The 115,229-nt window shown below is 39.2% G+C and overlaps 13 protein-coding genes across 14 annotated transcripts; 4 read left to right on the top strand and 9 right to left on the bottom strand.

The window, feature by feature from the left end:
- Window positions 1-8,751: 8,751 nt before the first annotated feature.
- On the bottom strand, window positions 8,752-12,730 carry LOC145907615 (uncharacterized). Its single transcript, XM_082994922.1, has 6 exons — window positions 12,234-12,730; window positions 10,798-11,011; window positions 10,270-10,657; window positions 10,052-10,157; window positions 9,768-9,930; window positions 8,752-9,635 (listed from the first exon to the last, which is right to left on the bottom strand). Exons 1-6 carry the CDS (start codon window positions 12,582-12,584, stop codon window positions 9,001-9,003), a joined length of 1,857 nt encoding a protein of 618 aa, XP_082851048.1. The 5' UTR covers window positions 12,585-12,730; the 3' UTR covers window positions 8,752-9,000.
- A 16,666-nt stretch (window positions 12,731-29,396) lies between these two features.
- On the bottom strand, window positions 29,397-37,407 carry LOC145902498 (sushi, von Willebrand factor type A, EGF and pentraxin domain-containing protein 1-like). The gene is made up of 20 exons (XM_082990529.1): window positions 37,288-37,407; window positions 36,939-37,027; window positions 36,534-36,667; window positions 36,268-36,318; window positions 35,928-36,090; window positions 35,580-35,746; window positions 35,344-35,467; window positions 35,134-35,208; window positions 35,025-35,062; window positions 34,430-34,577; window positions 34,111-34,181; window positions 33,993-34,049; window positions 33,651-33,767; window positions 33,037-33,213; window positions 32,496-32,685; window positions 31,833-32,008; window positions 31,329-31,523; window positions 30,768-30,944; window positions 30,006-30,191; window positions 29,397-29,569 (listed from the first exon to the last, which is right to left on the bottom strand). The coding sequence occupies exons 1-20, from the start codon at window positions 37,405-37,407 to the stop codon at window positions 29,397-29,399; spliced, it is 2,628 nt and encodes an 875-aa protein (XP_082846655.1).
- Window positions 37,408-40,320: 2,913 nt separating this feature from the next.
- LOC145902415 (electroneutral sodium bicarbonate exchanger 1-like) lies at window positions 40,321-52,375 on the top strand. Its single transcript, XM_082990409.1, has 25 exons — window positions 40,321-40,444; window positions 40,603-40,753; window positions 42,352-42,512; window positions 42,870-43,058; window positions 43,441-43,544; window positions 43,743-43,866; window positions 44,026-44,144; window positions 44,526-44,675; window positions 45,252-45,352; window positions 46,743-46,917; window positions 47,180-47,313; window positions 47,422-47,495; window positions 47,747-47,847; window positions 47,936-48,006; window positions 48,192-48,313; window positions 48,455-48,561; window positions 48,732-48,884; window positions 48,946-49,059; window positions 49,400-49,561; window positions 49,795-50,107; window positions 50,447-50,631; window positions 51,138-51,284; window positions 51,526-51,611; window positions 51,824-51,931; window positions 52,282-52,375. Exons 1-25 carry the CDS (start codon window positions 40,339-40,341, stop codon window positions 52,373-52,375), a joined length of 3,351 nt encoding a protein of 1,116 aa, XP_082846535.1. The 5' UTR covers window positions 40,321-40,338.
- Window positions 52,376-54,414: 2,039 nt separating this feature from the next.
- On the bottom strand, window positions 54,415-56,281 carry LOC145902321 (sodium-dependent organic anion transporter-like). The gene is made up of 6 exons (XM_082990291.1): window positions 56,164-56,281; window positions 55,738-55,873; window positions 55,515-55,627; window positions 55,152-55,240; window positions 54,969-55,067; window positions 54,415-54,816 (listed from the first exon to the last, which is right to left on the bottom strand). The coding sequence occupies exons 1-6, from the start codon at window positions 56,267-56,269 to the stop codon at window positions 54,415-54,417; spliced, it is 945 nt and encodes a 314-aa protein (XP_082846417.1). The 5' UTR covers window positions 56,270-56,281.
- Window positions 56,282-56,460: 179 nt separating this feature from the next.
- Window positions 56,461-59,026, bottom strand: LOC145902242 (sodium-dependent organic anion transporter-like). The gene is made up of 6 exons (XM_082990172.1): window positions 58,951-59,026; window positions 58,772-58,859; window positions 58,495-58,619; window positions 58,265-58,400; window positions 58,031-58,149; window positions 56,461-56,612 (listed from the first exon to the last, which is right to left on the bottom strand). The coding sequence occupies exons 1-6, from the start codon at window positions 59,024-59,026 to the stop codon at window positions 56,461-56,463; spliced, it is 696 nt and encodes a 231-aa protein (XP_082846298.1).
- A 1,476-nt stretch (window positions 59,027-60,502) lies between these two features.
- LOC145902150 (sodium-dependent organic anion transporter-like) lies at window positions 60,503-62,054 on the bottom strand. Its single transcript, XM_082990056.1, has 6 exons — window positions 61,949-62,054; window positions 61,752-61,887; window positions 61,518-61,636; window positions 61,170-61,258; window positions 60,994-61,092; window positions 60,503-60,889 (listed from the first exon to the last, which is right to left on the bottom strand). The coding sequence occupies exons 1-6, from the start codon at window positions 62,052-62,054 to the stop codon at window positions 60,503-60,505; spliced, it is 936 nt and encodes a 311-aa protein (XP_082846182.1).
- A 3,763-nt stretch (window positions 62,055-65,817) lies between these two features.
- LOC145906374 (malonyl-[acyl-carrier protein] O-methyltransferase-like) lies at window positions 65,818-68,420 on the bottom strand. Of its 2 annotated transcripts, XM_082993798.1 has the most exons (5): window positions 68,115-68,420; window positions 67,908-68,054; window positions 67,331-67,448; window positions 66,294-66,411; window positions 65,818-66,094 (listed from the first exon to the last, which is right to left on the bottom strand). In XM_082993798.1, exons 1-5 carry the CDS (start codon window positions 68,125-68,127, stop codon window positions 65,876-65,878), a joined length of 615 nt encoding a protein of 204 aa, XP_082849924.1. In that variant the 5' UTR covers window positions 68,128-68,420; the 3' UTR covers window positions 65,818-65,875. The 2 variants fall into 2 exon arrangements, with proteins under 2 accessions (XP_082849924.1, XP_082849918.1); XM_082993792.1 differs by having other exon boundaries at window positions 67,908-68,420.
- A 2,199-nt stretch (window positions 68,421-70,619) lies between these two features.
- Window positions 70,620-74,506, bottom strand: LOC145906636 (uncharacterized). Its single transcript, XM_082994092.1, has 4 exons — window positions 73,475-74,506; window positions 71,936-72,050; window positions 71,689-71,803; window positions 70,620-71,541 (listed from the first exon to the last, which is right to left on the bottom strand). Exons 1-4 carry the CDS (start codon window positions 73,692-73,694, stop codon window positions 71,335-71,337), a joined length of 657 nt encoding a protein of 218 aa, XP_082850218.1. The 5' UTR covers window positions 73,695-74,506; the 3' UTR covers window positions 70,620-71,334.
- A 2,955-nt stretch (window positions 74,507-77,461) lies between these two features.
- Window positions 77,462-82,764, bottom strand: LOC145907768 (alpha-1,3-mannosyl-glycoprotein 4-beta-N-acetylglucosaminyltransferase B-like). Its single transcript, XM_082994934.1, has 10 exons — window positions 82,668-82,764; window positions 82,270-82,434; window positions 81,898-81,996; window positions 81,453-81,667; window positions 80,755-80,988; window positions 80,316-80,435; window positions 79,896-80,059; window positions 79,590-79,693; window positions 78,783-78,967; window positions 77,462-78,721 (listed from the first exon to the last, which is right to left on the bottom strand). The coding sequence occupies exons 1-10, from the start codon at window positions 82,689-82,691 to the stop codon at window positions 78,529-78,531; spliced, it is 1,503 nt and encodes a 500-aa protein (XP_082851060.1). The 5' UTR covers window positions 82,692-82,764; the 3' UTR covers window positions 77,462-78,528.
- Window positions 82,765-87,351: 4,587 nt separating this feature from the next.
- On the top strand, window positions 87,352-89,503 carry LOC145895108 (aldo-keto reductase IolS-like). Its single transcript, XM_082983867.1, has 5 exons — window positions 87,352-87,515; window positions 87,730-87,830; window positions 88,107-88,326; window positions 88,685-88,858; window positions 89,024-89,503. Exons 1-5 carry the CDS (start codon window positions 87,395-87,397, stop codon window positions 89,422-89,424), a joined length of 1,017 nt encoding a protein of 338 aa, XP_082839993.1. The 5' UTR covers window positions 87,352-87,394; the 3' UTR covers window positions 89,425-89,503.
- Window positions 89,504-89,653: 150 nt separating this feature from the next.
- Window positions 89,654-92,955, bottom strand: LOC145895099 (RNA-splicing ligase RTCB). Its single transcript, XM_082983855.1, has 11 exons — window positions 92,726-92,955; window positions 92,504-92,647; window positions 92,175-92,283; window positions 91,944-92,091; window positions 91,706-91,862; window positions 91,401-91,560; window positions 91,078-91,253; window positions 90,778-90,966; window positions 90,417-90,527; window positions 90,228-90,347; window positions 89,654-90,064 (listed from the first exon to the last, which is right to left on the bottom strand). The coding sequence occupies exons 1-11, from the start codon at window positions 92,816-92,818 to the stop codon at window positions 89,957-89,959; spliced, it is 1,515 nt and encodes a 504-aa protein (XP_082839981.1). The 5' UTR covers window positions 92,819-92,955; the 3' UTR covers window positions 89,654-89,956.
- A 1,895-nt stretch (window positions 92,956-94,850) lies between these two features.
- LOC145895014 (protein smoothened-like) lies at window positions 94,851-105,718 on the top strand. Its single transcript, XM_082983756.1, has 16 exons — window positions 94,851-95,201; window positions 95,566-95,665; window positions 95,967-96,075; window positions 96,334-96,534; window positions 97,902-98,074; window positions 98,883-99,039; window positions 99,371-99,495; window positions 100,428-100,591; window positions 100,900-101,008; window positions 101,625-101,813; window positions 102,267-102,371; window positions 102,711-102,828; window positions 103,067-103,261; window positions 104,033-104,107; window positions 104,263-104,395; window positions 104,698-105,718. The coding sequence occupies exons 1-16, from the start codon at window positions 94,994-94,996 to the stop codon at window positions 105,132-105,134; spliced, it is 2,598 nt and encodes an 865-aa protein (XP_082839882.1). The 5' UTR covers window positions 94,851-94,993; the 3' UTR covers window positions 105,135-105,718.
- Window positions 105,719-107,785: 2,067 nt separating this feature from the next.
- Window positions 107,786-114,658, top strand: LOC145901995 (histone-lysine N-methyltransferase SUV39H2-like). Its single transcript, XM_082989832.1, has 8 exons — window positions 107,786-108,156; window positions 108,614-108,778; window positions 109,054-109,251; window positions 110,117-110,334; window positions 110,778-110,928; window positions 112,205-112,357; window positions 112,816-112,957; window positions 113,354-114,658. Exons 1-8 carry the CDS (start codon window positions 107,818-107,820, stop codon window positions 113,536-113,538), a joined length of 1,551 nt encoding a protein of 516 aa, XP_082845958.1. The 5' UTR covers window positions 107,786-107,817; the 3' UTR covers window positions 113,539-114,658.
- Window positions 114,659-115,229: the final 571 nt, after the last annotated feature.

The raw sequence follows: 115,229 nt of genomic DNA, 5'->3' as shown, positions 1-115,229 counted from the left end.
CTGTCCAGAGGGCAATTGCATGGGAGGTATGACACGTAGCACCGGAGCGAGTGTGTGTGGCCGTTAAAGTTAAAGCGATTAGCTTCGATCGGCTATATAGGCTCACCATAACGCGCGCGCTTTATTCGTTATAATCCGCGCGCGCACAAATTGAGTCGCCACCGTAACAACAAACTAATTAACGCGCATTATGAGCTTGACACACGGAGCTAAACATTCTCCCATAGACGTGTTAGGACTGAAAATACGATTTTCGAACTATTGAAAACCTCATCGTACTGGCACCAGTTCTTTTTGAATCGCTCCAAATGTTTCATGTTGACGGGAGCTTTGAGTGTAAAGGATTAAAAGCAATTCAAATCATTGTTATTGTGACCCTTGAACTGCTTGATAGTATAAACAGCTTCATGCTGTTGGTGGACTATAATCATACAATTCAAAATTCGTTGATAAGGGTTTATCTTGCAATAGATGAATAGGCGGATCATTTAACATTATGTTTCATTTGTTTCAATATCTTTAAACTATTCCTGAATTCAGTCGAGTTTGAGTAAATCGTACAAACCAAATTATCAGATCATATCAAAAAACCCGAAAGTGAAAACAGGGAAACCCATGAGCGGTGCTCGTTCGACACCGCATGTAGTCTTTCTCAGACTGATGGGAGAATCTGTCTCGAGCATTGGTTACTTTTACCACTCGACAGATCGCTACAGATTACCGTAAACAGTGCGCGAACGATCCCAGGCCGAGCCACTCTGCTCTGTTTGGACGTGGCTGTCAGCTCATTGACTCCAAATCGTAACAGCGTTGCACCGTAATCCGGCCCATGAGAGGATTAACGCAAATGTTCAATATTGCCCATCCTTTCTGACGCGGTGGCTGTCCGGACTCGAATTCACCGAGCGATGACATGTTTCCTCTGTGGGTGGCCGTGTACCTGCACATGGACTGAACCGTGTTTGGGTTTAACAAACTCTTTACCGTTCGAAGTGGCGGCTATTCGAAAGCGCGGAAGCGGCCCATCACAATCGTGAGTAATTGCTCGAGTTCGGAATGTCGTGTTCAAGGCGATACATGGATAAATCCTAAGCTGGTGCGCATGCCATTGCGGGCGTAAGTGACGCTTTGTGCAATGAACTTTTCTGTTCTGGTAAGTGCTTACTTCCGATAACGCTATTTTCCACATGGTTGATTAACGGGGAGTTCTTTGCAGGAATTGAAACCACCAACGACCACTGCGCCGCTTTTTACACTGCTGTGCTCAAGATTATTCTCTTGTGCATATTCATTTGCTTTTCATCTCTAAAATATCAACACGTTTCTACTTTTTCCCCAACGAATTTGTATGGTGATTATTTATACCCATATGTTCATCTGTCATTTGATCGAAATCATTTTAGAAGATATACTTTATTTTGGATTTTGCTCCATTCCAAAGTTCCAAAAACCTTTTGATACAATTTTGACAGTTTCGTAAATTTCGTTGTAGAATAAATCGTTGTCAACTAATTTGTTTCCTTGTATTATTACACTACAATTCTGAACTTCCGCCAGCTATTATCTTTTAACACTATCTAACGCAGTGTATCCTATAAAGTTACTATTTTCTGTGAAAATCGTATTCATCAGGCTAACGCATTAATCGCGCAGGACCAATCAACGCTAATCGATGATGATAAATTATACCTCCATAGACAAGTAGACTCTCGCATCGTCGCGAAGGTATTTCGAACCCAGGAGGAATACACTGTAACCAAAGCTGGTGGTCTCCAACCAATCCGTGATCGTGTTTACAAACGGATTTAATGCGCCAGCCGTTGTAAGTGTTTGTTTTCGATATGGAGCTCTTCTCATCTGTCAGTGTTGACGGGGCAAACTCAATGCGAGATTTTTATCAGCGTTTTTGAACTTCGCAACTATTGCCGTTCTACACATTTTGCTGTCATCGGTACAGTTTGCAATATGTGGACGAAATTGACGAATTGCTCAAACACGCATGTCATTTTAGGCAGTGGATTAAGGAAATCCATGCACTGCATGTACGAAGGAAATAATGACCTTCCCAAAACACTTATTTGCTGGTAATTTTTTCAAACTTTTCTGTAGCTATTTTGTGAACATGTAGAACGACTTTCCGGTTCCCAACGCACATTTGTGTTGAAGTTCCTGCTCACGGCGCTATCTCTGGGAATGTAAACCTTACCTCAGTCGTCGCTTTTATGCAACAATTTAATTATGAGGATAAATTACAATTATAAGCCGCATCAACGCGTCGCAAATATCGCAAATAATCGTATGCGATTACACGCAAATACGATACACGCCCGTGGACCGCCGAAATATAATTACGTGCCAACTGCTATATACGAGTCAACCAAATACCTATTTCCCTTTGCAGATCAGTTGGATTTCAAACGCTCTCGGCGAGAGAGTCGCAGGTGCAAAAGCCCGCTTTTGAAAATAACCAAACGTTGCGGATTAATCCGGTAAAATCACTGCGTTGACCCACATGTCGACAAACGGCCAACAATAATCGGTGTCTCATTTAACAAACAGGTCCAATAATGGACGGCCGCGCGTCCCGCTCCCCTTTTGTTTTGGCGAATTAACAGATTTCGGTTCGTCGATTCTAATGTTCGAACATCGAATCCTGTTAACTTTTAGGCGGATTTAATGTGTTTGATGTTCCAAAGGAGGGGGGTTCGTTTTGATCATTCAAGTTAGGTGGAAAGGAATGACGTAACGCCCCTTTAACAGCAGATAGCCCCTTCCGAAATGATTTGATAAAGTTGGTTGTCAAAAATCCAAACATAGGTTGTTATATAAATGCGTATCTCATGTGGTTTTTAGTAATTTATCACTGTATTAGTCTACACGTAACCGTTTTCAATAATGCAGTTATTTTTCCAATATTGCCCAGCCTAGCAATCTCTACGTCTTTTGCGTTATGCCACAAGTTTATTTGTTAGTGCAATTACTAAAATTGCCCTCCGTGCGGAACATTGTTGCCCCACACGAAGCTGGGTGTTTGAACCCGCCGGCGCAAAAACGACTCAAACAATTAAAGCCTTCATGCAAAAGACTCTTTAAAACTGGAAGGATAAGCAGCGATCAGTCGTCGTAGCGCGCAGTTTAAAGCCCGCAATTGAAACCGGGGCCACACGCGAGCAAATTAGCAATGCGATCGAGACGCTTACCCGGTGTTTACTGGAGTCTGCGCCGCACGAAATGCTATAACGTTACAACCGCCTGCCTTGTCGGGCAACTGTGCCTATGCTGCGTGAGTGAGGCCTAATAACGCCTTACTGAGTGACGATCGTTTGCGTTGAGAAGCCATTGCTTGACACCCCACCTGCTTGGGACCCGTGCGGTCCGCGTAACGGCGCGGTTTAACGGATTAGAAAACCGCTTTTTCTGGTCGGCACCACCCTCAAGAGTTTGTGTTCTATGATGGTTGTTCCTGGTGTGCGTCCCTTTTAACATTCAAGTTCTTCGCGAATTTCGTGGGGTTGCTGTTTATTACAGTGCTTCAGAAATTACACCTTCACCCCGTATTTTAGCTGAGATCAATTCATTCTTTTTGAGACTTCGAAACATTTTGATCGTTTGGCTAAGTATATTTTTATATTTTTGGTTTTATTTTGGATATGTTTAAAAACAGTTGTGTCGCCGAAGGACTCCCAAATTTCCACCAAATATATACCAACATTGCAGGAGCAATTTCAATATCGCCGTGGAGTAAACGCGGGTTTTCTGTCGGGTGTGTTACGGAAAGACAACCACTAATCTGTCACGACTACACTTCACCGGAACGACAACAGGCTTTCCTTTTCAAACTCGCGCCGCCAACTGTTACACGAAGTACGTCATGATGTCAGTTGACACGTGACCCAAACTCCAACCAGGCCGGCTCGTCGACGAATGACAAATTTTTTGGCTCTTCGCATCGCTGCAAGAGTCCGCACGAAGTCCTGTCGTCGGTAAACTTAATGAGGAGAGTTAAAGTAAAGTTCCAGGGTTACGCGTTGCCGAATTCGGCGACATTTCCCGCTTAAATGCCCCAAGAACATCCAGTTTTGTAACAACAAGTGAGTCATGACGTAGAAACATGACCTTCAAATCAACACAATGTTTGCAATTGACTGTAATTCATTATCGCACAAATATGCAATTTCAAATATTTATTATTCATTTTTTTGGTTTGTTACCATTGGAAAGAACCGTTTTACGGAGCTTATGGCAAAAATTACATAAATTAATGTTCAAGCAAATGACAACTGAGAATTCCTCTGTCAGATTAACATTAACTTAATGGCAGTGTCAGATACCAAGAAAAACTGTATCATAATCAAAAAGCAGGAAAATGCCGGTGAATAAGTCTCAATTTATCAAGGTAACAATATATTGTTGTACAATTTCCTATTCAACAATTTTACATATACAAAGAAAAACAAAAAAATTATGATGAAGCGTGTTCGTTTTGTTACCGCCTGTTTCAGTGACACACAACAAATTATTAGTGTTATCTTAATCCAGATCCCTGGCTGGTGGGTCAATCTACTGACAGTTTTAGACTGCGCTGGACGCACCATTTCAAACCATCGGTCAGAAATTACATACCAGCTGTGTGGGATTTTTGTAGAGGGATGAGTAAGTCTGAGGGGTGGACAGGGGCGATGACACTATTTACAATATCAGGATCTGGATGTGCGGTCAACGGGTAGCGAAGATTATCCCAACCCTGTGGTTGCGAATGAAATAACTGAGCCACTGTCCCATCGTGGGAGGTACCGACAATCGATTTTCCGATTTCACAAGATGCCCTCCACCCCCCGAGTGAGTTAAGCACTTGTGGCGTCACAATCTTATTGTTGTTACATGATCGTACGCTGACTCACTGTGACGTTTCTCTTGAGTTTTGGAATCGGTTTCCAACTATTTGCCAACTGACGGACTTCACAACAGGCTGTTGTGTCGATCGCTGAAGTTGGTTGTGCTAACTTGATTGACTCATAGAAATATTATAAATGCGTTAAAATTTTTGCGGCAAGTGTTTTTTGTACTTGCGATAAAGCACGATATTTTATGATGTGTGTTTCGTGCTACTAAGCCTATTGCTTGTATCGCATATTCGTTGAAAGAACCTATTGTTCTTACTATTGGAGGTGATTTCCGTTAAAAAGTAAAATGCGATCTGCATTAGGGTGATGTTACGGCGAAAATACACAAGTATCTTTTCTGGTGCTACAAACCTTCAGCAGTTACATGATCCGCTATTTGATCCAGTTTACCAAATTATAGGAACACGCGACCAGGCCGGAATACATAACCAGGGAAACAAAAATTTAAAACTATTCTGCAGTAGCGAAGGTCGCTGCCGTATATTGGTGATAAATTCATGCGATAGAAACGCGATAATTTGGCAATCAGATTGTGTGTGTCGCACAGTACAAGCGCTCACAAGAGCAATCAAAACAAATAGACTTCGGGAGCAAGAAATTGTTAATCCAAGCGATATTTCGCAGAACATGTTGCCGGAACCCTCCAAAATCACCAATACATGACGAACATGAAGCGTTTTCGCTTACCGTTTGTAAACATCCAAGTGCGGACGGAGGAGACGATTACCAGAGAGTCTTGCGAGGGTCGCGGCCTCGGGTAATTGAACGTTAAAGATGTCCCAGATCCAAACGAAATCCCGCATCCGGCAACGGCTGTCACTGGCTTTCGCGCTAAGCTTGTTCCGCCCCCAAAGCGTCTCTCTTGTTTCCATTAGGGCAGAACGTTGCAATAACAACATAAGCCCCCGTCGCGTTCCCGCGGGGCCACGATGGGGTTATATTTGGGGGCAACTCTCAATAAATTGCTTTGGCGAAATTATATTGTGGGAAAGGAGTTCGAAAAGGGGGGGAGGGATTTATTGTGACGTAATTGTTGAAATCAAGATCAAAAGTGTTTGAGGGGTATAAATTCCACCATATTTCGCTCGTGATTTTAAAACGCGTCTGAAGAAAAATACACTGCATCAACTTTATTCAAAAATAGCTTGAGTACGTCGAGATAATATCTACGACACGCAATTCTTACAAACTCGAAAAGGGAACTTCAACAACCTTCGTTAAGATATTGAAATATACACAAATATCGTCTAGAAAATAATTCAAACTAGCTTTTTCACTTGAACTACCAGCATCAGGGTGATGACAGTGTTCCTTATTTCCGAAATCATTATCATCACACTACGAGCAGGGGCAGAAACAATTCGTGCCATTGAAATGCATTAGCGTGGCGAGCAGTTGATTTAAGGCGTCTGAGGTATGCGAGGGTACGATGTAACACACTAGAGACTCGTCCGCAGGATTTCTGCTTTCAATGGCCGGTGTTTGCATTACTATCCGTGCTACCTTGGTCAAATGATCCATCAAACCGAACGGGCCTGCAACGCCTGGTTGCCCATGCTTGGGAACAAGGAAAAAGCAAACAAGAAAGATTCCACTGTTTTTATCGCTTTGTTACTGCCTCCGATTCTGTCCCGGTATGGTATAAAGGCTTTCCATCAATTCGTTTTCGCATGCTTTTGTCCGCTTTGCGATGTGATGCCTTTGACGTGTTCGGTGACAATTATAAAAACCGCCCTGAAAGACAATGTTACATGGTGTGACAAAAAAATCGATTATGTTCAGACTAATGTTCCGTCAAATGTAAACGCTTTCCCTGTAAATCAATAAACAGCAATATTTCTGGTTGTTTCGTATTTTTATCGATCGATACAAAACCATAATTTTTCTGTTGAACATATATAAAACCCAACAAGAAATATTTTTTGACGTTTTGTATCGCAGTTTTGGGATGGAACTATTGTTTAGAACTAAACAGCAGAGGATAGCTAAACCCACATTTATAACCCAACAGTTTTCTAACCACCTTAAACCGCGCGAATAGACATCCACCATATGACGTATGCCACGTAACAATGGCGAAGACGAAACACGCCCCGTGGCGAGATGCCCTGCGACAAGCGACCGACTTCACATCTTGGCCGATGTCTATCGGGGTAATGACGCAGCGGTGCGCAATTCGCAGCTAATGTAACACATTGCGACTGTAGTCGTGTATGCTGACCCTACTTTATCGCCTGTACAATTTAGGGATAACACGCTTTGGCAATTTCAGCCCTGCCTTTCATCTCACAGATGAAAACTGAAGATCAATTAAACGGCAGCAGGCTGCAAAAGGTGCAATTGAGATAGTTTGGTATTCTCGTCCTCAACGGCGTATGGCGTCATATTGCTGCGTATATCTTGACGCATTGTCGGATGTGTAAGATTGCCGCAGCACGCGCTCTAAACACGATAAGATGCAATAGAAAAAGCGTGTCAGTCAAGTCACACTTAGCCTCCGTCGTGCGACACGCTATGTTCTGACCCACTTTCCCGGTTTTGAATTTACGCCATTTTACAGATTTACGTAACAACTGATACAAAAAGGTAAAGAACTAAAAGCACTCTGCGCTTCTGGTCGGTGTCTCATTTGATACAAGTTAGGATTGTATCGTCTGGATCTAAACTGTCCTTGAACAGTCACGTTCAACAAAACAATTGGAATTTTATTCGTATTGCGTTCAAAGTAACAAACACAATGTCAGTATTGTTAATTTTCTTCATTTAGCTAAACCTGCAAGACTCAAACATTTCTCCTGTAGCCGGTGGCTTCTGGGAATCTTTGCGACGATTTTTCGCTGTAAATCCAGAAATCCAAACACAAGAATTCCATGAAGCGAGTCTGTACTTTGTTTTTGTATCGTGGAAATCAATGTTTATCGATGCAATCTGCAGTTTGTCCTAATTGGTCGATGTCCACTGATGTAAAGATATGAAAATGTGGTACAACCGACGAACAGCGATACGTCAGTGTGCTGAGATGTTCGAAAATGTGGGTCAGGCATGTAAATAACGATATACCATCAAAAAATTCTCTGTGTGAAAAGTGATCTTTTTTTTGGCAAAACCCATAAAAGGAGAAAGCCATAAAGTGTGGTTACATTGCACCATTTAACCCGAAACCTCTATAATGGTTCAGTTCACAAATCTCTTTCCATGGTCTCTAACCCCTGTACAATCGCTATCAAGTCGCCATTACGATCGAATTTTCTGGAAGTTTCCAGAAACTCGAGTTCGCTCGCTTGTCTGCACCAAATCAACGTATTTTCTTTGCAAATGTTTTCTTTTCTGCAAACTGTGCTCGCATATTGGGTCAATTTGATATTATCGGTCGCGGCCTTGTTGGACTATGGCATTATTTTGTGGAAACGTTCTATTACCGCTTCTGAGAACTCTGCCTGCGACATTTGTTCTTCATTATTTACTTTTGTGTAAGTAAGCTTGTACCAACTACCTCAAATACTAACAAAGGATACTCCAAAGCCTCCACGGTTTTCGTAAAATATGATGTTAAAATATGAAGATTTGGGACATTGGTAAAGAACTAACTTTATTTAAGCCATGACATAATGCCACAACCATTCGAAAATTATATGACGTCACACTACAACCTTTACTGTTTTATCGATGCCCCTAGTAATTATATTTTGATATTTCTTGTCCATTGACTTGGCAGAGCTTTACTCAAAGTATAAAATGAGTTGATTTGTTTGGAGTTTAATTTTGAATAACACTATTTATCAATCAGGCAACACAACACAAACAAGTTTGCACTGCCGCAGCAATTTATTATCACAGAAAGGCCAAGAAACACAGCGTGGTAATGAAGATATACGCAAACGCACAAGTTATACAAATCATAAATGGCCAGTGGTGCAGAGAAAAAAAATACTGCTACAAAAAATGTACAACCTCTTGTATATGACAGCATCGCATCCAGGCAGCCGACCTCGGAAAAAAATATAAGTCGATGTGCGTAGAAAAGAATACAGAAAAAAGTTTATGTCTTAATAGGTCGTGCGCTTAGGCAGAACCGCGATGGCTCTATGTGTTTGAACTACTTGTCACTGGAGCAAGACGAGGCGTCGGAAGCCGAAGAGTCAAATCTGTACACGGAGTGAAGTCCGTTCAAACCGGCGTTTGTGCCGCCAACGCGCTGTAGCTTGTCCTTGTTATATGCCATAGCACTCATGCCACGCATAAACCCACTAAACGAGTAGTCCTTGGCAAGACCGGGGTGTCCACTTAATCCAGCGGCAGCGGCCGCCGCCAGACTCGGCATAAAACTGGACGCTGCCACATACGGCGAAACACCGAATGCGCCCATGCTTCTGGCAGAAGGGTGTTGTGCGTGTGCTCCATATGCAGCTGCCAACGGTGATATTGAGTTGAAACTGGCCAGGGGCAGTTGTCCAGGCATTCTCGCCCGCGGTGTTTGGTTCAATGTGTGTGATGCGTCGTGGGACACGTTGAAAGCTCCTGTAAAGCTCGTGGCGTTGGTTGGTCGCGCGTCGCCGCTGAGAGGGTGAAAAGCAGATTTGAATGCTTGGGAAGTGGAGGCAGCCATCAACCCCGGAAGGTGCAGGTGGTTAAAGGCAAGTGCTCCTTGGTGCGGTTGATGCGGCTGGGCGTTGGGTGTGGGTGGTGAGGAGCTGTTGCATCCCACGCTTGCTGGACTCTCTGCTCGTTCGCCTGGGCAATTAAAAAGTCAATTTAGTGCTCGGAAATTGTTGGCTTGTTGCAAGTAGAAAGTTGTTTTGATTTTCTGAGTATCAAGTTAACATGGCACAGTGGAATAAATAGAGTTGGACAAAAAGAGCTTACCGTTTGGGCTAATTTGTGTCAATCTGCTCACGGGCAAGGTTGGTGGGCTAACTTGGCCACTGGGAGGCGGCAAGGAGTTCACATATGCGTTGTTGTATGAACGTTTTCGCGGATGGCTTCTTGACTTTGTCTGTCCGTTGTTATGCTCCTCGCTGTTGAAGACCTGTAAAGTTTCAAGAAACGTTTAAGCATGTGGAATTTTCAGGCAAAAATTAGCTGAAGGTTTTGTTGAAACTTTATCAGTCGAATATAAGCTTTCTTTTAGAAATATAAACGGCCCTTACTTTTTCAATGGTTTTCACTACGTCTCCATCGCAATTTCTCAAAGCATTTTCTAAATACACAGCACTGCGCTTCGGAAAAATTCGACACAGCATTACGAGGTTGGACCTGCGATAGAAAAAAAACTGTATTAGGAAATGATTTTTTTTTTGCAAAATCAAGAGTTCTTGCATTATTCAATTCATTCTGATGAAATAAATCACCACTACGTGTAACTTACTTTAGTTTGGCCAATTCGTCCATGCTTTGCGGTGCCGAGGGTTGCACATCTCCGATAAACCCTTCGCTTTCAACATTTTCTGCAGTTGGTGGAGAACAAGCTGGACTGCGTGAAACGGGACTGCCCCTAATCGGAGAAGGCATTTTCACCAGAGGCGAGCGCCGTGTTTCCGCTTGGTGTAGCTCTTCATCTTGTTGATGACCTGACGACAGCTTCCGTTTCTGGTCGTGAATTTGTTCGGAATGAGGCAATTGGTTGGCTTCCAGGCCGCGGTCATTTGGCGATACACTGCCTTCCATCGGCGATACAAATGCCCCAGGGTTGGACCCGCCTTGCAACTGAGGGCTGAGACTGGCTCTTTGCATGTCCAGACGAGGTCGCTTTGTTTCTGCGGAAAGAAATAATAGGTTTCATTTTGGTTTATTTCTGATTTAGAGAAAATCTCGACTTTTATTACAGTTCGAAACAAAAATCTCAATATGATATAAAAACATAAAACATATTTAACATATGAATAATTGCCCTTACCCATTGGGCTTAAGTCCTCTTCATAGCTTTGTCTGTGCAGTCCAATATTGGAGTTGATATCTGCTGTGGGCGATCCTTTAGGTGAACAACTGCCCATTGGGCCCTGGGACATGTGTTGGCCATTCATGGCCGCCATACCCTGTGTTGCGCCGTACAGAAGCTGCAACTCCCTCGACTCATTCTCTTCTTGTGCTTGCTGTCTTCGTAGGGCGACCTGAAATGGTCATTTTGTTTCCTGAGTATTCGCGACAAAAGCTTATCTAACATTGTACAAAAGTATGTATCAAGCAGATGTTGCCAATTTCAATAAATTTGATTGTGCTGTCTTTAAATTAATAAAAAAATTTGTAATCAGGAACAGTTATTTTTTGCATTAGGCAAAGGTAGCGCTGAATAAGAATCGCATTTTCACATCCGTATTACGGTCAAACAGTTTCTATAATATGCCAAGTTATTCACAAAAGTTTCAAATACTGTAACTACAAACTAATGTTACAACAATAATAGTCGCCATAGATTGAGAAAAGGGGCGAACCGCAACTTCTAACTTCGGTCTACCGCCATTTTGTTCAGGGGAATCTTTCATTTTCAACGCACACAACGAAGAACATATTTCGGGCGCTGAAACGTCGGCGATTGTGTTTTACTTTTCGCTGCGAAAATCCCGCGGTCTTGAATGTTTTGGCCGTTTAGCGCGCTCGCTAATCCGTCTTGTCCGACACAATTCGTCGATTTTACTCTTCAGGCGAATTAATACGCGATTACGCGCAGGGACCACCTGGGCGCGTTCGAGTCTTGCGCGCAACTAGTTTACAAACTTGCCGCGTCAAAGTTATTGTTCACGGCGACGGATAATCCAGCAATGCTATTAGTTCCAATTGCGCGGTTCGCGAATTTCACACGTTTGAGGGCGCGAAAAGTCATGTTCCTACTAATGAGCGCATCCAAACCGTGGCCCTGGGCATTTTTCACAGAGTCCCGGAAAGCCAAAAAATTTGGACCATTCTATAGACCCTTCTCTTAACTTTGACGCGAAAAGCAATTATATCGGATTTGGGCACGACGCCAAGGCGGGGGGCCCTTTTGAATAATTTCACCCTTCATTAAAAGCAACATGGCGGCATGTAAATGGCAGATTATTGTGGTGCGCCGCTAATTATTGTGACGTCACATGAGGTATGATGTCATGCCGCCGATGGATGTTTGAGATGTTTGTTGATGTCAATTACACGGCTATTATTTGTTATGTGCCATTCCCGCCTCGTTCCGCACACACAAAGAGCGAACAATGGCAATGACATAATTACCAAAACAAATGTTAATTTTCTCAAAACCGTGCGACGTATGGCTGGCGACAGGCGTCTGTCTTTACAACACTTCTCCATAAGGGAGGATAATTTATTGCGACAAGATAGGAAAATGTTAGTGTGACGTACCTGTGCGGCCATGACGCGCTGTCGTTCGGCGATGAGGGTGCACTTGGGGCAGAGGCAGTCTTTCCAACGGCAATAACGCTTGTGTCCTTTCAAAGCGCTAACTACGCCGTGATTTCGGCATCGAGCGCATTTTGGGGTGCGCGGGTACTTGTCTGCAGCCCGGAGTAGAAGCGCTGCGGCAGCGGGATTCGAGACCGCTTGAGCCAGTCCACTGTAGTCATTTCTTCCAGATGTTGCTTGGTGGGCGGCAACTGCAGCGGCGGCACTCATCATAGATGAACTATAGCTTACGTTGTGCATGTGCCCGGCTGCAGCGTCGGCTATGTCCACTTGGCGTCCAGTGCTTGCCATTTTTTGCTCCTTGCACTACTTTAATTGTTCGGTGATACGAATGTTCTCGAAACTCGGGTGGCAAAGTCCAGTATATCAAAAACGGTAATTCTCGCTTTGCAGTAACTCACAATCCGCAGTTGTATAAAAAATCAACTATTACTGTGCTGATAATATTCCAATGTAAGTGTGCCGTTGTCGGATCGCTCTGTTTTAAATGCAAGACAAAGGCGGTCTGAAAAAATGGCGAGTATTGTTACGTCAGGGAACTGGCAATTATTTCCCTTTTTCTCTCGTTTTCTCTCGTTTCCCCAAGCACCAGATATCTCAATCTCTCCCTTTACGTATGTGTGGGCAATTAACATGGCAAACATACATGAGATTACGTCAGGGCTTGTGACGCTTTTGTTTGTCAGCGGACACATTGTTTTCTTATCGATCAGCCCGAGAATTCGAATGGGTCTGGCCCGGCTGTGATTGCCCTCGATTTGATGTAACAGGAAATAAATTTGTCGATGAGTTATTTGCACTGGCGCGCGGATTTTGCATCCGATTAGTGCAAAGTTTACACAAACTGTTTGTGTTTTTTGGCACCTTGCTTTGTTTGCTTTTGCTGTAACAAGTGTTCTGTTGAGGGAAGGATATTTGAAAACAACACTCCACCGAGCACGTGCGTTTTGTAACTATTATGACAGTTAAAAACAAACCCCAGCATTTTCAATTTAAAGATAAGCCAAAAAATCACCATAATGTTTATTGCGAATAAGCTGATAATTTTTTTTCAAAATGTCAATTTATCGCATGCCAAAAGTGGTATTTGGTTTGAGGTATACATGCCGTCTCACTGGTATTTAAATATTTTAGCACAAGCAAGAGAAGCTTCAACTATGAATCACGAGTTACACAATTTCGTGAACACCTCGAACGACTTCTTTAGTTGTGTCAAAAGCTGGTTGGTGAAAACAATGATTTTTTATAAACATGATGCAAAAGATCAAATATTTATATGGCGATACTGATCTGGTTGTAACGTCCTTGTTAATGAGTATTAATGCCTTTTTTAGGTAATGTTGACAAAGAAATCCGTACGCAGAGACCGGAATTTTTTACTGTGCAATAAAGGTAACCTAATATACGATATACACTTCAGCGACCCAAGACTAGAATTCTCGATTTAACAAATGAAAACTTTGCCAACCCACATTGCAAATAAATACACAAGATTGGCACAAATCGTTGAAAAACGGCGGCCAAACTGCATTAAAATAAACTCCATATATGATGCCGCAAGTTTTAATTATCACCCAAATGCATTATCCCTACAGTTAACATTGATACCTAATGAATAATTTAGGCCGCCATCTTGTTTAGCTATCCCGCAGCGCATGCTTCACGCCGGGTTAAGCGCTTTCCAGGCCCCGGTTCCCTTTCTAGGGGGCAACAGAGGAAATTAATCGCAGGCAGATAAGGTAAACACTTGCACAAGGTCGCTGACGGTCGAAGTCTGCCGGCCGTAGATGAGATACTGTTGGTGCGATTTAATTATTTCGCTTAATTATTCATCAAAAAACGCGCGAATATCACTCAGAAACAACATCAAAAATTAATGCCTGTTCGTCGAGTGCTTTAAATGAAGTGTTTCGTCTTCCCGCGGATTTGACGCAAAATCCGGTATTTTGAAACAAATCCGATTTGGAAAGGTATTCGATAATGGAACAAACACAAACCGATACTTGATTGTTAATTATTTTCCTTTTTGAACATTTACTGAATATTTCGTGCATGTGTTGACGTTGCTAAAGTCACCAAAGCTTGTATATAAACCGGTGTGAGTTTGGTATGAATTTCAGTAACAATGTCCATTGTCGCCAATAGAACAAAAACAGTCGCTTGTCTGCAGAAGCGCAACTTTTCTCAGAGTTGCTTTGCTGCAGCGGAAGTAATTGGAAGGGCATTGTCAACCACGGTGGCAAAGCAAACAAGTCAGTCCGCGTTTTGTGCAGTTTTAAAGTCTGTAAGCGCGTGATAGCAAATATTTGTTCATGAGTTATCAAACCAACTGTTTTGAAAAGCAATAAAACATGGGAAACAACGATACAGGGAACTGTTTACCCAAAGTCTCTTATTTGAAGCAAGTGTAAAGGAGCGAATAATAATCTGTGCAAATATCAAATACACGGCAGAAAAATCATATTTGCGGCATTGTAAAAACTAATTCATTTTTTAATGTGATTTGATGGAATAAATGATGAAAATTTCAACAGAACAGTGAATGAAAGAGGTTTGCTAATTTTTGCTGTTGCCTGCAAACCACATTCCGCTACGAACGCAAAATGCTTGAAGCTGAAAGGATTATAAACGATACCAATTTGCATTTCACATGTGCCGTCAGTTATAGGCGCATTACGGTGGAGAAATTGGGCGAGGAACGTCAAGGTTTCCTTATCAAACGTCACTATTTGTCTCGTCGAAAAATCAATTGCCTCTTAAAGCCACACGTGGTAGTGTCGAATTTCTCGGACTCCACATCTCGCTCAGCAGGCTGCGGTCTGAATTCTGTATCTGAAACACCAGGATAAGGTCATGTGGAGCAAAAAGGCAATCGCGGCGCGTATTCGCTTCGCAATTCCCGCGGTCTAGCGGGCGACACCTTGGGTTTGATCATGCGCAGGCGATAGTTTCCTCAAAAGCCAGGGACCGCCTATAAGGTTCAAACACAGTTCAGGTCGCAGAATGCTTCCGTTGCGCAACGGCGTTACTGTATCTCGCTGAGTGTTCGGACGATTCACGACCACAGTCGCCACAAATCAGCATGCTCTTATTGTGCTCCACGGCCAATGTGGTTGATCAGTTGTGTTGTTGTGACTCATAGATTGGATATGTTGCCAGCAGCTTCTGTTTTCCTTTTGCAAAACAAACGTTTGAATTTGTCAAACAAAGTGATATTCTGATGCTCCAGTGAAATTGAATCTTGTTTCTTAACCATTTAATTTTATGTTGACGCAAGAATACAATTTGATCAATTGTTCACATATTAAGTCCAATCAATCAAGTGATGATGTGATGTTTAATCAGACGATCAAGCACCCCTTATATTGTATCCAAATTAACAACGATTGCAGGAGGCTGCGTTTGAATGTCAAAAACAAGCAGTCACAGTACTTGCTCACTCATTGTTCACCTGTCGGCGTATCCAACTAACAGCACCAATGAGGCAATTGTAACTACGTCACAATAACCAACTACGCATTCAGCTGCTGTCAAACCATAATCCGTTTGCGTAGAATTCCTATGCGGATCGATCCAATTTGAAGGCGTTAATCGTGAAAATATACAATGAAAACATTCGTTGGTTTGTTGTCTACATTTACTGCCTTAAGCCCATGCGTGCGGTTTATGTATGTTAGTGTTCATGTCTTAATGTTGGGATAATTTAATCCAGCAATATCGCACGGGTGTCTATGAGGAGATTCGTGCCTTGGAGCAGCGCTCGAAATTCAAAGGGGAAACTGTGCTGTTGTTCTTGGCGGTAAAGTTTTGTCGCATCCGAAGTATTCCTCACGGCGTCAAATTGATCAGTGTTGATAAAGGAGATATATTCACATTAACGCATGAAGTGAAACATACCCAAAACGCGGTGTTGCCAGACGATGTTGCCAAAGAATTCAGGTAGCAACGTAAACACGTATACGTACCGCATTGCTACAGTAACCCACATCGTTTAGTCAACAAACCGAAGTTACTCCACGCAGATCGCATCACTGGGCACCTGTTAACACCGTACCTAATGAAAGCACTTCAAGGGTTGACATTCTGACCCTTAGATTTGCCTTGAGATAGCGTATTAAACACGCCGAGTGCCGTTCGCTGCTTTGGCGGTTGGTGCAGCAGGTGTTTTGATTTGTTAAGAGGTCGGCAAACGAAAGACGATGCCACGTTTGTCAGTTGCGTGTGTTCCTTCCTCGGCGCTGTATTGCAGCGTCACGTTTTGAGTTGAGCTCGTTTGAGGCAAAGAAGTTTCTCGTGGTTGGCTCGAGGGTTTCCACACTAAAATAAAGCTCCTTATAGTTTTGGGAAATTAAATGAATAAAAATACATTTTTTGCAATAATCGAGGATTAATTTCGGGCTACACTTGAAGATGCAATATTATTACAAAATATATTTTTCATTACATTTCGCGATTGAGAATTAGGTTTAGAATTTTTTGTTTTCCCAACAAATAATACAAAAACCCGTGGTACATATAATGGCTACGATAAAGCACGTTTGCGCAAACCGCCAACAAAACCTCGACTGGACAGAAAATCTCTCTGCCCTTTACAAGGTGAAATGCCGAAAAACACATATGACTAAACCTACTGGTTTTCGTGCAGACAGTCGGCCACTGACGTGCCCCTATACTTTACTGATGTAATGCATCGTGGGGCTGACGGGGGCATTTTCAGTGACGCTTTGACTGTGACGCAACTAGCAGTGGTTTTGCGACATTTTCCCTTGAAATAATTCGCATAATAAATGAAATGAATTATGAATATTTAATAGGCAGTAGCAAACAAACAGATGGTCAGTTTTCTTCCTCGTGTTTTTGGCTTGCTTGATGCTATTATGAATGTGGTCTTTTTTTTCGTACACGAGCCTTTAGTTACGTTCCATTTGTTTGTTTGTATTCTATACATAACCCAATAGTCGGGTTGCGTATCAGGTTTATTGATTTTCCCTTTGTTCACATAAGTCGCTTTCAAGCAAACAATTTCTTTCAAGGCAAAAATGTTACAAACAAAAAAAAATTAAACATAAAGTTTGAAATAAAATTTTCGTACTTTATTTGCCTTTAATTCAAGTATTTTGACACATTCCCACCTTTACAATGATAGGAAACCATGTTTTTGCATGGGACCCAAGTAAATGCACTTGCTTGGCATGATAATGTTCAACGCAGATACGTACGATGCCAACTGTGGGCATGTCCCCTAGTTGAACCAACCATGTAAAGAAAGGCTTGGCGCGACGCTCTTCCAAAAGCGGCGCGCGTCGTTTGGCAACTCTTTCCCATTCGAGTGTTAGTAATGCGACACTCCGCGCTGCCCCCAGTCAAGTGCTTCCAAAATACGACAAATTTTCTATTTTTCCCACGCATTACCTCGTCCAGAACGTACTTGCTTGACTTCGCCATTTTAAACCTTTGATCTTGACGGCATATAGCGTAGCGCGTGTTGCTGATGCGCCCAGATCGCCGTCACTCATTCGGCGTTACCAAATTTCCCCGCTTTGGGAGATTAACAGTTTGCAATGTGTCGTATTTCAATGCTTCCGACATCTACAGATGATTACGGGGCGAGTTTTTGAAACAAGATTAGATGAATTATTTTCGTCGCCTTATTTTGCTTCGGGGAAGTTCAGGGCTATATTTTATCCAATGCAGACGTATTTCATTCACCCAAGTGGTCTTCCTGTTTGAACTGAAATATTGTAACGTACCTCAACGGAACAACAAAGAAAAAATGTATCCGACAAACCTAAAACTGTAGATTCAAAATGAAAGAAAGCCTGTTGTATAATCTTGCTATTATTTCTACAATCAATAAAACCGATATTTTTCTCAACGTCATAGAAACGCAATATTAATCTGCTCGCGCCATAATCAAATGCTTCCAAGGTCGACATTCGCCTTGCGCGTCATAAAATTGTGTGGAGGGCATAATTGACAAACGTTCGCATGTGTACGTCATAGACCCCCTGTCGCACCTGTCGGAAACAGAACATGCTGTGCGTTTAGATTTATTACAAGAAAATCCCGTTCAGCAAGAGTAAACGTTATAAATACCAACGCCTTGTTGTCAATTGTTTCCAAAATCAAAAGTAATTAATAAAAGTAACTAATGATATGAAAGTGTTTTTGCATTTCTTTGAGTCGTACTGTTTACCAACGCCTTGTTGTCACATTGTCAATTGTGCAGTTCTTTGAGTCGTACTGTTTTTTGTTGGATTTAAATATCGGCAATATACCTATACAGTGGCATCTAGGTTTGGTTCCAAGCTTTGCGGACATTTAAGGCTGTCACGATTATTCCAAAGGCTAATCATGCTGTGGGAAGTTTCTGTGTTGCCGCCGATCATGGTAAGTGTTTCCGAAGGGCGAGAGGAAAACTGTTCGAGTTGTATCTATAGTTTTACTCAATATTAGGATTTTTAAACCTGGAAAGTCAAAATTAAGGCCGAGTATCAAAGTCATCACGAATCTGATAAATTCCTCGCGTTTGCCTGGAAACGTGCTACTAATACGTTTCCATTGAGCGCAGACACCGAACATTTGTATGCGTGGTACAGACTGTTGTGTATTATACAACCTCTGTCTCAAAGGTAATAAATTTCCCGAAACCTGTCGACAAGGCGCAATAATTGCTCGTAGATATTTCCAATCGTGACGATATCGCTCACGAATTCGAGCCTCGCCACAATAAGCTGCCAGCGATTAAGGGGCACTTATCTGGAACTCCGTGTCGTCGCTTTGTCCGTTGGTGTTTGTTTACACTAATTTCGGCCGAAATTGTTGCGATGCAGGACAGCAACGCGACAAACGTTTGTCTTGGATGATCAAAAGGTAACAAATTAGAAAATGTTTTTCCTGAAAAAAATCCCATGTAAAGTAATATACATGTAGCCATTGAAATGACATTTGTCCGGTCAACAAACATTTGCTTACGTGAGTAGTAATGAGAAAGTATTGTCAATCCGAAATCCCTGATCACCACACAAGTATGTTTTGATCAGAAGCGATTCGTAAAAATCCTCGTTCGTAAAACTCGCCAGTAACAATTGTATCTTGCGATTTACAAGGGGTACGTGGATGTTAGCTGAGGTGTAAACTGTAAAGATGGCTTCAAAGTTATAATATAAATCCTGGCCAAAGCAATCCACACAGCTTCCAACTTGTTATCCAATGCAATCGACTTTTTTTCGTTTTCCATCGCTGTGTAAATCCACATCGCGGTTCCTTAAAAGCAATGTGCGGTTGCGATATTTTGAACGGTTTGCTTTCCAAACTTGGAAATTCAGTGCTTCAGTGACACACGTACGTAGTTTCGAATCATGTCTGGTTTCCGAACCCTCTTAACAGCCTGTGCATGGAGCGCTCTTGAGGTAGTCATACAGCTTGTTGCTTTAATTGGGCTTTGCACGCGACTCGACAAGCTACAAAAGGACTAATTGCTGTTTTTACAAGATTCATAAGCGAGCGCCAAGGTGGCACATTTGCCATGAAGCACCTGGTCCTACATGGCTTTAAATTTTCTTCTGAGGTTCTTTGCCAGGCGATTAACAGGTTAATTACACCCGAAATTATACGGCTGTAAAGTTGGGAGACATTGAAATCCCCTTGTTGGAACGTTGATATCCAAAAGCACCTTGCCAAAAAGCACCTTAATTGATTTCTGTGCAATATACACATTCAAAGACAAGGATGATTCAACGAAATTGTCTGAAACATAGGTTGAAACAAACACGAAAAATAGTGCTTTCTTCAACAGATATACTTACAAAAAATAATTGTTTAAACCATTTTTATCGACTTCATCTGAGAAAGCAACAAGAAGTAGCAAAACCTGTAATTGAACGTCTTTGTCGTCGAAAGCAACAAGAGTGAAATGAATCACAAGGTCAAACTATATCTCGCCAAGCCCTTTCTGGTCGTCCAATGGACGATTACTGTGTTGTCTGCAGTAATTAAGTGCAATGCGACATCATGTTTGTGAATATACAACACGTAAGTATTTAAGACACTTGGATGTTTGGTCAAACTGCTAGAATAAAACATGTATAGTACACAGCAGTTGAAACGAGCATGTTTTGCACGCAAAGATCATCACAGAGTCTTTTCTGTTTCGTCGCACGCTCCACCGAATTCCACGCGTCGCCGCCAAAACCAGCTCAGGGCGGCTCCTCTGACAAGAGGTAATTATTTTCGGGGCGCGCTGAACGATTATCGCCCCCAAGGCAACACGATATTCCAGTCACGGTAGAGCGACAAGCGACACTTCTACTGCCCCTGTCTTGACACACTTCCGTATTAAGGCCGTGATTAATCCCTCGACCCCACACAGCGCCTGGGCATCCCCGCAGACCCCACAGCCGGCCCCAAGGGGTGAATCACGTGCCGTATACCCGGCGGTGAGGCTGAGTAATCCGGTCACACAGAGTGTGTCACAATTGCTGATGAGTGAATGTGATCGTGGAGCTCCGGATTGGAGTTTTGTAACAGGAATGTCAAGTTAAGGTCAGATTGACTTGAATAACGTTGCAGTCACGTTTGATAATGATTTAACAGTGATAAAGGCTTTCGACCCAATTTTGTTGTTTAAGGTAAACCATACATTTGACCATTTTTCTGTTCAGCGAGAGATCAAAAAAGATATTGGAAAGTAATTGTTCGATCATAGTAGTTTAAAAATGCCCTTTTTCAAGATCACATCAAGCAGAAAGTACTATTTTCCGCGTCGCAATTTTTTGCAGGGATCATTGTTCCTATCGAGGTTCTAGATCTATCGAAATTACGTGCTTTTGCGCCTCCAGCGGCACAGCAGTCAATCTTTGTGGCTCGACGTTTTGAAGAGAAACGCTGAGAGTTTCCAATCAGTCAATGCCGGGGAAAGGGATTTAGTTTGGGTTTAGAGAAGGGATTTGACGCCTGGCCCACTTGTATATAATTAACTGTTTACCATCACATGTCCTGTTGTAACGTTACGGGTCATAAAATGCAGTTTGTCTACCGAAAAATTGAAGAAAAAAGTTTGACTTCCCAGAACTAAGAACACAAGTACACTGTTTTCAATAGTATCATTTTACTCACAAAACTTAGGGCAACAAAAATATCGTTTTCCTAAAGAATCGTATTTCGCAGAGTGATAATTTCCTTCAAAAAACCTTGTGCCTTTTATGAATTTATGCTTTGATGCTTGGTCAAAACCTTTGAAAAGTAATTGATCATTTGTATAACCCACTCTTGCCACGCCCGGATTTCCATGGAAATCTCTAACCTCTGGCTGAACTCCAAACTATCCTCGTGTCATTGCTTTGCTTACAAACACCAGCTCTTCTCACCATAGCGAATTTTGAAAGTACGTCACATACACTTTGCCTGGTATCCGCTCTGTTGTAAATGTTGATCATTTTTCAGAGCTTTTGGTTGATTTGCCAGCGGTCGTTTAAAATGCAAACAAAGTGGTTGTTTGTGTTCGGCGCCACTGTTCTTCTGCGGTTTACTTCAATTCAAGGGCAAAGATTAGGGCCTGAAATAAACAGATTTATCTACTGCCTGGGTGGCACCAAACCGCGTAACAGGCTTCTGAAGAAAATATGTTTCCACGATCCTTAAGCAAAATCTGACAAGCTTGTACATCGGGTTGGAATTTTGCTGGGCGCGCACCCGTTTTGGCAATTGGAATTGTGTGAGGGTTTGGCGAAAAACATTTTTCCAAGTTGTTTTCTGCGAATATACATCAGCATCACGATCGAGTGCCAATTAGAAATTGAATTTACCCCATTAAGGGATAAAAAGTGGAAATTTCGGGAAATGAAGATTACTTTGTGGTTGTCAACCATGTAATTTCCTGACATTTTGGATGGCCTTGGGGTCAAGTATTTCAACCCAGGACCTACCCGGTTGCATAATCCCTTAGCTTTCCTGGTACAAAGGTGAAGTCTTCCAACATTTATCGCCCAAAATACTCTTGACGCGAATTCCTAATCATTCGCTTCGCGGGTGTGTCGGAATATATTTTTTCGTTGTCTCTTTTGCCGTTCCAATGTAATTAGGCGTAATGGACGGCGGTCGACAGGTCGTAAGGCGGTTGAAATAAAAATGCGCCTGGATGTAATCAAGTATAATGTAAATTAAACCGGATCTAATTGAACAAAGATATCGCAAGCAGTACTTCTGCGAATAATTTGAACTTGCAATCTCCCATTTGGGCCAAATCTAATTTTCCAAAATAAAACACATCTTTATTGTATTTTTTATTATTAACCGTAACTTTATTGTCAATGAAACCATGCATTGTCAATAAAAGTTACGTTCAATTGTGCCAGAAGGACAGATTATTGAAACAAAATATGCCTCACAGCAACATAATATTTATAAAATGCATCTATACAGAGTTGCTATGTGCGATGTCTGCTATGTGCGATGTTGATGAACTTTACTGTTCAAAAAAAAAATTGTTCCACTTTATTAATTCAATCGTGTCATGTCAAATAGTAGAAGGTAAAACGTTTAAAATATGTATATTATCATATGCAGCTCGCAACGCATCACCTCCCAGTGCGACTGACTGCGATCCTACGACAGACGGTGATTCTCCGTGACGAAATCACCTTTACCTGGGCGCCTGACTCGATAACCTTTATGGTTTTATCGTTGCCCATGCCATTTCATTTCCTTGTATATTGTTTTTTGCGTAGTTGCTTTTTTTTCGCTAAAAAACACGATTTGATTTTGATTTGTTTGTATTTCAAGGTAGTGACTGTTTGTTACTCTGTTATCTCCATGATTAGGGATTAAACGCTGCCGTATATTTCTTAATATTTGCAATGGATGTATTCGTACTTGTTTCGTGTTTCGTTATTTAGCAAAAAAACTCAAAAAAACAAGAAGTCATTTCGCTGACTGAATGTTATTTTTTTGGGTTCGTGAAGAAGTCACCATTGTAGCCTCCAGAATTAAGCTTTTGACGCCTTCCTACATATTTCAACTCGCCGACAAATGTCACCAAAATCCATCTGTATAGTGGTTGGCAAAAATTTACAGAGCCTGACTTCACCACCGGGGCTCAGTGAAATTATTTAAAAAATTGTAGGTAGCGACTAAATCGCATTTGAGGTCATTCAATACACGCGTCATCAAATCGGGCCGCTGGAGGCGACAAACACACTTCTCAAAATTGGATAAATAATTCAGCGCATCGGGTGTAAAGCGTGTTGCCCAAGCAATCACTTTACAAACAGAAGCAAGGTAAGGCAATGCGAACTGAAGATCACAATCGCCCCGAATCCCCCACCTCACAGAGAACCAAATTTTAATTGATGATTTCTAGAACTAAAGGCGCAAGTGTGCCTGGCGCGCACCAGATGTCATAAATTATCGATTTCGATTCGGTGTAGAGTAAACAAAGCATCTTATCAGCAACATGTGTCATCTGAGAGAAGACGAACCTTTTCGGAGACTCATATTTTATGCGGGATTTTCGTGTTACTGGGATGCATAGGACAGCGCGTTGTTCTGCCCCAAAATTGCTGTTTGTGTTTTGTGTATCCCATACGTTCGACACTAAACATTTTTTAACCTAGATTTGTTTTCCGTTGGAATTTCTAAACTAACTTTATGTCTCTAAAACGAGTGCAAAACATTTACGAGTTATTTCAAAAAGGTTTACTTAAATCGCCTAAACATGCAGTTTATTACCCTTTTAGCAGAAACATGCTGAGATAGTAGATTTTTTCTATTTGACATCGATCTGCTACAACGTCGAACAAAACTTACAAGGCATTCAATTCATCTATAATATCGAAGTACGTTGTAGTCCATCTAAGTTGAATGCAGTGTATACAAACACATTATTTATAGAAAACACCACTTACAAACGAAAAAAAAACTGATTGTATCGTGCGGTGAAGGGTGATTGTAGACCATTTCTCATGTACCATAAACTATTGCTTAGGCACCTGCTTTTTACAAAATGGAAGCTACTGCAATGGTCACAAGTTCATCAACAAACACACCACCCTCGTTGTGACCTTGGAATCCAACACGCCTCAAGGTTGGTTTAACGGTTGGCAAAAGGCGGGAGATCAAATAGAAAATTTGTCTATCAGTTGGCCGGATAAGCTGCAGCTGCCGCGTACGATTTTACGAATACATCAGTTTAATATTTGATGCGCGACACCCAGGGTCGAGTTTCGCGAGCTACAAACGCCCACCCGTGTAATCCGGGTAATATTAAAAACTAAACTGTGGGGCCACCCGCCTTGCATGTGTCAGCGAAATGACCTGAACACATTTAATTTCATCTGTGCGTTCGTTCTATTTCTGTACAAAATGTGGGTCGAATTAAATTTCCTTTCTTTTGAATTTACGTTAAATATTTTGGTGGTGTTTCTGTAAAGCGTGTGCGGATTTAATTCTAATCTAACACTGAATTTGTGTTCATGTACGACAAGAAATCAAGTTTTCCAATTTTACGTATTTTCACCCCAAGTTAAATTGTTTTGCGACACGAAGGCTTGGCAATGAATTTTCCAATCGAACGTTAAATCAATAGAAAATTAGTCAAATTTTTGTTTGATGAAGTAAATTTAAAAAGATTTGCATTTGAATGTTGATTACCTTGTGGAAATCGGTCTCTGCTATTCTTCTCGCAATCCCCAGCTTTCGGAAGTCGGAGTCGATAAACAACAAAAAAACACGTTGCGCATGAAGGGGGAAAATCATGCTAAATGTATTTAAATGCAGTTGGAGAGAAACCCACAATTCAACTGTTTTTGAGAGATTTGCAAAAGCCGGAAAAAGCCGGCTCTCTAAAAAGCGCCCCTTCCGTCCCGGTCACGACCTCGTGTATGCAAAATTAACGTCTGGTCTGAAACAAAGAGCTCAAATGAGGTGACGGGAGTTTACCAGGCAAAATGGTCATTTCTCTCAAGGTTTCATCGATGCCTTTGGCCAAGCCTATCTTCGTCGCCGATTTATTCACTTTTGCGACTGAATTTGCTTCCGAACTGGCCTATGGCGGTAATGGCAGTGCTTTCAAGTGGTTTTTGTCGGTTACAAGGTTTCACTCGTGTTTGACGTGTGGTTTCACATCGCATAGACCATTCAGCATTTTTCTGCATATTTTGATGAATGCTAGCTTTAAAGCAACCACGGGGATGACGTCACGTACATTCACAATACATTGGACAAATAATCATTGACCTCAATGCACGGACCTTCGTATGTTCATTCTAAGGCAAACATGCAGCGACGTTTGTTTGGCACTTAGGCTAATACGTAAAATGTCTTATTTTCCTTTCGAAATCGCTTGTTTTGAAACATCGCAACGCGACACCGCTGTTTGACAGAAAACGACCGTTTTTGGCAGTCTGTGCGGCGGAGGTATGGATTTCTTTTAACGGCGCCTGTCACAGGAAGCGCAAAGGACAGTAACACAAGATTTACACAAGTGTCTAATGTTGTGTTATATCGAAATCCATTATTTATGGCGGGAGACGCGCGTGCAGCAATCCGCTATCCCATTTTACGATTTTCTGACACCTTCAGGCGACAATTACGCAGTTTGTCGAGACAGATCGGAGAGCCCGTTCCGTTTAGATCTTGATTTCATGCATCCGCGAAATTCGGCCCGTGGCACTTCGTTTAAATACCGCCGATCGTTTCTGAAGACGGTGGTTCCATTTAAAAAGGCGCTCTGTAGGCAACCATTTTGTCCAATGCACGTCAAGCTTTTCTTACAACAGTGAGTTGAACGTACAAAAATCGTTCTACTTCACAAAGGTTGTTATTTGTAGCAAACACACGTGGATAAACTTTTTCAAATTTATATAAGTTAATGTACTTCCACGCTTTTGCAATTTGGTGTGCACATTTAAACTGTGGGATTTCGGACAGGTCATGCAATTGCACTGTAAAGTGTCGTATGTCGTAAGTCCTGGCTGGCAGGTACACCACTGACGTTTTGCACGTTGAAGGACATTTCAGACCACAAACTGTTTTCATTGCAAGTTTGATCCGCAACAGTAACACCACATAGTGAGTAATCCTAGCATCTCTTTAAGTACGCACTCACTTCCGTTAGAGCTGACAGGCGTTTGTATAACGCGCACTTAACCGCCGGTTGCAAGTGGTGATCAACTGTTGGTTGAGGAACGTGACTGCCGGTTCAAACCTCTTATCATTCGACTTTGCGGCCAAACAAACTGCCGATGTCGATGCAAGTGAAGAGAAACCTGCCTCTGATGGAAAGACAGTGAACAGAGTCATTTGTCGTGGGTACGATATTTTTGAAATGTGACAAAAACTGAAACGAAGTACTTAATAGGACCAAGTGACTAAATACTGCGACGGCCGTGCATTATTCTATTTTTTTCCTTTTTTAAGATGTCCCAACAGAAAGGTGGTGAACGTTTCGTGTATCATTTGCCCCAAAACGAATTTGTGGGAATAATTAAATGATGTTGTTTGGTTTAATTTAAGAAACATTTGTACTTTTCAACGACCTGTTGCGTTAAAATAACCTATACAGTGTAACTTTGCACCTTTATGTACAAATATATTGTTCATTCCTATTGTAATATACAGGAGCTCAATTGGAAATTAAAGCGTAAATTCGGTCGTAGTATGACGTCTTTGAAATAGATTTGCCAATTTTTTAAATCCAAAACGCCGCTTCAGCGCGTTAAGAAAACGTGTTTATGTTTCGTGTGTACGAAAGGGTGTTTTGAATACGCACATACCTCACCTTAGGATTTCGACCGACGAGCGTAAACCCCGTAATGATGCAGATCTTGTATTAAATAATTCGCTTACAAATAATTGGGTGTTTTGCTTGAGTTGACGTCACGGTTTTAATTAAATGGCAAGAAATCAATCAAGGCTTAGACAATCATTTTCGACTTTAATGTTGTCACGCTTTTTACGTTTTATTTGCATTCTTCCGTGAAAAAGTTAGGTAATAACTCATGTTGGGCTTTTCTTGAATGTCTCGAACGTTAAAAGTCACGTGCGAATTTTTGAAAAACGTACACCGTAAATTCAAATCAGGGCTGATTAATTCATTGCACTTCGAACATACAGACAAGGTGTGTAGTTTGCAAACGCAGAAGAAAACCTGATTTTGGAGTAATGAGAAATTGAAATTTCCCATGGAAGTGTTGTTCTTTAGTTGACAAGTACTTGAGGAATTTCCCGTGAACGACCATATTGATGTGACATTTGAAATGGGACGCTTTGTAAAGTTAGTTTCTCATCACTGTCGAAGCAAATACGTTCATGAAGCAAAGAGAAAAATTGTCTAACAAGAGACATGATGGTGGTTGTTTTGAGGAACCGTAGAAATGCGAAACTTGTACAGAAAATAAACAATGTTTATTGGAATTGGTGTTTGTAGTGTTTTTACAAATCCATTTAAAGTTGAAGCAAAGTGTATTGCTTAGAAACCAATTTAATTGAGAAAAATACGCATGAGGGTAACAGATTTAAAACATGTTTTGAAAACTCATTGTGCCTAAACTGTGATATAAAATTGACGAATATTTAACAAAATTTACTAAGTTTAAAAATCACTCGCCGTATGTTGTCCCCCATAATATTTTCAAATGTGGTGCTGGTTTTTCTGTAGGCATTTTAAATAAATCCGTTCTCCTAATATCTAACTGCATGGACAAACAGCGCACACCACTTGAATTTCTACAGCTCTTTGTTCGAATTTCAAAGATTATCTCCTAACTGACACTTAAAAAAAAGAGTTTCCGCAAAAAGTTAAATAATCGGTTGTGCAGAAGTCAAAGTAAGGTTTAAAGTGGTTTTAACAACAATTCTCTTTTCTGCCTGAGAAGTACAAATGTTTCACAACCGAATGAGAATGGCCAAGTTTCTCCAAATACCACTAATTAACGCGTTAATTTCTACAAGCAGTTTCACAGACTCTGCAAAAATACCGGTTTTGACTGCTATTTGTATAAAAGGGTTGGAGAATAACAAATGAAAGCAATATTTAAAATTATAGCTCATTATTGGCACCTAGTGGATATTACATATGAAGGTTATGTTGTTTATTTTGTATGTCAATGTCGTTTATGCTTATATGTTTGAAATGATCATTTGGTTTGTTAAGTACTTGCATCTTTACATGTTATTAATGAGAACAGATTTCGTTTTAATGCGGTGCTGACAACGAGGCTTCGTGTTTTTCATCAACTGTAAACAGCTTTCAACTGCAAGACTCGCTCATTAACTGTAGAAGAATCTGACCCTCGGTTAGAATTGTCTTTTTTCTCTGCGACAACAAATTACCATAATTGGTACGTATTACGAAGCACGAAGCCACTAATTTGTGTCAGCATAACAAATAAGGCTTTTTGTTTTAAAAGATACAACAGTTTTCAACGTTATTTGACACCAGGCCTTTATACCAAAGAAAATAGAAACTCTTAGTTTCGATGCCAGAATTTTTCACGGATGGAATCCTTCAGCCCAGCAATGACTTGCCAGTTTCTCGGGATTACCGAATAATTACTACCGGCAAATTTTCATCGCAATTAACGGGTCAGCGAAAGGTTTGACCCTTCCCGTTTTCTCAGAAGTTCTTATCGTGCCATGAATAAGTTTGCATATTTACGAACAAAGTGAGGAAGATACCATTTCTCCATTTCAGATTTAGGAAACTGTTGCTTTAAACCTTGCGGTAGGTTATGTTTTTGGTGTCTTGCGGTGCCACAAGATTTGCATACGGCCATCGTGAGAGCTTGTGTTGTCAAACACCGTTGAAGTGAAATTAAGATGCATTTTTGTTGAAACCTTTGTATCACGGATAAGGAACATCAATTTATCATCTTGGAAAAATAAAAATATGCCAAAAACGTTGCTTGGTGCATGCAAAGATATACACGCAAGTGACGTAACTTCATTTACAAAATATAACATTTCTTTCACTAATCTTACTATTGATATTATTGCGTATAAGAGCATTTCAAGAAAATACAGAAATCGTACTTTTTTTCTTTAAGTAACGTACGCGAAAAAAACATAATTTAAGAGGATCTGTGTAGTAAGTTTTCTGTAGTCTTTCTATCCGCACGTGGGCGCTGTGCCCGTCCAGCCCTCGGCAGAACAGCTGTTGGAGCTCGGTCCGATGAGGGGAATGTCAACGCCACAAAAATACATCACACTTTCGCCCACTATGTAAGTGGTCTGAATGGGTTCGTAACTTCCGTCCACTGGAGAAGGTGGCGCACCACACACTGCAAATAATCCCCATTTTCAGCAAACTTTGCGGCAATGGGCGGGCGTTTGGCAGCATAGATAAAGCGCCCGACTTTATATACAAAGAAGAAAATCTGATCGGGATTCGTGACCCGGATATCATGGGTTCGAATCCCGGTGTGGTCAAAAAATATTGCGTCAATTGAACTGGCTCGCGAGAACTAACAATAGGAAAAGCTATGGGTTGGTATACTGTACTGACATCTAAATTTACTAAATTTACAACGACTAAATTTACAGGCGATAACTAACCATTGCGTTTTCGTATACTAGATGAGTATTCTTAAGTTTAACAACTTTACTAAATTTGAGAACTATTTGGGACACGCTAATCGTTAAATTTTTATACCGGAACGGTGGACACATAGAACACACTCATACAAATTATCAAAATGTTCTGCATGCTGTACTTACAAGCAGAACAGGTGGGTGCGGCGGTGAATCGCCAACTTCCAGGGCCATCGCATCTATTTGAAGGATTTCCAACCAGAGTAAGTGGTTCATTGCAGGCGTACATGATCGTTTCGCCCACTTGGTACTCCGTGGGCAGTGGAAAGGAAATGATAAATCCGTTTGTTGGTATTGGTGGACTTGTGCAAACTGTAACAATGTTTATTTTTATTACAGCTTTTGTGTAAATTTCGACACCTTGGTCTGATGTAGAGATCCACAACACGTAGATTTTCTCTGCTGTGACGTCACAGTCAGGCGCAGGGTGGATCTTAGAGGAGGGCGAATATCGAATATGTTGTGACACTAAAATAGGGCTCCGGTAGCAGACAAAAAGGCGGTATTAACATTGATTTTCGTTCATCTATTCTGTATTGCTATCTCGTCTGACGACCAAAATCGGCACAATCAGTTTAGAACCTAACTTAAAATAAGTTTTGGTGTTTTAGTTTAGTGCAAATTGGCTTATGGCTGTTTCTATGCAAAAGTTGCCTCTGTCCACTTGTATCAAATCGTGTAAAATGTTATGTAAATGTTATGAAAACTAGCTTTTTCCTTTAGGCGGTTTTGGTGTTCTGTCGGATTAAATTTGTTTATTTCCCACTGTATTGCAACATGTCTTCCTATGTAATGTTTGCTAATTCGTTACACGACTAAGATGAGGCATACCAATATTTCGTTAAGAGCGACACCTTAAAATAAGCAATGCACCGATCAGAAACACACCTGGATTACATGTTGGCGACGTTGAAAACATCCACCCTGTCACGAGACACTCGTTGGTTGTGGTTCCCACCAAGCTGTAATCGGTCGGGCAACTGTATGTGATCCTCTCTCCATCCAAGTAAGTTGTCTTCAACATACTGACAGTAACCAAACCAACCATAGGTGGCCCTCCACATGCTAAGATAAAATATGATTTCCTTGCGGATGATTGAATCTTTCTTAATATAAGCTATATGCAGGCCCGAAGAGAGGGGATGGAGTCATAGCCATAGGTGGCGCTACAAGCAAGGTAAAAGAGGCAAGTCTACTTCTTTTTGCCTCTTTTGTACATAATCACTTATGTACATAGCCTCAAATGTGTCTACTTTGTTAAACTTACATTCTTACCTCCTGATGAAGGCTGTTGCATAACAGCCGAAACGTTGAGAAACGTAAATAAAATAAAATTTGCCAGAAGGGCAGTATTCAGCAATATAATATGCCTGGCAGCATCAGTAATAATGTAGTTTACAATAGTTATAAATGCCAGCATCGGGTGTTATTGTTGAAAACGCAGCTTACTAGAAGCACAACGGGAAAGCATGGTGTTCTGCCATGTTGCAGGACCTATGCACGTGTTGCTGGTCGGTTCCCCGGAAAGAACTAACGGGGAATTACATCCATACGTGACAGAATCCCCTACATTGAACAGTGATGGCGTTGGTATGATCACCGAAGTGTAAAACCCATTAACTGGGGTTGGGGGAGCCGTGCAACCTAAAAATAAGAGAAAGTATTCCAAATATGAAATGGGAGCTGCTTGGTCAGTACAATCGCATATGGTTATGATTCGAGGGTGTTTGCGTCATTCAGAAAGAGAAATTATTTTATGCAATTGGTCGTGATGGGCAATTAACAAAAGCAAAGAAGGATTCTAAATTTCACGCATGAACGACAAGCAGTTTTGTGTGCCACTAGAACTTGTGTAACCTGACTCGTATGTCAAAATACAAAAAAAAACTAAAACAATCGTTTGTATGATCATCTCGAGGAACGCAAACAAAATGAGATGCAATTATTTGTCACCTGCGACACAGTCGGGCGAAGTTGCGAAAAACCAGTTCGATGCCAGGCATTGGTTGTATGTTGTTCCGACCAAGTTGAACCCTGATGGGCAAATGTAGTTCACACTTTCACCTCCTACGTAACTTGTCTTGATAGGAGTATGAATTACCACACTGGACAATGGCGGCGTTCCACAGCTTGCGGCTGAAAATCGTAAAGCATGAATAATCTTCCATTTCTAATTGCTGCTCTTCAAGCAATAAGTCAACCGACGTTCTGCCTATACGCCCAGTCAACTTTAATCGTGTAAAACATTTCAACGAATGGTACCAAGGCGAAAACACATTTTGATTATGTTGTCAGATTACGGTGGTGGAGATTCTCTGCATAAACGTCCAGGTCGCCAGGCAAGTTTGTCGTATCTCACAATAAGGAAAAGTAATAAAGCTAGGCTTCAAATGACAGCAAACCAGTGGTCGATAAACGATAGTTGGTATCGCTGAGTAACGTACGCGGCTCAGCCTTATCATTACATGCATTGTTTTACTATTTGACTGAAGTACAGCAGAGCTACTTATTAACGATTTTAAGGGCCAGATTGTAAAAAACAACACATCAGCTTACGGTTATTGGAAATCGAAATAAGTGTTTTAAGACATAAAAAAAGTCAAAAACGAACAACACGTACCTGTTAGCAAATTACAAACCGGGACAGAGTTAATTATCCAACCAGAAGGGGAGCATATGTTGGTCGTGGTGACACCGATCAAATCGTAACCAATGGGACACGAATACGTCACCATTTCGTGGACGTCGTATGACGACGACACAGGCGTATATTGCAAGTTGGGATTCAATGGAGGAGTTCCACAAGCTACAGCAAACAAAAAATCACAAAAGAAAGAATAATTTTGATATGAAAGCGCATGTTGATAGTTCTGAGTACTAACATATCGTATGCTTGACAAAAGATAATATTTGCTCGAAAAATAGCAAAGTTCAAGAAACATTTGTGTTTTTGCAATCATCGCCGATCTACTATATTTATGTATTATGACATAGCCATGTATGTGTCAGTATTTTAAACTATGAGAACTACTGGTCAGTAGAATAATGTCCCGACGGTGTAATGCCTCACTGTAGTTGCGCATATCTCATCAATTCAATTTTCGAGCAATGAACTTTCTACAAGTGTGCGGACAGTTTTGTTACACTCGGGGCTTACCCAGTTTACAGAGGGGTGCCAGATTAGACCAGGTACCAGTGGAAAGACAGGCGTTGGTAAGGTCGCCATCCAATATGTAAGGTCCGTTGCATTGATAGTCAACCAATTCGCCAACTCCGTAAAACAATTTTATTGGAAGAAAGAGGCCGTTCGTGGGAGACGGTGGACTGAGACACGCTGTTAAATGAAAAAATCACACATACACGCATTATGCAAGAGAGTAAACATGTTACACGGTTAATTATTTGCATGCACTTAACTTTCGTTTACATTTTAGGAAGTTATATCAATCTACGAGACGAAATTAGTGGATTTCTGTAAGCTGCATGCAGATGGCCACTGTTTTGACCAATAATATTTTCAAAACCAAAACAAACACCAGACATCTGTATACAGCTTACAGTAATCATATTATAGGCTCCCCTTGCTTGTAGAAATTAATAGAAATAATTAACAACGAAAAGGCCTGGCTTTGTTATTGTTACTAATATGTTCAGTGTTCTGCATATACGCGGCAGATCCATCAAAATATACAGACTTTGCCGGTAACATTTTCTTGAACAAAAGTTAGTTCTGCTTAAACAGTATAGTTTGCAGATACACTAAACTCGTACATAATGTAGAACAGGTAAGTCCAGATGCTGTGGCAGGACAGTCGCACAAAAACCCGTTTATTTGATTGTGACAAGTTCCCCCGTTCATACAGGGGCTGGCGGTGCATTCGTTCATGTCTGGTAAAGAAAAGCAACTGTTTTCCTTTGACTGTACTGAAAATCAACCGCAGCAAAAATACAGCAAATTTTTACGAAAAACTAAATAGATTTTACGGCAAACTAATCACATTAACTGTAAGCCCCGTCCTAGATAAATCGTTTTCTACCAAGTAAACCCATAAAGGTAAAAGGTAGGTATACTTAACAAAAACATTACCAACGACAAGTGAGCAGCGCACTTACCGTCACATCTCGGCGGATTTGTAAATCCTGGCGGGCAAGTCTGCCGTACATTGGTTACTGTGGCAACAAAAAATAAATTATAAATTTTGAATCGGATTTTCGGCTTTTTATTATATACCTCGAAACGAGCCTCTGTAACATGTGCCAGTCTGACTATCCCAGCAACACCCCACCCTTTGACATTTGATGCTAAAAAAGAAAATATTTTAGACTTAAAACCAAACCTCATTGTTTAATTCTTGCCAACACTTTAACTGCAAAGCTTTAATAACATTACTAACTACCACCTTCCACTTCGTTATGTTATTTTATTTTTTTCGCAAGCGCTTTTCAATGTCAACTTAAATGCATTTAAGAAAAGTTAGACATAAAATAAATTCTCAATTACGGACAGTTGGTGTGGTCTTAATTTTGGTGAGAACAGTCGTAATCCTTACCTGTCCACTTGCCCTAATACGACACATCTTGGTCCACGCAACAGTCTATTACACTTAATGATGTTGGAACCCGGAAAACCTGGTTCGCCTCCAAACGGAATGTTGGGTTGCACAGAAGGTGTGAACTTGATGAAACTTGGAGGTTTTCCTGTGTGTTCAATGCTCAAGGAAATTGCGTTGCAAGTTATGCTAATTTTGGAACATAGGAAAGTTATTACTGGATGTCTGCAGGCTAGACAACAGGTATTACGAATAAGGCAGTTGCATGCAAAAGCATGATTGGCAGGATCGCCCCACAGCGCATGTCCTTGCTTGGCGATCACAGCTAACGTATCGCGATCTTTAAGTTAGCCCAGGGTCGTGAGTTCAAACCTCACCGGGAACTTGATTTGCCAAATCATGCTCCGACTTGTCAGGAAAAAGTACCTGATCCAGCTAGGCTGCAATGCCTGGGCTGCCAAGCCTGCAAACCTAATATATTATGAATAACCTTTATATTACAAAGAGGAACTGTTGGATGTATTATAAAAAAAAACAAAGTGTTTTGTTTTTTTCAGATTACATAACGTCACGTCATAACATTAATTTCGTTTACCTTGTCTGTAGCAAAACCCTTTGTCATAGCAGCAGCCACTGCAACACAAAACGATAGTAAACACGTAGAAATTAAATAGAAAAAAAAAAAAAAAAAAAGGCTTTTTTACCGATCTAGGCATTGTTGTTTATTGGCCACGAATCCAATACATCTCTTTCGCGTGTACACAGAAACTGCGCACAACCTACCAAGTAAAAGCAAAAGATACTTAAAAGTATATCAAAGAGGTACAATCCGACACATGACCTTTATGAGCAGGTTAGGAATTAATGAGTAATAGACCAGGCACGTTTACAGAAATCAGTGACGCTGGTCGTACTGGCAAAGTTGAGTGTTGCATTCCTGGAGTTCTGTGGAAGCGCAAACGACACCATCGCAATTTAAACCACGGCTCCGTTGTCCACTTCCGCACGAGACGCTGCAGGGACTCCACTGCGACCAATCTAAACAATAACAAGAAAACAACAATGACACTAACAAAAAATCTTATTGATCATAAAATTTACCACAGGGTTTAAACAAAAAAAAAATTGCTTAGTTACAAAAGTTACTTACCAGCGACATCTGGCGGAAAGAAGCGTTGATTGCAAAGACCTATTGCCGCCTGAAGTGGCGAATCGTCTAAAGTAAGAGCTTCATATCGATACGGCCATCTCGTTATATCTGGGTTGCTTTGACCTATTATGGCCCGGTTGTTGCTGTCACATTCCCCAAATTCGCTTCTGTGGATTGAAGTTTATGTGACCTGTTTTTTAAAGCATTTAAAGTGCCCAAAATACAAATAATTGGATGCACTTAGCTGGGGAGAATCTAAATACATCTTTGCGATATTAGGTCTATTAATGAAGCAGATCCATATATTTATGATTTTACAGAGCATATTAATCGTTTTTACAACTTTACCCACAAATCGTGTGCGCTTCAATGAACTGAAAGACTGACGGAAAGTCGAGTGGAGTTCTTCCTGATGGAAATTGAATGTTATCCGAGTTGCAGGACGAGTAGCGGCGAACTCGTGGCGAGTTTGGACGAAACGGAACGTCGGAGTCGGGTTCAACACAGATTTCTGCATGCACCCAAATGCAACAAAATTTGAACACTTTTCTAGTTCATCTGTACGATTTGAGCAGCTCATGCAGGCCAACTGTAATGGACAAGCTATGGCATAGGGAAGAATTATTTCCACATGAGTTGTTGCTTTTTGGCTATAGCAGTTTGTAAATGTACGGAAAGTGTGGATTACCATATCTGTTTGCAGTAGCGAGACTGACTGCATCAATCAGTGTGTAGGTTCCTGGTAAAAAAAATTGATATGGCAACAAATACTCTCCTTAATATCAATTTATAATTTAAAGTCAAATTAATATATTATTATATAGAAGTAACAATAGGAAAAGACAAATTCGTCACCGGCATATTGTACATGTACAAACCGCACGGTTTCCACATCAAGCGCCGTATATGGAAGACCCCTGAGCGCAACAGTAATTTTGACAGAGAAATACTTACTAATTCCCTGCGACGTGTCGCTGCCGAATTGATCAATACATTCGTGACATGGGGGTACCAGGAAGGAGCTGTTTCGCAAATAGATTTGAACCCTTTCCTTCCAGCAGTCGGGCGTATCAAGGTCAATTGAGCGACTGCAATAAATTTGAAAATTTGAGCTGTCCATATATACATATGCGTACACGCAAACACGAAGCCCGACAAAAAAGCGCATACCTTTGTCGTGTACTGTACGTGCAAATGTCGCCTAAAGTTTTTTTTTTGCTTAGAACTATAATTACACACGCTGCCAATTGACACAGTATTATCAAATACGCCGGAGTAGGGTTATCTTCGGCTAAATAAAAGAAGATGGTGGACCAGAAATAAAAACATAGACATCGTAGTTTTAAAGATAAATCGAACCTGCAGTTTGAACTGTCGCTGTTTTCGTACCAGTGAGTGTCGAGGATGGAATAGTCGACCACACTCTCCCACGACCAGATGTCACCAACCTATTTACAAAACAACTACCGGAAAAACAGATTGCTTTTGAATTGAATACACATTTTACAACAGGAAAACTAAATTCCCCGAGGCAAAAGTTTGTATATCGACAGATATAAACAAAATCTCGCAGATTTTGAACAGCGTTTGATTCCGGGTGTGCAACAAAACAAAAAAGCAGGAAGAAACGTTTTCGAAAGAGCTCAGTGCCAAGTTAGGCCTGTGATACAAAAAGCGTCGTGTTTCCCGCAAAAGAACGTGGTCATACCTTCTCCTTAAGGCACCTGGAAAAATATTTCCTGACGTCATTCGTGATTTGAAGTTCAGAGTTCGCTTGACGCCTTTCCCTCACGTGATCAGCCACGTGACAAGCTGCATTGTTACGCATAAACTGTTATTTTCCGAACCTTTAATACTGTCTAACGTACGTTCTACTACTGTGAAGGAAACCTACGTATGCTTCGTTGTCTAATCACAACACAAAGTAACAGAGTTTGTAACTACACGACCTAATTGGGAATTTTACTTTACTCAACGTACGATCTAACAGACAAACAACTGCAACAGCAATAGCAAAAACCAGGAAACGTACCTGACACCAACAACGAAAATAGAGAGACAAATGTTGCGACTACGATATATTCCATACAGATGCAACGATATATCCAACTTTCACCCAGAAGCCCCGTCCGATCATGTGTGTGGTTTAAACATAGCAGGTCATCTTGCGGTATTGGCCTGCCCCCAAGCATAAGCTGTCGCATGATAGTGTTGGTGGCGTCAGGTTGCAATAATAGACGCAATTTAAGCAACATGCGACCAAAACAAATTATCTTGTCGCATGATAGTGTTGGAGAAATGATTGACGCGGTGTGCTTTGCCAAGCTGTGCCTTATTTGGGTCGATACAATGTAAGAAATATTTTCCTAAAATGCAATTTTTTAGAATCCATTGGATTCGATGCTTTTTCCTTTTCCTTTTGTTTTTTGTTTATTTAAATTTTTTACTTACGTTATATTTCTCTTACCTGCCGAAACGAACAGGGCAGACAATCCTCCGTTGAAAACACTTTTCGGCACGAAACAGAATTTCAAAGCGTCGTGAAATTGACCAACTGGCAAAGGTCACAAGTGAGGGTAAACTACTCTCATTTTGATGTCAAAGTCGAACATCGGTCACACCAAAAAACCTCGATCCGTCAAAGTCTTCATTACAAGCATAATGAACAATAAACGTTTAGAATGCACGATTTTCACTTTTACGAGTAACTTATATGTGGAAACTTTTGAAAGGCGAACTTTGTAGTTTGATCACCATTGCCGGTTAGTTGCAACAACGTTGCTTCACATTAGTGCGTGGTTTGGAGCAGAAATGTTTGTTGTTTGGTTGTTCAATATGTAAGGGCATTGTGTCTTGCGGTATTTGCTGTACTTAAGGATAAACTTCAGCTTGCCATCAAGGTGAATTTGCTGTCATCGTGTTGTGCCAAGATTTTGGGAAGAACTAATGATACTATGAAGGATGTGGTAATAATTGCTTGATAAATAGTAGATTTGTTTTTCCCTCATAAAGTAATGGATTTTATGCCGTTTATTAGGTTAAAAGTAATACAACGCGGAAGTGTTTCATATGCTATCGCATGACAAGGCAAGGTGCACAGGCCCATTATACTTATTGATCGTAGCTATGATGTTTCGATCATCACGTTCACTGCGGCATCGCATCCAAGCTCATAACCAGTAATAAAGATAATCTCTGTATTATCGATGACTGTAAATCCAACGCAGTAAATTTTTGTTCATTGGCATGATTGGCAGGATCTCCCCAATGCGCAGGTCCTTACTTGGCGATCAAAGCTATCGTATCAAGATCTCATCCAGCTAGGCTGCAATGCCAGGGCTGCGAAGCCAGTAGGATCATTTAGGAATGATTCTTTTGCTATCCTAACAACTGGCTACAGCAGCAATTCGTTGTAATAAATATTTAGGTAAATTCACATTTGCGCACAGATGACTGAAATGCAGAGACATTGCTAATGAGATTTGTACTGATACGTATCCGTTTGCAAGCACCCAAAACTCAAACAAGCCACGTTTGGCCATCACGCATATATCTGTGGGCGTAGGCGGAATTAATTATGTTCTATTCTCACACGTCAAACGATGCCTTGTATTTGACAAACGCACGGCGTTGACGAGCAGCGTTGAGTTGGCGCCACACCATATCCCAATCATTTGTTTACCTTCTCACGGTTACGTTTGATGATCACTTGTATATGCGGGTGCGATTGTACGCACATAAATGTTTGTCGAAATTCCCGGTTATATAGTCAGTTGGCCAAGTGCCGGTCTTCTTCTTGTGCCCAATCAGTCAGTTCAAACTCTAGCTTGAATCTGTACCAATTTTTTTTCGAGAAGCTGAAGTGAAAAGAAACAGAATCTCTTGGCCGAAGAAAAGGTTTCGAGCAATTAGAGTTGTCTTCCGTACACTGTAACATGTCGCTGTCGAAAACATGGCGAAGTCTGTTGCAAGACTACGAAATAGCCACGGTAAGTCGTAGCATAAAATATGTTTTGTCCAAAATCGAATTTTCGTGACTTAGAAATCGGAAAAATGGAATGTGGCTATAGCGTTGAACGAGCTTTTACATTAGCTGGGACTGAATTTTCCACTTCGCAGTACTTTTCACCACAATAACACAAGATTTAAGCGACACGCGAGCCTATAGTACTTTTAGTGTGCTACACAGTGGCCCGTCTCTGTTATTTGACACCCAGTAATGATTACCCAACGGATCGACGTTGCCGCAGAATATCACAAATTGGAAAGTTCTGAGCCTGCTACTTTAAAATCTAGTTCAGTGGTACGGTCACCATCTGCACTGATGAGACCTTGCAGGCCGGAAACGGTGTGTACTAATGTCAGCAACTCAATAAACATTTTACTTTGAAGACATTAAATGAGGACGACCACCCAACTATTGATACTAGAAGAGCATCACGGGTTCATCTTGATGCTTCAGATGGTAAATATTTATAATCGTTATCACAGTTTGACAAACAATTTATTAAATACAAACACGATAACGGACCTAAATAGTGGGAGTCCATATTTTTAAAATCCATTCCAAGGCGCACTATATTGAACAAAAGTCACACACAAAAATAACGCCAATGCCAAAATCGATGCATTACCGAGAACACACAATAAAAGATAAAGCAATAAAAGCTGTACGAAATAATTATTAAAGTAAAAGGTGAAAGCAATCATGGCAATGTGATTTTTGCTTTCAGACAATCATAGAAATGTGTGCGTTGGGATGCATTCCGCATCCAGCCAAATGCAGTCCAAAAATAAGTACGGGAGACTCCGGAGTAGAAGCAGCAGCAGTAGGAATGAACTAAAACACGAGGAGGAGGAACTCAGTAAGCACGGACTCAGCTTCTTAACAACTGATGCGTTGCCAAGAGCAATAATTATTTATATTGAGATTAAATTATCTTTAAAGGTTGATATTATTGAAGTTGAACTTAAAATAGATAGCGATGCTTTTTTGTTTAAAATGCACCTTACAATTTCATAGTTCCCCCTCCGTACGAACAAGTCCAATTTATTCTGGACTCCGAGCTTCAAGATAGTGTTTTTTGCGACAACGAGACACCCTGCGTGTTCACTGAGATGGAGGAACTGAAGAAGCAAGAAGGAGGAGAGACCATTTGGAAAGAAACAGGAAGGTAAGTTGAAAACTAATTCGAATAGTTTTAGAAAAAGGCACAAAACCGTGATGAAATCAGAGTTCAATCTTACACCCCTGAAAGTAACTTTTCGCTTTCCGGCATTGTTTTGTTCACAGCATTTAACCATTGTTAAATGCTGGCATATAACTGATACAATGATATAAAAGACTACAACGTAAATCAACTGTACATGTAGAAATTAAAATGACATGGACACAAAAAATCTTGGAGGTCATTAAGTCTTTACAACAAACTAAAGCCCTCGGAACCCTGATGATAGCGTGAGGTTGAATTCGATAATCCAAAGTAGCCCTGCTTAATTAACCCTCGATGCCCCATTTTATTGCTCTGTTGTTGCTCCGCATCTCAATTACATGTTTGCTTTATCAACGGAAAACCCTAAATATCGTATTTGGCGACGGTTATTTAAATCTACTTCCATCCGATGAGGCGTCGGTATTCTGACGTATCAAGTTGTTGATATTTTGGCCCACATACCAATCAGTTATTCGTGGTGATGGAGTTTTGTACGAGGGCAAATCCAAAGTCGTTGCCACTTAGCACACAATTTTTTATGCCGACCAACTTGTTGCGTGCAAGGCTCGAATTTTTGGAGAAACATAAAAGTGTTTAACGTGTAGGAGATGTTTATGACCGTGGGTATGAACCAATATCGAGGAAATAAACCCAACAACATCTAGACAGGTGGTAAAATTCAGGTTTCACTCGTATGCGTTTAAGTCATGCTGATAGTTTTGAAATAAGAGTTCTGGTGCAACGTGCGAAACACCATGTTTACCAGCCATAAGGAAAGTGGTAAATTCCTCGGATTCCAGATAAATTTCGCAATAGTGACCGTTATGGCCGCCACCAAATAAATCACTTGAGTCTGCCATCCGTATGGGATTGGGGGGATTAGTCACCACGGTCGCCGCCGAGTATGCCAGAGTAAATATATGCGACCTCGCGAAGAGAGGGCAGCGGTTTAAACGCGAAGTATTGGATTTTGTAGCAAATAAATAAGTGATCCCTCCACCATGAGCAATCAGAAGCAAGAATTTATCTTTTTCATCAAATAAGTAACAATATTTTTCAAAAATTTTGCAAAAACTCTGTTAACAGGGCACGATTTTTTAAACTATGAACAGTTTTTGTGTGAGAACCTTCGTCATGAGATCTTGCTCGACGTCTACGTTGTGTGACAAGCCTATGTTTTTTACCTCCACAAATAGGCATCAATGGTGTCACCGAAATGCAATGTGGAATAACACCTACCACCAGCAAATCATTTTATTGCTATAAGTTCAAATATTATTTCAATTATTCTGTTCTTCTGTCACAATTAAACGTATATTTTTAATCACCAACGTTTTGCCTGCTACTCACCTAGGCTTTATCAGGTAAAGGAATAAAGCCTATAGTTGAATAACAAGCGAAAAGTCGGTGAACAAAAGTTACATTAAATTGTACCAGAAGAGCAGATTAATTGTAATACAATATGCCTGGCAGCAACCACAACAACACAATAGAAGTTAAACTACTAGTTTATAAACAAAGTATCGCGTTTCAACGCTCAACACAGTTGATATATTCAGGTGGATCAAATTTGAAGAGTGTGTTGAAGAGGGTGGAGACCGATGGAGCAAACCTCACGTCGCATCACTCAGTCTGCACAGTCTGTTCGAACTGAGGTCGTGTATCATGCACGGGGTGGTACAACTCGACATGGTTGCCACTGAGATCTCTGACATTGCCGGTATGGCGACAGATTACATTTGTGACAAGTCTAGCTGAACGCGTGAATCAATACTTATGAGTCAAACTAGAAACACACCAAGACCCGTTAGTTTAAAGCACTAGTTCCCAAACTTTTCTGACGCATTTGGAAAAGATTTAATCCTGTACACCTCTAATTTTCGGACGCAGAAGGCAGACTTAAAATGTTATTTGCCCTCATTTTTCCCCAAAACTCTAATTTCTTTGGTTAAATTGTAACGCAACGCCCTTAAAATGGTCCACAGTATGAAAAACACTGATTTAAAGCTACAACTTTTACAACGATCAAATTGCCGTATCCTGTTTGTCAATATGTTTAAGCGCGTCAAAATTGCAGATCTTGTCCTGGATCAAATGGTGCAGAACGGTCAACTGACGTCCGACGATGAAGTTCGCGAGAAGGTGCGCACAGCTTTGTTAAGTGGCCACGAACACCAGGGCGAGAAGCGCAGGGGAATGTCGGGTCCCATCAAGTCAATATCCGACTTCGCAAAACGGAATTCCGATTCGCATCCCAAGAAGCAATGTAAGATGTATATATATATATAGTCACGTCAGAAACTGCATGTTTCAGCAGACACCCATAATTTGGTAGTTGTGGCAAGCCGTACGCTGTGTCTCACTCTAGACAAATAGAGTTTATTTTATTATTAATATGTCCTCTAGGTGGAGTACTTAGTAAAACAGTCAGTTTTAAACGATCTATGCATACGAAATACAGTTTTTTCATCTTTACCTAATCATGTGGATTAAGCTGCAAAGATTTTTGTCGAAAACCTTATTCACAAAAATGCTTGATCGCATGAAATATAAAATATAAAGGCTAAAATTCGTCATTGAGTTTCTGTCCTTTCTATTCGTTTTTACCAAGGTTAAAATCGTATATTTTTAAACAAATATCCGTTTAGCTGTGTCATCTAACGAGCCGCGTGCCAAATCCATTAGTTCTGTGCCATCTTCCGGAGGCTTGAAACAACAGAGCAGCTTTTATGATGGCGACAAGAAAAGCAAGGTGGGTGACGATCCTCCTTGATCTTTTTAACAAGAGAGAGTTGTCATTAATTGTTTATTTTATTTTGGATTGAAACGTTTTGTTGCTCTGGTAGAACAACAATGTCATCAAGGCTGTGAGAAACACAGTTCAATTGGGCTGTTTACAATGATTACATCCAAGGACCTGTGGTTTGCTCACTGGTTGCTTTTTCTTTAGGTTCCATACTTCATGAAAAAAATCCCGCCGGGGGCCGAGGCGTCCAATGTCCTCATCGGAGAAGTTGACTTCCTGGAGCAGAAGATCATTGCGTTTGTGAGACTTAAAGAGAGTGTTCTGCTTGGTATGTTTCACACAAAGGAGGCATGTTTGTATTTGTAGTATACTTGTTCGAAGGTGACCACTTTCTTCAGCCCTCGTTGGTTAATACGATAAAAGCGGCGATGCCGTGGCAACGGTCCACTGACGTTTGCGTATCTAGTGGTTCTGCATGTGTTTACAGATCGTCTCACCGAGGTCCCCATCAAAACCCGTTTTGTTTTTATCCTTCTCGGTCCTGTTGGTAAACATCGTCAGTACCATGAGATAGGAAGATCCATCGCTACTCTTATGACCGACGAGGTACAAATATTGAATCTTTTGTGAAATAGCGGGTTCGTAATCTCCTAGGTCTTTATAGTGTATGTTCCCTAAGTAGTTGTTCTGCATGCTTGCAGCTTACTCGATAATGTACGTAAATAACTTCTATAAGCTGCAGACAGATGTCCACTGTATCGACCTATAGCGTTTCATCAGTGCAGCTTGGTCTGACGTTTGGCCGGCATGATCGTCTACAATAGTCACACCACGCTGCACTGATGAACCCTTAAAGGTGGAGATAGTGGCCATGTGTTAGCAGCTCACGGAATTCACATTATTGGCCCCATTCTTATAGTACAAAAAAAAAACATTTGTAAATACAACTTTAGCCAAATAATTTGTGACTTTAATATTTATTTCCAGGTCTTCCACGAGGTGGCGTACAAGGCGAAGACCCGAAGGGATTTGTTGGCTGGAATTGACGAATTTCTTGACCAGGCCACTGTGATGCCTCCTGGTGCTTGGGATGCGAGCATAAGAATCGAACCCCCCAAGGACCTGCCTGGAAATCAGGTACTTGTTGTTGGGTTTTGCCCAGATCCTGCTTTATCAAATTTTGGTTGTGAACTTTTTGCGTGGAATGTGCTTGGAACGATTCGCCGCACTTGGGACCTACCTTTGTTTCCATTGTTACGCGACATCCTTGGAAACTCAAAACGAGGGTATCGCAACAAAATTTGTACCTAAATTTTGGATATTTTTGTAAGCTTGTGGATCCAGTATAGCGCCCATATCACGGGTACACAACATAGACCACACAGACGCAATTTGGCACTACATTGGTGGAAAAACGGCACACGTAAAAAATGGCGCGTTGATCAGAGTATGTTATGTTACTACAAATCCTCTTCATTGCACTACATATTTTCAAAGTGATGTCGAATTAACGTTTCAAGATAGAGTTTTATTGAAATAATACGAATATTTCAACCTTAAACAGTGAGTAAGGGGTGTGAGGCGACCGGATTACATAAAATATTTCTGGAACGCATCCCCAGCCGAGTTCCAGACGTTGGCATTAGATAAATATGCCCACTGTGCCGATGGGGCTTGTAAAAAAACAAACAAACAAAGGATTTGATGTTGTAGAAAAAGCGGTTGGAGCCCTCCCATCACCCTAAACTCAGTACAAGCGACGGAGATGGACCTGAACATGGAGTTGTGGGAGATGAGTTGCTCAGAACGGGAAAGTACGAACATTGTATTCCTTTCCTAGCATTTAAATTTTACCACATACCCCTCGACAGCGATTTAGGTCTAAAATTGCTTCGTTTTGCAATTTTAATTACTTGTATGGGTCTTTAACTACAGACAGTGCGGACTGTTTCGACTTATTGGGCCTGCAGCTTATAGCAAGCACCCCCTCTCCCTCTCACGGCCTCTTCGTAGTAACCGGAACTTCGTTGGGTTTTAACCTTTACAGACCCTGATGTGGAAATCACCATATACCAAGCAACCATCAGTGCCGCCGGCTCTGCGTCAGATACGCTGTAGGTCGAAATTGTGTGCACTGAACACAGCTCGTTTATCGGAGCCTATTCTTGACAAGACTTTAAATCCCGCGTCGAACAATATTAACATTTCCTACCGTAACTTCTAATTTAGCTAACCAGCCGTTGGAACACGCTGGAATGGTTCCAACTGCAAAAGCTACGCCGTGATATTTAAACTTCTAAGGCCAACAACGAAGGCAATTCTCGTTGTTACGCAACACTTGCGCCCCAAAGCCAATGCCCTTCGCGGTAAGCGTTATTGTCTAATACACTTTTGCAAACTCATTGCGGGGGGCAACGCATTTGCGCAGCCTACTTCAGTGTTAGATTGGACGCTATGTACATTGAGAAAAATGGGTATCGGTATATATAGATTTGGCCTTCAAATATGGTTAAATACTTGTCATCAACGCAAATCACAGGGGTTTTATTGCAAATAAGCGACGCGATTCTGATCACAGATCCTATTTACAGAACGCTGTTGTGGCCAAATCTCGGGTGTCTGAGGAATTTTATACTAATACGATTTGTATTTTCTTTGCTTGATGCAACAAACAATTCGTAATCGAACAACAAAAATTTACAAAAGAGTTACACAAAAAATTCTTACCAGTATGTTGTTAATTTTTTCTTCCATTTAACTACAAATGCTTTCAAGTGTGCGAGTATCATACTTCACTCCATGCGGTAAACATACCTACGGAACATAGTATAAATCCCCAGTCAATATCAGACATAAAGCGGGTCGCCGGATTCGATGCGTCGAGTATTTACGAGCTTGCAAACACCAATGGTATAGCGCTTGAGCGCTTAATGTGTACCCTTTTAACTTTGAAAGCACCGGGTTGCCAATTACATACGGCATGGTTTAGTGGAGCTGAGGATGTTTAGCTGAGTGCGTGGGAATCCTGTTTTCGCGGAAATGTTGACCGCAGATATTAATAGTAACGCGGTTACGGTTAAAACTGTTCTACACCCACATGTCTTGCACAATTTCAATCACGCTACCATTGCAGACCTACCTTCAATCAGAAATAATGTTGTTATTTAATAATTCAGCAAATTGTCACCCTTTGTAAACTTGCAGGATTTTTGGCGGCCTCATTGGCGACATCAAGCGGAAGGCAAAGTGGTACAAATCCGATTTCACCGACTGCTTCAGCATCCAATGCGTCGCCTCTTTCATCTTCCTTTACTTTGCTGTCCTTACTCCTATTGTGACGTTTGGAGGTTTGCTAGGTGACGCAACGCACAACTACATTGTAAGCTGCATTTAAAATAAAACTTAATTGCTACCCTGACGTGTAAAAGTATCTTGAAATTTTAACATTTTCAACATCTTATTTCTATTTTTTATGTAACATAAACTTAAAGGTTTAAATATAAAAATGTCAACAAGTAATTGCAACTCTCGCCATATTTCACATTTTTTCTTTTGAGAAAAACACAAAAAAATATAAAAAGCATTTGAATAACAAAACAAACCGTCCCACAATACTTACCGAGCAGTGAATGTTTATTAAGGGAACGATGGAATCAATGTTTGGAGGCGCCATGTCAGGATGTATGTTCCACCTATTCGCCGGCCAACCACTGACTATTATCGGCAGCACGGGACCCATACTTGTCTTCGAGAAAATCATGTTTGAAATTTGCACGTAAGAAGTTTTATACAAAAGTTAACCGAAAACCTAGACTTTGAGATCAAAGTCTGACGAATATTTGGCACGAATAGGAAAAAATCTAAAGCTGATTTTTGTGTTCAGTGCTGTTGGAATCGATTACATCTCGTTTCGATTTTGGGTCGGAGTTTGGACTGGAGCAATCTGCGTATTGCTGGGTGAGAATAGTTCGAATTGTTTGTGTCGACCTTTCTGATTTTACGTCACGAATGATTAAGTCATAAAACAAGACAAAAAGATGTTCCAAAGATAAATTTTACAATTACTGCAATATTTGTGCTGACTGTATCAGAACATTACACTTGTCTGGAACGAAATCACTAACAAGTCCTCTTCGGAGGATGCTGTGTTTAATAAGAAAGGAAGAATATTCTGTGTGGCTGAGATTAAATTGTTCGCAATGTTCCAGTGGCAACGGACGCAAGCAGCATGGTGTCGTACATAACAAGATACACCGAGGAGTCGTTTTCTGCGTTAATTTCCTTCATTTTCATTTACGAAGCCTTCAAGGTAAGTTCTAAGACATTTGAATACTCCCATGCCACAGATCCCGATAGCAAATTTATTCCAAACACGATTTTTTTTTCTTCTACGTTAGAAACTGATTCACGAAGGCGACAAGCTGAGGATCTGGTACGGCTGGGATCCGAATGAAATCACTTTATACGGGTAAGTTTTAAATTGATGTAAGGTGTTTTTCAGAAAAAGATAATCACACCGTTGACGTCATAAAATCCAACTTTCCAAAATGCGTTTGTATAAAGATGTAAATATTCAACATTTTCTTACCACGAAAAACATTTTATTCGAACTTTCCTGTTTGTGGCTCACACAGCAAATTGTGGTATTATCAGGTGTGATTGCCTTCCACCAGACGTGAATACATACAACATAACAAATGAAAACACTACATATTCTGACATGGCCCAAGAATCAATGGATGCGATAACACATTCGCATGAGCAAAATTATAATGGTGAGTTGCCTAAAATCCAACCATATTCACAATGCAACCATTTCAACCGAATTGTAATAAAAAAATTAAATTTGGCTACCAACATTTTTTTGTCAAGAAATGCGCAAGTGATTTTTCTTATCAAGGATTCATATTATTTAGGTATTTTTTATCGGACTGGTGCCGAATCGTACACTTGTGCTTACGACGGACAGCTGAACAATTTTAGTAGCGTCGACACGGTGGATTGGTTTAACTTAACCAAGCAGGTTTGTGGAACATCGGAGTTTTATTCTGTGTGTTCTCATGTTAGTTGAGATCATCTTGTTTGGAATTTTTCAAAATATTTTTCTTTCTAGTTTCAAAAATGAATCTTTAAATTGTCCGATATTACACCGACTGTTTTCCTTGGTCGTAAAGTCACTTCTGCTTCCTGCAGCAATGTCTGAGCGACTCGTGCGGATCCTTGGTCGGCGAATCGTGCGAATACACCCCAGACGCTCTCTTCATGTCGATAATTCTCTTTTTCGGCACCTTTTCCATTTCGATGTTCCTCAAGGGCCTCAAGACGTCACGGTACTTCCCCACTAAAGTACGTCACTCCTTACTTTTCCTCGAAAGGAAATTTGCTTAAATCGGATTTGTGATGACAGGTGCGCTCGATAATCAGCGACTTTGCCGTGACGATCGCCATTGGCCTCAACGTGCTTTTCGACATCCTAATGCAGATCAACACGTCAAAACTTACTGTGCCAGCTACGTTTAGAGTAAGTCTTTTCTAATGTTTAAAAACTCTACACTGAAAGATTTTTACATGATGGTTCTAATGGTTCCAGTATAATTCCTCGGGTTTTAAACATTTGAACTTCTATAATCTGCAAAACTGTCAAACCAAATTGAACAAAAACTAAAATAAGCACCCAAAAGCAGAATGGGGCATATAGCTTCTGAGATATTGCTATCGAACATAAGGACAAAATGGCAAACTTCGAGTATTAGTTACACCCGCGTCCGTAACGATGATACATGTGTACTCATGCTCGTGCTTGTGTCGAAAAACACTTTCGGTTTACTGTTTTATGTTGGACCTTTTATGACCAATTTCAGCCCACGAGAAACGACCGCACTTGGTTCATTGACCCGTTTAGCAAGAACGAATGGTGGACCATCCCACTCGCTCTCGTACCAGCCTTGCTAGCAACCATCCTAATATTCATGGACCAGCAGATCACCGCTGTTATTGTCAACAGGAAAGAGAATAAACTAAAGGTTTGTATTTCTGTTCTTTAGAGAAACGCATGTTTTTGCAATATTATTCACTCTAAATATCGCGCAGCTGATGTTGACCGATACCGATTATATTATAAACGATGAGTTTTAATGTGCGTAAACCACATTTATAGCAATGCGACCAAACTGAAAAAAAACATCATCTGCCATCAATGTGAAATGTCGTTACACCAACACACACTTTATCATTAACTTTATGCCTTTGTCATCAGAAAGGATGCGGTTATCACCTCGACCTCCTCGTGGTCGCCATCATGCTCGTAGTGTGCTCCATCATGGGGCTACCCTGGTTCGTGGCCGCCACTGTGCTCAGTATCACCCACGTCAACTCCCTCAAGATGGAAACGGAGACATCAGCCCCCGGTGAAGCCCCCAAGTTCCTGGGGGTGCGAGAACAGAGGGTGACCGGTCTCATGATATTCCTTATGATCGGTCTGTCAGTGTTTCTCACTCCTATCCTCGCCTACATCCCGATGCCTGTGTTGTACGGAGTGTTTCTGTACATGGGGGTATCCTCACTAAAAGGTATGCGTTGGTCAGACCGCATATGCTGGCTAGGGTTACCATCGGTCATGGCTAAAGATTAAATTAAATTGATTTCCTGAACTTAGCCCGATGTTGAAGGTGTGGTGTGAATTATATTTTTTTATATTTTGTCAGGTCGGCCTGGTATTTAAATGTGAAAACATAGCACGCAAGACTAAAATCCGTATTTAATAAAAAACAACCACTTTTAAATGTGAAAACTCGCAAGCCAAAAATAAGCACCGCATGGTAGTGCTGTTTAGCAGTTAGTTTTATCTAACCTTAATAAACTATGAATAGCAGGCCATCAGAATAAACAATATACCTTGTTGTTTCCAGGCGTCCAATTCTTTGATCGCTTGAAATTGTTCTTGATGCCTCCCAAACACCAGCCTGACTTTATATACCTGCGTCACGTCCGCCTATCCAAGGTGTATCTTTTCACAGGCTTTCAAGCTCTGGGTCTCACAGTTTTGTGGGTGATTAAATCCACATCTCCAATTTCAATTGTTTTTCCAATGATGGTGAGTAGATGCTTACAGGACAACAAAACCTTTGCAGTATCGTGCGGTATCGTTTTAGCGTCACATTATGCTGAGTTTCAAATAGCTGATACGTGGCGCCTCGCGTCCTAAAACAAGGAATATGCTGGTTTTGTGACATATTACGTTGAGTTAAATTTTATAATTCAACCACCTTTTGTCAAATTACTTAATTGATCTACTAAAAAATGCTATTTTTGCTATAAAAGCAATGCAATGTCAATAATATAAATTAAGCGAACGTATGACGGTGAGTGTATATAGTTACCAGACTGCGGAAGTCCAAATTGTCTAAAATTGGTAGGCCAAATTGTCTACAAGAGTCTGTATTGATGGGTCGAAACAGTGTTATCTGTCTAAAGCTCACATAAGTTGTTTTCTATAATCCCCATAATCCCTACAAAATTGCACGTTTCATAAAATGTGAAATATCGCGATAACATTTGAAATGGTTTACGCACGTGATGTAAACTTGTTCTCTATGTTAGGTTGCCGCGCTAGTTGGCGTACGGAAACTCTTCGATTTTGGAATCTTCACGCAACAGGAGCTCAAATGGCTCGATGACATCATGCCGGAATCAACCAAAAAGAAGAAGGAAGACGCCAAGAAGAAAAAAGATGAGGACGAAGAGGAGGTAAAACTGTCGTTTTAGTTCGTCGATATTTTCCAAGTTCAGCTGAGAAAAGAATAGAATTCTCGAAATCGAATTTTGCTATGACGTTGTAAATTATTTTTTTTCGATTCAGTCGTCAAATGCAACTCTTTTAAATTGAGCATTTCATTTCTTAAAATTTAGACAAATTTACGGCGCTATATTGTGATTTATTATACACATGAGGTCGATGGCTAATGGAAGTACTTCCACACGTTTGCAGATGGCCATGTCAGGCATGGGAACTGTAAACTTGCCACTGCAAGACGGGAAGGTGCTTACTGTACCGGTTACTGAAATCAAATACAAGTAAGTTTCTGTCATTTTTTTTCAGTGTAGTAAAATTTGTTGAATGAATTCACGTGACTAGTGCAAACTACTAATTTGTAACTGTAGCGACAAATAAATTCCCGACGTAAAAAACGAATGTCAGAAATCCTAACGAACGATACCTGATTTCCTGTTAACTTTGACACATTAACCCTAACATGATTTGGTTACGGAGTATAACTTTTGCTCAGCCCGGATCATAAGCCGAGTATCAACATCAGCAAGGAAATGTCGCAAACTTCAATTTGGAAAACAATTAACGGGAACGACATTGCGAACGGATCAGATTTCAAACACAGGTACATCGTATCTCAATATCGGATTACACCAAACCACAATATGGGGAGGGTTGTTTTGACAGAATTTCGAATGATCTGAGTTTTTAACTCTGTCACATCCACGTAAATTTTACTGTTCAAAATACAAATCGACGTTTCGATGATCTTAATGTTTACAAATTTCGAATATTTATGCTGCATTCGACCATGGTTGTTACAGAAGTGAACTGAACAAAAATCTATCAGGTGTAGATAAATAAATATTACCTGCAATGTTTTGTTTTGCAATACGACATCTTCTGCTTTTGCAGCTATTACAATGTTTATCCCAATAAGCTGAATTACAATCAAATACACGTCATTATTTCCAGAAATAGGAAATCTCGGTCGCATTCGAGAAAACGCCACAGCAGCGAAATCAAGAGCTTGACTTCCACCTCCACCGAAGATGAAGCTAGCGTCTAAGCGCTCTCTTTAATATATTACATTTGTTCGCTTCAGAACGCATATATGTATGTGTACATACGACTCTTTTCTTATGAAACCGAGAGTCTCATTTTTGTATTGTGCTTTCTAATGCGGGTGGTTAAAGAAAGGTGGTCTAATCGAGCGTGCATATCTGACCATCTACCATCACTCTTCTTGAGTATGTACGCTTTTTTGAGTATGTATTATTACTAGCTGTCCTGCCGGAGCTTGCGCTTGGACATCACAAAACTATCCTGTCGCACTTTATTTGACGTCACAAAAATATGCTAGTAACCTGTTGCCATAGTGATAAAACTTCCGCAGGGGCTGTGTTTGCCAGCAATGGAGCTAATCATGTATTTTAGTAATGTTATTTTTTAATTCGTACCGTGGCAAAATCAATTTTGCAGATCGCGCTGTATTTTTGCTTTTGCTAACTTTCATGTTTGGTTATTCACCCTGCCACATTATTTCGAAGTTGTATATATGATGAAGAAAGTTTGTTATTATAAGACATGTACAAACTCCAGTATACTTTTTCACTTTTACAAAGTTATTCCCACAAAATATGTCATCAGTTCGCTTTGTATTGACGCTGATGCGTTTAAATGCATATATTTTATTTGTGTGATTTATATATTTTTCAACGGCTTGGTTTGCTATTGCTGCGCTTTTTCCTCTAAAATTATCAAAATTCTTCAAAATGTGTTCACAATCTGGATAGGTTTCATTGTAAAGGCCAAAAGGAATACTTAATAGTTTGATACTCCAGGTCAAGAGAATATCCTACATTTCAAATCAGATGTGGCGTCGCAGGTCCAAAAGCTGGGAATCTGCTGGTGTTGAGACGCAGCCGTATAAGTTTATGTTTATGGGTGTGCTGCTTGCATTTGTTTATTGCTCTTTGCTCGCCATGCACACCATTTTGTGTTAGCCACTCTTCGTGATCTACTGCCGTTGCGACGCTCGCGTGCTTTTGCTTTGTTACGCTGGAGTGACGTCGCGCTACCAAATAAACTTGATGGCGCTATAGTGGTGAGGGGTGGCAGAGCAATATATACCAACACGAGGTTTCGTAAAATAAATACTAAATTCAGGAATTTGCTGACCAAAATTTTGCATTTCAGCAGACTTTTCACACACAACCGACTGAAACATACTTTTTTTCATTTGACAAAAGGGTGCAAGGCATTCAACATTTGATAATTGTATGACTGCAATGCAGAGAACAGGTATCGAAAAAGAATGTTTTATGCTCAAAATATCTGCTGTGTGCAACTCCAACAAGCGGTTTGGCCTTGGCGTGCCATCATTGGAATATATACTAAGACAAAATTTTTAGTTTGGATCCCGAGTGGCGAAGAAGAAGAACAATATGTGCACTTTAAACAACATTTTTTGTACAATCAAATGTGTGTACAATCACTTTCGTGTAATGTTTGTGCACTTTGTTGTGCTGCTCTACTACAGTCTACTACACCCATGTTTGATCGTCATCAAGATCTACGATGATGCAAGAATTGCAACCTGTAGATAATACCGACTAACTTCCAATCAGACCATCACGTTTAGACAGTCCTCGGAACGGCTAAGTCTGTCGATAAGAGGAATAAAGCTAACGTTTAATGAACCGAGTTGCCGTTTGCATTTTGATGGTTTTTCCTTTGGCCAGCACGTCCGGGTGGCCACCTAACATCATATGCAACCTTTCGCAACCACTCATTCCCAGTGCGACTGGCTGGAATCCTACGGCGGACGGTGATTCACCTCGAGGAAAACACGCCTTGGTTTTATCAGTGCTCATGTCTATTTTTTTGTATTAAGTTTATTGTTCATGAGCATAGTAACTTGAGTGCAAAATAAAAGTGATTTGATTTCATTTGTACAGAACATTTTAAGAACCACCGGAAAACAGCAACGTACATTGTGATAAGAGTTTTCAAAAGCAATATAAGCAAACATGAAAAAAGTTGTTCCATAGGATAAAATGACATGAGTTTACACACACTTGCCAACATATAAAAACAACTCAGGATCTACAAAATCGTTGAGTCGTCTTCCTTTTCGTTATAAGACTTATTCACTTCGCCCAAATCAGGTTCAATTTTGTTTTTCTCGTTTGTTGTTGGTGACTCGCCAGTTGCACCAAAGTAACCGTATCTTTGCCCGATTTTGAATGACACACACAAAATAACTGACAGTGATATTTGAACTGCGTAATACAGTATAGGATATGGCAGCATAATAAGCAGAGCAGGAACACTACACACCAATGTGGTGCCGAATGAAAGGTTTATGACAGCAATAGCAACTTGTGTGTTTTGGAGGGCCGCTTCTATTGCCACGGTTTTGCGACAAGCACCTTTTAGTTTGAGAAATGGAATTAATGTTGTGAGGTAAGCAAGGATGAACACGATTAATGGGGCAATGCATGCGATCTGCAAGTAAAGGAAAATGGTCATAACACGGTATCGGTGATTGTACGTAAAGGTAAAAAGTAAACATTTAAATATTATAAATCCGATACAAACTCTTCCAAATTTATCAATTGCACTCTCACGTTAAGGTTCTGGTTTTTATTGATGCTTACCACTATTGTCTGCCAGGGTACAATCAAATCTGGTCCTCTTATCACCATGCTGTATATAAAGTACGCAAGAATTCCAACCGAGCTTATGCTTACCATCACCTAAAATACAAAAGTTTGAAACCTTGGTTTTGACTTGGTGGGAACCTAAACGTAATAAGATAATATTTAAAAAATTATCATTACCTTTGCCACAATTTTTGCCTGTTGCGGGAACTTCGCATTGATCAGAACTCCAATTACCAACGGGACGATAAGACTAGCCAGAGCAATTCCTTAACACATACATTTGTTATGTTTAGCATACATATTTGTTATGTAGTTAAGTTTGGTCAAAGTTGAATTTAAACGCTGCCGCTCACACACACAGACATAAAATCGCGACGCGCAAAGAGAGAAACAAAAGAGAGAGTTTATGAGAGAGTAAGTAAAAGGGACGTTAGGTCAGTGCAGTAAACCTAGTTATTGCAGGAAGAGCGCTACCAACAAATTACACATTGTCTGGCAACCGCAGTAACAAAGGTAAATATTTGCTTTGAGTAAACCTACCGAGATCGCCAAACGGTACCCTTGCGTCTAGGTTTTCGACTGTTGAAAAGATGAAGAGCCACAATGGCATTGTCCCTAACGAAAGAAGTGTAGACGTTGCAGTCATCACCACACTGTGGAAGCATATGAGGCTTTTTTAATACAAGCAAAAACCTTGTCAGTACAAATTTTGCAAGTCTGGATTTGTTATCTTCCAGCACCATATAATACACGCTCTACTGACCTGAGGTCGACGACTCCATCGAGCCAATAAACAACGACGTTGCTGACACTTCCGCCCGGACAACTTCCTTGAATCATGATGCTCAACGCCTGGTACTGTGATATTTGAAACGCCTTCACCAATGCCCAGTTTACGACTGTAAGTGAAAATTTCCACAAAATTATTTATCAATTTATCAAAATATGTATAAAAAAAAAAATTTTATGCAATAACTAATGTGACACTGAAACCTTTTTTCGCTACAAGAAATTGTATTCGACAGTTAAAACACAGCAAGCAAGTTTGACCAAGGTATGGAAGTGTTGGTGGTAAATTAAAATTTCGTTCATCTGCAAGGCTTTCACGCAAAAATAGGACCTCTATAATCGGGGAACCGCTTGGAATACTGGGGGTAAGGAAAGCAGTTGGCATGACAACAGTTCTTACGTGGCACTATAAAAAGTTGAAGTGCGACTCCAGTGGCGTAAGCCCTCGGTCTTTTGACGTAACTCCACAACGTCTTGTAGTTTACGGAGCAACCGATGCCGACCATTCCTATCGCCACAATGATCCTGAAATATTAGATACATAGGCATACACGATCTCCCATATTATTAAAACAAAAATGAAACTAAACTGTTAGTTACTGGGGAGATACTTTTTGCAACTGTGCACCTTTAGTATAGCGCCTTTCCTGACAAAAAATATCGTGTTGCATCAATTAAAAATACACTAAAAAATTATTTATGCGTTTGGCGTGACTGCTCTGTGTTGAACAACTTTACTCCATGGGGCATAAACTGACGTCAGAACAATAGTCGTGACGAGTGCGGAACTGTTGTTAGCTGGCATTGGAAAGTTGGTTGAGTTGATGCATTGGCCCATCATTGGCCTTTCTGTAACACAAAAGAACTATTAAAGCCACTGAAAAAAGATTCTGTGTACGTTTTTATATTACCTGTCGAATTTGGTGCGGTAGACATGTTTTGACTTCTTGTGTTGCTGTAACTAGTTTGAAAACTCTTCTATAGTTTTTTTACCTTTTTTACCTTCTATATGCAAGCACGCATCTGTTACCAATCTAGCATCTGTTACCGATGTGGCGCCGTGACGCTTTTATAGGTAAACCAGTAAATGTCCGCGGTTCTTTCACAGCAATCCGCAAATACTTCCAAAAGCGACGTATATTAAACGAACGAGTCGCAGCAATGTTTGCGCAAGATGTTTTTTATATTCTTGTAAAAGCGCTAATGGAATCGCTGGCTTTTCGAAACAGTTTGATGACGCGCGGTATAACTCAGACGTTTTACTGGCGGTTTTTGAAACTTACTTTGTTCCGTGTTTTACAACTAAAATTAACAGTACGTTGATCTTCATTTCATTGTAAAAGATTTTGTTCTGGGAAGCTGTAATGTTTTTGTTCAGGTAACGCGATGTTTGCTAGCTTTGAAACTATGAAATGTGTTATAGCCGAACACGTAAATTCCAAACTCGGAACCAGCTTTGAACGCACATTTAACGTAGTTTTAACAGGGACTCTTATAACTCACATTGAAAACGTTCCCAGCCTACACACACATGTGAATTACTTTATGTATGCAATTTTTAACGTTTACTGTGTTGACGGTAGTTCCAGTAAACCGGGAAATTGTTTTCAAGCATCTGACTTTATTGCGAAATAACTCTTTTTCAGCTATGCTCGCTGCAAGAACATAAAAATGATGTTTTTGGTTCTTAAAAGTAATGTGGGTACGCTTTGGCCATGAAAGCTTCTTGCTCACAACTTTCGGTAACCGCTGGGGATGTACCAACACAGAAGGTGTACGGGTTCGGTCGACGGTGAACAAATTTAAGTTTGGTGCATTTCATTTGTGAGTAACCGTCAAAGTTGGGCTCGCTTGTCCTTTTTCGATTTCGTTGCGGCACATTCCTACTTAAACAACGTAGTTTGCCTCTGAATGATGAAAACCATTCAAAAATAACAACAACACGGACATGTGGGTTCTTTATATTTTTAGATAATATAGATGTAATCATGTTACAATGGTGTGAATCTAATAAAGATACAACGATTCCCAAAACACGCAAAAGGCAACTAGATTACTATAAAACCGTTGTGTATTCTTCTTTTCCGTCGTAAGTCGTATTTACTTCGCCCAGATTCGGTTCAGTTTTGTTGCTTCCTTTGGTCATGGATGACTCACTAGCTTTAATGCAACCTAATCTCTTACATGCATGGAAAGCAAGACAATAGATAACTGATAGTGTCACTTGGACGGCATCAAAGGCGAATGTTTGCTTTGCGAAATCCTACCCAGATCATCAAAAGGAACTCGTGCACTCTCGTCCAAATTTTCGACCACTGAAAAGATGAAGAGCCACAATGGCATTGTCCCGAGGGAAAGAAGTGTCGACGTTGCTGTCATCACCACACTGCGGAAACATGTAAGAGCTAAACACAACCAGAAACCATCAGAAATATATCAACACACAGGAAAGCTTTTCAGGTATTACGTGTACGTGTTACATTCCAGCCGATTTAACTGACCTGAGGTCGACGATTCCCTCGAGCCAATAAACAACGACGTTGCTGACACTTCCACCCGGACAACTTCCTTGGATCATGATGCTCAACGCCTGGTACTGCGGTAGTTGAAACGCCTTCACCAATCCATAGGTTATCACTGCGGAAAGAAATTGCCCGCGTATATGTGTAATGTGTGCTTGTATGTTTTGAGGACATGACACACGAGCAAACAAAATAATCAAACTTCTTACGGGGCACTACAAACAGTTGAAGTGCGACTCCAGTAGCGTAAGCCCTCGGCTTTTTAACGTAGCTCCACACGACTTTGTAGTTAACGGAACAACCAATGCCGACCATTGATATCGCCACAATAACCCTAAAATACGTGTCGTTAGGGAATAGATTTGAATGTCAGATGCAAATAAACTGCATGGCCTCTTCAATTTAATTTGTGAACAATTTTTCTGTTACATAATTAAACTATTTATAATTTGATTTGCTGTGTTTACTCATAAGAGTGCTACTTACGCCAGAACAATGGTGGTGATGAGTGCTGTATTATTAGACGAAGATGCTGGACTGGTCGTGTTGACGCATTCAACAAACGTGGACATATCTGTAATATGACAAATATTCCAACCCTTTGATGAAACGAAGGTTTATAACTCTGTTGGTTGTGTTTAATTTTAGAAATTAGTCTAAACTACCTGTTACGGTTTCGTCTGTCATCGTGTTCGCTTCACTGCACGGTGAATATGTTGAAGTCATTGCTCCAGTAGACATATTTGCTGTCACTTGTTGCTTAATTGGTTCAACTAAATAACTCCCACGTTATTTACCAAATCCTAAACACGGTATTGGTCAGTATCAAATTTAATTTTTTAGCGGAAATTTTCAGCAGAATTTGACTATAAAAGGTCATCCTCTAGTTTCTGCCTAAAATCTTGTCATATTTTTCACCAACATACCTTTTAAGTATCTGCAGAAGCCCCTCTACCAACTCACTTCACAGTTTCTGTTAGCTATCCGAGTGATGTTCCACTTTTAAATCAAAACTTTTACGTGGAAACCAGTAAATGCGTTTTTGATGGCTAGATCGCAAAATGAGCAAAATCGTCAAATTGTGTGCTGGGTTTGCCAATGGAGTTAATGTACTTGAACAGAAGTTTAAAGTTTAATGCTCCTGTAAATAAACTTATAAAAAGGTTTGGTAAGTCGTAATGGCTTTGACTATTGTTATCGCTGCTTGAATGTTCTTTGCTTTTATGTTACGTTAAATTAACAGCAGACGATTGGGCACCATTTTATTGTGAAGCGTTTTAGTGTCGGTAAAATGCAACGTTTTAGCTCCGATAAAGTGACGTATGTTGACTTATAAATGATATACGGAGTACGTCACAATGGTGTACGTAAATTTTTCACTATCTAAATTCCTGGGTCTGCTCTCCATGTTTTGTACGTAATTTTTATAACTTTAATTTTAACTATAATGTCTGGCATGTGAAATGATTGTTGTTAATTTGCACTAACACGAATGACGAGAATCACGCAGCGACATAAAAGTGAGACGGGTAAAAAAACTACCACGAATATTTGCAGGAAGGACAGTAGAGCATTGGTCTGTTCTGCGATTCTTTGACGTACTTCTAGCGTTCGGCGTTTCGCTCCATTTGTAAGACACTGCCCTCAAGTTCATCTTCTCTTTCCAAATATTTGCTGTGAGCTGTTATTTTTAAAACACATAACTTGACCACACTAACACACTTTTATTGCTTTTCCTCATGCAAAACGATCGTTAGCAGGTCAGACACACGTTCGCGTATATAAAATCTCACTTTCTGTCATTATTGGGCCAGTTGCTGCTCCTGTATGTTACTTTGTGAAAGTAACGAAATTTCTAAGGAAGAAAAGAACAAACGCGCATATGACCGAGGCCAAATCTTTCCTTGGCAATCGTTGCGGCAAATCATTCTCAATGCAATGATCTCGCCGACACCGGAAGCCAAAATAATGAGTTTAGTGAAAAAGGAGCAAAGGCCGAAAGAGAAGCAATTAGGCGGTGGAAATGAGGAAAAACAAGGTAGTTTGCTTCTGAATGATGAAAACGATTCAAAAACTAGCAACAACACGGACATGTGGGTTCTTTGCCTTGTTAAATTATATTTTAATATATATACATAAATGTAATCATGTTACAATGGTGTGAATCTAATAAAGATACAACGCTTCCCAAAACACGTAAAAGGCAACTATAGGTAACTATAAAACCGTTGTGTAATCTTCTTTTCCGTCGTAAATCGTATTTACTTCGCCCAGATTCGGTTCAGTTTTGTTGCTTCCTTTGGTCATGGATGACTCACTAGCTTTAATGCAACCTAATCTCTTACATGCATGGAAAGCAAGACAATAGATAACTGATAGTGTCACTTGGACGGCATAATATAGCACAGGGTACGGAATCATGGCATAGAGAATTTGTTCGTTGTTACCGTATGAAAGGCTTATGACAGCAATAGCTACTTGTGTGTTTTGGAGGGCCGCTTCTATTGCCACGGTTTTGCGACAAGCCCCTTTTAGTTTGAGAAATGGAATTAATGTTGTTAGGTAAGCAAGAATGAACACGATCGATGGGGCAATGCATGCGATCTGCAAGCAAAAAATATTGGTGAAATCAAAAGTTTGGAAGGAACAGGTTTAAAATAATTTGTTAAAATCGTTGAAAAACGCGTTAAGTTATGTTTCTGTCTTACCACTATCATCTGCCAGGTAAATATGAAAAATGGTCCTCTTGTCACCATACTGTAGATGAAATACACAAGAATGGCGATCGAGCTGATGCTTATCATCACCTAAAATTTTGAATAGATATCTAAGCCTTGCGATTTAGTTTATGCCTCCAAAAACCGTAACGTTGTTACAACTTTACCCTGGCTACAATGTGTGCTTTTTTCGGAAACTTTGCATTGATCAGAACTCCAATTACCAAAGGCACGATGAGGCTGGCCAGAGTAATTCCTGAAAAATTGGTAACGCTTTAATCGGCTATGTGTCATTTGTTTATTTTGTTGACACAAAGGGATTCGAACCCAGGTAAATCTACTTGGTACATGGCCGGGTGTCTTGATAAAAAATATCCCAGATTTTCGAATGCATAGTGAACGTTCTGTCGTGTCAGCAATGCATCAATTTGGTAGTGTTTACTCAGAGACATTTCATTATTTACACTTTGACAATCGCAACATCAAAGGCGAATGTTTGCTTTGCGAAATCCTACCCAGATCATCAAAAGGAACTCGTGCACTCTCGTCCAAATTTTCGACCACTGAAAAGATGAAGAGCCACAATGGCATTGTCCCGAGGGAAAGAAGTGTTGACGTTGCAGTCATCACCACACTGTGGAAGCATGTAAGAGCTAAACACAACCAGAAACCATCAGAAATATATCAACACAGAGGGCAGCTTTTCAGTTATTACGTGTACGTGTTACATTCCAGCCGATTTAACTGACCTGAGGTCGACGATTCCTTCGAGCCAATAAACAACGACGTTGCTGACGCTTCCGCCCGGACAACTTCCTTGAATCATGATGCTCAACGCCTGGTACTGCGGTAGTTGAAACGCCTTCACCAATCCATAGGTTATCACTGCGGAAAGAAATTGCCCGCGTCATGACACACGAGCAAACAAAATAATCAAACTTCTTACGGGGCACTACAAACAGTTGAAGTGCGACTCCAGTAGCGTAAGCCCTCGGCTTTTTAACGTAGCTCCACAAGACTTTGTAGTTAACGGAACAACCAATGCCGACCATTGATATCGCCACAATAACCCTAAAATACGTGTCGTTAGGGAATAGATTTGAATGTCAGAGGCAAATAAACTGCATAGCCTCTCCAATTTAATTTGTGAACAATTTTTCTGTTACATACTTAAACTATTTATAATTTAATTTGCTGTGTTCACTTACAATAGTGCTACTTACGCCAGAACAATGGTGGTGATAAGTGCTTCATTATTGGACGAAGATGCTGGACTGGTCGTGTTGACGCATTCAACAAACGTGGACATATCTATAATAAGACAAATATTACAACCCTTTGATGAAACAAAGGTTTATAACTCTGTTGGTTGTGTTCAATTTTAGAAATTAGTCCAAACTACCTGTTACGGTTTCGTCTGTCATCGTGTTCGGTTCACTGCACGGTGAATATGTTGAAATCATTGCTCCAGTAGACATATTCGCCGTCACGTGTTGCTCACTTGTTTCAACTAAATAACTCCCACGTTATTGACCAAATCCTAAAAACGGTATTGGTCAGCATCAGATTAAATTTTTTAACGGAGATTTTCTACAGAATTTGACTATAAAAGGTCTTCCTCTAATTTCCGCCTAAAATCGCGCCAATATATCATTAAAGTATCTGCAGAAGCCACTACCAACTCACTTCACAGTGTCTGTTAGCTACCCGAGTGATGTTCCACTTTTAAATTATAATTTTTACGTAAATGCGTTTTTGATGGCTAGATCGCAAAATGAGCAAAATCGTCAAATTGTGTGCTGGGTTTGCCGAGGGAGTTAATGTACTTGAACAAAAGTTTAAAGTTTAATGCTCCTGTAAATATTCCGATAAAAAGGTTTGGTAAGTCGTAATGGCTTTGACTATTGTTATCCCTGTTTTAATGTTCTTTGCTTGTATGTTACGTCAAATTAACAGCAGACGATTGGCAGCATTTTAGTTCCGGAAAAATGCAACCTTTTAGCTCCGATAAAGTGACATGTGCTGACTTATAAATGATATACAGGGTACGAAAATTTTTCACTATCTAAATTCTTGAGTCTGCTCTCCATGTTTTGTACGTAATTTTTATAACTTTTATTTTAACTATACTGTCTGGCATGTGGAGTAATTGTTGTTAATTCGCACTGACACGAATGACGAGAATCACGCAGCGACGTAAAAGTGAGACGGGTAAAAAAACTACCACGAATATTTGCAGGAAGGATAGTAGAGCATTGGTCGATTCTGCTATTCTTGGACGAACTTCTAGCGTCCGGCGTTTCGCTCCATGTGTAATACACTGCCCTTAAGTTCATTTTCTCTTTCCAAATATTTGCTAGGAGTTCATATTTAAAACACATAACTCGACCACACTAACACACTTTTATTGCTTTTTCTCAGATCAGACAAACATTTGCGTATAAAATCTCACTTTCTGTCATTATTGGGCCAGTTGCTACTTCTGTATGTTATTTTGCGAAAGTAAGGGAATTTGTAAGGAAGAAAAAAACAACGCGCATAAGACTGAAGCCAAATATTTCCTTGGCAAACGTTGCGGCAAATCATTCTCAATGCAATGATCTGGAGACAAAGAGTTCAGTGAAAAAGGAGTAAAGGCCGAAAGAGAAAAAAGAGAAGCAATGAGGTGGTGGAAATGAGAAAAATAGCACAAAAAGGTGACGATGGCCGAAAGCTTTGTCGTCTGTGTTCAAATATTGCACCTCCTGTGTAAGCATGATTTCACCGCCGGCTACTCTTTCCGTTGCATTGTAGTAAATATATAAGGTTCGCACTGCTGAGTGGTGGAGGGATGTGCCGGACTAAAAAAAATCGAATTCGGCGGAATCGTACATACAATGTACAGAGCAGGGGGCGTCGCATGCTTATTTGGAGACTGTGGACAAATATTATTTCCATAACACACTGTGTTACCTTATAGTTGCCACACGCCAAAATAACGAATTGTTGTATTTCTGCGTAAACGAATTCATATCAAAAAAAACACAATCAACATAGTGCGTTCAAAAATTGAAATATTGGGATCTACCCAAAACTGCAGATGCAGGCCTAGCGATCACTGCAACTTATTTTATAATACTAAAAAAAGCAGTAGCTTTTTATACAGGATCAGCCTGGCTTATAAATCAGGATTTATAAGCCAGGCTGATCCTGTATAAAAAGCTACTGCTTTTTTTAGCAACATAGTGCGTATTTCCTTTTAAAAATGGTCGACAATTTTCGGATGCGTCGTTGTCACGTTCTGTTGTGGATGAGTGACGTCATCATCAGTTTATGAAGTTGGGAACAACAGAGCTAAAGCGCTTGCCTCAAAACTAATATTGACGTAAATGTCTAGATAAGAGGCGGCTCAAATTCGTACTCGCAAGTCTGGAATTCTTCAACCATAAAATTGGTTTTTATGTATCATCTGTAGAGGTTATAAATTTGAATACAGACAATTCCATATGACAACTACGATCTTTGCAGCTTAAATGTCTTTGTGACAGCATAAAAGTTAGAAGTTAAATGCACTTTGTGCTTGTGTGCACTTTGGTCCCTGAAACAAAACGATGACAGCAAAACAAAATCATAGCCATGCCTTTTGCTTGTGCCTGGATTTTACACGTGATCACCACAACCAATCGAAACGCGTCATTTCTTCTACCGATCAAAATGTTCAGTATATAGCAACTTCTCTGCGCAAGTATTCTAATCCCTTCAAATGAGGGAATTATGTTACAATAACTATAGTTTGACTGACTACAGCAGTGGTTCTAACACTTATATGCACTTTCGACCCTTACAGCAATCTATATCGCCCTCCTGCAATACAAAAAATAGGAATGATAGGTATTTACCGATAGTGTGCGACTATGCCGTTTTTGCAATTAGCTCAGATATATTGTGTGAAGCAATTAGGCCATATTCCTGTCGCTTATCGGTCGGCTTTGAAGGAGATCGGATTGAAGTTTGCTTTGCTTTTTCATCTCGAAGCTTCTTGAAGTCACTGCCAATTTTATTCGGATGCATTTTGTTGGTCTTGTAGTTAACACGGCTTCATTGCCTCATTAGAAAAGATAGACTTTCTAACTTGCTAACTATGTGACTTACCATATGTACAGGTTTTAGTTTATAATAGGTGCCTGTGACTGAACTGAACTATCTTCCAAAAAAACTGAACTCCATCTAATTAACTATTTATTGCAATGACGCAGAGGATTTCAAGTTGTTAGAACTATCGTTCTTATTACGTCACAATTAAACCAAGTTATTTGTTTCTAGCGTTTACATTAGCAGAGCAACAAAACAAGTTTTGCGATGGTTCTAACTTGTGCCATCGCTCCCACCAAGGTTTTCGCCCCCTATCGTCTCTCTTTCGCCACCAAGGGGGCGATGTCGCCCTCTTCGAGAACCACTGGACTACAGCACTCCATAGAATTTCATGTTTCCAAACGATGTTTGAATTATTGCATGCATAGCTTCAAACGGCACAGCTTGGACATGCTAATAAAACTAGCTGTTAGGCCTACCATTCCCCATGCAAATGTGGTTACAATACAACGTTTCCTGTTGGTCCTTTCGACGGTTGCTTCGCACCTCGGTCGCTTTGAGCCATGTGCACCGAAATGTTGGCGATTACTACGTATACGTGCCGCGACAATATTAGATTAGCGGTTCTCAAACTGAGGTCCCCAGAACGTTTACTTATCCGTGGCAACTTCCCAATATGCGCTACACACAAAATTTTGCCGGAAATATTCTCAATAATTTCGGAAGCATACATCCAAATAATTTTATTGATCAATATTGCAATCCATTTATTTTGCACATTTCGGTAACTTTAGTGCTAACATCAGAACAAAGATAATCCCTTTCTACAAATGTACAGCTCAGACGGTATTGTGTTGCCGTTAAGGTTGTAAAGTATTTTCTTTTTTTCGATAATGTTTATGTTTTTATTTCGTTCCAAACTTTCAATCAAGTCCGTAAGGTCTCTAACATACGATTCGGAAACGTTTCGTCTCAAATTGAATATCAGAAACCCGCCCTCTTTGACGACTTTCAGAAGGCTCTGCGCCAAATATAAAGAAAGGTAAAAAAAAATGACCAACAGCAAGGTATCCGGAGGTTGAAAGATTTAATTTTGGGCAAAACTGTTTAGGTAATCCGAGAATATGAAAAATCTAAAGGTTCGTATGGAAATTTGGAATACAAGTTTGATTACGTGTTGATTAAGCTTTCCAACAACCAAGCAAAGACACTTAACGTACCACCAAGGCGGCCACCGGGAAATGTAAGGGAAAGAAAGTTCCAATCGATATCACTAAATCATATGACTTCGCTGTAAGCGGGAGTTCCCCATCACTAACCCAATGTCGTATGATATTCCTGTGTTGAATACAAACATGGCCTGTATCGACATTTGTGACAAATTGGTAACGTTTGAAATATATGCAATAAACACACCCTTAATGAACGTTTTTTGAGAGCTGGTCAAGAATATCTCATTCGTTACGTTCCTAAGAACGACAATTATGCACTTTGAAACACTGTTGTGGTCCAGTAACTCCAGTAGTGGGAACGGCTGTAGTTTTCGTTTCCGAAACCCAGGTTTTGGTAAGTGGCGATTTGTTATAGGTTTGCGGTTGTACTTTGAGGCTTTACTTGTAAGTTAGTGAGATGAAATAAATAATGCATGTAGGCATAGACGTAATTGAAGTAAACACCAGTGCTGTTTGGACCGAGACGCTTTTTTGTGCTTTTTGTAGTAATATTGGTAAACGTTACAAACTTGATGACACGGTCTTCATTTGGTGATATTTTGTCATGGATATGATAATTAAAAATTAATGATTTTGCTTGTAAATTGTGAAGATTTTCCATTATATACAATAAATCTAAGGTAAATGGTAACAAATAATGTGGAAGGTGCGAAGGTCTATGGGTGATGATAGTGGTAAAAATGATGATAACTCTTTGCTTTTTTGGATGATGAGCAGAGCATAGTTTGGTAGTTTCTGTGGTTACATTGATGGATTTGGTAAGTTTGATAAAATACAAAGTATTTTACTGGTTTGAGTATCACTCAAATGGTTATGCCATTGTAGATTTAGTTTATGAACCCATGGCTGAAACCTCAACATTTGCATCGGATTGCAAAAATTATTTTCTGACCAGCATTGTTACAGCTCTATCAGTGTTTTCTGTTGTAAGATGGAAGGAATTAATTTAGAACTGCAGGAATTAATTTTTTTTCATTGAAATTTGTCCCAAAAAATATCAAAATATCAAAATGAAAATGCGTTACCTAAATTTCAATCCTTTTTTGCTTGCAAGATAAAGCATTTCCATGTTGGCGTCCAAAATATCGATAATTCCCGGGAAGCTTTCATTTTTGCGCAGAAATTCCCCATTCAAACCAGTACCTATGAAAAGATGCGTGGTTAAAGCCTTAAAAATCTGACTGCTGCGATAGGAATATCTGTAGGATATTTGATTATGTAATAACATGACAATTTTAGTGAGCTCAACATGACAATATTTCGGTCTTATTAGTGCAACCTGGCTGGCGTAATAGGTCGGACACATCGTGAACTATCTGCAGCTCACAACGATCACAATACATTGCAAGCCAAAGTTCATCTGTTTCCGAAATCATTGTAATTTCATGCACCATGTGCAAAGTTTTTTTTCTGCCAGAATTGGTTCGATATATAATCTTACATATGAATTTGAAACCATGAGAATAATATCCAAAATACGCGTACACATATCGTTTTGTAGTAAATAGCAGGTCACAAATACATTTTCTTTTGCAAAGGTTCCGATATATTTTTTTTATATTTAAGTTTGCAAAAAACTTTCCAGTATATTGTAACTCAGACCTGCACCAACATCCAAAACAGCAGTTTCTTTCGAATTGGGAAGGTACTTCGTGACATATTTTGCCACTTCAATTTGCATCTCCACACCCATTGCATGAATGTCTTTATCATAATGCTGAGCCCAGACATCGTAGGCGTTTTGTGCTTCTGTTTTGTTAGTACAGTTCAGCAATAACGAATATGACCCACTTGGAGACCAATCCGTACCTGTTTGCTCCATTTTTGGAACCTATAAGCGCTTGAAATGGAAAAGGAACATTTTCACTATGTCCAGGTTATTCGTGTCCAGCGTTTACCGAAAAAACAAAGACATGCATTAGTTGTCTCTTGGCTCCACAAATGGTTACTACAACAAAGAACTTCCTTACAAACAAAGGATACATTGTAAAACTATTCGCAGAACTGCTTAGGCAATGTAACAGTTATTTTCGTAAGGGCTTGTAGGACCTGCTTCAAACTAGTAGGTTGGATGCCTTCAACACAAAAGTGAAAAAAGTAGCCCTTCATCACACACATACATTCTCTCATGCATTAGTTGTCTCTTGACATGCATTAGTTGTCTCTTCACAAATAGTCACTACAACAAGGAACTTCCTGACAAAAAATGATACAGTATAAAACTATTTGCAGAACTGCTTAGGCAATGTAACAGTTATTTTTGTTAGGGCTTGTAGGACCTGCTTCAAACCAGCAGGTTGGGTGCCTTTTATTAAAAACACAGAAGTTCACTCATCAAGCCCTTCGTCACACACATACATTCTCTCACTTCGTCATACCCAAGACCTGTCATAGAAACCAAAAGTAAACAACAGAGGTGATAAAGAAATGTGACGATAAAAACGTGTGACATTTTATTAAAATTTGGGGCAATAAACAAGTCACAATCTTTCATTCATGAACCTTAGTGCATGTCTTTTTTACAATCTCCTACATAATTTTATAGGCCTATTCATATAGTTTTGCTTCGTTTGCGTTTTTTACCAACCAGATTCTGGATTTCTGGTAGAATTACGAAATTGATTTGCTTTCGGCTAAACATGCTATCCAATTCTTAAGCAAAGCAGTTTATACTCCTGAGCGCTTTTCAAATGTGTCAACAACTGTTCGCATTACTTGTCTTTAAAGTAAATCGCAAGTTTGTAAAAGTATTGTATTTTCTTTGGAACGAACTTACTGTTTCATGAACCTTCTGTATTAACAACAAAGTCGATATGACCGTGCAGTTAACAATCCTCTATGCAGCAAGCAAGCCAATATCCGAGCCGGAATAGTGGGAGGAGTTTAGAACGAGGAAAGACTAAAAAGAGAGAAGGAGCGAATTGGTAGACACTTTTACGGGAATTCCCCGGTTCATCGTGATTTTGTTGGAAATATCATTCTTTCCGAACTAAAATAGTTATCAAGACATTGCATAGAGGTGTTTTCAAAGCAAGCAAAACATATTCCATCAAAAAAACGTTTGTTTCGTTCACCATGTGCTTCGGCAACGCTACACACGTCCTAAAGTATCAACATTCTCGGTCTTCAAGCAAATCTACCAAAAAGCAATAACTGGGGGAACTTGGTTTATTGTTTGTGTTGAAACATTGCATTTTAATTGCAAATGTGGCTCTACGGGTTAACAGTGACCGTTTGCGAATATTTATATTTTGATAAACTTTGTATATGTAACATACGTCACAGAAACCAGTGTTTGTATTGCGCAATGTTTTGCGTGTGTAACATACGTCACAGAGGCCAGCGCTCGCACAATCCCATACTGCGGCCCATATGATAAATTCATCGAATGTTCTCGAGTAAAATAATACAAGGAGGATCAACTCCTTCAGCTAGTGTGCAACAGAATGTGTGAACAAGCGACTGCTAGTACAGCACGCGTGAATCATCTATATCCGCTCCCACAGATAATCTGGATGTGTACTGTATTTTATGTTCCTGCAATATATTACTTCAAGCGCCTCATGATATCACGTGACATTATTGACCAATCAGCTCTCATAATGGAGAGCGTTAAAGAGCCCAGTTTAGACCGGTAAATTCGTTCTATTTGATTCTCCTTGATTCTATTTGATTCCATTCGATTCCACTTGTTTCATCGTATAACTGTTACACTGCTAATATTACTGAGACTCTACAAGCTATTCGCCGGCTTGGGATTTATTCCCATAGCCTGATAGTAAACTGTTTATTTGGAATCAGCGGTTTGCTGGTGAGAACGAGGCAGAAGCAGATTTAACAATTGAAGAGACTCAATAACCACTCAGGCCATCGAGACACTGTTAAATGTCTCTGAGACCCTTAGAGTTATTTACACATAGGTCCCTTATATCAAAGTTAATATTGGAGCTTTGTGGCGTACACGTAGACAATGATGATGTCTCCACATCTTTAATAATACGTTTGCCAGCTATCATCCTAAATAGAAATAAGTATAATCCCAAATTAATAGGTATATATAATATCCTTATGCTAAAACTAGAAATCTTTTGATTGGAAAACAATGCGTACGTTCCAACGTCCTGATATGCAGTCACATACTGCTTGGACATATAGAGTCCCGTCAGTGCAGCGGGTGACAGTTGCCCTTGTAAATAGCTTTAAGTGTCTCAGAGATATTTAACAGTGTCTCAATGACGCTGGCGCGGGATGAGACTCTTGAGTTGTAATGATTTCTTCTACCTCGTTTTCAAAGTAAACCTTGGATAATTCTCTGGATAACGATTGTATTGAAAACTGCCTTCGGTACATTATAACTCTTCAATAAAATGCTGATAGAATCCAAGCGAATAGAATCAAGTAGAATAAACTTTACAGGTAGACACTCGTAATATAATACAAGAACATACGTGTGATGTGACATAAGCATAGAACATTTTATGTGGTAAACATGACCTTGAATGAATCACTTTACTCGAGAACGTTCGATGGCTAAATCATTTGTGTAACATTATGGGATTATGCAATACATGTGCAAAGCTGCACGCAAAACATTGCGCAATACAAGCACTGGTTTCTGTGACGTATGTTACACACTGGACTTGTAGGAAAATTAGTCAAAAAGAGATTCCACCACTGTAATGAGATATTCCGTTGAGTACATAATGTAGTAAACAACAGAAAGGAATCAAGTTTTTTGCATCATTTTTGTGCGTTGACTTCCAGTTAATACTTTCCTGCATAAATCGTTGTGTACGGAAGATCAACAAGTTTGCGAATTACTAACACAAACGAACAACTGCACGACTTACAATGTCCAAAATTGTTTTAATCGTCAGTGCTTTGGATGGAGTTTCACGTGAGCTTTTGAGACAAGTAAGAATCGGTGAACATTGTTCGCTTGCGCACTTTGAGGATTACAGCTGATCAACCAAATAGTAAAATTGCTCCAAACAACAAGTTAAAGGCGATTGGGGGGTGATAATACAATTTACTTGACTTTACAGACATAGACTTCGCATACAGCGGAATCTTCCGTAAGATTGTATTGGACTTCTTTCATTTCCACAACTTCCATCTTTCCTTCGTTTTTCAGTTGATCAATTATGTTTAGGACATTGTCAACGTAAGCTGAAGATACACTCCGTCTTATGTTGAAAATCATATATCCCCCAGATTTCAACAAGCTTATCATACCCTGAAACGAGTTTAGTGTTAACTTGATCATGTTAAATGTTAACTTCAAACAAATTGACAAAATATGACTTTTAATATATAAAGTAACAGTTTTCACACAAGCAAGGAGCATCAAATTGAAACGAAGCCGAAGTCAAGTTTTTCTTGCCTGCAATGTGGAGGGTGGAAGGTGAAGGGGAAGCAACGATCCGACACAGGTGATGACATCATACGAGTTAGGTGACAATGGAAACTCACCCACAACCCAGTGACGAACGATATTTCTAAAATGAAGTCAATCGTTGTCAGTCGTATTTACAAAATATCATCATCAACAAATAAGGCATTCTTTTTGGATAAAATATATTACCACGAAACAATGCATCTTGCCTCGATTGTGTAATAGAGTATTTCACCTAAAATTCAAGTCTTTTTTGCTTGCTTCGTAGAGCATATCCATATTAGCATCAAGAATGTCAATTTGACCCAAGAAGTCGTTGTCTCGTAGGCGAAATCCAGTTAAACCAGTTCCTGAAAGTGCAAATAATTTTGTATTCACAACTTGCATTTCAATTTTCCAAGAACTATTACCTTATCGATGCATGTATTTATTTAGGTTTGGGGGCAAATACAACATGATTGTTAACTTTAGGTGAAAACTGTAGAGCGTTGTCAGGACTGGTCCTATAGCCTGGCATTATTTTATGTTTTTTGAAGGTTTTACATATATGGCACAGTAGTGTTTATGCCCAAGAACTGACAAGGTCAATCGAGAAAAACATATATCCTGAAAAGTTTACATGCCATGAGATTGTGTGATTCAGTTAACCCTTTAGAGCCCAAGGGTACCAAGCAACAGAAAAAAAATAATGGGGTTTTATTGCGCTAATGGATCCAATAACACATTTCATGAAAATTTTTTTAGATGTTTGACCGTTACCCCCAATTTTCTGGTGGGCCCACCTGTGACCCATTGGGCTCTGGAGGATTCACAATGAAAAAAATTAACTTTCAAATTCTGTTGAAACTAGTGAAGTTATGTATTTCTTTAGTAATACAAGTAACAACTTGAATGAAATCGAAGTAATATTTTACTATGTCTGGTCAAGCAACTAATTTTTAGACCCCCACTATGTGTGATTTTCGTGTTTTGCAGGTTCATATTGGCAGAAAACATTGTTTTTCAGTACTTTTAGCTAAACAAAGGTCCGTAGTGATGATGCACAAGTTGTACTAGCGATATTTTACAACTTTTTTGGTCAATGATTATTTATACCAATATAATTTGAAATAACCTACACAAACAGCTATTATACCATGCATAAATTAAAAACCTGACCTGAAATTGAGACAATAGATGAATTACATATTACTTCAAGTATCATGCTATGCTGTTATGTAATAATATTTATTGAAAAGCTGAAAAACATGATTCATAAAAATTCATCGGAGTTGTTACCAATGCCCTATATGTCCCATACATGACCCCATGAAAATTAAGTTGAGCCATTGCTTAGAAAAACTTGCAACGAATACCTAACTTTTTGTAGATACCATACAAGGTTTACCAGCTTTATTTGCAAATTGTTGACGAATTGAATCGTTTTTAAAGCACTTTTACGTTTCCTTCAGGTGTGCTTGCTTTGTCAATCAAAAAATTGCTACAGTGACATCTACCGTCTTTTAAATTTTATGCAGATCAGGGCAAAGGGGGGCTCTGGGCTTTAAAGGCAGAAAAAAATTATAAAAAGCTGAAACCTTTCTTGTATCGGTCTTTAAAGTCATGGGGTCACTGGTGACCCCTGGGGCTCTAAAGGGTTAAACCATACAGAACGGAAAATCTTCCACTTGCAACCAGTACAAAACCAATTAAGAAGTTTAGAAATAATAATCTAGTTTACAAGAGAAAAAAAAGTATGAAACTGGATTGGATATAATTAAGAATGTTTCTTCACCTGCACCTACATCCAGTAAAACTGCATCTTTTGAGTTTGGACAGTATTTATTGACAAGTTTAGCAACTTGCAAATGCATATTGTGCCCCAACTGGCGCAAATCTTCGTCGAAAGTAGATGCCCAATTGGAATAACTTCTCTGTGATTCCTCGTCATCTTTGCTGTTTAGTACAAAACGGTACAACCCGCTTTGAGTTGAATCTGTTGCAGTATTTTCCATCAGATAGCTCAATTAGCCAGTCCAATACAACAATTAAATGAAAGTATTGGCAAAATTATGACTCTACTAAATCATAAAAAATCATACACTATGCATAATTGTTATATTTGTCAGTTACAAAAGCAACAACTTTCAGTGATACGTTCCTCATTCAGTCTCTTAAAGCAAGTTACAGTAAAAACAGACACGCTCGCTAAGCTAAACACGGCCAAGCCGCAGATTCTCGGTTGAATGCACTAACAGGTTTTCAATGCTAATCCACATTTGCCCCAAGTAGCGGTTAGCGTTGTGCCATGAATTTGTCAGCACTTTTAAGCAGCGAATATTAGAAAACAAAATCTGAAACAGTGTTTACCAAAAAACAAAAGTCATGCATTAGTTGTCTCTCCACAAATAGTCACCACAACAAAGAACTTCCTGACAAAAAAACAGATACAGTATAAAACTATTCGCAAAACTGCTTAGGCAATGTAACAGCTATTTTCGTTAGGGCTTGTAGGAGCTGCTACACACCAGCAGGTTGGATCCCTTTATTAAAAACACAGAAGTGACAAATGTAAGCCTTCACTCATGAAGCCCTTCGTCACACACATACATTCTCTCACTTCGTCATACCCAAGACCTGTCATAGAAACCACAAGTAAACATCAAAGGTGATAAAGAAATGTAAAGATAAAAACGTGTGACATTTTATCAAAAAAATGAGGCAATAAATAAGTCACAATCTTTCATTCATGAACCTTAGTGCATGTCTTTTTTACAATCTCCTACATAATTTTATATTTTTTAGCTTTGTTTCGTTTCGCGTTTTTTTACCAATCAGATTCTGGTAGAATTACGAAATTGATTTGCTTTCGGCTAAATATGCTATCCAATTTTCAGGCAAGGCAGTTTATACCAGCAGTTTAAACTCCTGAGCGCTTTTCAATGTGTCAACAACTGTTCGCATTACTTGTCATTTAAGTAAATCGTAAGTTTGTAAATGCATTGTATTTTTACCTAGCGGACCTGTAGTATTAGAAGGTATCTAGCGGACCTAGCGGACACGCATGACTTCCGTGAGATCAAACGGTACCTTCTAATACTACATGTGCGCTAGGTCCGCTAGGTGCGCTAGGTCCGCTGGGTGCGCTAGGTCCGCTAGGTGCGCTAGGTCCGCTACCTTTCAATGCTACAGGTCCGCAGTATCCAACCTTCTAATACTACAGGTGCGCTAGGTCCCTTCTATAATACTACAGGTCCGCTAGGTACCTTCTAATGCTACAGTTCCGCAGTATCCAACTTTCTAATACTACAGGTCCGCTAGGTCCGCTAGCCACTTTTGTAGCGCGGGCCTGATTTGGACACCCCTGTATTAAAAGGTTGAATATAGCGGACCTCTAGTATTCGAAGGTACCTCGGGCGGACCTGTAGTTATAGAAGGTGCCTAGCGGGCCTGTATACTATTAGAAGGGACCTAGCTGACCTGGCGGACTGGCCGAACAAGCGGACCTAGCGCACCTGTAGTTTTAGAAGGTTGCCACATAGAAAAAGCTGTAGGTGATTACTTAACTTTACCATTTTCACAAACATTATATCAGAGCAAGAAGTCCCAAAGCATTTCTACCTTTGGCCATCTAATGATGTAAATTGTTTGCATAATTGCATGTAGTTAGGAATTAAATCTTGAATGAAAATCACAATAAAAAAGCATTTTTCCACCATAGGAGACATTATAACCATATTTCTGCCAATAAAATGACATCATGATAACGTCACTAGATTTATTACGTCAACACAGTACGTTGATACATACTTCAACCAAATATTACATAAGGTGGTTTACTTACACTTTAAAACTTCCATTTACACATGGTGTCCAAAAGGCAACCTTCTAAAACTACATAGATGTAATCTTGTGTGTATTTCCCATACATAAACGTATTTATGCATTCTTTTAGGTTGTTGTTTACAAAATTCAGTGTGGAGAAACAAAACTAGATAAAACATAAGCAATACAAAATGTGCATGTTAACTTAGATGTCTTTTTCAAAGAAGCTTTAGGTTTCATGTTGTTGAAATATATTCTGGTGCTATAGTATGACATAAGTGTTTCCTGTTGCAATTGTGCACAAACAAAGTATGATGTTTACTTTTTGTGTGGTGATTGGTTTTACTAGACAGGAGTTAGTCATACATTTTAATTTAGAATTTATTATCATGCACCGTAAAACTTACAGTAATTTTAATATTTGCACACATTAAATGTTTTCACCAGAGAATTCAAATGATATAAATTGGAGACTGGAAATTGGTAGAAAAATCTTTCATCTGAGAATCCTGAAGATCTTGTTCTGGCAAAATAGTATGTGATAATTTGGATATAAAATTTAGTCAAGAAAGACACATTAAGTAGAGTTTTACTTTACACTGCAACATGCGAACTTGTGACATAATACCACAATCTAAAAAAATTTTTTGGTCACTCAGTTTTTGGAGTGCATTGATACTGATTCAGCACATAAAAATGATCAAACCCTATGAAAATATTATATCAAGATGTAAGATACTTGCAAAAATAGATTAGCAGCACATCTATAAATGTCTACACAGAATAACTTATGGTCTACTTGTGGCAGACTACGTTGTTTTGCCTTGAAATTTCTTTCTACAACAAACAAAGCGGTTTAACCCATATCAATGGTCACAAACTAAGTCATGATTACGTCAGCACAGGCATGTTGAAGCACACCTAACAACAAAAACAAATGTAAAGTGGCATACTTACGCTTTTTAATTCCATTTGCACACGGCCTTCAAAACATTTTTCGGAAAAACAATGTGTCATTTCAAAAAAGCAACTGATTTATTTATTTATTTTTTACCTATTCGAATCATATGTGAAGGTCGCCCGACAAGTTGTGCGCTTGCGCACCAGTGCACCTTGGCCACAATATAGCCGAGAAACCACTGAGCTCCTGTAGCTCATTTGGTAGCGTTGGACCTGGATAGCCCAGGGTCGAGAGTTCAAACCTCACCGGGAGCTTGATTTTTCAAATCTACCTTCGACTTGTCGGGAAAAGTGGCTGATCCAGCTTGGCTGCAATGCCTTGACTTGAACCCAAATAAGTTTGCGAATTGCTATTACAACCAAACAACTGTACGACTAACAACGCCCAAAATTGTTTTAATTGTCAGTACTATGGATGGAGTTTCGCGTGAGCTTTTGAAAAAAGTAAAATCGGTGAACTTTTATTATACTGCTGCGACCGAATTGTTCGCTTGCGCACTTTGATGATTACAGCTGATTAACCAAAAAGTAAAATTGCTCCAAATCAATAAGTTGAAGGTGATTGGGGGGTGATGATACAATTTACTTGACTTAACAGACATAGACGAATCTTCCGTAAGATTGTATTGGATTTCTTTCATTACAATGTGGCTAAGTGAGCTTCATCATAGTAAGTACCTTTTGTCAATGGCTCTTGCAGTTGAAACATATTAAGCAACCCACAAAATTTTGAATTTCAACATAAACCACAAACCAAAGTTTATATAGCCTGCTGAGCAGGATATCCTGATTGGAATCAGCAAACATTTTTACCCATGTGTACATTATAGACCAGATAATATAAATAAATTGTTACTGACGCTGCCAGGCATATTTTGTTTGCTGAATACTGCCCTTCAGGCAAACTTTATTTTAGATTTTTCAACGTTTCGGCTGTTATGCAACAGCCTTCATCAGGAGGTAAGAAATGTAAGTTCCTAAGCAATGTGGACAAAGTTAAGGCACATAAACGAAGAAAAAACGCTACAAAAGTAAAGAAGTAATAAAAAACGATAAGAAAGGGCGAACACACCTGCACCGTACTCAGTATAAAGTTTGCCAGAAGGCAGTATTCAGGAATATAAGATCAAACGTTATTGTGATAAGACCGGCCGTAAGTATACACATCTACTAATGGTAACTTGGCTGTACATTCACGTTTATGACATTCCTGTTTTGAACCGAAACTATTTTTACCATGCCCGAATTTATCCCAGCGCCTTGGCCCGACCTAACATATAATGGAAGAACAACTTTTTGGTATGTGATGCGAACGGCTTTTAGCCCGTTAGAAACGTACGGTGGCCGCAAGTGACAAACGAGTAAGAACGTCACACATACGATCACACAAGTTCGCAAACATCGAACAAAAATCGTGCAAATATCGTTTCAAGTGCTGTGCTGTGTATTTTTAATTAAACACAACTCGTTCGAGAGAACCTGCTTTTGGCCGATACAGCTGTTGAACAAACACAACAAAGTCCACAACGAACGAAAGTCAAAAGATTTTTTACATTATTAACACGTCTGGCAATGTTAAAATCTAATTTTTTTTTCATTTCTTTCCAGTGGCCACCATCTGCAATCTATCTGCAGAACATATTTAACTTTTGGAGTCCCTGAAGTGTAGTTTTGCGATAGTGATAAACAGGTCAAGGAGTTGGTTTATTACGTTTTCAACCTCTGCAATACACCCTGCCCCACTTTGTAAACCATTGGTTTAAAGAGTGGCGCTGTGCCTAGAAATCGCTAAGCGGAAAGGTGCACGCACGGTTGAATGCGAGTACTCGGTTGCATAAGGTGTGGTACAAGAAATAACCACATAGATTTACACAGGTCATGATAAGGCAGTTGTTCCTACCGTTATACAGTGGGTAAAAGGGGATTTTGATCAAAGTCACGGGTTTTCACGGTCTACAAACGCGATTTTGAAAACTAATCACTCTCTTGAATAGGAAGCTCTTTTAGAACGCCTTTTAATATAGAAGAAGAAAAAAACGTGAAAACACGTAACAACTTTAAATGTCAAGTTTGCACGAACAGTGTGTTAAAACAAATGTTCTCATTTAAATTCTGTTCATTGCGTATACGAAAACCCTTTATGACGTCATCGGGTTTGCAGACTGATGCACCTTTCCATGCTGTGTAACTGCACTGCGTGTAAGACGTCGAGTTGTTGAACAAAACTTCAATTACAGCGCAGTGGTCGCAGTAATGGCTGCGAAAAACAAAGTTTGAAACGAAACATGGCAGAGTATAAACAAGGCAAAACACCTTACCTGTTCTCACTAACTTTTCCAGATTTTAGAAGGATTTTGTGAACTTTTGCAGGTTCGCTAAATGTGATGGTCAATTTGTCGTTTTCTTGTGAGTTAACAAAACAGAAGTGCTGGTTCTTTCCTCCGCTATCCAAGTACATCGACTCGGCGGATGAATTGTCCAATGATTTGAAGTCGGTGACAACCTGACAAAGAAAGTTTTTCGCGAAATTATTCTCAAAAGCAAATCTCATCGGGCGGGTTTTTCACAAATTCACAATTATTACATAGGGGTAATAATTGTGAGGGGAGAACATGTAAAACTTTGCCGACCTCGTGGTAAATAAAAAAATATTTCAATGTTTCCAAAAACATAAACGAAACTGTAAAAATGAATGTCAGTGATGGGAATTTGCTCATTGGCGTTTCGAAGTGCAAACAAGAAATAACTGCGGAAGCCGTTCACACAACTGCTCGCAATCAAGTGCAGAAAGTCAGAACTGAGCAAAATACACAGCAGTGTTATTAATGTCGTGACAATGTACATTACGTCGTGACACTTTTCTTCACGTCGCGACACCTGAAAAAACTTTTGTTCTTGACACCTAACTTTTGCTCGTGATACCTAACTTTACGTCGTAACATCTAACTTTAGGTCGTGACACCTAACTTTTGCTCGTGACACCTTACTTTACGTCGTGACACCTTACTTTACGTCGTGACACCTAACTTTAGGTCGTGACACCTAACGTTTGCTCGTGACACCATACTTTACGTCGTGACACCTAACTTTACGTCGTGACACCTAACTTTCGATCAGAAAGTTACCTCAGCCTCCGGGTTTTCGTGGCTGTTTTTGCGATGGTTTCTTTCCGAAAAGTCGGTGTCGTCGGTTATGACATACGTCTTTTTATTTAAGGAAGACTTGCCACCTGTACAAAATATAGTGTTTAATGTCTACGCATACGAAATACGAACACGTGGAAAGCGGTGCTTGCAAGCCATTGCATTTTTACTTCAAATTGAATCTTTATCGAAAGTGTGTTAGGGCTTTACGTTTCCAGCGTAACAAGTCCAAACTAACTTTAGAAGAATTAATTAGTTAATTTGATCTCGACATCTTTTATAACCTACCGATGTGATTGAATATGTTGACACGAAATTTGGGCACCATGCTTCTAATTTTAGCTTGACAAAGATGTTCCTGCATTCCTCCGTAACAACTCATCAGGTACACGTAATCGGCCATGAGCCAATCAACGGGCTTTTGTCCGTAAAATGTCATCAGAAAAGATGCCCTGAAATCAAATGAGATGCGAGGTTGCATTAACCGGTGCTCTTGCGTTACTACGCTGCCGAAATATTTGAACAAGGCAGATATTTTTGCAAGTCAATGATTTTGTTTGTATCTTAGTTGTCAATTGGTTTGCATACCAACTTGAATCAATGAATTTCAGCGTTGTAAAGTTAATGCAACACAGGGTGGCAACAATTTTGTTGTCATGCTGACAAACAGATTAACAGTGTGTACATAACTCCGTTGATAAATCTTACCACTTTGGAAGAGTTTCGGCAGGAAACAGCTTTCCGATTGAGTTGAAACGAGAAAAAGATAAAAAGGCGTACTCATGACCCTCTTGTTCCGCCGCGTATTCCTCCAAATAACCAAAATACCTATACAAGAAATATGGGTACACAGTTAGAAAAACGAAAGGATGTTACGAATCGTTAATTAAGTCATGCTTGCCTTAGTTGAAGCAGCTTATTATTGTAAAAAATATCATCAAACTTGCTATTGGTTACGAATCTTATCAACCTTGCGTTTATTGTCAATTAAACTACAAAATCACAAAGTGGAAATCTTTGCCTTCGGCAAAGTGGTCTAAAGATTCACACCAAGCTGCACTGGTGAGACCATATAGGTCGAAACTGTGACCATCTGTACGCAGATCGCAAAAAAACTACAAAACGATTGATCATAACATCATCTCACCCTCGCAATGCCGCAACGTCGTCTTCAAGCATAAGATAATATTTGGCTTTGTTGCGACATACAAACATAAGATACAGGGCGTCGACCACCTCCTTAGATCTCCATTTGACTCGTTCGGGAGAGTCACCAAGTGTTTGGGGCAAGGTGTCGAACGCTGGGTACAGATCAACTGGCGCGGAAATTACTTGCAAAAGTCCGCTTTCAACTTCGTACGGGAACATTTCGCTAAGTTTTCTGCAAATAAAACAGCGTCATGGCTTGCTCGCCATTAGTTATCTTTACATGAAACATCGACGCAGACAAAAGTCGTTAGTTTTACATTAACACAGAAAAAATCCGGTAGCGTTTATCTGTGTTTTACGTCAAGGTTTTCAATAGGTCATAAAATCCCACATTATAAACAATCCTGGTAAAAGATACGATACACAGACGTTGTTTCATCTCATAACCCTGTACGAATTGACAAGACACAACTGTTCGCCCTAAACGCTCTTTTTGACAGATGAACAGCTTTTGACATTACAACCATCGTCAGTTCCCGAATCACGAAGAAAAATGTTCTTAGCATACTCATTTGGTTGGTTATTTGGCATAGTGTGATATACAGAGACACAACTATGTCACAGAAAAGGAAATAATATAGGGAAAACAGAATTATCCTGTTCTGCTACTTTTACAACAAATTAGGTTTTGCTTACTTCATTTCCATGGCAACGTATTTACTGTCAGTTTCAGCCAAATACACAACGATTGATACTTTGTCTTCTTCAGCAGGGTACAAGTTGTCGAACAAACTACTGAGAGTTGTTTCCAGGTAGCTTACGTCCGGTCGCTTTACCGAAGGAATTCCAATAACAATAGGGACTGTTTCTGGACGACCACGGCCAAGTACCATGTTTGGGGTGAAGTTTTTCTGGATGTTTAACAGCATTGTAAGGTTACAACCGTCTTCTGTGCATTCATTTTTAAATAAGTTTGGATTTTTTACCAATTTGGAATTGTTCAAAACTTCCTTTTGTAAACATTTTACTTATATAGGCCTACTACAGTTATTGGTGGTAGAACAAACCTAAAACCAGTTTTGTGTTTCAAATTATAAACAAAAATGGAATAGCCATCAGTAAGTTTTAAGTTTGAACTCACGTAGAAGAAGAAAGGCGATTTGTCCAGATTATCGTTTGTGGAAAGATTAGGTGTAAAATGTGCTTGTTGACCTCCAGGATCGTCAGGGTTGTCTTCACCCTATGAACGAAGAGAAAGCCATCAAATATTTGCGAAGCATACACTCCACATATTTTCAACAAAAGAGTACACTAAGATGCCATAAGGTTTCATGTAAGAGTCGTTTGTGTGATGATTCCCTTTTCTACGTTATTTTTTCCACATTTTTTAGGATGCCTGATCATAGCATCACTTCAAATCATAACAGCTATGGTTGCCATAAGATTGGACGTTTTCAGACATTACAATTTACGTACGCAGCAAATAGCTGCATGGTTATAAAGAAACATATACCTTCGCTAGAGTTGCATATTGACGTAACTTTAAATTGAGTGAAAGCTCTTTACGCAATAACGAAATAATCTTTTTTGGTTCCGCCGACTGGTTGGCTGTGAGAAAGACGTTCATGTTGATCAACAGCATTAAGAAGGTGATACAGCATAACACGAAAACAATCAACTGTTGAATAAAAGCACAGGCTGATTTCTGCGGTTTTTATGATTTTTTTTGTATTAACGAACTACGTTTCAAGTTTCACAGCAACATGATGCCCAATGCTATTTTCTTGGCCTTTTTCACACATCGAAGAATTTCTTTAGGGCGTTTTGATCGTTGTTTAATACTTTGTATAAAACCAATATGCGATAAAAAAAAGCCATAATAATTGAGCTCTCAATTATAAACCAACTTACCCGTAACTGATAGTTACTGATCATTTTCTGTCGCCCTGATGTTGCACTGTGGAAAATTATCTGATAACAGCTGCAAATGCAATTGAACTAAAATCCTGCATAAAAACAGACAAGCTAAAAATCTGATCATAATTCTGTACTGGCATCGAATGAAAGTCTTTCCAATATTCCATTTGTCACTGCACATACAACTGACACAAGGGGTTTCTTTTGTTTACTGCGCACACAAAATCGTCACCCGATCTACAGCACCATGGTCATGTGTCCCAGCAAAGAGTTTAATTTGTTAAAAATCTTTTTTTCTTCGCGACTTTGAACAATAGCAAATTTATGTAAATGCCCTGAAGCATAAATCGAGTATTCACTCTCAACTTTGGCGCGCAAAAGGCATTGTTTGTTTCATTGAGTGTGTGTGCCCCGTTTTTGAGCATTTAATTGCGTGTCCGGGCCAAGTTGGCGGTCATATGAGACAAGTAAGTGTATTATAGGGTCACTGTTGTTACAAATCCCTTGCCAAAATGCGAAAGTCTGAAATGATAAAAATTGCTTTTCGTTTGATGCCAACGTGACATTTGTTTAACACCATAATTCACACAGACGAGGAAATATATTTATATACTAACAAATAAACTACTTTGATAGTATATTATCAATACATTTCTATATAGGTGCCTTTGCGTGGCAATTTACCCGACAAGTGTTTTATGGTGAAAATACACATGTGCTCATCAATTTGTCACAGCACGTGTTGTTACCGTAAACGTCAAATTACATCATCTTGCACATTAAATCACGTCATCGTGATTATACAGTCCCACGCAATGTTTTTTACTGCAATTATAAACCTTTGAACTTGGTAGGTACCTCAACCTCGGAGAAATGAAAATGTCCACACTAAATACTCACTGCAAAATTTAAAGAAAAACTGTACAAATGCATAGTGGACGAACTGGTTTGAAAAGTGAACCACTCAACTATTTTGCAAGCTCGTATTTAGCTGTTCTAAAGATAAAAGATAGACACGTTTCTATTAATTATTTTGTTAGGTTACAGTTCCATTATGGTACGCTCATAGCGGCCTTTCTCCAATCTCGCGGTGCTAGCCGGGCACTGTCATAGTTTACTTATGCCACTAGTACTAATGTACTCTTTCGAGTATTTGGGCTGAAGACAAACAGTACTGTTTCCTGATTTATTTCACCTGCCAGTCTGGACCACAATATTTTAGGACAAAACATGCCTTGCGGCAGTAATTTATTGGCGCCCTTTAGTTGTCGCTTCTACCCGGCAAATTAGTTACAGACATACTGTTTTCTCTGTAAGGTTGCACCTAGTTGGTGCCCAACGGATGACGGTGATTGTATAGTCACCACAAAGTGGAAGTCTTTGCTTGGCCGTTTGGTCAGCAAAGTCGTCTGAAAGTCACACCAGCTGCACTGATGAGACCTTTTAGGTCCAAACAGTGGCCATCTGTCTGCAGCTTACACAATTCATATTATTGGCTCCACTTTGCTTATACTGGACACAGTTCAGCAAATTCTGGCGCATCATATAAACTTTCTTATAACTTCGATCTTACTTACAGCCTGAGGCTAAGAGAAACGCTGCTTGGTTTAGTCGCTCGTCTTGCATCACCGCGTTCGCTACAGGTGCAAAAAGTGACTATTGCGTATCAAACAACAACGCCAAGACCAGTCTACAGCCCAGCGGTAACAGAGCGCCTTAAAGGTGCTGAAGCGCATATAACCTATTTTTATTCTGTACAAAATCATGCAAAAGTCGGTCTGTATCCTTGGATACATAAGTGTGGACGTCTAATGACCTTTAAAGGAATATTATAAATCTTAATTTTGCAATGAAACGTTTTGCAATTTCCCAAAAAATTACGGCGAGTCATCAAAAAAAAAAAATTTTTAATTGTTTTTTTTTTCATTGCATGGCTTCAACACACAAGAAAAAGGTGTTTGGTTCCGTTACTGTCCAGACACAAACTAAAAACATTAAGTGTGCTGTAATCCATTACACTGCGTGCAGTGTAGACGGTCTACAGTCTACACCTAAAACAACTTTAAAACAGCTTTAATGAACAAGTATACTGAACTTGGATTCACGACATTTGATATGGCGGACATTTATGGGCCTGCTGAAGATATATATGGAATGTTTGTAAAATCGGTAAATAACCTTATTGTGTATTACATGAATATATCTTACACACGTGTTTAAGTTGTGTGGGTTTGCTGGTGTAAGGTTAAATATATATAAGCAAAAAGCCTGTTCAACAACCAATGTGATAGACCAGGGGTACCCAACTAATGTGCCTCAGAATGGTTGCAGTCATTTGTACATGTCTGAACATAAAGAACAAACAACAGCACATAGTGCCAATGTGGACCCCTGTTCTAGTGTTTGTTGTTCAACTTAAAACTCAGGAAAATTATTTTTCGGCAGAGGAGTTCTTTGACGGAAAGCAAACTTTAAAAGCCATGTCAAGCACTTATCTTTTAATGTTTATCATTTATCTAATGCAACGTGACAAACTTAAAAAAAAACGCCCACCGAAATCGTTCGCATTCTTCTGTTCTCCAGGTGGATTGAAAGCGAAGCGAATTCAATGCACCTCCTTCGACCGGATTGAGCGCTTCGTCGCTCTTGCGCAAAAAAAACAGGGGGAGCGATTGAGCGAAGCGCATATGGATTCGCTTCAATTGTTCATGTAAACGGGCTTAATGACACAATGCCGGCAATCGAACGTTCACGTGGCTACGGTCCGCTAACTTTTCCTTTCGCACTTGAAAATTGTTGTAATGTTTTTTTAAAAAGTGCCAAAAGGTCAGTTTGTGCTGCTTTAAACTAATGTTTAACGCTGTACCTTGGTTACTTAGCAATCTGTAAAAATTGTTGTTTACATAAGCCTCGACAGACTTATGTTTATGCCTTGCCTGTATACAATACAAGTAATAATTTGCTTGAGCCCGTCATAACCACTGGGTACTCGTACAGCGCACGCAATGTTTTCTAACTGACAATGTATTAAAGTCGCATTGCATCACGCTCATTCCAATCTTAGTACCGGTATCCCACTCATCATCCTGTCTTTCCATCCATCCAGTGTCTAAAGCAAACAAGTCTCTACTATTTACACCACGTAGCAATACTTACAATGTGCTGGATTACTGGATTATCATCTATATATTCATCTCAACACACACCGAACAAATTAGAAAGTGGTTTGGGTATACGAATCCAGCGCAATACGAATCCAGAAGTCTTTCAACCCGCAAAGCTAAAAATGCTTTGGAACAGAGTAACACTAAACATCAACACAACAACATTCCTATGACACCAACGTGTGGGTGGTACACATGGATAAGTAAAGGACTCAAACATGTGGTTGGAAAAACACACAGCTGTTTTACTCCAATCCAAGTTAAAACACTCTAACCCGCTGTTGGGTTCGGGGAATAGACCTTCAACAGGAAAACTTACATGCGACTCCTTATAGAATGAGTTTGAAATTCTTAAAATACCTGGAGATTACAAAACTAAGATCAGCGCAAACAATGCATAAATATTACCTAATTCTGTTATAAGTCTCTAATTTTTTGCAAGCTTCCAATAAAACCGTCGCACAAACATTTCATATTTTACCAGCCATGCGAATTGTTTCATTTATAGCATTCTATGCTAAAGACTTAAAAACCTGGCAAAACTCTATTCAACAACAAATTGCGAACATCATACGGCCCATTACGGACCTTATGATCACTGAACAATTAACTTTCTTGAAAATATTAATATAGCCGGAGTAGCATTTCTGAAGCATTAACAGTCTGTAAACCAACATGTCTCTTTCACTACTTGTTATAGAGCAGTGGTTCTTTTTTTTCTATCACGCCTCTGTTTAGTAACGCCGTACGCCCCCTCCCACATTTTAAGTTTCACACCAAAACCAATTGTGTTTTTTTTCGTGTGATACACACATCAGTGAGATACTTGACACTGCTTTTTCGCAAAACATAATACTTTTACATTTAAGCTTGCTTATTCTAACTAAAAGGTAAAGAACAACGAACAGATGAATCAACAAAAATGTTTTTTTTTTGTATGCTGTTTGTGACGCAAGAATAACATGCGGATTTCAACTACATGGGACATTAAAGTCTCTACAAAAAGTGAAGTTTTGTTGTTGAGCTTGCGCCACCCATGAGAAATAGTTGACGCCCCGCTGATGGAAAAAGCAAAAATATAGGGCCATATCAACGACTAGGAAAAAACAAAGAGATAATTGCTGCAATTACGCGACAAAAGAGGCTAAGAAGATGTAGCGCAAGCGAGATAACTAGCGAAAGCGTCAGAAAGACGGGGTGCAAATGTAAGTTGAAAGACCAAGTTTAAACTAAATATACGGTTTCGAACTATGATAAGCCGAATTCCCCACATTGTTGCAAAAGGAGCAATGTTGCAGCGTAACAAATGACTTGCCACAATGTCATTAAATAGGAGCATTTTTTTAATTTACACAAGCAAAATTTATTTTGTTCTTTTTTGAATTGGAAACAAAATAGGGCATGTTCGATTGTCTGCAAACACGTTTTCACGAATTTTTTTTTGACTGGCTGCCTCGTAAATCGGCAAATATAACAGCGTTTAAACTGCATTATCAATGGTGAGTTGAGAATTGCTGACAGTTGAGTTGCTTATTAGAGAGAAAACGGAACGGAACTATGGCTTTGATACCAGTAATGCCATCCACAAGATTACGAAATGGTTTGAATGTTTGCAAGATCATAAATGGAATGTGGCAAGTTTCAGGGGCACATGGTAATATTGACCCCCAACGAGCAGGTACGACGTTTGATTGGTACAAACGAAAATCCAAAATAACTTACAACTATACTATACATGTATTTTGACGTATACACAGATTGAATTCATGTTATCGGTAACTGGATAACCTCACAAACGTACTTTTACTCAATTACAGCTTTCGTAAATCGTATGTACATCTTGGGTTTAATGATAACAGTTAAAAAATAACAACAACAAAGTTTAACTGCAGTGACGGCAATGAACAAGTATACTGAACTTGGATTCACGACATTTGACATGGCGGACATTTATGGGCCTGCTGAAGATATATATGGAATGTTTGTAAAATCGGTAAATAACCTTATTGTGTATTACGTGAATATATCTTACACACATGTTTAAGTTGTGTGGGTTTGCTGGTGTAAGGTTAATTATATATAAGCAAAAATCCTGTTCAACAACCAATGTGATAGACCAGGGGTACCCAACTAATGTGCCTCAGAATGGCTGCAGTCATTTGTACATGTCTGAACATAAAGAACAAACAACAGCCCATAGTGTAAATGTGGACCCTTGTTCTAGTGTTTGTTTTTCAACTAACAACTTAGGAAAATTATTTTTCGGCAGAGGAGTTCTTCGACGGAAAGCATCCAAGGGTTAACAAAGATGGTGCCCCGCGTTGGTGACATGTCAAAAGAAAAAGTTGAAACATTTGTAAACAAATCTATGCATAGGATGGCTGTAAGCAAGTTGGACTGTTTGCAGTTTCACTGGTGGGATTATTCAGACAAACGCTATCTTGAAGCTCTTCGACATCTTAGTGACCTTCAAAAAGATGGGAAAATCAGTAAGTACGTATATTCACACATTTTTTCAACTATAAAAAGTGTCACTGTTAGACACAATTTGTTTATTATGAGGTTATAATGTTTTTAATTGCAACCAATGTTGTACTTTCATTTATTAGTGAGCTTATAATCAAAACATATTATGCCATGTTGTTGTCTATGTCAGATTATTACTTCCATAATCCTATGAGGACAAGAAATACTTTTAACATGTGGATTTTATATCTTACAAATTTAAAGAAATGTATATTCACACCATACATATTTAAAACATCCATTATTAAATGCTTTGTCAAAATATTTATTGCAATTTCTGCTCATATATATTTTTACTTACCTTTTAATTTTTATTTGCAGCTGAACTGTCTCTTACCAATTTTAGCACAGAAATTATGGAAGAAATTGCAGGTAATGGTATTGATATTTCCTCCAATCAGGTCCAGTTTTCGCTGGTAGACACACGGCCACTTGGAACAATGGCAAAGTTTTGTGAGAAACACTCCATCAAACTGCTAGCATATGGCGTATTAAGTAAGTTTTAATGCTGTTGGTTTTGTATGTGAACATAAAGAACAAGGCTTGTTCGACGTGCATGAGTGCCAAACAAGATGGTTCATAAACCATGTAATTATGTCAATTGTCAAAACATAAATGGAAGCATTATAAAATTTGGCACTAATACTGTATGCATTTTAGGTGGGGGGTTGCTGTCAGAAAAATACCTGGATGTACCAGAACCCAAACCCCATCAGCTTACCACTGCTTCCTTGAGCAAGTATAAGCATGTGATAGACCTTTGGGGTGGTTGGAGTCTGTTCCAAGAGCTTTTGCAAGTTGTACACTCAATAGCGGAGGAACATAACGTCAGCATTGCTAATGTGGCAACAAGATATGTTTTGGATGTGCCCTTTGTGGCAGCTGCAATTATTGGCTGTCGCTTTGGTATTAAAGAATCTGACCACTCTGTAGATAATTTTCGCAGCATAAGTCGATCATGGCAACTGACTGATAATAATTATGCTAATATAGAAGCAGTGCAAAAGAAGTCAAAGGACTTGTTTTCAATTTTGGGTGATTGTGGTGGAGAGTATAGATAAATTTATGTTCTATATGCCGTTTGGCATTATTATTTATTCACAAATTATGTTTGTTAAAAAAATTATAACTTTATTAAATCTTATGTTACATGGATAATTGCACACGTACACCCAACAAAATTGTATTATTTTATTTGTTATGTGTGAATATGTTTTTGTGTGGTATAACATATAATGATTTGCACTTCAACTGCCACATTTTCTCCCTTAAATATAATAACCTTTACTATCACATGAACTTAGTGTTTATTTCTCAATAAAATTGTGAACAATATTAAGAAACATATGAAACACTTGCACAAAATAAACATGGTTAACTTATTGCAATTCTTTGTAAATCAATGAGGCCACAAATCAGAAAATATACAGTCGTTCCACTTTTTGTAATAGAAGTTTTACTCGCACAGTACAACAGAAATATACAGTTTCAAATCAAATTCTCACCTCTCAACACAATGCTTCAATCTAAAACACCATCTTGCTACAATGGCACTGACATGCACTTTTGCCAACTGGTATTTGGCTGGTAGTTTCAGCCTTTAATTACAGCAATAGGCCGTAGTTTGATTGCTTTTTTGCTAATGCCTGCTTCATGGCAAGTGTTGACAACCTCAGTGACATCCTTGTATGATTCAGGGGCCTGTATAAACATTTTATTATATTTTGCAGTTGCTGTATTGTAGCAATAAATTTCAAAGTTTTTTAAAGCTTCACTGAAATATAGTATATTTTTGTTTTATTATTTTTTTGCTGGCGTGCGCCAGAAAATCACAGAGCATGAGGATTTGGTGGTGTTAGCATACCTCTTCCATCACCAGCTTTGGTGACGCGACTCTAATAGCTATTCCTTTTTCTGCAAGCTTGTCCAGAACTTCCTGATAGTCCAGATTTCGTCTTGATTTTGCTCTGGATAATGCTCGGCCCTTTAAAGGAAAACACAAATCTACATTAAATCATCATGAAAGTGAATTGCAAGATTTCAATCAACATACCGCCCCATGGCAGGTGGTTCCAAATGTGGTTTCCATACCATGTTGCGTTCCAGTCAGTACGTAACTGCAAGTTCCCATTGTTCCTCCGATAAGAACTGGTTGTCCAGTAAGCTGCAAAAAACAACAGTTTGGAAAAAGGAGTAACAAACAGTGCATACTGAAATAAACATTTCGCAACAGTACAGTTCAAGTATATTAAGCACACACAAAACAAGTTTAGAATGTAGCAAGGCATAAATAATGATATTCTACATGGTACATAAATGCATCCAAATAATGATACAAATGTATTGATCAAACACAAGCAAGGGAAAAGCTTTTGATTTCTAACAGAAAATGAACCAAACTTAATATTTCCAACCTGATAATCAACAGGAATAAGAGGATGATGGGGTGGAAAAGCACGAGTTGATCCCTTGCGGTGAACTAGAAGCGTTTTTTGTTTTCCATCTAACATGTGCTCCTCCACTTTTGCAATGTTATGTGAAACATCATAAATGAGCTGCATGTCCAAGTCATCTGATGAGCAGTTGAAAACTTTTCCAAATGCCTATAACGCGTCAAAAACATTTTAACATTTTGGTGTTTTCTTTTTACTTGTGTCATATTTCTAATTATAATTGTTAGAAAGTATTTAAAATCTTTCCAATTTAACACAAACCTGTCTTGTAAGAAAGGTCATGGAGCTTCTGTTCACCCAAGCATAATTTCCAGCTGCAAACATGGATTTCAAATAGTCTTGTCCTTCCTGCGATTTAATGTGGGCACAAGCCAGTTGTCTGTCGTTCACAACAATCTGGTCACGGGTCATTGCCTTCTCCATAGAAACAAGGGCATCTAGACATCAAGTTAAAACTAGGTTGCAAGTTTTTAACAAAACCTTTAAATAAATTATTTATACACAACTAAAACTTTATTTAGCATTCTCTCATAATGTTTGTTTCAGTACCAACACATAACAAACATGCTGCAGATCAGGCGTACCAGTGGCCACTTGGTGGCCCAATCCTCTGCTGCCACAGTGGACCATAACACAAACTTGCTTTTTGCGATCAATGCCCATCTTGCTTGCCGCATGCTTGTCAAAGATTTCATCGACCACTTGTATTTCAGCGTAATGGTTTCCGGCACCAAGTGTACCAAGCTTAAATGTTAACATAACTTTTGTATATTTGCTAAATGCAAATAAGGCTATTATTGTAATAAATGCTTTAAAAAATGTGAAAAACCTTACTATATCCACCTCCAGTTAATCTAAATTCCTGCAACACAAATCCACATATATTAACCTGGGGAAGTCCCCTTTTCTTTGCTTTTGCAGACACCTTTGAGGGGTCTGCTTGTAAGAGTCTCCCATACTCCTCACAGTGTTCCTTGTCCTCAGCCCATGCATAACCCTCGCGTAGGGACCAGTCAACACCCATTTCCAAAGCTTCATTGAGATCTCTGTTTCAAAACGTATTGTGTTCACTATCAGCAATGTGACTGCACTGTCCTATACATGTACATAGAAACAAAGCATATTACTTTGCAGCCATAGGAATGACTCCTTTCGATCCAACCCCAACTGGAATATGGTCAAACAGGGACTGGCAGAGTTGTTCTTTCACTGGCTCTACATCACTTTCATCCAAGTTTGTTCTTATAAGTCGAACACCACAGTTTATGTCAAAACCTATGTGGAAAGTTTAAACACACATCACTAACCAAATTACAAAACTTTATCCAAAAGGTATTATTTGTAAACTATTGACATACCAACTCCTCCTGGAGAAACAATCGACTCAGGGTTGTCCATATCAAAAGCAGCCATGTTACCAATAGCAAATCCATACCCAGAATGCACGTCTGGAAGTCCAATTGAGTTCTAAACATTGAAAATATTTTCATGAGGTTACAATTTTAGTTTAAGACACAAATCAGGCCCCCCTAAAATACTTTATACATACAGCTAAATTCATTTTTGAGCAATTGCTTTTAGTTATAGTTTTAACCATTCTTAATGTAAGTCACTAAAGTTGCATATGTATGTAATATTTTGTTTGAGCTATTTTTTGAGATTTGTGATGCTATAATTTCCAAGTTACCTTTACAATCCCTGGTAGTGCTGCAACATTGGCAATTTGCTTGACACCAGGAAGAAATCCACCAATCCCACCTCTGCATGAGTTTCTTAGTTCTTCCAACATAAGCTTTTCCAAATGACTGTTTACGTAAAAGACCCCATCAACCTGTTTAATATTATGGATATGATAATTTTCGTTCTGAATGATCATTTACAGTTAAAGAGAAGAAAATTAAATTTATACCTTCATATTGGGTACAAATCCTTTTTTAATTGTCCAACAATAATCATTCTTCCTTTCCAAAAATTGTAGCTCTTCGTCATATGAACGAGGCATTGTGCTCGTCTATCAATTGATCGGTCGCATAAACCAATCGCACAAACACACTTGTTGTGCAATTCAGCAAATTCTGCTGCCAAAAAAAACAATGCATATAGATATACAATTCTAAGATTAAACTTATATTAGTTCATTCACTAATGTTACGGAACAAATAAAGCTTGTAGCTATTTTTGTATTTAAAGTTGTGGCGACAATGTTCTCATGGCATGAGAACTGAGAACTAAACTTAACATCGGTCTACTCCGGAAAGCATATTGTTTTGGTCTTTTTTTTATTGTTTTGGTCTTGCGCAAACCCGTGCAACACAACAGAACAGACTACATGTGGTGGTGCAACAATTGGCCATAGAAACAAAATGTTGGAAGACTTGGAAATGGGCAGTGGTGGGATTCAAGTATTTTGGTATCCGGTTCTCTCACAAGCAGTATGCCATAGTAACCGCGGGAATATAGTGCACGACGTAAAACAAATAGGTCTACACATACGGTCGCTAACAACCGGTTCGCGCAGATCAGTGATTCCTAACCTTTTTGTTGTTGCGTACTACCTATAGTTGAGTGTTACAAAGTAACCTAGTGGATGAAGTAACAAATACTTTGAGATCACTTACGATTTCTTAAATTCGCAAATTACGAAAAGATGCTCGCGTACCACCTGGAATGCCGTCACGTACCACTACCACCGGTTGGGAAACATTGGCGTAGATGATTAAATTCCAAGATTATTTTATTCGGGCAGGCTATAACAGCCGCCACCACGAACATCACACATCGTTGTATAAACTACAATGAAACGGAAGTAGAAAGGATAGGGAGATATTAAGGTAAGAGGGCGGAAAGTACAAAATAGAAACATTAAGGTGTAGTGATATGGTACAGGTAGGCCTACGAAAAAAAAGAAGTTACGAAAAAAGAGGGATACACAATTGCAGACGAAAAATTTTAAACATAATATTTCGTTTGGTTGCCCGGGGAATTCTATGTCTTGTTCCGAGGGTTTCATGGTGTTGATGAGGAAAAGAATGTGCTGGTAGTAATTAAGTGGAGGGTGTTACAGCATGGGGGAGGTTATTTCTTATTCTCAGATCATTAAATTCCAAGAAACGGAGCGAACCGGCTGAATGCGTGAAATAAATTTCTCGACTCCCGCTTCGAAAAAAGTAACTATATACGACTCCGCTTCTGTTTGTGGTGATAATTGCATAACACCGACTCCAATCAGGCCCCACGAGAGGGGGGTGCAGGATCAACATGAATATGGATGAAAATTCGGTCTTTCGGAATCGCTTTCTAGTCGTTGTGGTTTAGAGAAACTTTGGTGTCAGAGAAGATTTCGACTTCTGATCTCAGATCTAACTTCTAGTCTTGGGGTCAGAGGTTGGTCTTAGATAAAGTATAAAAGCTGCAACCGATATGACAAGAAAACCAACTCCTAGCAGGTTAAGTTAAAAGATCAACCGAGCCGAAGTTGCTATCTGCACTTATGGCTATAGCCATATCAGCTCTAAATAGGGTCAACGACTGGATATATGTACTATGACGTTATGGTACTCATTTAAACATTACGGACATCCTTTAGCGTAGCCAAGGCAAGAGACAAGGTTTGGTGGTGTTAAGAATGATGTGACGTATGGACTATGTGGTATGTGGCTTTTTTACGTGTACAGTGTATAGGTTTGTCACAATAAAACATCCCGGCAGCATCAGCTTTGTCATTCTATCTGCTCAGAAAAAGAACCAAAAACACAAAGTAAAAAAAAAGATGCATATTTCAACCGGCATTTTTATGCAACTGTGGGTCGTTTATGTTTAGCTCCTCATGCATCAGTTGCGCGTAAGTTTTATATTTCTATGTAGTTTATCAACTGTAACGGCCCTGAAAGTTTCTCCATTGTCTCGTTGATATTATTAATTCGTTGCAGAAACCAGTGTGATTAAACTTGGAAAACCACAAGTAAGATACTCGCTTATAGTTTGAAACAACTAATCTCTTAAAATATTATTAGATATTTACTTTTAACAGAAACTGGTTCCGTTTCCACTAGGCTACCTTTGGCTGTATGTGTGTGTTAAGTATAGGCAAAAATATTTTTTGGTAAACCTGTTGCAGTATTTTTCTGTCTTGTTCGCAAACTGTGCCCACATAGCCAGCATGGATTAAAGGAAAACCATGACCTCCTCTCCAGTTCTTGACAATGTGACTTCCACCGAAGTTGGTTTGCAAACATGCCAAAAGTTTGCGACATCTGCATGTCAGAAGCTTAATGAGTCTGCCTCCTGTTTTGGGATCACTCTTCCTGTCACTTCAACATCTTTTGAGCTTGCCAGCGATGCCAGTACATTAACGGAGGTTAAAGGTCGCCTGCTTCTTTGGTCAAGTAAGAAACATTGCAAAATGAATTTCTGTACATTATAGGAGACCGGTCTGCAGAATATGGCAGTTCCCGACGAGATCTCGGGCGTAAAAGACAAACTTTTCGCTTGCATGTGTGCATGACCCATAGGCATGCGTGCAACAAAAACGATAAAACGTCTTACTTTTAATTGTTTTATGTTTCGACATTCGCGTGCCGAAAAACTTTTGTTTGGCATGCAAACAAAAACAGTTGAAGAAAATCTTTCGCGTACAGCTGCCATGCTCTGCAGACTGGACGGGAGATAATAAGAATGTTGTAATCAGAAATTTTCCAACTTCCATGTACTTTTCTTTTAATTGATTGTATTGTGTACATTTCCTCACAGGTTTAAGAGCTGTTCCGAGATGTTGGGATGTCATTCAACCTCTTCTTTGTTCTGTTTATTATCCAACATGTGAAAATAATAGGATTGGACTTCCTGACAGGTATGTACATGCACTTGTGGTGTACATTTAATTAATATAACAGAGAACATTTACTGTTGACCATCCTAAAGTAAACTGGAGGGGTGGGGGTATCTGCAAAAAATCATAGGTTTCTGTATTTAGCCAAGGGAAACAATGTCCAACATGAGCCAATTTAATTTCGGTTTCACTCTGATTTTCTCTCCTTAGATTAGCATGTACCTATAGGTCATCAAAAAAAGTGAGCCAAAAAAATTCAGCTTGCTTTTGTAGGCCAGTTTATTTTTTAACCTTGTAAGGATTTCTGTTAATACTTTTCCAGGTCTTTATGTGCAGCAACTCGGAGTCCATGTAGAATTGTGGAAATAGAGCATGGTTGGCCAGACTTTCTCCAATGTGATAACAATGATGTGTTTGATGACGGATGTGCGGTTAGTCCTCAACTTGTGCTTCTGCCTATAACATCTAGTATTAAATCTAGCACATGACAAAATATTGTAAAGGATAATTATCTGTATATACTTAATTATCCTGGCAGGCAGTAAATCATTTATATATGTTATTGAAAAATTTGAATTTGAAAACATCGATCAAACAGACTGCTCTGTAAATATTTTATATCCAAAAATGCATTTTGCCAACATATAAATTGCAAATTTATGCGTTCATCCCCAAGCTTCTGTTTAAAGATAAAGAAACTGCCATTCAACAAGTCAAAGTGTGAAATTCCCCTGATTGCAACAACAAACAAAGCATCCTACTATGATGGGGTCGAGGGTTGTGGTCTGCAATGCATGAATCCTCTATTCAATCAGACTCAACATGATGAGATCCACTCATTTATAGCTGGTTGGGCATCAGTGGCCTGTTTGTGCACATTCTTTGCAATGGTATGTTTAGCGTCAATAATTTTACTCAACATTTAGCTCCTTTGACTTCCAATGTGATTTTGATATGTATTTGTGTCATGAAATGTATTTAATGTTCTTTAACTTCAATTATTTTGAAGATTTCAAGAGAGTATATGCGATGCTAAGTACATATGTTATTTAACAAACATAGCAACACGAAATACAGTCTTTACTATAAATTGATGTTTCAAAAACCATGTATTGCCAACTATGTATCTATATAAGCTGGTTTGTGCTGTATAAGCAGAACTATACCAAGTTGTGTAGTGAAAATTCAAAGAGTAGTTATAGAGCACTTGATAATAATAATAATAATAATCCTCCTACCAGTTTAACGCTTTTTTGCAACATTGATCTGATATGGAAAGCAAGTTTTGCGGGGGAAAACATGGAGATTTAATAGTTTCTGTGATGTTGGGGAAAAGGGAATCTAGTCCAATTGGAAAAATGTGGTGCTACTTGAAAGTCCAGCACCTCCACAGCAAAGGCAGTTTGTCCTGTTCTGTGCATGGGGAAGGGGTGAACCACCTCGGATGTCATGCCCAGTGTAGCGTGTTATCAAGATTGATGACAGGACAGTCCAAAATTAAATTGTGTCTGTCAGAAATTCTGTGACTGTTAACTGACTGTACCTCTGGGCTCTCCCATAATTTTCATGAATCATTTATTTTGCCTTGAGGCATACACTGGCATTTTTTCACTGTACATGCTGGAGTCAAATTGCTGAATTGCGTGCTTTTTGGTATATGTTTGTTGACTTCCAAAATAGCTGACATGACAAAAACATATGTGTGGGTGTTTTTTTTTTCTGGAATGCATGTACGGTAAAGTGATTCTGTTTAAATTACTTTTTATTGTTGCATAATACAATCATCAAACTTTGCTGAAAACTGTATGGCATTAGCTTTGTTTTGGTTAAAAATAATTTCCGTTGAAATGTTGCAAAACAATTTCCATCATGGCAGCCAGCAATGGTTTCCTGAAACCTGTGGCCACAGTATGTAACTTGACACTAGCCTCTTGGGTTGTTGTGCCAATAGATCGGTCAGTGGTGACCATTTGCAAATTTAGGTAACTTTAAGCATAGTTTCGATTGTATAGATTTAACAATTGCATAGATTTTGTATTTTGCAGGAATAATTAAATTGATGGATTGCTTCAATGGGATTTAATTATCACTGAAACAAGTGAAAAAAAATTAGAAAGATTTATTTATATTTAATGGTATTATTCTTAAAGTAACCATCTATTAAAATATATCTAAAGAGGCCACACATGAACGTCCCAATATTACATTGCACACTACTTTAAATAACTAGTTTTTGTGCATTTACTGTTGTTTTCAGCTTTCCTTCTTTATTGACTGGAAGAACTCTAGTAAATACCCAGCCAGAATCATCTTCTACATTAACATGTGTTTCTTCCTTGGAAGTATCGGATGGCTCGCCCAGTTCTTTGATGGAGCAAGAGATGAAATTGTGTGTCGGAGAGATGGTACAATGCGTTTACGAGAGCCTGTGTAAGTAAAGAAATATCACTATATATGCAGTATTGTACAAATGACTTTTGGTCATATGTACATGTGTATTTTTTGCAGACAATATAGTACATCGTCAACTTTTGTAAATGTTTTTGTTAGTTTTGTCAGAATATGTGTAGTGTGAATGCTACCAGATATTTAACAAAAACAAGGCTGAGTCCACATTTGAAAGCAATTGTATTTTCAATATCTGATTATCTGGCTAATGTCAGTTGCATTTTCCAAGAGTTGCTTTGTGTTGAGAATGGTATGTATTTCAATCTTCATAGAAATGCAATCATAAATCTGTTCACAAACACCACAAAACATGTGTTGAAATATCGGCACTCCCTGTGTGGCCGTGCTTTGTTATGACTGTGCGGAGGTCTTGTTTGACTGCCAAGGTTCAGCTGTCACCTCTTAATCAGCATTCCTTCTTCTGCCACCAAAGCTGACTGAACTCTGTTATCTTTTCAACACTTTGTCAGCATGGCTCTGTTTATCAGTTTTTCCCTAAACCTAATTTTTTGACCCCTCTGTTTAATCAGTGCTTTCAGCCTGTCTAAGTCATGGCCCATTAAACAGCAGCTTGGGCCAAATGGCTGCCTGGGCCGCACCACCTGTACTAGAGATGTCAGCACTTTTTTGTAATCATTTCGCAAAAAAACAAACATAACTTTGATCAACTATTCCCTCTTTCTGCATAGAAGATTTATGTTTTAACTCATCGTCGTTAGTTTTATTTTTAAAAAAATCAAAGCTTTTGCATCTGTTTGGATATTTTCAAAATACTTGTCCGTTGTTACAGTGGCACAGGTGAATCCCCCTCATGTGTGATCATATTTGTTCTGGTTTACTTCTTCCTGATGGCGGGGATCACATGGTTCGATATCCTTTCCTACTCCTGGTATCTTCTCTTCAGAGCCCTCAGCCAGGGAAGCAACAAAGATCCACTCAAAAACAAAGCAAGTTCAACTTAGGTTGAAAAATTTTTAAATCTGTTTCTTGGCCTTCAGTAATAGCAAAGCAAAGTACGCGCGGCCATCCCCCGCTTGTGCATAACTTTGTAGCAGTTATTTGTTGAAATTAGAACTATTTGGTGGGCAAATTTTTTATGTCATAAACTACTTTTTTAATCAAACCACCCAGTTTTCATACTATTTTTGAAAGAGCATAAATTTGATAAAAACCAGAAACATGGAAACAATTAAGATTTGTCCAAAGCCTTCAAGAGAATTGAGGGTTAATAGTTGGTTTTGAAGCACAAACATGCCAGCTTATTTTTCTTTATCCTAGGAAAGAAAGTTTCACCTAATATCATGGTCAGTTCCATTTATCCTGATGTTGTGTTGTCTTGCTGTGTCAGAAATTGACGGAGATTCAATGAGTGGAATATGTTTCGTCGGCTACAAAAATCACTGGTGGGTTGACCCAATATTAAGCCCATGTTTTTGCAGGATTTTGTGTATTATGTATGTAAATAAATTTTAAAATTGTTTCAGCTAGTAACTTACTCATTTTGGGATGTCAAAGTAGTTGAACTAGGGCTTTTCAAACGATGGGCCATGGGCATAGGCGCCTAGTCCGGGAGGGCAGGGGGGGCGGCGCCCCCTCAGGTTTTTCAAAAAAGAAAACGAGTGGCTATTACGCGCGTCTGTCCGCACTATGTAACTCGTCGCATTTGTAACGTTCGAAGATAATAAAACCTAAAAACAATGTGTTTCTTACGCGACGCACACAAAACATGTTGACCTAGTTTCGCTTGCGTAACTGACATCGGTTGTTGCAACGTCAGTCTCGCAGTATGATAAGCAAACAGGTACTTATTGGTCGTGTCGTAGACCGATCTCGTGTGTTCATCGTTAACGCTGCTCTTTTGGCTAACACGCATCATGCATTGAAATTCAAACACAGTTTTTCGATACTTGATGACGTCATAGCAACAAATTATGACGTCATAATATAGCCGCCCCCCCCCCTGGAAAAATGAAAACTAGGCGCCTATGGCCATTGGTCCCCATTAGGTATCACAAAATATAAGTTTAGGTTAATAGATTCTAGTAATATGATCAATAGCATACTAGCGTTGACTGTTTTATTCAGATTATGTATGTTTTATATTCTGTTTGAATAAGGTCATATTGGGCAAGGACTAAAGACTGTTTTCAGGTATAGTGCAGATTAACTGTTTAAAATCACCAATGCAAGGCTACCCATAAAGGGGTTGCATAGATATTTTCTTTTATGATGTAGGGTCACAGAACAAAATCATTTTATAAGCTCTGAATAGGACAACATACCCATAGAAAATTTTTAAGAAAAGTTAAATTGCAATCTGTTTTTTCTGTTTCAGGTACAGGATGGGTTTTCTTCTCCTGCCCGTTGGAATTGTCCTCGTCATCGGAGGGTTTTTTATCTTTCGAGGTTTAGCCATTCTTTTTTCAATCAGATCAGGCCACACAGGACTTTTAAATGAAAATGCTCTGTCCAGGATAACATGGACCATGGCCAGAATTGGTAAGTTGTCCAGCTGTTTACTGTATCAAACAAAAATACTGTATTTATAAAATCTAATAACTTTTAGTGCAGTAATAACTTAACACTTTGGTTAACACGACAAAATAAAATTGTGTATGAATATTTTGTCTATTTTCTGCGTAAGCAAACAGCTAAAAATGTTTGTGGTGGTGAATTTTACATAAGTTATACCTGGGTTTGTGTTGTCGTTATTGTTTACATTGAAAGCTAAAAAAAGTATAGTAAAAAAACGACATCATTTTCTGAACCTAAAACATAGCAATAATTTTTTTATTGTTTTACTTCAGGTGTGTTTGCAGTGCTGGCATTCATGTTTGTCTTTGTCACGTTTTCTGTCCACGTTTATGACTTCACAAATCAAGCTATATGGGACAAAAGTTTCAGAGAATATATCAAGTAAGAGCTGAGGCATGATCGCCATGTTATTATCAATTTAGTGAAGCATGCCTGTTCAAGGTGTATGCGTATGCTATATGTTTGTGTGGTAGAGTTTTGGGGAAATTGTATAATATATGTATATACATAATCATTGGTCACACTTTATATATGAGCAAGATAAAAGATTTAGTTTTAGTATTATTTTATTAAGTACGCCGCTTGTAAGATTTTCATTGTTTCATTGCAATTTTTCTAAATGACTGGTTTATCTGTTATTCACTGACACTTTGGCCATAAAATTGCACAATAACCCATTTCCACATCGCGCACTCTGTGACTTTACCTTGAATTATTCTTACATGAAAATTTTTTTTTTGTAAACTCAGTTTTACTACACGCCAGAGACAAATACATTGAAAACAGATACATTGGCTGGGATTGCAGCCACAGCTTGATATTAATTAAAGTAACCTGTATTTGACAATTTGTCACCAGACACCATGATTTTTTTTTGAAGAATTTATCTCTGGAGAACTTAAGCCTCCTTTGAACAGCATGCCAGAAAACCAAAAAAAAAATGATTTGCTTTTTAGTTTTATTGATTTAATCAAATGATATTTGTTCTTTTTGCCAGGTGTCGAGCCAATGTGTCAGTGCAACAGCAGCTCAGTGGCAGTCCACCTCTTACATGTCATCTTCACAATCAACCAAGTCTGAGTGTCATCAAGCTCAACATGGTTGCCTTGTTTGGGACAGGAATTGTCATGAGTATGTGGGTTTGGACCAAGGCCTCATTCCTCAACTGGAGGAGAGCGTGGTATAAGTAAGACACCCTTTTTGTTATCTTGTCAATTCTTGGGATAGACCAAGGCAGGTTTAGCTCCATAGTTATAAAATTTACAAGTTCGTCTGGCTGATGTAAGGGTCAAATTTGTAAGGTTTATATACCAGCCTTATCCTAATTTCCTCACTGTCTTTTTGATTGCAGTTTCTGAAAATATTAAAATGAGCCAAAGTCCCCATTGTCTTTGTAGAACAAATGCTTACAAACCAAATACTATTGTTAAATACACATTTAAAAAAAAATCGTATGTCAGATTGTTGTGTCCATTGTTAGGTCTTGGGCTAAACATTATGTTTATCGTGTAAGCTAAAAAGGTCTAAAAAAGGACCTAACAGGTCGAAACAGTGGCCATCTGTCTGCAGCTAACACAATTCATATTATTGACTCCACTTTGCTTAGATTATGTTTATCATTTTTATTTTTCTCTTCCAGATTCATAGGAAGAAGTGATGATGAAATGAAGAGAATTCGCCACCGGAGCAGGATGATTGCCAAAGCATTTGCACTGAGAAATATTCTCAAGAAAAACATGTCCAAGTATGAACACTAGCTTTTAGCTGTTACTTTTATGCCAAAATTGACAAGACCATAAAAAAAATGTTATTTTTATTAAAAATGTTATCATTATATTTGTCACAAAATGCACTTCATGTTTGGTATTTTTGATAAATGCTTTACATGCGGAATGTAGGTTTAAAATACAACCCAGACAATAAAAGTTCATGCAACACCAACAACCCTACTTACAAATATAGTATTACGGATTTGAAGAAATACCCAGTAATCAACATATTGTAGCCTAACCATTAGCCAGTCTTACTATTTAGGATTGTAAATATTCTGCCACATGTTACAAAATTTCAATTAAATGAGCAGAAGTCACAACAACCTTGATGAAGATGAGGATGATGGGCCAGATATTGAATACAGTGAACACACAATGACTCACCAGGATCCTGTGGATATGGATTTACACATGCACAGCATGTCACAGGTAGCTTGTCAAACATATGATATTTCTTATGAATAAGAAATTTATCATTTTAAACAGTACAGTGGCCAGGATGTCTAACGTATGAAAATATCAGTTAAATTTGTCTTTCTACTTTTAAATAAGTGTACACTGAGTTAAATTGAATGTATTTGTAAATATAAATCTAATGATAATAAAAATTTTGCCCTTTAAAACATTTGTAAGCAGAAAAATTTTTCAACATTTTATTAAAACACAGGATGTGTCATCAAGCTGGGTAAGAAATGTCCCAAAGATGGTTTTCAGAAGAGGAGGTCTCCTTCCTGAAGAGAAATGTAAGCTTGACAACCACCCCAATGTCACGTGGCAACCACCAAAGATGTCACGAAAGAAAGAACCCAACAAAAAGGGTGACACTGATATAGAGCCAGGATTGTGGGCCGTAGCTCAATATGTAAGTACAGTTGGGCAATTAAAGATTAAACTGTTTTAATCCAGTCTTTACTTCACATTTCACACATTCTTCTACTTCACTTCATATCAGAATTTTTTCTTAAATGTCGTGTTGCTGCAATACTGATTGTCTATAATACGTATTGCAGACAAGGGGTATTGTTGTATGAAAGCAATTAAGACTGTCATATAAAAAGATGAATCTGTCCTGCTTTTCTGTCTGTTGCAACAAATTCACAATAACTTTAACATAACATAATGTTGTGCAGGATGCAATTGAAAATAAGCTGCAACTATAAAATGTTTGCACCTTACACAAATTAAAATATGTTCTTTTCGCTAAAAAATGGTTTAAAACTATCTGAGAACAAGCAGACTGGCCCATGTTGCAGAAAACGTAGACCAGTTTTGTTCAATATGTTTGGGCTTTTAACATATTTAATATGATCATTTTATTGAAAGTTAATGATGACATAAATTGTATTCAAAACGTCTAAATTAAATAGTACATTTTTATGTTTTCTGTAATATTTGCCAGCCTTTTTGTTCTTGGGATTGCGAGTAAATCCTTGAACAGTTCTATATTTTTTTTTATTAAGGAAAGATATTTTTTAAGGTTCTTGTAAAAAAAATGTTTGTATGTTTTTGTTTTATGGCGCAAGCTGTTGATATGTTCCCTAGTGTGTTTTTTTGTTTACAGAAGTGTGCAAAATAATTCAAAATTGCATTCTTTTATTCAAAAGTAAGATGCTAATTTATTATCTTTCAACAGATTGATGGGCAAGACCTAAAAGAGGTAAAAGATGATGAACAACATAATGAAACAATGAAGGTTGCACACACAAAGGTGATTACTTTATAAACACTTTTCTAAATTTAGCGTTAAATTTTTTTGATTTATTTTAAGCATTACCTTTATCATAACGTTAGTTCGTATTTTCCAACACTTTTGAGATATGAATTACTTGCAAAAAGGTAATTTTTTAATTATTTTTTGTCTAGAAATATTGTGACCACTTTATTGGGACATCCCCCTATCACTACCCAGTTAACCCGTCAGCAACCCACCTGTCTCACCCTTATTACCATGACAACCAACAATACGAACAAATCCAGAATACATTTTGTGCGCCAGGTGAGTGAATTTGGTGCTTATTGTTGTGCTTTGTTTCTGTTGCAATGTCAAGCCAAGTACTTTTGTGCCATAACAGTTGTATTGTTAAAAATGCTTTCATTAACCTACGGTCTTCCAGTGGAACTATAGTGGAATAATTTGTATCTTATCATGAAGGTTGGTATTGACAGTCCTGTCTGTATTAGTTGTGTATTGCAGTAGCATATGTACATGTTTGTTTAAAGCCAATCCTCATCTGTGAAAGCTCTTATTTTAAACTCAAATCAAATGAATACTCTTCATGGCATGTTTATTTGTTTTAGGGTGTCAGTGTCACATGCCATACAACCAACCAGAGGTGGCACACTTCCCCGGTGAGGTTGCAGACCATAACCAACAACCCAAACTGCGTGGCATCTTGCGCAATGCCACCCGCCCTGCTACTGACACGTGGCACGAAGCAACTGACAGCCATTTGCCACATTGCCAACCTATTGATTCTGCCGACTTCACTTACTCAGCGTCTAAGAAGATTCCATCCAATAATGATGGAAGTCACGGAAATCGTGGCAAATTTAACAGTAAGCCTCCATACGATCAAACGATGCCTGTTTCAAGCGATGGCATCAACGGCATTGAAGGAGGGATGCATCGTAACTGTCCAAATACTTCCGAGTCCGTTGCCAGTAACTATTCGGATAACTTGTGCAGCAGTGCCTCGCAAAACTCCATGGAATTCCTCCAAAATCCACGGTCCTAATTTTTTTTATTTCTATACATATGGTTTTAGTTTTTCAAGTGCCTCGTTTTATAACGCTTTTCTGTTTGATTTACCTGCCGAAGTTTGGCCATCTGTTTATACACGGTTATTAGTGTAAAAATCGTGTTGTGTCCGTCCATCGTTTCAAAATAGGTTCCCTGTCTGTTCGCTTTATTTCCACTGCACCATCCAAGCCTTGTAGCAAATTTTTACATTGGTACACTTCCCGTTGCACTATTTTCTATCCTAAACCCCAGCCATGCAGTGAAGTAGGTGCCTTGATTAATGAATGCAAATTTCTAGCGCTGATTACGCCCAATGGTCAAATTTACCTACGTTTTTATGCTACCTATCATATATTGCAGTATTTTTTATGCACGCCAATCATGGAAGCCGAACCTGCCTACTCCTTGCTCTGGCCCTGCTAACCCGTCCAACCACAAAGCCTTTGTAGTTATCGGTGCCTTATTGTTCTCATGACTCTGCTCAAGGCCATTTTGTCTGATACTGTTTTCCTGTACAAAGTCACGTATTCTCGGTTGCTCATCCGTATTGCATTTCACATTGATTAAAATTCGTAAAATCGGAAAGGATGTTCACTGCAATTATTGATTTGGATAAAGCCTACATGCTAAAGCAAACCTGTTGACAAAAAATGTGAATGCAGTCTTAGTCACCTCAGACGGGGCCAACAGTTTTAGATCCAGGTCCATATTTGGTTAAAAATGCCGCTTTATTTTCCGACTTGTGGCAGAGGTTTGTATCAGATTTATGAATCACGAATACTTTCTGTAGAAATGCTTCATTTCCGCCAGAGTTATCAGGTTAAAAGAATCAAAAACCAACAGGCCTGAGACCCAACAAAAGCACACGAAACTTTCTTTGGAGAAATCAGACATCAGTGCCTCTCAGTCGATTGGAAATGGGCGTATAAAAACATGAAATCGGTAACGCGTTTCACATATTCGTGGTTTTGATATCGCGTCATAAATGGGCACGACGTTGCAAAATGCTGCAGGTAAAGATTGGCGGAAAATGCATTGGTTTAGACAGGAATATCTTCAATAAAACACGTGGAGAGCAGCGGTAATTCGTTTTTCAGCAAAATTTTACGTTTGCACAAAGCAGAAACTGTTAAGGAATATATTGATCAAGTAACATAAACGAAAATTTAAGTTTGGGCGATAAAAACGTCTCGAATTAACAGCAACTAGCGCGTCTACTATGCGGCCGAATCATTATTTTCAGATATGCAGGGTACTATAGGCTTCCCTGACAATTCGTCTCGAGGATGCTAGCGCAATGAGTCTCAATGAAGGTCGGCTGACCTTTTGGCGAGTTGCCACTGAATTGTCTGTTCACCTGTGCTCTCGGCTGAGATGTGGGCAGGCAGAATAATCCCAATTATAGTTTATTGATCGAATCGAAATCAGAATTTAGGAACATAACTCACGGTTTTGTACATCTTCAATATGAACAAGATAGCCCAAATGCTGGAATGATGATTGTAGAACACATCCGAAACGTCTGCATGAAGTTTTCCAGCGTTGTATGGGCTATCTTGTTCACATTAAAGACATCAGAATTAGTCTTGTTCAAAATGGAATCAAATCAAATAGAATAGCATGGAAGAGAATACAATAGTGGGAAAGGCGAAAACCGTATAAACTGGAAGTCACGTGATATGCGATATTGTGCGAGAAAGGCAGTGTTTTCGTAAATACCATGTGGATAAGTCCCTGGGGCATCATTTAAGATAAAGTGTTCCTGTTAAACAAAAACTCCCCCAATGATGGAACCCGGGAAAAAGTTCTTATCAAAACAGTTTCAGCTGCGACGTTGTCCCACATGCGGCTTTGCAATGCGATTGCGGGCACATTCTCACACATCAGAGGCGGTTTACATTGCACGACCACAATTCCAAACGAATGACGCTGCAGATACGGTTCACTGCGTCCTTAAAGTCAGAACGCCGGTGTATCACCTTTTCGTTTTGACAAATTTTGCATGGCAAAGCAATAGTACAAATACGGGTTACTTATATTCCTGCTGTATTAATGAAGTTTAAAATTAAATATTACTTCAGACTCGACTACGTTTAAACATTAAGACATAAGAAAATAACACTTGATCAGATTATGACGTCGTTATATTTACGTACATAGTGAATATTTGAAACTAAAAAGGAATGACATTTATGCCAATAATGATGCTAATCGGCCTGTTAATTCGCAACAGTTCGCTTTTCCAGATCAGACAGCACAAATTTTCGATGATAACCAGATTAGTGTTGTTGTGAACCGGATGGAAATTGCTTTCAGTCGTTGTGATTTTATCCGTGCACGCGGGAAAGTTTGCTTCACGTACTTTTCGTGCAATGAGTTCATGGAAATTCTGCCTAGCATTTCGCTGTGTTTGAACTCGTTAAGCTTTGTTTTTATAGCTTTGGGAACAGACATTTCTAGTAGACATGAAGTAGGTGTTGTAACATATTAAAGGGTGGTCATTAATCATTGATGGAGTAGATTTTTTTTTATTTTGCGAAGTATTGTTGTTTTTCTGCATAGCCTAGGCTATATTGTAATTGTATCATATACATGTGCGTGCTAACACCCTCATCAGTGATACCTTTGTTTTTGCAGGGATATTGTAGTATCACCATGAAATAACAGTACACCAACAAATGGAGCCACCATCCAAAAAGCCAAAGTTTGATTTTAAGCCAAAGGACCTACACATACCATGCGTTATGGTTATGGAAATGCTGCAAGATACAGCTAACAAAAAAGGCTTACATTTTAAACACAAGCCAAGAAAGTTTAAAAGGTCATTACCTGATGAAAAGACCAAGTGGTTCTATAACTACAGCCCAACTGCTGTAAATGGAAAAAGGATTGGTTTTGGAGGTCCTGTATTTTGCAAAAAAATTCTTGTGAAAGCTCACCAACTAAAAGCAACGAAGGCTAAGAAGTCCTGTTCATTTTTGGAAGTTGAGTACATAGCAGACTTTAAAGTAATAGAAGTAAGTTTAGTTTAACTTGGAAATATCATAACCTACGTTTGGTACCGTTGTGACATCATCATGCATGTTTTATTTTGATCCATTGTGTCCCGGAGACCTTACAGATTTTTTATATTTTAAAACTCCGAAACTTCTATTGAAGTACAAAACATTTTCCACACAAACAATTTTGCAATCAAGTAAAACCCGTATTCAGACAAAAGCATGACAATCACATTGCTAATTTGTGTAATATTAAAACTTATTTTGAATTTCCATTCAACTTCTGTATCCCGTTGATAATGAAATATTATATATCTTGATTTAGCATATTTATGGATTTGGATGATGAATATATTTTTTCTGTAATTATTGCTAACCTAGCAAAAGTCCTGTAATATTCTTGTGTTTCATTGTTTATTATGTTGCTGGAAAAACAGTGATTTTATAAAAATCTTTTCTTGTTTGCATTTCTCAGGGAAAACGCTACTACTTGGTAAAGTGGGTCGGTTGGCCCCGGGAAGCAAACACCTGGGAATCTGTGTCTAACTTAAGTTGTTCAAGACTTATTGAAGAGTTTCACTCTGATTATGTAAAGCAGCTTAACTTGTTTCTTACCCAACGAAACCTCACATGGTCAAAGGTGATTTAAGTTACCATATTGTGACTGGTGCTACAACATTCATATTTATATTATATATACATATATTATACATAATATATATATGTAATAACATAAAATACATCTTTTGTGGCACTTCCCAAACCCAATTTCACATGTGTAATGTGAATATCCACAATTTATGATTTACATGTGTTTTTGATTGGGTTTGTTGTATGAAATATTGACTTGTCATATAAGTTGTGTAAAAATATGCAACTGAAATGCAATGCAACTGATAAAGATTTTATTTAAAGCTCTTCAGACGACGGAAGAAAAAAGATTGTTTGCTGCAACATTTATTCGATATAATTCCAAACAACTTTCACTTTGAAGCGAAATATTCTTTGGAGAAACAAGAAGCACAGGCCAAACTTTTGGCATGGCAAACTAGCATCAATGCATTGACAAGGGGTGCCCCTCTAATTGCCGTGGAAAATGAGGTCGATTTGGAGGTTAGTTTTACAATTCAACCTTCACCACTTCACGAAAAACTGTTTTGTCTGTATTGCTTTCTGGTTAAAATATGTCATTTTGGTTGGTTATATAATGGAGTGTTTATTGGTCATATACAACTCTACTATTATTACAATTGCATCACTTCCTGGTCTAAATAGACCATGGTTAAAGCACCAAGACCACCTCCTAGACCATTACAGATTTATTTTTAATAGGCACAGTTTAAAAAAAATTCCACCGCAATTATACATGTTGAGGATACAGATACAACAATTGCATTGTTTCGCAAAAACTGGACAAGCGCACATGCACAAAAGCAACTAAAAAGTCTTGTGTTTCACAAAAGTTGTTCGGTATTTCGCTTAATTACAGTAATGCACTTACCTGTTTTTTGCAGCTAAATTTACAAGGTAAATGCCCTAAAAAAATTGTAACCTCATCTAACGTCTTCATTACTTAGGTACCGAAACCGAACACCCCCACATATTTTTTCTAGATCCGCCACTGGCACCATGGTTTTGTTTCGTTTGTGCAAGTCTAACTTAAGTTTTTATAATGGTTTATTTTGTTTGGTGATGGCTTTCATAGTTTAAAGATGGAGTTTTTATTGGTCATAGACAACCCTGCTGTTATGACGATTGCATCATATCCTGGTCTAAATGAGGACCGTATTTCATTTGCTATAATGCAATTAATCATGACATGTATACATTTTATGTTAGTGTGAGCTTGTCTATTACTACTTGATGCAGTTCAGTTGGTAACTTATACCTTGTTTCCCACTCAAACACACCTACATTGTGCAAGTGAATATTTATGCCAACAATTCACACCGGTCACATGCCTGGAACCTTTTTTTAGCCCCTGCCAGAAAGTTTCACATACATTGAACAAAACATTGCTGGAGTTGGTGTTTGCATTCCAACTGATCCCCTGTTGGGATGTACATGTGTTGGAAGTTGTTCTCTACCTCTGGAACAAGGTCTGTGCTGTCCTGCCATGCACAAATCAAAACCAGCATATGTCAATGGACTCATCAAACTGAAACCTGGAAAACCGATTTTTGAATGCAACTCAAGGTTTGTTGCATGTTGACCCTTTCCAAAAATATGTCTTTTCATATGATTTGAATATTGGTTAAATATTGTTTTCTGGCATTTGTTTAAATGGGGTGTTGCAATGTTTCCAATTAGTTTACTTACACATGTGTACCATACACATATTTATCTGTTTACTTAAAGCATTTTACATTTTGTATGCGACTGTTTGCATGATTTTGTTGTAATACATACAGTATATGCATATAATATATATATATATATAACATACATGTATACATACTAGTTGGTGTAAAGTTATGATATGCAATAGTATAAGAAATATCTGAACTCCAATACCAACAACGTAATTATACATAAAACAAAAACGTTTTTATGTGTTTTATCTTACACCTAAACCTCGAGGCTATTATAATACAATCTACATATGCAAGTGTGTACAACCATAAATCCTGTCATTGCAGGTGCCAATGCGGACTCAGTTGTCCAAACCGTATCGTACAGAAGGGACCACAACTGGCCATGTCTCTCTTTCGCACCACCCACAAGGGCTGGGGTGTAAAGGCACTCGAGCCGATTCCGAAAGGCGCGTTCGTAATGGAATACGTTGGAGAGGTACGTTTGCGGCTTTCGAGACCGAAACCAGCCGTTCATTTTAAAGCAAACACACCTGGGCTTATATGGCAATCGTTTCCGAGAACGTCACTAACGATACATTCGTTAAAACGTTATTCAAACATAGGATGAAAGATTTAAACTGCGTGGAAGTTCCAGCGAAAATCTTGGGTTTTAAACTCCTTGCATGGTATGAACTGACTTGCACACAAGTTTCGTTGCAATCCTATGCATTTTTTGGCGTACTTGGATTTCAAGGAGGCCTTACAGTGGGAAGACGAAAAGGCGGTAAAATAACACATGCTAAAATTGTTACCTGAAGAGCAGCGGTCGCGGTGTTGTGACCTGCACTACGATAAACGCATTCTTTGTGAGCACAGTGGGCGCTGTGAGAATCTTACACTATGGTGTAAACACTACGATGCTAATATAAATACTCCGATAATTGGCCGCAAGTAGTCAATGCAAAGAGGTCGTGTAGAAATGCACAATATGTTTCAGAAAGGTTCTTGACATTACCCTTCGCCACGGACTGATCCAGAAATGTTCTCCAGGGGTTTAGTTACTATCCGAAACTAATTATGACTCAATACTGGCGATTTTGGTCCCAAGGTTGGCAGATAAGCGTGCACGCGCCAATGAGAAACGAAAATCAATCTCTAGACAAATCACCTTCATGTCTGCCACCGGTGCCTTATTTATGGTGTTACAATATATTCCAAATAGGTGTCGCTTCCTACTTTATCTACCCCTGTCCCTCGTAAAGGTTCTGGGTTTGCAAGCAAGAGCATTGTGCAGCCTCGTTACGGATGCCAAAAATATTATTGTAGTCATCAATCAATTTATCCTAATGGTCTGTGGGTGCCACCCGCGCACTGCCTTGGGATGTCATAGAAAAGATTTGGATTAGGCCGAAACCGAATACCTGCAGGCTCCAGACATTATTCAACCGAATTAAAATATTTGTTGACGTCATAAAATTAACATAGTGGTCGTTATGAAACTTTACTCAACGTTTCAATTTTTGGTATGGCGTCATAATTTTATTCGTTATTTGTGCACTGAATTCTCGTGCACTCCTATTTTCTTCCAAATCCAAACGACAATGCGTGATTTCAATCATCAATGTTTAAATTTGAGTTAAGCACATTGAGAATACAAGGGATTCGCGGTCAATAATTGGATTCCCTGTTAAATTCGAATTTGACCCAATAGTAAAAAATATACCTGCTCCTCGGCCGAATCCTAACATTCACACTTTGTTTGTCATCGACAGGTGATCACCAACGACGAGGCGGAGAGTCGGGGCAAGATTTACGACAATTCTGGAATTACTTACTTGTTCGATCTCGACTTCTCAGATGTCGAAAACCCCCTCACTGTGGACGCGACAAACTACGGAAATATCTCACATTTTGTGAACCACTCGGTACGAACGCGCTTTCCCCATTGTCGTTGACCCAGGTGCTGCGGTGTAAAGTTAGACGTGGTTTTCAGCCTAATATGCTTAGTCCGCCCCTCCAAACACACAGCCACGTTGAATGACCTGTGACTCATCCATAAAAAATCAATTGGAAAGCAAAAATCCGATTTTAATGAATTTTGGGAAAACCCAGTCAGTGCGAATTCTACTTGTGATCACCCTAGGGGGGACACAGGGCACCGTTGGGAAACACTTGGCTAGCCATTGTCGTTTGAGGAATCGTCGTTTAGGCCGTTAATATCGTGTGAATGATCGGTCAAATTCATAAAATCAGCAATAATACGCTTGTTTTTTTTTCACAAAAATTCACTAAAGTGTGACATACGTTGAATAACAACTGTTCAACGCGACTACTCCGATGTGTAAATTGCGAAAATATCGGTAATATTTGTTGCTTTGTGCAGTGCTCTCCGAATCTGCAAGTCTACAACGTTTTCATTGACAACATAGATCCTTCATTTCCACGAATTGCGCTTTTTGCACGTAGGAATATTGCCATCAACGAGGAACTCACTTTCGATTATCAAATGACTGGCGACATGACAGGTCAGTATTGTGCAGCGAGGTGAATCGATCCTGTCAAAGCCTTTCCCTCCATTGTTGTTTTATCAAACTGTATGTGTTTTTTATGTGCAATAAGTCCAATTATTACGCATTTATATGGTGAACATACGTTCTATAAATATTAGTTAGGCATAGATAATTATTGTTTAAATATTGAAAACAAAATTGGAGATAATTGTTAATATTATTCCCACGCTTTTCAACTCCCCATATCTCCGTTGACCTACGTATTTCTTGTAAATCTAAGGTAAAAAACTATTCCTTGAAAGAACATTCTAATACGCGATGAAATCTGATGTAAACGTCTTTGATACGTTTAATGCACTTCAATTTTTTGCAACCCAGCAAGCACCCACGTTTAAACAAAACTGATTGCAGACGGGCAAGAAGACGTCACCATTAACGACCTCACCGGAAACGCGGTCGGTGTTCCAGGTGTGGGAGGACCGACAGGAAATGACGACACGGCGTCCGATGTCTCCCGTTCCTCCTCCTGCTCTTCCATCCTCAAACGCACCAAGTGTCTCTGTGGATCCACCAACTGCCGAGGTTGGCTGATTTAAAACATGCCACCAGTGGGACGATTTCTCATCGGATTTTTAATCAAACTTAGTGATCTGCGACGTCACACAGTGATATGTGACGTCACACAGTGATCTGTGTCGTCACATATTGTGGCGAAGACGATTCCTCGTGGTTTTTACTGGGACGAGTGCTTTTTCTTCCTATGTTTATTAACTGAGGCCCATTACCATTTGATCTGACGGTTGGCAGAGCTTTCCCTGTCATATTTCACAGTAATACGTCTGGTGGACATGAACGCCTAGCGCTAGCCGGACCAACGTACTTATATGGACGTTTTCCGTTAATGACGTGAGTATTTGACCTCCATTTGCTCGCATATGGGTTTACCCTCATGTGCGCTCAACATCAACATCGCATACGTTTTTGCACAGCGCCCAGCCTTAATCACCTAACGCACAGTTTTGATTTTGCGGATCTTCGTTAAGATATTTTTTAACAAAGACCCTTCACATTACGTCACAACGCATTCAAATATTTCGGCGCTTTCTTTGCTGCTGCGTTTTCCGACAAATATTCTTAAAATCACTCTTTGTGTCGAATCTTTTGTACCCGTAATGAACACCCAAATGGCGTAGACTAAAACCCAACGGTGTTACATGTTAAATCCCTAACGTGGTGGCGTAGACATTGTTCATACGTTGCTCGTCGAACCTTGTTACGAGAGTGCGGCCACGGCGTCATAACTTTGAAAATTCGTGAAATTTTTGCTTTTGTTTGTTGCAATAGACCTACACCGTTTTTATGTTGGCCTCTTGCTTTGTGTGACGTAAGAAGCCATCATTAACGGGACAATCTTTTTTGTAGCGTTATGATAGAAGCTCTTACTGTCACTTGTTTTGTGTAGTTGTTTTCTGTTCTTTAGCAAGTTATACTGCAATTAGCAAAAACATGACTGCTGCCTCTCTCATTTGCGCATCTGTCTGCCCAGCAAATTTTTTCTAGGATGTATTTCCCATGTTTACAAACCTTGCATTATCGTCCAGGTTTTAGAATGTATTTTACCTTTTTACGTGGCGTAAATTTCGAACGGAGTTTTATAACCAAATGGCAAAAATTTCCGATTTGCATTTTTACAACCCGTGGCGTGTCTTCTGTTTTCTGTCCGTTGTAATGCATCATTCTTGGTGTCCATCCTTATGCAACAATGGACGACTGCGACAAAACGAGTGTTAAAAATATGTGATGTTAATTCAACAATTACCCTAGGTATTTCCATATGCCAATCCAAGGTAAAATGCGGCGTATATAACGCAGACAGATGCTATTCTTCTGTCACAATGTTTTCGCGATTGTTACAGGCGAAGATTACGCCACATACAAACACATAAATGCGTAAGAGCCATAATAATGATAGAGCTGTAATGGTTTGTTTGACACAGTACGCCCCACAGTGGTTTCTCTCTGTTAAGCAGGTTCAGTGATGCCACAGTCACCAGCTGCACTGATGAAACCTTACAGGTCAAAACAGTCTGCACAAAATTTTTTGGTCATTTAATCTGTCGCATTTTGACGTGTGATTTATGGTGCAGCATTATTATGACTTAATAGTTTCAAAAAATGACTTTATTTTTGCTAAAGTATCCTCTTATTTTGGAGGATTTTTTCACAAAATTTTTAGCAATCCATCAGTTAAATAACAAACAATCCGTAATTGCTTCGGACTGTTATA

Source organism: Ascidia mentula, chromosome 1 (assembly GCF_947561715.1).
Source record: "Ascidia mentula chromosome 1, kaAscMent1.1, whole genome shotgun sequence".
Taxonomy (NCBI): Eukaryota; Metazoa; Chordata; class Ascidiacea; order Phlebobranchia; family Ascidiidae; genus Ascidia; species Ascidia mentula.
Note: the sequence above shows the minus strand (reverse complement) of the source record. Positions and strands in the feature narration are given on the sequence as shown.

Coding starts and splice junctions, on each gene's coding strand:
- LOC145907615 (XM_082994922.1), bottom strand. CDS start 12,584: ATGGCAAGCACTGGACGCCAAGTGGACATAGCCGACGCTGCAGCCGGG. Junction 11,012..12,233: donor AGCGCGTCATGGCCGCACAG/GTACGTCACACT, acceptor TGACCATTTCAG/GTCGCCCTACGAAGACAGCA. Junction 10,658..10,797: donor AGAGGACTTAAGCCCAATGG/GTAAGGGCAATT, acceptor TTCTTTCCGCAG/AAACAAAGCGACCTCGTCTG.
- LOC145902498 (XM_082990529.1), bottom strand. CDS start 37,407: ATGCGTAACAATGCAGCTTGTCACGTGGCTGATCACGTGAGGGAAAGG. Junction 37,028..37,287: donor CCAGGTGCCTTAAGGAGAAG/GTATGACCACGT, acceptor TTTTGTAAATAG/GTTGGTGACATCTGGTCGTG. Junction 34,578..35,024: donor AGGGTTTTGCTACAGACAAG/GTAAACGAAATT, acceptor TTGAACACACAG/GAAAACCTCCAAGTTTCATC.
- LOC145902415 (XM_082990409.1), top strand. CDS start 40,339: ATGCATTCCGCATCCAGCCAAATGCAGTCCAAAAATAAGTACGGGAGA. Junction 43,545..43,742: donor ATGGCGACAAGAAAAGCAAG/GTGGGTGACGAT, acceptor CTTTTTCTTTAG/GTTCCATACTTCATGAAAAA. Junction 51,612..51,823: donor GTTACTGAAATCAAATACAA/GTAAGTTTCTGT, acceptor ACTTTTGCTCAG/CCCGGATCATAAGCCGAGTA.
- LOC145902321 (XM_082990291.1), bottom strand. CDS start 56,269: ATGGTCGGCATCGGTTGCTCCGTAAACTACAAGACGTTGTGGAGTTAC. Junction 55,874..56,163: donor TCAACTTTTTATAGTGCCAC/GTAAGAACTGTT, acceptor TTTCACTTACAG/TCGTAAACTGGGCATTGGTG. Junction 55,068..55,151: donor AGGCAAAAATTGTGGCAAAG/GTAATGATAATT, acceptor TTTGTATTTTAG/GTGATGGTAAGCATAAGCTC.
- LOC145902242 (XM_082990172.1), bottom strand. CDS start 59,026: ATGTCTACTGGAGCAATGACTTCAACATATTCACCGTGCAGTGAAGCG. Junction 58,150..58,264: donor GAGGGAATCGTCGACCTCAG/GTCAGTTAAATC, acceptor ATGTTTCCGCAG/TGTGGTGATGACAGCAACGT. Junction 56,613..58,030: donor AGTTCCTTTTGATGATCTGG/GTAGGATTTCGC, acceptor TTTGTGTTACAG/AAAGGCCAATGATGGGCCAA.
- LOC145902150 (XM_082990056.1), bottom strand. CDS start 62,054: ATGGTCGGCATTGGTTGTTCCGTTAACTACAAAGTCTTGTGGAGCTAC. Junction 61,259..61,517: donor AGTTCCTTTTGATGATCTGG/GTAGGATTTCGC, acceptor CCAATTTTTCAG/GAATTACTCTGGCCAGCCTC. Junction 61,093..61,169: donor AAGCACACATTGTAGCCAGG/GTAAAGTTGTAA, acceptor TCAAAATTTTAG/GTGATGATAAGCATCAGCTC.
- LOC145906374 (XM_082993792.1), bottom strand. CDS start 68,127: ATGGAGCAAACAGGTACGGATTGGTCTCCAAGTGGGTCATATTCGTTA. Junction 67,449..67,907: donor TGTTTTGGATGTTGGTGCAG/GTCTGAGTTACA, acceptor ATCTTTTCATAG/GTACTGGTTTGAATGGGGAA. Junction 66,095..66,293: donor TCCCGGTGGCCGCCTTGGTG/GTACGTTAAGTG, acceptor TATTTGGCGCAG/AGCCTTCTGAAAGTCGTCAA.
- LOC145906636 (XM_082994092.1), bottom strand. CDS start 73,694: ATGGAAAATACTGCAACAGATTCAACTCAAAGCGGGTTGTACCGTTTT. Junction 72,051..73,474: donor TTTACTGGATGTAGGTGCAG/GTGAAGAAACAT, acceptor TTGCACTTTCAG/GAACTGGTTTAACTGGATTT. Junction 71,542..71,688: donor TTCCACCCTCCACATTGCAG/GCAAGAAAAACT, acceptor AACTCGTTTCAG/GGTATGATAAGCTTGTTGAA.
- LOC145907768 (XM_082994934.1), bottom strand. CDS start 82,691: ATGATCAGTAACTATCAGTTACGG. Junction 81,997..82,269: donor AATATGCAACTCTAGCGAAG/GTATATGTTTCT, acceptor CTTCGTTCATAG/GGTGAAGACAACCCTGACGA. Junction 80,060..80,315: donor GCCGAAACTCTTCCAAAGTG/GTAAGATTTATC, acceptor ATTTGATTTCAG/GGCATCTTTTCTGATGACAT.
- LOC145895108 (XM_082983867.1), top strand. CDS start 87,395: ATGGCTTTGATACCAGTAATGCCATCCACAAGATTACGAAATGGTTTG. Junction 87,831..88,106: donor ATGGAATGTTTGTAAAATCG/GTAAATAACCTT, acceptor ATTTTTCGGCAG/AGGAGTTCTTCGACGGAAAG. Junction 88,327..88,684: donor TCAAAAAGATGGGAAAATCA/GTAAGTACGTAT, acceptor TTTTATTTGCAG/CTGAACTGTCTCTTACCAAT.
- LOC145895099 (XM_082983855.1), bottom strand. CDS start 92,818: ATGCCTCGTTCATATGACGAAGAGCTACAATTTTTGGAAAGGAAGAAT. Junction 92,648..92,725: donor GATTTGTACCCAATATGAAG/GTATAAATTTAA, acceptor AATATTAAACAG/GTTGATGGGGTCTTTTACGT. Junction 91,863..91,943: donor GTCATTCCTATGGCTGCAAA/GTAATATGCTTT, acceptor GTTTTGAAACAG/AGATCTCAATGAAGCTTTGG.
- LOC145895014 (XM_082983756.1), top strand. CDS start 94,994: ATGACCTCCTCTCCAGTTCTTGACAATGTGACTTCCACCGAAGTTGGT. Junction 96,535..97,901: donor TGTGCACATTCTTTGCAATG/GTATGTTTAGCG, acceptor TGTTGTTTTCAG/CTTTCCTTCTTTATTGACTG. Junction 98,075..98,882: donor ATGCGTTTACGAGAGCCTGT/GTAAGTAAAGAA, acceptor CCGTTGTTACAG/TGGCACAGGTGAATCCCCCT.
- LOC145901995 (XM_082989832.1), top strand. CDS start 107,818: ATGGAGCCACCATCCAAAAAGCCAAAGTTTGATTTTAAGCCAAAGGAC. Junction 108,779..109,053: donor GAAACCTCACATGGTCAAAG/GTGATTTAAGTT, acceptor TTTTATTTAAAG/CTCTTCAGACGACGGAAGAA. Junction 110,335..110,777: donor ATTTTTGAATGCAACTCAAG/GTTTGTTGCATG, acceptor CTGTCATTGCAG/GTGCCAATGCGGACTCAGTT.